Source organism: Ceratotherium simum, chromosome 15 (assembly GCF_057802395.1).
Source record: "Ceratotherium simum simum isolate JZ-2026a chromosome 15, ASM5780239v1, whole genome shotgun sequence".
Classification (NCBI taxonomy): domain Eukaryota; kingdom Metazoa; phylum Chordata; class Mammalia; order Perissodactyla; family Rhinocerotidae; genus Ceratotherium; species Ceratotherium simum.
In genome coordinates, this window is record NC_141914.1 from 22,019,274 (window position 1) to 22,163,452 (window position 144,179).

General features: G+C 39.8%; 3 protein-coding genes across 4 annotated transcripts; 1 reads left to right on the plus strand and 2 right to left on the minus strand.

Annotated features, from left to right (window-relative positions):
* Positions 1-1,718: 1,718 nt before the first annotated feature.
* On the minus strand, positions 1,719-51,468 carry HGD (homogentisate 1,2-dioxygenase). The gene is made up of 16 exons (XM_004436525.3): positions 50,168-51,468; positions 49,128-49,238; positions 44,494-44,800; positions 39,107-39,178; positions 38,207-38,295; positions 34,178-34,283; positions 21,248-21,307; positions 19,159-19,250; positions 17,946-17,980; positions 17,040-17,119; positions 16,379-16,478; positions 14,172-14,296; positions 11,697-11,801; positions 9,242-9,368; positions 4,719-4,900; positions 1,719-2,091 (listed from the first exon to the last, which is right to left on the minus strand). Exons 3-16 carry the CDS (start codon positions 44,506-44,508, stop codon positions 1,942-1,944), a joined length of 1,338 nt encoding a protein of 445 aa, XP_004436582.1. The 5' UTR covers positions 44,509-44,800; positions 49,128-49,238; positions 50,168-51,468; the 3' UTR covers positions 1,719-1,941.
* Positions 51,469-51,582: 114 nt separating this feature from the next.
* On the minus strand, positions 51,583-90,061 carry RABL3 (RAB, member of RAS oncogene family like 3). 2 transcript variants are annotated; one of them, XM_004436524.3, is made up of 8 exons: positions 89,913-89,997; positions 84,619-84,710; positions 67,776-67,905; positions 63,861-63,975; positions 60,754-60,904; positions 56,490-56,561; positions 53,601-53,639; positions 51,583-53,042 (listed from the first exon to the last, which is right to left on the minus strand). In XM_004436524.3, exons 1-8 carry the CDS (start codon positions 89,956-89,958, stop codon positions 52,977-52,979), a joined length of 711 nt encoding a protein of 236 aa, XP_004436581.1. In that variant the 5' UTR covers positions 89,959-89,997; the 3' UTR covers positions 51,583-52,976. The 2 variants fall into 2 exon arrangements, with proteins under 2 accessions (XP_004436581.1, XP_087295793.1); XM_087439667.1 differs by lacking the exon at positions 67,776-67,905 and having other exon boundaries at positions 89,913-90,061.
* A 94-nt stretch (positions 90,062-90,155) lies between these two features.
* On the plus strand, positions 90,156-113,758 carry GTF2E1 (general transcription factor IIE subunit 1). Its single transcript, XM_004436523.3, has 5 exons — positions 90,156-90,244; positions 95,152-95,629; positions 103,257-103,458; positions 107,856-108,097; positions 112,048-113,758. Exons 2-5 carry the CDS (start codon positions 95,182-95,184, stop codon positions 112,470-112,472), a joined length of 1,317 nt encoding a protein of 438 aa, XP_004436580.1. The 5' UTR covers positions 90,156-90,244; positions 95,152-95,181; the 3' UTR covers positions 112,473-113,758.
* The last annotated feature ends 30,421 nt before the right edge of the window (positions 113,759-144,179 follow it).

Here is a 144,179-nt window from a genome sequence, read left to right on the forward strand (position 1 = left end):
GATCATGAAATACCACTGCCAGAAACCCAGCAGTCATCCCAGCCCTGGCCTCAGCTCCTCTCTCCCTCATCCCTTACATCCAGTCCACTAACAAGCTCTTTCAGGTCTACTCCGAAACATTCAGGAATTTATCCCCTTCTGTCTCTGCTGCCGCCTTATCAGTCCAGGACAACGTTGTCTTTCACCTGGACTATTGCAGCGGCCTGCTCCTAGCTCCCCACACCTGCTCTTCTTTCAGTTTCTTGAACCCACAAGGCTTTTCCTTGGAACGCTCTTCCTCCCCACCCCACCCCAGCCCAACCCTACTCTTCCAATGACTTGCTCCCTCTGATCCTTTAGGTCTGGCTAAACGTCACTTCTTCATTGAAGACCTTCCTTTCTAAAGAAATATCTCCTCATCCCACCTCTTATTCCCATCTCAGTTCCCGTTTGTTTTCTTCTTGGCATGTTTCACAATTTGTAATTATTCTGTTTGTTTATTTCATCTGTCTCCCTCTCTGTAGGGAGGGAGAATGTAGAATGTAACCTCTTTAAGGGCAAAGACCCCATTTATCTTCTTGACCACCCATATCCCTCATAGGGTTGCCAGATCTAGCAAACAAACATACAGTCTTCCCAATTAAATGTTTTTATGAATAATTTTTAGTATAAGTATGTCCTATGCAATACTTGGACATACTTATACTAAAAAATTATTCAGTTTATCTGAAATTCAAATTTAACTGGGCAGCTTGCATTTTACCTGGCAACCCTAGTTCCTAGGCCCTGACACATAGCTGACTCGCACTACATATTGCTAAATACAATTTGGTAGCAGCATATCAAAATTGCTACTATGGCAACAAAGTGGAGGAAATGTACTAAAACTACAGAACTAACAAATACCACTTCCCATTCCTCTCTGTTCTGATTTGCCTGTCTCCTCACTCCAGGAGAACCTAAGCAACTCACCAAAGCCTTGGGCACCCCACTACTTTGGAAGGGATGGTGACCGTAGGAAGGGAGGTGTTTGGAGCAGCTTTCCTACACAGCACTGCCTCAGTTTTGTTGTGGCTCTGTGCTCGGGCCTTCATCTTCTTTGGCCCTGATCTCCCCAGACTGTGACCTCACTAAGGGGGAAGACGACTTCTTCCTTTTCAATCCTTCATCCCTAGCATCTTGCTCTGTAGCTGGCACATAGCAAGGACTCAATGCATGGTTACTGAATGGACTGATAAATGAGTGAATAGTAAGGTGACTAACTGTCCTGGTTTGACTAGGACTGAGGGGTTTCCTGGGATGTGGGGCTTTCAGGTCAAAAATCGAGACAGTTGGTCACCCTCAGTGAATGGTGCTCACTCTTGGTGGCTGGGCTTCTTGTCCATTATCACCATATTGGCTGGTACATGACTACCAAGATTAGACAGGCTCCTGGCTTGGCTGCCCATGTTTTAGGATGAGACTGGATGTTTGGAGCTCTGCTGATCCCCCCACCCCCCATGCTTCCCTATACCTGGAGTGACTCCTCAGGCCTTGGCCTTGGCATCAGCCTCAGCTCATGGTCCTTATGTTGGCCTGTCCTTCCTTGTGGTTTGGTCTTGTGGTCTGTGGTAGACACCCTGGGCTTGTGCTCCTAGAATAAAGGCACTCAGGCTAAGTACATGTGAAGGGGTCCTGGTCTTAGTCCAATCTCATGGACCCCAGTCTTGACTGATACAGGTCCGCCTCATCAAGACCTGATTATGACCAATCGCCACTTCCACAGAACACCAGCAAGTCTTTATTAAGTAATTAAGCTGACAGAACTTTCCAAATACATTTCTACAAATGTTTGAGTTACTTGACTGTGAAAAACTAAGTTCTCATTTTAACCAACCTCCTCCCCCAATGCTGCCAGAACGTGTAAGATTCTAAAGGAAACGGCACGAATCCAGCCTCAATTATGGTAGCAGTGCTCCAGTCTCAATGAGGTCCTGCTGGGTTCCTGGAATTGGGAGTGAAGTGGCTCTTGAGAGGTTCCCAGCACTTGTAGTAGTTCTCATCCAAACAATTAGAGGTCTTCAGCCCCCACTTGGTGACAGCCAGACTTAGAGATGACTCAAACATAAATGTCTGTAGGAAATGAAGATGGGGACAAGAAAGAAGAAGTGAGGTGGGTAATAAAACACCTTTGATCAGATGTCAAGAGATAGATGTCAAGAAAGAAGATGTGGGTGAGCAGAATCTTTGAACAATAAATCACAAGTGCTAGCATGGTGAGGAGAGCAGGCTCAAGGCTTGGGTTCGGGCTTATAAGCACATGATCCTTTGTGCAAGACCCCTCACTTCTCTGAGCCTCAAGCTTCATTCTACAAAATGGAACTGGGCACGTAAGCCTCACATTGTCCTTGTAGCACTATGGAGCTAAATGTGCTAGATCCAAGGGCAGAGGCGGGAGAGTCCTAGGAATATTCATCTTCTAGGGACCATCACTTTCTGTGGCTGTGTCCTTGTGAGGGAGGTCATACTCTCCATTTTGCTGAGGAGGAAACTGAGACTCAGAGCTGGGAAATGATTTGTTTAAGGTGACGGTAGCAAGAAGTGGCAGAGCTGGGATTTGAGACTTTCTTTTTCACGACTCTGATCAAGAGATAGGCTAGAAAAAGGAAAAGGAGGAAAAGAAGGAGTGAGGAGGAGGCGGAGGGAGGGAGGAGGCTGGAATGGCTGTAGCACTTTTAAAAGCCCTATCCCAGAGGGTCTGAATGGTGGATGTCCTGCTCTGTTCAGGTTTTTGTCTACAATGGAAAGAATATGCAAGTGCTCTGTGCATCCTCGACAGTCCAGCTTCACCAATTACTGATTTTCCTACCCACTGTGGCTTAAAAAAAACAACAAATAAAACCTTACAATTCTTATGTACTCACATTGTTGGAAATTTTAAAAATATAGATGGACAAAAGGAAGATAATTCTCTCGTGCTTCTCAACCCCGAGCACCCATGTTAATGTTTGGTGTCTAATATACATTAACTTCTTTTTGCCTAAAACAATGGAGATGCTTATCCCTGCCTGCCTTCCCATGACAAGCTGGATATGAGGACCAGATGAGATCATAGGGAAGTGCTGTGCACATTATAAAGTGCTATTCAGATATAAGGGTGGTTATTATGGCCATTATTGCTGTTGTCTCTTTGCTGACTGCTTCTTAGGAGACTTGCTGTCTGACTGAAGTAACAAAACCCCATACCAGCTGAGTTATGAAGACAGTATTATATAAAGTTAATTTATTCCAAACTGGAATAAGGATAAGGCATACAGATGGACCTGGGTCCAAATTATATGATGGGAAATGGTGAGGAAGACACAAAGTTAGTCTAGGTAAAGTGTTGGACCTTCCGCCACCAGGTAGTCTGGGCTCCCTGGCTACCTAGGGCTCCCTAACCCCCTACATAGGAGAGCTCTCTCTCCCTAGTGCTCCAGGCCCTAGGCATTTCGCAAAGCCTTGCTCCTCACAGAAACAGCTCTGTCCTGTGCCTCAGTGCTGCAGAACACTGCTCCCTGGTAACACTGACTATCAAAGCCAAGTTGGGCACCCAAGGTTACTGAGTGCCAATTCTGGGGTAGCCTGTGCACCTCCAGGAGCCTTTGGAGGCAACAGCTTGACTGAGATTGCCAAACTGCTTCTCATAGAGACGTGGGGGTTCTACAGAAACTCTGCAGAGGCCCTCAAAAGGGGAAACAGCCAAGGTCAAGCAGATGGGACTCTTGCACTCTCGCCCTCCAGATCAGCCCCATCAACTCTGATCTTGGATTAGGGACTGAAAGCAAACGCATTGGTCAGAGAGACAGATCAAGATCCCTGCTTAGGTAGTTTGCAACTCGGGCATGGAGTCAGGCAGGTCTGTGCTACTGATTTTAAAGTCAGGTAGCCTTGAAGGCATTTGTTTAAAAATGTAAAGCAAATTTGCATATTATTTAGCATAAAATTACTCCTTGTGGTCCATAAACTCTACTTCCAAGCATGCAAAAATAAAATAAAATCAAGTACCGCAGCCAACTGCAATTGTGTTCGGCCTCAGGGTTTACGGTCTGACACAGGAGGAATACAAAACAGGTTTTAAATCCCATCAGTTTCATCCCATGCCAAAGGAGAGCAAAAGAAAATAAGAAAAGAGCTGAGAAGTGCTGCTCACAAGCCCTGATGACAGTGAGGCAAAGTCTTCCTGACTTGCTTTGGCTTGAGAAACTGGCTGAAGGTGAGATCCTGCATCGCCTGCTATGTGGCCCTAGAGGATTCTTTCAAAAAGCAGGAAATGACTCTGAGACAGAGCATATATACACAGGGCTGCATACAGATAAGGGAAGACCCCCCACATAGTATTAATAATATCCCCTTATATTTGAACAGTACTGGACAGTCTGTAAGGTTAAATCACAGCCACCTGCTGGGTTGGATACCATGCCTACTCTACAGATGGAGAAGATGAAGCACAGAGAAATTAAGTGACTTGTTCAAAGTCATACAGGAACTAAGAGCTAGGATTTGAAATCAGGTCACTCCAAGTCCAAAGCAATTTCTATGCTATCACATTAGGAGTCTAGTGCACACACAGGGGTGCGTGCATACATACATGAGAACGTACACACACTCTCCTCTCCTGACTCCTTCTCTGTGACTTTGGAGAAATAAAAAATAGCCACTCCTCTCAACAAGGTTGGGGAGCCCAGAGGCCACCAGAGCATGGCGTTTAACTTGCTTACCATGGTGCCTTCAGCAATCCTCTCAGGGGCCAGCTTGGCTTTGCTGGCCTTCTCAAAGCAGTCGGCATCAGGCCCGTGGGGGGTCATTGAGTTGTGCAGGCTGCCTCCCCCTGGCAGGAACCCACCTTGCTTTGCCTCATAGTGACCTTTGATGAGGCCCATAAATTCACTCATGCAGTTCCCTGGGAAGGTTGAAACAGTATTATTTTTATTATCCAAGGCAAGACCTATAAAACACCAAGACCTCTCAAACATTATTTCTACAGAATGCCAAGAAGATAGGGGAATCTGACAAATTTTATAGGATTAATAAAGAATACAGATAAACATGAAAACAACCACAAAACATTCATTGGTGTGGAATTCTTGGTAGGCAAAGCTCTACTCCATGGCCATGTGGCTTATCAGAGGCCTTAAATTCCACTGTCTGAAGGAAATCATGCTAGATCTAAAGAAAACTGGAGCCTAGACAAGAATTTTGATAATAATTAAAATGCACATCATAATAAAGAGCTCATATACTCCATCATCTAGGCTTACAAGCCCCATATCAAAATTGTCTTTTTTCCCAGATCTGAATCCCTTCCCAAATTGCACCACAGTTGTACATGGCATCACCATATTTCTGGTTCCCAATCTAGAAAATTGAAGTGGTCTGTGTGTGTGCGCGCACGTGCACCGATGGAAGGGTGATGTATTGGAGAGAACCCTGGACTTGGAGTCCATTATCAAATGACAATCTGTGTGAAAGGATCTTAGTATCTATAAAAACCAGTCCATAAATGCCATATATGCTAACAAATATTATCTTCTATATCTGAGCCTGATATCACCTTATTCTCCCATTTTCTAAAATGCCTCTTAGATTCATTCTTTTCTTTCTACTTCCATTGACATTCTCTCTATAGAACTCTAAACTCTTAAAACTGGAAGGGATCCCTACTTCTATTCAATACGGAAGAAATTTCTATATCATTCCTGACATATTACCTCTTGGGCTCTGCCTGAATGCCACCTGTGAATGGAAGCTCTCTACTCAACAAAGCAAGCTATCCTATTATTGAAGAGCTCTGGGTGTTGGAAAGTTCTCTCACACTAAATAGAAATTTGCTTTCATATAAGTTAAGTATATTGGTCCTAGTTGTGCTTTCTGGAATAAACAAAATTTGATAAAAATCACCATGTTCCCATTTTTTCGATCTTATGATTCTATTGCAAAAAGTTCCTTATTAGAATAGTTAACACATTTAGAGCAGGAATTAAAGAAATATAACATCTGAGTAAATGTAAGTGCCTTTCCATCCATCTACCCATCTATCCATCCATCCATTCATCTCTCCATTCCCCACCTCATCTATCCGCCTATCCATTCATCCAACATATATAATTGGACACTGTGCTAAATACTGTGATAGAGATGAATAAGACAGAGCCTGTCTAAAGTTATTCTTAGTCTGTCCCATGAGAGCGCTGAGAGTGCAGATCATGGACAGAGGAGAGAGATATAACATTGGCAACCCTTGCAAAGCCAAAACGTTTGATGTGATAAATGCCCCTCCCCTCTTCTTTGCATGTGAAGTGTAACCAAGTGCCAGAATACTTCCGTAATTAACTAAGCAGCCATAACCATCCTGCCCAGAAAACAAAATGCTGCTGCAGGCCTCTGCAGAAAAGGTGAGACCCAGATCAGAGCTCTACTTGCTTCTTCATGGAGCAGAAATCGAGGAAAAGAAGCAACTGTAACCCTCAAGTGTCCACATGTTAAAAGCAGTTCTGCGCATGACTAAAGGATGCTGTCATACTCCTCAATCTAGTATGTGTCCTCAGGGTCACCTTCATGGCTTAATTTTAAAAGAGAGCAAGACAGAATTCATCTTTGATCTGAATATGAATTTAGGTAGCAATGAGTTTGGTGATGACATTTCTATATCATTTTCTATATTTCAAAGGACAGTGAGAGGGCAGACCTTGCCTTTCTGATTAATGCTGAATCCAGATGACTAAGGTGCATTAAGATGACTGGAGGCAATATTTGTACAGAAATAATTCTCCACTTCTATAAAGTCACATCAAAGTAGCAAAGATTTTGATTATTGCTACAGCAATATTTTTAATATCTCTGGTAAAAATAATTTGTAACTTGGGGTTCTGTGGTTTTTCCAGCTAACTCAGGGCAACCATACCTTTCTGAGATCTATCTATTCTGGGCCAAATTTACTTGAGAGTCTTTTAAAAATTTGTAAGAGGCATTTTACAAAGCCATTTGTTTCAGGCAGTCTGAACTACAAACCAAAATCAAAGAGTGGGTTGAGAGCTGTATCCCAGCAGCAGACTTGTCCAAGTCACACTGCTCTGTTGTCTTTGGCCCTGGGTGGGGAGAAAAGCCCAGGCCAGCATTTCTCAACACGTGGTCTGCAGCCCTTGTACAGCAGAACCCCTGACTTGCTAGTTCAAAATGCAGATTTTGAGGTTCAAACTAATTAAACTCTCTGAAAGTGGACCCTGGGAATAAAAATTTTTTTAAAAAAAGCATTCTAAGTTAATTTTTTTTTTTTTTTTTTGGTGAGGAAGATTCGCCCTGAGCTAATATCTGTTGCCAATCTTTCTCCTTTTGCTTGAGGAAGATTGTCTCTGAGCTAACATCTGTGCCAATCTTCCTCTATTTTGTATATGGGATGCCGCCATAGTATGGCTTGATGAGCAGTGTGTAGGTCTGTGCCAGGGATCCAAACCCACGAACCCCAGGCTGCCAAAGTGGAGCATGTGAACTTAACCACTACACCACCGGGCTGGCCCACTAAGTGATTTTTATATCCCCTGATGTTCTTAAAGTGTGGTCCTTGGAACAGTAGCATCAGCATCACGTGGGAACTTGTTACAAATGCAAATTCTCAGGCCCCACCCTGGACCTACTGAAGCAGAACGTCTGAGGGTGGGGCCCAGGAATTGGTGTTTTAACAAGCCTTCCAAGTGACTCTGATGCATGCTAAAATTTGAGAACCACTGCTTCAGGCACATAGGGCAACCTCAATACAAGAACTACGTGAACTAGGGAATTATCAAAGACTAGCATATGAGGTACAGACTACAAACCAGAGCAATTCTCTCTCCTAGACAACAAGACCTCTAGGGCACTAACTTCCAGGAGAAGAGTTAGGGCCCGTGATGGGCTAGACACTCTTCAGAAGCACGTAGTTTGTTATGACTCTATTCACAAAGTACCTGCTGTCTTTGTAGTGGTAATTGATTGTGTCCTTTTCTCCACCATAATGGTGTCACCTTAAAAAGGTGATGCCAGAATTTGACCATGAAGTGGCCTTCTTCCATCCTGAGGGCCTTTGTTCCCTACCCCATGCAAATGCTTAAGTTGCCCATTCAGTGTACTGTTGTGTCCTGTTGAGCCCTGGGAGCTGGTACATACAGAGAGGAGCCTCGTATAGACAGAAGACCCTGAGGTTACCTAAGGAAAGGGGGTTGTTTTTTAGAATGTCCCAACTGAAATGCACCTCAGAGTCCTTCCAGAACTCTGAGTATAAAAATGCAATCTCCAGGAAGTGGAATTGTACACTGACATTTAGGTTGGATCTACAGCTAGCTACTGGACAATTAAATGCCAACCTCATTAAGTACAGCCATGAAGTACCTGACTCATTCTTGGTGATGCATTCACTTATTAAATAAATATTATTAGATGCATATCACAGACCGGACGCTGTGCTAGGCCCATCAGTTAGCGGTCATGAGTGTCTGCTCTGGCATCAGACTGCCTTCAGTTAAATCCCTAGTCCACCACTTAACTAGCTGTGAGGCCTTGAGCAAGTTACTTAACCCTTCTTGTCTCAGTTTCACTTTCTGAAGAAAAAAGGGGATGATGATACTACCTATCTCTTACAACTGTTATGTGGATGAAATGAGTTAGTACTTTTAAAGAACTCAGAGCCATAGAAAATGGCCAATAATTGTTAGCTATTAGTAATAATATTAATAAAGTAAAAATAATAGATTTGCTAAGTTCTAATCTAGGCAACAAATGCTGTGCAGAAACTGCTTCCAGAATAGAATCCAACCCCTAGTGTGGACTGCTGTTTGCTTTACCCCACCGAAATTATTGGAGAAGGCACATTTACGGGCTCTTGAACCAGACTTAGGTGATGAGCTTTCCCAAAACAACAAACTAACCAACAACATCCCGCTGAAACTCCTCCCCACAAAGAAGCATCTGTAATGTAAGGAAACTTCTTGCTTCACACTTGACCAGCCTTTCTGCCTCTCTTCAGGGCCAGAGAAACTGGGCCTTAGGCCTTACCCAGTGTTTTCTTTTCAGTGTCAACACATCACTGCCATCCCCACAGAAGTTGCGGTATTTAAGCAGCTTAAAGTCTAGGCCTTGGGAGGCAGGACCCTGAACTCCAGCCTGGGCAGAGTGTTCCAGAAACACCTGCAGCAGTATTCCCAATGGGTAATGCTCACCGCTTTGCTGTCTCTTTGGTTTCCAAATGTGGCTTGGTAAAAGAGAGACTTACTATGGTAATAAGGAGGCCTGAAGGTCTTGTCAGCAACCCCCCATCGAGGTGGGAAGATGACAAAATCAGCGATGGCCACTCCAGGGCGGACGGACTTGGCAGTCAATACTGTGAAAATGGATGGGTCCTGTGAAAGCACAAGGAGAGACAACACACGATGAAAAGGAGGTGACTGGACCGTGACACACATGTCACCCACACATGAAGGCGTTTTCAAGTGGCACTCTAATTTCTGTTCAAACCACACAGGCCAGCCTAAGAAGTCTGGGCTTGTCATCAAGGTGCAGTAATCACTCATCTGACTTTCCCCTCTTGCTGTGCTTGAAGCAAAATGAATTGACACCAGCTAAGAGGATTCTGAGCTGCTTTTTCCCCCTGCTGAGCCCCCATTTCATGGAAGTACTACCCCGTGGGGCTGAGAAGCAGTGGTGCCTGAATCACAACCTCAGGTCAGGATGACCAGAGCTGGGATGTGCTGCAGGGAGCTCTGGGCAGAAGGGATGCTCGGAGGAAAGTAGAAATAGAAATAAAATAATATCCAAGTTTTGGCATAGACGTAGGATGTGCTTCTCTTTGGGGGAATCACAGAGACTCCAGACGGTATGCTCACTGCTTTCTTGCCCTTGTTTGACTCCCAGGTCTATAATACACCACTTACATCACTAGTTTAGGTGGTGGTAGTGTAGAAGGGAATAGGTTCAGGGACAATATTACTATTTTAAATGAACTTCAGAATCCTTCAGTGGAAAAACTGAGATTCAGTTTAATTGAAATCAACAATCATGTTTGCTTTCAGATGCCATGAGCGGGTCTGGCATTCAAAGATGACTGAGATCTACTCCTTGCCCCTTTAGCATTATCGGTGACAGGAGTAGGGATGGGGCACTGAAGGAGTAATAAAACAGGTGCATGAATAACTCATCACAGCAAGGTGCAGGGGCAATCTAGCTTTATAGATAGAGATCCAAGGGAGTACAGAGAGTGCCCCTCTACACCTGAGAGGATCAGGGAAGGCTTCAAAGAGGAGGTGACATTTGAGGTAGGTCCTGAAGAATGGAAGGAGAAAGAAAGAAAAAGAGAGGGAAGGAGGGAGGGAGGGAGGAAGGAAGGAATGAAGGAAGGAAGGAGGAGGAACGGAAGGAAGGAAGGCAGGCAAGAAAGGAAAAGGCATTTTAAGCACAGAAAACAGGAAAGACATCAAAATGCCCAGAGATTTTCTAAGAGGCAAGAAAGCTAAGGCCCAGGGTGCATTGGCAGAAGGGAGAGGGGCAAGAGGTGGTACTGGAAAATGAGTCCAGGGCCAGATGGCGAGGAGCATCAGATGCCACGCTTCAGAGCTCAGACTTAATGCCAAACCACGGGGAACCTGCAAAGGTTTTCTAATGCAGCGGTAGAGCGATCAGATCTGAATTTTGGAAAAATAACTATAGCAGCAGTACAGAGGAGACTGAGCCCGTGTAAATGCAAGTCAAAAACCAACCCTTGTTGCTGTGAGAGTTAACACTTCTTCATCTGTCATGAGAAATGATCTGAAACTATTAAAGAAAAGGTAGTGAGGCTCAAATCAAACTGATTTCATCAGTGTCTCAGGATCCTTCTTCATGCTGTTTGGGGCTTGATGCCTCGTTTTCTTTTCCCTTTTGGTTTTATTAAGAGTTGTTGCTCTTCAGAAAGGTAGTTTTTTCCCCTCAGAGATAAGCTGAACTGGCACAGTCATCTTTCTCTCTCTGGTTCTTCGGCTTCTGCTCCAATTATCCCTCCAGCTTGTGGGTTAAGCTCATCTATTATGAACTAGGCTGCAAAGTGAAGTCCCCCCCAGGATCTCAGAACTAGAGCTTTATCACCAGTGTGGGGCTTTGGGAACCTGCACTGTAGACCAGGGACCTATTTGTGGCCCCCGAATTGAGTGAAAAATATGATCACATTCATATGCTAGAATTTCTTTGGTTTAAATTCAAGCCCATGAGGAACTTTAGATGTCTGCTCCATCACTGCTAAAAGCAGCCGAGAGTGGAGGCACTGGAGAAGGCAGCTGGAGAAGCAGACTCTTGGTATGTGTGAGCAGGACAGAGAACTTTCCAAATCCAGAAATGTTCCTTTTTCATCACTCCATTCCTAACATTAGCAATTGGTTTTCTTCTTGGGATACACTTTCCATGAAGAAATTGAGTTCTTAGCCATCTATGAGGGCTACTGTGAGTACTCTGTGTAGAGCACTGCGCTGTGAGTGTTGAGTGTCTGGCTTGGCTCTCTCACTAGCTGTGTTGTTTACTCCTTCACCGAAGCCTTCTCGCAGATGACTCAAATTCCTGTCAGCTAGTGACAAATGACTGTATCTCAAGCTTCCAAGGGTGACACTGGAAATGTTAAATCTGTGAATGTCAGGGATCTACTGTGGACCCCTCCCACCCAAGTGTTGCCCTATCCCCAGGGCCCCTCCATGGTCCAGACTTACTGCATGGTCGAAGGCCACCGAGTTGATGACCATGAAGTTCTCCAAGTTGTACTTGTAGGGTGTATAGTTGCCGTGCCAGGCCACAACATTGAACGGGGAGAACTCCTGATCACAAAAAAAGCAGGAAAGGGTGAATTTAGCACCTAATGCTTTTGTAGCTGGGATTCCACAGTTTGTACTTGGCATTACTCTCTCTTTTTTGATTTGATCTTGTCCTCATAATTTAATAAGACCATCCTTTGGGAGAAGTATAAACCTGAATCATTGTGTGGTTGCTACATACATCCTCAAACTGTCCCTCGCAAAGCCACTAACCCTATTTTTCCAGTTCATAAGCTGCAGCTGCCTCTGATCCTACATGCAGCAGAAGCACAGCACATTCTCCAAGTAGTGCCTTTTCAACAATTTTTAACACAATTGTGAGAATATGTGGATGCCAGTAATTCTCAGACAATCTGGGCCACCGTCTGGGTTTCTTGGTGCAGAGGGCAGGCACTTGCTGTGACTGCTCTCCAGGTAATTTCTGCCTAGAGGAGCTTCTGGTAGACCTAGTGCCTGGGACAGTGAGTGCAGGAGGGCAAGAAGGTCTCTAAGAGTTCCAGCCCCAAGGACTTGGGATTTCAGAGCAATCCTAAGGTGGTGCTTCTTGGGCCTGCCCTGGCGTAGGAGAGGTCAGTGTTCTATTATACGAAGGTGGTCCCCACTGCAGCTATGGGTCTGTTCTGGAAACAGAATTCAATTCAGAATGTTCTAAAGACAACTTTACTGAAGGGACTACTCACAGAGGTGTGATTAGAGTTAAGTGAACTGACTTGAGATGGTGAGGTATCTGAGCCTACCAAAAGTGGGAAGACATTGCCATTCTTAGGCCCGTGAGATACGGGAAAGAAACAACAAGGTCCTAGTTGTTGTAGGACTCTGGCAAGAGCTAGAACCATGAAGAAGAGGGCTTCCCAGTGGTGTGCTGGTAAATATTTAACAACTAGCTTTCTGGGAACAAAATAAAAAGCTCTGATTTATAGTATTTGTTGATTTCTGGGGTATAAATACTCTCACCATGATCATTTTTGAGCTATCAATGTGACGTCACGGAACACAAAGCTGGGAAGAGATGTGTCTATCAGCTCTTGCAAGCCAGTATGAACTGCCTCCAGCACACCACTGAGGCTACCCAACAGGAACAGGGATCATGGAGGGATGTAGTCCCAAACAGGAGAAGCAGGAGAAGAAAAATCCCAACTTGTCTTTCCTCCTGCCCTCCAATTTTCTGTGAGGACCTCCCACTGGTTGAACCCAACCAAAAGCCAGCTGGCTAGGCAGCCTGGGTGATAGTCCATATCGGTCAACCTCCCAGGGCACAGATCATGGCAGAGAAGGGAGAATGGATCAGTGGGAGCTCACACAGAGAATAACCAGCACAGGGTCTACTTGGAAAGTAGAAACCCATGGAGCTGCTGGGTGCTTCTAGAATGGTGGTTCTCTATCAACCGCACATCAAAATTAATATGGGAAACATGCTAAAAATTTAGATTTTAATGTAGATTTCCACACCCCACCCCCAGAGGTTATCATTTCTGCCAGGCTGAAGTAGTATTTAAGGATCTGCATTTTAAATAAGCTTCCCTAAGAATTTCTGATGCAAATGGTCCTGAACCACATTTTGAGAATCTTGACCCAGAGAGTATGAGGGTGACAAAGTGTCAATGAGGGTGACAATTAACCTTATGGGTTAATTTTAAGTGCCAAACTAGTTGGCCTCTGCTGATTAGCATACCTTTTCGAAGCTGCCCAAGGGAAATAACATGCCTCGGCAAAATATAAGCAATAAGTCAAACGGGAAAAACAGAGCAGAAAAATAATGGTAAAGAGCAGAGATCTTTGGATAATTTTTGTTATATTATTGCTTTATGCTAATATATTACATATTCAGTATATTAAGTAAAAATATAATATTTATGCCTTTGCTTATCTCCTGAGTTTACCAGGCTGGTGGTATAAACCAAATCAGGCTATTTAACTGAGATCTACTTTTTTGTATCAATCATTGCTTGTATTTGAAATATGGTGGTCATTGGTGAATATAAATCTTGGATGATAGCTCATTAACTTCTTTCCTTTTCAGAACATATTACCCTGCCTGTATAGTATGTTTTCCACACCATTTATATAGACCAACATATTGCTGGGATTTTCCTTGCTTGGTGAGTAGAAAGAGCATGACCTTTGGAGTCAGACAAATATGGGTTCAAATGCTGGTTATGCCATTTACTGTGACATTGGGTAAATTATTTGTCACTACTTGGCCCATTTTCATGACTACAAATAAGGCAAATAGTACCTTATTATAGCATCTTAGTGGTATGGTAAAGATAAAAGAATATAATATGTGTAAAGTATTTAACATTGGCCTTGGTAATCAGTAGGTACTCAACAAATGTTCATTCCCTCCCCTGCCTACCCACCCTCTTACTTTACCTGTTTAGCAGCAAATAGCTTGCCCTGGTATTTATTAATTACAGTGTAGCCATCTGGCACTTGGCGATCTTCATACCAGGCAACAGGTATCAAGAAATCACGAGGATTGGCCAAGCCATTGGCTCCTGGAACACAGTCACCCAAACATCTTTTAGACACTTCCGAAATCACATAGGAAAGATGCCCACGGTTGCACCAAGACAAAGGGCTTTCTTCCACATCAGGAGCCACTCCACAATTTGCTTTCATTGTTCAAAGACCCATTGGATTCCCAGTCTTACATCTTTTTAGGAAGACCCAAGGAATTTGGTCAGAAAAAAATCATAAAAATTATCATTATCATCGCCAGCATCACCTCCTAAATTTGTAGAGTGAATATGGTTTATAAAACCATTTTACATGCATTATCTCATCTCTACAGGTGAGAAGAGGGGAGGAGAAGAAGACACTAGAAAAGGGGAAAAGGAAATATATGGTAGAATACTAGACCTTTTTTTCCAAGAAAACCCTGATGACTAGAATTCATCTACAGTCCTCGAGAAAGGAGGGGTCACATACTGTTGCCCAGACTCACCTCTGCTCCTCAGACAGAACTCAGAATCAATCCATGTCTGTAAAACGGCTCTCCAGCCTGACAAATCTGTCTGCCACTCAGGGGAAAGCTATTCAGGACTTGCCAGCTTACCTCTGCTTAGAAGCAAGTGTTCCTCCAGAGAAAGAAAATAAATCAAAAGACCAAAAATGAAAAGCATAAGTGCAAAAACGTAATTTAACTCTGAGAGGAGAGACCTGGGGAGTGTTTTATCATTTCCATCTCCTGGGGTTAAAAAATATAAGCCCCCAGCTGGTTAGTAAATTATATATATTTTCCAGAGGGTTCGTGTTCCATGGAACCTGGAGGCTATGCTGACTGTGGAGCAGCAGGAAGCCAGACCCAAGTGGGAAGAGCGGGTGGTGAGCAGGATGACAGACGGCCCATCATGGCTCCAGCTGCTTCTCTGCTGCCTCCCACTTTCCTCTGACTATTTGGGTCCCCCCCAGGGGAGTGACCAGAAGGCACATGCTGGCCTGTCCCTGTTTTGCTCTAAAAAAGCTGTTGACAAGGAAGGGAAGAACTGGGAGGTGTGGCCACCACTTTTAGCAAACATGCCAAAGATGAAACCAAGGGGCAATTTTCCCAACTACACCTTTCACTCCAAGAGATGTTTTGAGAACAACCCCTCCTACCACCTTCACTTCTCTCCTGCATCTCTTGCTCCAGCTTGCCAGAAGAATCGGGGGTGGGGGGAACTTGGTTCACTTGTGAAAGTTTTAATCTGCCTCATGGAGGCTGTGGTTTCTAGCTCCTTCATGGCACTGAATGATGTACCTTTTCTGACTGTTAAGTGTGTTGTTTTTGTGGAGCGTGCTCAGTAGGCATGTGAAGTTCACAGATTATATGTCTCTCAGTCTGTTTCCCCTTTCTGTAGGAATATGGCCCCTGCCATTTTTATGGCTTCCCCCACTTTATTGTCTACATACAACCGATTGACTTAAGAAAATGATACCCCTCCTATTCACAAAGCTCATTTCCATTTGTATGCTTTCCCTTAAGCTGCCTCTTTCCTCTTTCTTTTTCCTCAACTTTCCTCAAGAATAAGTCAAATCTCCTCTCTTCTGTGAAGTTATTCCTGGTGACTTGGCCCACAGTAACCCAAATTTCTACACCCTTTAGGGGTACACCGTACAACCAGAAATCCATAACATACCATCTTGTTCTCCAATGGTCTGTATACTATTCTAGAGAGAAATTTACTTAATGGGTTGGCTTGGGTCATTTTCTGTTATGTATGTATTTCACGGGAAGAGGCTTGTGTTACCCTCATGAGGTTCCTGTCATTACCCTCAGCACAACATGAGAGCCGAGACAAGCTGAAGGATTGATGCCCTCATGAGCTAATTAATGAAGATTTCATTTCATCAGTTGGGTCAGCCATGCAGCATGGAGCCCCTGAACTCAGAGTTCTGAAAAAAACATCTGGGATTGCTCAGGGAGTTTCAGTAGGTTTCTGAAATACCCAACTACACTTGGTCTAGAAAAGAAGCTGTATAGAGAGGAAAGTTGAAGTTTGAGTGAGACAATGAGGGGAGAAGGATGTTTAATTTTCATGCAATTATCTGTGTTCTATATCTCAAGCCAGGTTTAGAGGCTTGTAGTAAAGATTTACCAATTGGTCCCAGGTCAGGCAACTCAAAGTGGACACCATAGACCTCCAGGATGTAGCCCCTGGTCTCCTCGAAGACAGCTATGCTGAACCGCATTCCTCTCTGGAACAGGAAGCAGACACTGGTGTGTCCTCCCAAATCATATCTGTAGTTATAAAGAACTTGCCCCACAGCCACAGCCAGCCCTACATGCATAGGTTAAGCTGTAGTCCGTTGAACTGTTTGAGAGGTGACCAGCTCAAAGATGAGTTAGAAAGCAAAATTTAACTCTTAATCACATCTGTGACCCACACCAATTCTAGTCTATTCTCTCACTGGGTTCAGAGATAACAGTGCCCTGATTTAGACAAATTTTTAAGAAATTCATCTTCACTGCCCTCCACCCCCATCCAGGGCCTTATCCAGAGTGCACATAAATATTTAGGAAGGCAAATTGACAGTGCTCTTTGCTTGGTGACTGTGTACTATTTTAAAACAAAGCAGGCACCCAAGCCTGCTCACTCTTCTGCACAGGGAGCCTTCTGTGAAACTCAAACTCCCTCCCCATTGCCCAGACATGAAAGAAATTTTAGAGTTGGAAAATTTTAGAGTTAACAGCAGTGCAACATCTGATTGCTCCCAAATTAGGGAGCAGCAGGGAGGAGAAGGGGACACACCACCAACCTGAATGACGCAGATCTCGTTGGGCTGTACAAGCATCTTGCCAAACTCGGTGTAAATGAGAAGTTTCCCTTTTTGGGGAACTAACAAAAAAGACAGGGCAGCTGTGAACAACTCTTTTCGTGCAAGAACTACTTCATGAAGAGTAAAAGGCTTAAGGGCTGCATTTGCATTTCCATTTCAAATGAAAAGAGCTTTATTGAGTCTTATTGGGGAAAATATATATTCTGACAACTTAGGTTAGCTATTTGACTATCTAGAAGAAAGTGAATGAAAGAATTGACTCTGATTTCTTTTTTTTTGGTTGCCAGGTAATAAATTTGTATATGCACAATTCTGTAAATTAACCAAGAAGGGCAGCAGAAATAGCATGGAAAATCACCCATTTCTGATCATTCCAGTAGGATCCTGGCATTTGCATGTCTAATGTCTACAGCAAAATGTTCACTCCAAAATATCGGTACTAAAACCATCAAAAAGAATAGGCAGACTATAGAAATCTCTAATAGACATTCCATTTTAGTTGGTTTCATGAAAATTTGTATTTAAATTCCAGATATCAATGACAGATGGTTTTTTCTTGGGCAAGTTTGAAGGCAAATAGAGTTATCTTAATAAGTTAATCACACGTTGATATTATTCCTCATTTCTTTTCAGCTGCCCAGATCTCCCATATCAGAAAGGCCCAGCAGAAATGGGCAAAGACAGAGAGACCAGGAAATAGAGTAGGAGCTTTAGGTACACTGCGAATCTTTCCCAGACCATCAGTTGCCTTTAGACCACAGTGTGTAAGTTGCACTAAATAAGACAAATTGAAAGATGAAGGAAAATAATATGTGTAAAATTAAAAAGCAGCTTGTGACTAGGGATCAGTAAACAGTGAAGGGGTCTGAAATCTTCAAAACTTACCAATCAAGAAGTCCCCATCTGAATTGTAAAAACATCTGAAACATATAGAATAATTCCTGTGATTTTCAATTTTAACACTCTCCAGACAAATTAATTGACTGCACAGATTATTATTCAGTATCCACCATGTGCCAGGCTTAGTGCTGGGTATAAAATGGTGATGAAAATGACCCATTCTCTGCCCTCATGGAGCTTAGAGTCAAGCAGAAAGTCAGACAGCAATCAAACAATTACAGCACTCTATCATAGCAAACTGTAACAGCACTATGAAGGTCAAGGTCAGGGGAATGGAAGAATAATGGACCTGATCTAGTCTGAGGCGTCAGCAAAGGCTTCCCTGAAGAAGGGACACTTAACCTGAGATCAGAATGAATCATCTAGGCAAGGGTTTGAGGCAGGGGAGAACATTCCAGGCAGAAGGAACAGCATGTGCAAATGCTCTGAGGCAGGAGGAAAATGCTCTGTGGTAGGTTGAAAGAACTGAATGAAGTCTAGTGTGGCTCAAGTAGAGAGAGAGTAGGTGCTTGCTAGGAGGGTGGACTCAAAGGGACATCTCCAGTGTCTTGTTATAAGGCTGTGATCTTGGTCCTGATCCATGGCTCAGAGAAGTTAAGTGACTTGCCCAAGGTCACTCAGCCAGGAAGAGTGGATTGGGCTTTGGACACAATGCTCTGGTTCCAGAGGTGGTGTGCAAAACCACTATGATATTCTGCTTTTCAAAGAAAAGGCAAGAATGCCATTTACACATGTTTTTCTGATTTAAAAAAATCTGATAAGTGCCTCTATTTAGGAACTTTAAGCTTATACAAAGCTATTAGCTGAACCCAAAGTCTGTCAGCTTGACCTGCCATCAACAGGTGGTCCCGATGTCTGCTCATGCAGTGTGACTTTGGACTCAGAAACAGCCCTGGGAAGCCTTAGAAATTAAGGATATTCTGACTCAAACCTAGATAAAGTCAAAATTCCTCTTGGACCACTCCTGCTTTCTAGTGCCCATTGTTCCTTTTCTATTTGCATTGCTACGTGACATTCTTGTTTATGTCACTGGACTTGGTCAAGATAGACATGTTCACTTATTATCATTATTAATAAATGTATATAAACATTGCTGTGGAAAAAAACAATAACAACAACAACAAAAACCCAGCCTTCACTCTCTGGACAACAGCTCTTGGGTAATGGGGATGTCCTGCCCCAGCACTGAGCCACTCACCTGTTCGCCATGGAGGTGTTGCAGAGGAAAATGTGGATGGCAAGCCCATTGTTAGACCTGATGTCTCCAGCTCCACACAAGGTGTGTAGGCCCTGGGGGAGATCCGCAGGAGAGGGAAGGGTGAATGTGAGTAGTGCCCAAGAAACCAGCCCTTCTCCTGGTCCCTGAGCGCTATGAGGCAAGATTCTACTGGTCCCTTTGGGACCAGTGAGACATTTGTGATCCAGGCTGCCTCCGGGGAGCCTGGAATTTATTGACTTATGTCTGGTAGGTGGTGGCTCACCCTAGTTGCCAGCCATGGCCCTAGATCTTAGGGCCATCAGATATTCTTACAGAGCATCAATTCATTATTTGGCATTTTATCAGTTTGGTGTTTAAGATCAACCTGAAGGAGAGATTCCTTTGGAGGTAAAATCAAGCACCTAAGAGGCTTGGGGAGGAAGGTTGCAACATTAGAGACCAGTTAATGTCCTTCACATACACACCACTACGTGGGCAGCCCTCTGCTTATGAATAGGGTCAGCCCTAATCTCTCTTGAATAGCACAGAGGAAAGCATTCTGACCAACTGTAATCCTCTCTACTGATAATCCACAGTCCGAGAAATCTGAACACATGGGCCTCCTGAAAACAGCCCTCAGCCCCAACCTGCAGATAGAGAGCCCAAATTCACACGGGGTGGGAGATTTCTTTTCATATTTCAACTCAATTTGCAACTCGGGGGTCTATTTAGATGAGTCTACACAGAGCTTGGAGCACTTAATACAGATAAGGAATTCAACATGATCCATCCAATTTGGCCTAAGGCTGTGTACCTGGACTCTCCTTAAGTAAACCATGAGGTGAGGTTCATCTCCAGAACCCTCCACTGGCTTCTTTGAGCTCCACTTCCTTTTTTTTTTTTTTTTGTGAGGGAGATCAGCCCTGAGCTAACATCCGTGCTAATCCTCCTCTTTTTGCTGAGGAAGACCGGCTCTGAGCTAACATCTATTGCCAAGCCTCCTCCTTTTTTTCCCAGTAGATAGTTGCACGTCATAGTTGCACGTCATAGTTGCACATCCTTCTAGTTGCTGTATGTGGGACACGGCCTCAGCATGGCCGGGGAAGCGGTGCGTCGGTGCGCGCCCAGGATTCGAACCCTGGCCGCCAGTAGCGGAGCGCGTGCGCTTAACCGCTAAGCCACGGGGCCGGCCCTGAGCTCCACTTCCTTGTAGCTCCCCTTCCCCTCCCCTATGTATGCTTTTCTCTGAGCACAGGTGTTCCAATACTCCCAGCACCTGTAACTACCAAGCAGAACTTATAATCAGCATTGTACTAACTAGAATGCCACTCTCAGTTGATGCGATTCTAGCTCAGGGACCCATTTCGGGGAGTTCATGAACTGGGATGGAAAAAAATTACGTATTTATTTCACTAATCTCTGACTGAAATATATCATTTCCGTCAATTAATGCGAATGTAAGCAACAAACCACAGCGGTGTTAGAAGTGCCTGTAACCTTGTCACTGATAGAAACATGCATATTTTTATATCACATTCCGGTTGTTATAGATACCCCGAAATATCAGTTACGCTCATACTTCTAATAACCAAAGTTATTAGATCTTTTCATAGATCTTGTGATTTACTGCATTAATAAGGAAGCATATATATTACTATAAACCATACCAAATTTATTTTAATATTTTTGTCATTGTATTTCAACATAATAGGCTTCTTTGTAATTTTATGTACTTTATTTTATGCATTTAAAAACACAGGCTTCACCAGACTATCAAAGGAGACTATGGAACAAAAAGGCGAAGAACCCCTATTCTAACCAAATACAAAGGAACCTGAGGTAGGTAAATGCTCAATTTCCATTGGCCTTCGGAGATGTTGTAAATAGCTCACCGGTGCCCTTTGGTGTTAGGGGCCATATGGTGCCTGTAAGTAAGACATCCGTCAGCCAGCCCCCAAAACAGGCAGGTGGTACTGTCTCTGCTGCCTCTCCAAGGCTGCTTCTCCTTGGCATTTAGCCTGCAAATGGCTGGATCGCTCCCCGCGGAAGAAAGGAGAGCAGTGGGAAGGTGTGGATAGTATTGACTTACACTCACGAAGTCCACTTGCTTCTGAGATGCTTTTGGAATCTCAAATGGTTTCCATCTAAGCTGGAAAAAACAATACACATACAGGAAAATCATTTCACAAGGGGAAACCCCAGACTTTTAAAATAAATAGCATCGATCACACAGCAAAAGGGCAGCTGCTCCCTCTGTGAGGCTCCGACGACTTGTGATTTTAAATTTAATAATTATCCATCATTTCCTTAAAGAGGATCAGTTGGGTTCTGCATGTGTATGTGGTGTGTGTGTGTGTTTAACCCATATATATATATATTGTCTTTGTTCTTTAGCACTGTAAATTACAAAAATAAAAAAAGATCATTGCTTCTTATTTCAGAATCTGTTTGTTTCTTTTAACATTTTGCTCGGGCACATCAGTGAGTTTTGACTGATGCTGCCTTTCATGGCTATTTATAATCAGCTCCCTTCCCTGGCATGCCCGCCTCTCTGTGTGGGCTGCTGACACTGCAGGGGAAGTTTCTACTTCTACTTCCAGCCCTTGGAGTTTTGAATTATTTCTTTAAGAGAAAGAAAATGCATCCAGCTGAGACTGGATTTGGTAAAGGCAGTACCAGGTTCAATTTCTTCACCAAACCCCATGTTTGTCCCCAGGTTGCCGGAAGGTTCAGTTTAAATCACAACAGTCTTTAATTTAATAATGAAATGATCTAAGAAAGTGGGGAGAAAAATCAGCAGGTCTGGGCCCTACTCGAAGTATCAGCCCAGCACTGATTAATCAACTTGGCAGCAGGCCTGATCCCACCAGGCTGGCAGCTGATAGACCTAGCAGCCTCAGGACATCTCATGGAGTGACCTGCACCCTAAGAGCTGGCTCCACTGGCTGCAGCGCCTGGTCAAGGCAGGCTGGGCAGGGGGCGCAGTGCCTTCCGTACTTCAGAGAGACAGCCATGTGGGAAAGATGCAGCAAGTGGAAAAGGTGACGCTGGGATTATTTTGCCTGTCTGACATCCACAGTCAGGCAGCAGCCTGTATTTCTTAAAAGCAAAGCAGGATTATCACACTCTGGGTCTACCTGAAAAGGATGTAAAATGTTGATTTGAAAAACTATTGAAATCATGCTTCAGAAAGAAGGAAAAGGTTTAGGACTAATTCATTAAAGATGATATTTCCTGGGGGTGGAAGGGGAGCTGGAGAGCAAGGATCTAGGTCAGGGTCTCTCAACCTTGGCACTACTGACATTTTGCAATTTTTTTTGTGTGGGAGGCTGTCCTGTGCATTCTAGGATGTTTAGCAGCATCTCTGACCTCTACTCACTAGATGCCAGTAGCACTTGTCCAAGTTGTAACAACCAAAAATGTCTCCAGACATTGTCAAATGTCACCTGGGGGACAAATTTCCCCTGGTTGAGAACAACTGACCTAGGAAGTTATTCCTCTGACATCTGGAAGGGCCACAGTTAAGCACTGCTGGCTTTTCTAGGAGAGGTTCTGGTCTACTATCAACCATTACTTGCTGCTTCCCTGTCTAGTAGCAGTGCAGAGTTTGTATACCCAGGAAGATTGTCTGGAAGATAACACTACCTAGAATCTTGGTTCCAAGCAGAGTCATCATTCTAGATTTTCCAATGGAAGGAACTTAAGTATCAGATCAATGGTTTCCTGGACAACTTTTAGATCTATCCAAAGATTCTGAACTCTGTTTACCCATGAGAATCACCTGGAGGGTCTTTGAGACCCAAGACAAAATTAAATCAGAATCTGTGGAGGTGGGGCCAGGCGTCAGTATTCTATAAAGGCTCTTCCAATGTGCAGCTACAGTTTAAGAATCAGCACACCCAACCTAGAGAGTCTATGATTCTTGTATTGCTGAACCAAGCACCACGTTCAGAAAAGTCCACCCAGACAACCAACCAACCAATTAATCAGTCAACTAAATTGTGGTAACTTGGGCCAGATGTGGCAGTGACATGCCAGTTACCAAATAGCAAGGATGATTAAATAACGCAAGTCTAAGAAACAAACCTAAGAAAAAGGGGAGAGAAAGAAGAAAGAAAGGAGAAACAGAGAAGAGAAATTCCAGTAAGAGGGAAGCACTGCCTGTTTTGTTGCACTGAGACAACACCTTTGTAGATCTTCCTAAAATTAAAATACCCGTTGTGAGTAGAAATAAAGTTCTGGCCCCCAGAGAAGAGGTTCCTCTTCTGTGAGTGGGAATGACTAAACCAGAGAAGCTGATGGGTTGGTTTGGTTAGGTTTTTGGTGGTCAGTTTTTCAAAGTCTTCTGTAGCACATCAGCCCTCAAGTCATAGGGTAAGAGAACCTGGGGTGGTAGGTGGAAGGGCATCCCCATGATGATGTCAGAAACATGCCTTCAATAGGGCCCACACCCTGGATGAAGTAGTGGCCTTGAAGCACCTTGTCTAATGCAAAAATGATGCCCTTCAAAAGATGGAGATGGTATAGGGAAAGGAATAATTTATCTGCTGGGTCTGATGGCAGCAAATTGTACAGGGCCTATATTCAGTGTATCACGAAGGATAATAAAGACCCCAAGGTGGTTCTGATAAACCCAGTACCCACAAGAAGAAGCCAGCTTTGGATCTTCAGGCAAGGGATTTGGGTCAGGGTCTTTGGTGTGATATCTTGTTGAAGATGAGGAGGGAGATTTGGGGAGAGGATGGACAGGAAGAGTCCATGGAGTGGAGCATAGAAATATCTCCTGCTAAAGTTAGATGTTCAGCTTAATTGCATGCTGTAGACTAGCGACCCTCTGAGTCAAGGCCAGTCCAAGGGGGCTATGCATTGGGCTGAGCCAGGAGACCTGGCTTCTGTTACTGCCTCTGTTACCCTTTACTCTGTGACCTCAGGCAAGTCATTTTCTCTCTCTAGATTGCGTTTTTTCTTACATGTAACAATGGAGTGCTGGAGAAAACTATAATTCCATAATTCTCTTCAGAGAAGAGCTTCTGAAAGTAATAAAAGATGCTTGTTAACTGATCTAGTTCTATAACTTTTTAACAATTTTTTATCCATATTATATATTATTGCTAAATATCCCCAACATAGAATTTAATTATTAAATATTTCAAAAACAATGAAATCAATTGTAGTACCTGATGCAATGTCTTGACTATAGTGGATATTAATAAATTAGTGTTGAAGAGTTGAATGAGTTAATAAGTATAAGGCACTAAGAGCACTGCTAATATCTCAAAAGACTAAAGCAAAATTGTGAGATTTTTGGAAGTCAAAATGACATTCAGGCAATAGCTAGTAAATTCACAAATGCTTCTAAAAGTCCAAAGATTATTTCTAAAATGTAAGTCTGTTCTTTACACACATAAAAACACCTCAGTTCTTCCATTTTCTTTCTGATTTTCTGTCTAGTCGTCCTATCAACTGTTGAGAGAGAGGTGTTGAAGTTTCCAACTATAATTGTAGATTTGTCTATTTCTCCTTTCAGTTCTATCATTGCTTTACATATTTTTCAGCTGTATGCTGCAAATTCTGTTGGAAAATAAACTTTTACTTACTAGAAATGAAGTAGTCAAAAATAATTTGAAAAGCATGTTCAAGGGAGTCCAAAGTCAGAATTAAAAATTCTTTAAGGTTACCAAAGGAGAAAGACAGAGAATCAGTGGCAACATTTAATGATCAAGATTTGAAATTCATACTCAAGGATGAAAAGTTAACCAGAGAATTAGCCTTAGCATTTCCAGAGTTAGAAGACCAGGAGTTGGACTGGAGGATCTAAGTATCCCTCTGAACACTGAGATTCTTTGATTTACTGATATTCTCTCCAAAATTGCCTTGGACTCAACTAGATTGGATGAGTTAGACACTCTCAACAACACTGGCTAGCTAGAGGTAGACATATCATTAGAAGTCAGTGCCATTCATCCAAGAATTCGGAAATAACTCACAGATGCAGTAGTGATCACAAAGTGTAAGAAATTATTAGCAGCAGCTCTGGCTAGGAGAGGTCCAGGGTCACCCACTACAGTGAGTTTCAATCCAGACTAGACAGGTAGAGAGGTGAATAAAATAACACAGTGGCTCGCTAAATTCTTCAGCAAATCTAACAATTTGAGGAAAATAGCAACATGATTTATGTGAAGAGAAATCAGGCTTTGAGTGACTCATTTGAGTTTTTGAGGTAATAGGCAAGAGTACAGGTAAGGAGGATTCAAGTTCTGTACTTTATTTAGACTTGCAAGTCTTTCATGAGGCTACAAAAAAGATGAGCATTTATGGGATTTGGATGACATTTTTTCATGGATAGAAGCCTGGATCCTTGACCTTGCCCTTGAGTATAAAACTAAGGGCATTACATCCATTACTCAGCACCTAGCATAGAGCATGAAACAGTGGTCACTCAATAAATATTTGTTGGTTGACATTTAATTCTCACAACAACCTTCGGAGACGCCTATGATTATTATCATCTCTATTTTAGAAGTGAAAAATCTGATGGTTTAGAGCAGTTAAGTTTTCTCTACCAAGAACTGAGGCCAATACTCTCTCAGCCTCTCTTAGTAACCTATACCCTTTAGTCTCAGCCTGTCTTGATCTGCTTCCCAAACTATTCATGATATTGCTGGCTCTTGAATCCAGGCTTTGCCTCCTTTTAATGGTCTTATACTTGGTCTTCCAAACTGACCCTTATTTAACTGCTCCTCCAGTGCTGAGTTGATGGCCTAGTCTGACTCTTGAGACCTGAACTCTGCTAAGGTCCTCCAGTATCAACATTCTTATCTAATCCCCTTATATTAATTCATTCAAGTGATTTATTGAACCTCTCCATATGCCAGGTTTTATACTAGGTGCTGGAAGTGAACATGACAGTCTCTTCCCTCAGGGAACCTATTACAGAAGACCCTGGAATTGTGGACATTTTCTGATAGGAAATGGATAAGTAGAAATGACTTTAGAAGAGAAATATAAACAGGAATGTTCCCTCAGGAATAAGTCCTGGCACAGGGCCCATTTAACATTTTTATATATGGAAAATAAGAGACACGCATGATGAAATAATCTGGTTTGCAGACAGCTCCAACATCTTTCCAAAGAGTGAAATGCAAGTTAATGGAGATGAACTGCAAAAAGAGCCAGTAAGCTGTTCATAAAGGCTGAAGGGGGCAATGTGCATTGCAATGTTGGCAAACATCAGTGAATACATTTTAGGGAAATGCAATCTAGTCTATTTATAGCATGATGGGATCTGAGGTATCAGGGAGTCAATTCAACACATATTATGATTCTACTATTTGGAAGAAGGCATGTGCTGGACACTGCAGGTCATATGAAAATGACAGAGACACAGATCCTACTCTCAAGTACTCTGAGAAATAGAAATGGTTCAATGAAGAAAGTGGTATTTAAGATGAGTCTTAAACTACGGGTGGGATTTGGATGGGTGGATATTAGTGAGAGAAGAAGAGAAAATTCCAGGTAGATGAAAGCATAAAGTACTAAGGCAGGAAAACTTAGAATATTGTCCTGGAATGGTGACAGTTCCAGTACGGCTCGTGGGGAAGGGAGATGGAAGAGAGTGGAGGGTTTGAAAGATATGATAGTGAATCAGGGCTCTTGATCACCTGTCTTGGGAGCCTTCACTTGATTGGCTGGGCAGTGGAGGGGAGGGGTCATAGTGGGATTTAAAGATTTTATAGATGATAACTTAGTAAACTGAATCTAGCAGCAAGGTGTGGGATAGGGTGGGGAAGAGACATGGATCAGTTAGGAGGCCATTATAACAGTCCAGGTAAGAGGAAATAAGGTCTGAGCCAGGTGGTGTTAAGAATAGGAAGGAGAGTATAGATACCGGAGATATCTTGGAAGCAAACTCTACAGCAGTATTTCTTAAAGAGTAATACAGAGCCAACCTGCGTGGAAATCATCTGGAGAGATTCCTGGGTACCACCCCAGATATACTGAATTAGAATCTCTAGATAGTGAGTCTGGGGAATCTACATTTTCAACAAGTCCTCCTGGTAATGCCTATGTATACTTGGGAATCACGATTCTATGGACTTGGCACCTAATTCAATGTAAAGGGAAAAAGAAAGAAGTTCTCAAAGATGACTTTAAGGATTCAAACCTGGGTGTGTGAAAGAATGGTTGTGTCACTAACAAAGAAAAGCCAGGGAGAGAAGAGAGTTTGGATAGGACTATGATGGCTTCAGCATGGAACCTGTTGCATTGGGATACATACACAGCAATGTCCAATGCAGGTTTTGAAGTTGGAGGAGAGGTTTGTAAAACATATTGCAGAGAGGTGATAGTTAATGTCATGGGAATGAATGACATTTGTTAGATTTTAAAAAGTAAAATATGGGAGATGTGGAAGATGGCAAGAGGGAGATGAAGAGGATAATAGAGTGTAAATAATGTTCTACAATGAAGGTAGCTCCAGAATGGCTTCCAAACCCTAGGGTGGTGGGACTGACTTCTACGATGTGGCCTACCAGGTTATATTAAGTTTTGGGTTGGAGATATGTTGGGTGAAGTTAGATCTCTATAATTCTGCCTGCTGAGGTGTGTGTATATGAGGGGGATTTTGGGGGAGAGAGAGGTGGGAAGCAGAGTGGGCTAGAAAAATCCTTGCTGCTCAAAGAGTTCCTCCTCTTAGTTCACCAAAGCTGGGTATTTCTTACCAACAGTGATTAACCTTTCATCTCTAAGGCAAAGAGAGTCCAACAAAAGTGGGAATCACTAACTGATATTTGGAAGGAAATGGGGAGGAAGAAGATGGAGAGTGTTTTGGGTGAAATTTTCTCCTAAAAATTCATATGTTGAAGTTCTAACCCCAGTACCTGAGAATGTGACTATTTGGAGATAGGGTCTTTACAGAAGTAATTAAGTTAAAATGAGGTCATTCAGGTGGGCCCTAATCCAATATGACTGGTATCCTTATAAGAAGAGGAAATGTGGACATAGAGAAGTAAGTGAAGACACAGGGAAAGGCAGCCATCTACAAGCCAATGAGAGAGGCCTCAGAAGAAACCAACCTGGCCAACACCCTGATCTTAGACCTCTTGCCTTTACAACTGTGGGAAAATAAATCTTCACTGTTTAAGCCACTCAGTCTGCGGTACTTGGTTACAGCAGCCGTAGCAGACTAATACACAGCGGGGGACAGCGGGGGTGGAGTGGGCAGATGGAGATAAGAAGGAGAAGAAAAGAAGAGGGGAAGAAAGACAATAAGGAAGAGGGAGCGAGGAGCAGGAGAGAGGAAGTACTTTCCTGTCTCCCAGGAGGGTGATGGAGACGAGGAAGCAAGAGAGTCCAGTTCAGGACCTTGGAGATCGCCTATTTTGCAGGTTTATAAAATGTCATAGAACCCAGGAAAGTTCAGAGATTCAGGAAGAAAAGAGGGAAATCAATTGTTCTAGGCTTTGGGATATTGAGGAGAACAGAATTGTATTTAGCCATGGATGACTTATAATAGTAAAAACAGAAACAATCTAAATAACTGACAATAGAGGAATTATCTTATAAACATAGATAATAATGTCACATTAAAAATTATCTACACTCAAGAAGTTTAAAAAGACATGGAAAAAAGCACAAAATATGATGTTTAAATTTAAAAATCAGAATGTAAAACTGTATTACAGCACGAGTTTAATTTAGTAAACATATATGTAACTGATTTTTTTTAAACAGCATTAATATGAGTATTCACAGCCTCTTGCCCTTCCCTTCCCTGCTCCCTACAGAAAATTCTGATTTGCCCATTCCCACTCCTCTCAGTCTCTTGAACTCCAGTCTTGCCATGTAGATCAATGTTATATGTGTGTGTCTCCTAGGAAAAGGGGATGGGGACCTACACTGTAAGGGCACTTTCTTGAGGCAGAAGGGAAGAGGAAGCAAGCCATGAACCAGTGGTCCAGGCCTGAGGAGCTTGGGGAAGATATGAGGTGAGACAAGAGAGGACTAGAAGCATGAGGGGATTGGAGTCCGGGAAAAACCGGGAAAAGAGGATTTTAAAAAGTGTTGGTATAGGTCATATGTTGGATATTCTTTAACGTTTTCAGGAGGAGCAAATAAAGATTGGAATTATTTTCAATTACTTTTGGTCTCTGGATGCATAGGACCCCAGGCTTTATTTATTTACATATAAGTACAAAGAAAAAGACTGGAAAGAGAGAAACCAAAACGTTAGAAGCGGTTAACTCTGCATTGGTGAGATTATTGGGCATTGACACTTTTATGTTAGTTTTGAATAAAAAGATGTATTAATGGTGGGAGGGTGCATTATTGTTGTTTAAAGAAGGTATAAACAATTTCAATAGAGTGGTCTGGGCAGACTGAATTGCAAAAGGTTGAGGAGTGAATGGGGGTGATAAAGTGGGTTTAGATTACTTTCTCAAGAAGTCTAGCTATGAATAGGAGAGACTTGGGCAAAAGCTTAAATAGGTGGGAAACCCAAGACATTTTTGAAGGGAAGGGGGCTTTTAGGATGGGGAAACCTAAACAGTTTGACAAATTAGACAGTAAACACCCTGTAAGGTATATTGTTTGAAACATTTTTGATAATTTGCACATCCTGGAGGCAGAGGGAATTTTATGATGTGGTCTTTAATTAGCTTTGAGGTGTTTATCACTTGGTCCAAATTATACTGGTTGAGAACTAAAAGGTAATTTCCTCAGCTGAGGCTCAACTGGGTCAAGAATCTGACTTCCCAACAATCAAGAGGTTAGGGATGTTACAATAAGAAAGATAAACTTTAAAGGACTCTGACCTTTTCACAGAGAAATGCTGATTCAGGAATTCTAATTGAAATCTGTAAAATCACAGTTAAATTGGATGCAGATTTGGTCATTAAATTCTGAGATTTGAGAAGTTAGAGGAAGGCTCACGATGAACAAAATTAGGTATATTTCTTATGTGAGACATTAATGGATTGAACTTGTTATGTCCACAGGCTGAATCTAAATATACTCACAGAGAGTTTGTATTAATTTTTAGACAACTGATTAAATATACACTAAAAGAAAATGAAGGTTTTGGGGGCATTGTCCCCAATCTTACTGGGAGGCGATCAAAGATGACAGTGATGACAGCATAGCCCATGATGCTTTCTTGGAGGAAACATTAGGTAATTCTCAGGCCTTCAAATTCCCAGAGATGACTAACATGGGGAGTTGGTGAAGCTAATGAATTATTTGATTTGGTCTGTGACAGGTGAAGACATACCTACCATACAGACTCCAGCTGGGAAGGACTGTCAGATGAGTACCTCAATATAATTTTCTCAGTGAAAGTCTGGAATACATACTTGGAAGAGGTTATGAGAGGGGGAAAGTGATGAATGTAGATTGCTGTGGTTATTAATGAAGCATAAAATTGGAAAGAGATATTAACTTGTAAGGAAGGTGTAAATGAAAAGAAAAAAGCATAGATATAGTGAGAATGGCCAGGGTGTATATATCAGGGCAAGGGAAGCAGGATGACCAGTGACATAGGTCACAGAACAGGAGGACAATAAACCACTACCTTGACAGAGCTGGTGTCCACAGAGGCACTACCGAGTTCTAGCGCACATCTGTCCCAACATGTGTGAGCACAAGGTTGAAAATGAGCAGGAGAAATATTAGAGAAGAAATTCATTTGGTGGCCCCCTATGGCAAGTGTTTGAAGGAATTCAAAACAGGAGAAAGGTAACAAGTTCAAGGAGAAATGCAAAGCCAAGGTTAGAATGGGAAACCTAGGGAAGGGGGGGGCGCGAAACAAATAGGTATTGAGGATCTACTAGACAGCAAGCACAAACTTGTGATGCAGCTGTTTTGATGCCTCTGTGTTAACTCAGGCTTTTTAATGCAGTTGCCTCAAACTTCTGTCTCAAAATGTATGTTAAATATTTACGAAATAATGGATTAACATGCACAAATGGCATACCTAGCTCTCACATATGATGAGAGACTTCCATTTTCTACTTTGTTAATTTCTACATCACTTGAGTTTTTATAAGTATATATTATTTTTATAATACGACAAAACCAGAAAAATTCTATTGGAAAGAGGTTAGCTTCCATGGGTAAGCTACCTGTACCCCAAAATAATCATTATAAAGGGGTATATTCATGTTAAATAAAATGCATCTATAGTAGTCATAAAATAATAACAATATACGATAAAAAGATATTACTGAGCATATTACACATCACACAGTAGATTCACATCACGCACATTTTCCTTAAAGGTTAGGTTCAAAACCTAACCCCCACCGCAAATAAAATTATATAAAATAAGTGTGGCTCCACTCTTGCCCACATAACCACAAACAAGTCTATGAAGATGTATTAAGGTCATAGAGGCTTAGATGACTGGTGTGGATGGTATGAGCAGGCAGGGCCACTGGAACTCCCCGCTCCACCCCATTTACCACTAGTTATTTGATAGTGTCTTAAAAGTCCCAGGATTTGAATTCCCAAATATCTGCCTGTGGACTTTTCCTATAGTCCTTCTTTTAGTCTAGCTCAATGGTTCTCAAATTTAGTGTACATGAGAATTACCATATACAGTAGCACACACAAAACCAAGTATCCTACACTTTATGGGTGATTTAAGAGATTTATCAGAGATAATTTTCCTTGTACTTAATTTTTGTCTTACTTGCTGATTTTAAGTTCCTCTGTATAACAGGATATTTGGCTCTACTTTAGAGAACTGCCAAAAACTTAATTGCGGATTTTCTTTTTTTTTTTTTTTGCCCCCAAAGCCCCAGTAGATAGTTGTGTGTCATAGTTGCACATCCGTCTAGTTGCTGTATGTGGGACGCGGCCTCAGCATGGCCGGAGAAGCGGTGCGTCAGTGCGCGCCCGGGATCCAAGCCCGGGCTGCCAGTAGTGGAGCGCGCGCACTTAACCGCTAAGCCACGGGCCAGCCCTAATTGGGGATTTTCTATGCTGCCTGAGGAAAAAATTAGAGAACTCATTGTGGTTCAAGTACCCTTTCAACATTCCAAAGCTAGTCTATAATAAAGGCTTAATTTATTTAGCCTGACCAGGAAGGACAAGCTAAAGACAGGGTCCCCAGATTGGTTGTGCAGTTGTGTCCCGTACAAGGGCCCTGCCCGGTGGAAGTGGAAAGGGGCAGGAGCTGAAAGCCTGGCCTTGTGTCTTGGCAGGGGACTGTGCCTGCGGGGCTGGGGGCTGGAGCAGGGGCTGACTTTTTCCCATATGCTCAAAGGCAATGTATAGGCCAGTGGTGGACTGGGGAGGATGTCTGCTTATACATTAAACTTCACACAAGTTTAGGGGTCAGTTATTTAGACAAAATATCCTTGCTTCAAAATGGCTGTGAGGTGGATAATATTTCAAGATGTGAACTCACATTTTTTTCCACTCTGAATGCCTCCTTTTTGAAGTGGGGTGAGTAGCATTCAAGCAGGTACTTAGTGCTCTGAGATTTCCATAATTAGGGAAGAGAGGCAGCAGAGCAGGAAACCAAAGGCGACTATGAATTATTCAAGCTTTTATTCTACAAAAAATCTAAGCATTTAGGGGAATGGAGTTTGTAGGTGTAGACAAAACATCTTGGTAAACCAAGAGGAGGCAACAGATTTCCTTGGGCTGTGGGAAGGAGAGAGAGAGAAAAAGAGAGAGAGAGAGGCTGATCAATTTGTGTGGACTTTGAATACAGAGGGGCTCTTGAACCTGTGACCTGGCAACTCCCAGAAGGAGGGAATGGCTGTGTGGCATATCCAGGGCCACAGGACCAGAAGTGGCCTTGCAGATGATTCCATGCCCAAACTTGCCATGACAGTAGCAGAACAGTGGGCATCTCAACACTACCCAGTGAGGGAAGACCAACCAGCAAGGGCCAACTCCACTCCTACTTTGATATTGTTTGAGACCAACGATTCCCAGGGAAGACTGAAATGAATTTGTTTTCTGCCAGTTTGGCAGATGGGGACCTCAGAATAAAACACAATATAAAATGAAAAAACAAATTTACCTGAATACAAATTCTGAGATTTATATGTACTACCACTGCCTTTAAGTGAATATATCAAAATGGCTGTATCAAAGTCATAGTTCTTGCCTCCTGTGTGCCTGGCACTGTACAAAGTATGTTTACACATGTTCTCTCACATAATCTTCACGACAGCACTGCATGGCTGATGTCGTGATCATCCCAGTTTATAGATGAAACACTGGCTCAAAGACACAGTGGTAAGTAGACGGGTGCGGATGCAAACCCAGGTCTGTTTTTCTTTCTGCATTCTATGCCTGTTATCAGTGACAGGTACCTAAGCACAGGGATGAAGGGAATATGCTGGGGTTCTCAGAAAATTGAAAAAGTAGAGCTCAGTCCATTACACCATGGGGTCTGTCTCAACACTGGAAGTAGAGTATGTAAATGGTACTGATACACAGAAGAACAGCCCACTGGTCACTAGACCAAAAGGAGGAAACTCTTAGGCGAGGAATGGAAGTTCCTAGGTCTGCAGAGAATGTGACAGCAATCCATCACCACAATGGAGTTACAGAATCCAGCTCAGAATCCAGCCTCTCATCCCTATATCAGAGGCCTCTTTTCAGATATGTAAATGTTGAATGTGTTTTCTATCTTCTGTGGTAAGTTAAAATTAAAACCAACCAAACAACCAACCTATGGACTTGTAGATATTTTCACTAGCCTATATAATTTCCATTCATCCAACTCACCTGGGCACTCCTACAGAGTCTGAACCACTTCTGTGCCTACCTAGAAGCCATTAGGCTAGAAAACACAAGTTTATACCCATACACACACACACACACACACACACACGCACAATCAATCAATTCCAAAATTCCCACCCAAGTTTGAGCAAAAGAATAGACATGCTTTAGTATTTATTTTTAAAAACTGTGTAATTTCTCAAAGACCCAGGCTTAACTTAAATATTTATATTCAAGGCTTTGGATATATGGTATGCTCCAATTCACAGGGCCAGGTTACCTGGTTGGGATCAGGATCAACTTCATCCCAGTTGTGAGTGACATGGCCTTGGTCAATGGATTCAAAGGGCTTGTGAGAAACTGAAGGTAGAATCCTATACAGCCAGCTAGGGGGAAAACAAGGACACAGAAGTCTTAGAGTGATGTTATGAGTGATACACAGACTGGCTCAGGAAGTACATCAGGAAGATGCTCAAGTCAACAACGATCTGTGGGCTTTAATGTGAGAAGCAATGACACAGCATCACTTCTTAATAGCCACTGCTGTCCAGAGCCCCAGCCTCTTCTCTCTTTCCACTCCACCCATCACTCTTCAAATTGAGGCTCAGCTCGTGGTTATTCCCATACTGACAAAAAATGAAGCACTGTCCTTCCCAAAGACAACTATAAAGGAAGGGGAAGTACCTTGAGGGATATCTGTGCAGGAAAATCCATAGAGAAACATTAGCTTAGGGGCCGGCCCCGTGGCTTAGCAGTTAAGTGCGCATGCTCCGCTACCGGCGGCCGGGGTTCGGATCCCGGTGCGCACGGGCGCACGGCTTCTCCAGCCGTGCTGAGGTCGCGTCCCACATACAGCAACTAGAAGGATGTGCAATTATGACATACAACTATCTACTGGGGCTTTGGGGGAATAAATAAATAAATAAATAAAATTATTAAAAAAATAAAGAAAAACATTAGCTTATATACGTCATCAGATACTAATCTTTGCTCTGGAAGATGAGAACAATGAATCCTATGCAGATTGAGAGAATATGGGTGGTTTCTTTGTTATTTTTGAAATGTAAATCAATTTTCTTCTTTAAAATAATAAAAGTAATACAGACCAGTGGTAAAAATAATTCAAGTAATGCAAAAAGTCCTGAAAGGTAAATGGCTTTCTTCTCCAATTTTTTCAGGGCCAAAATCCTCAGACTATTTCCATGTATATTCTCTCAGATATCTCCAATGCATATATAAGCAAAATTGCCAAATCATTGTACCACTTTGTTCTCACAACAATAATGTGTGAGAGTGCTTGATCGCCCACATCTTCACAAATATGGGGTACTATTAATACTTTTGGCCTCATAGGTAAAAAATAGCATCTTATTTTTATTTTGTATTTCCTTTATTATGAGTAAGGTTGAGAATCTGTATGTTTATTGGTCCTTTGTAATTTTTCCATAAATTACTTGTACAAGTCCTTTACCAGTTTTCTATTGGATTGTTTGTCTTTTTGATATTAATTTGTCAGAGGTTTAGAAAATTAACACTTGTGTACTCCAAAATTATAAGACTATCCGTCCATATTTTCTTAGGGTACATTTATGGCTTTGTTTTTTCTTTTTTTCTTTCTTTTTTTCATGTTTTACTATCTGTATACGTCAAGGCCTGAGTCAAAGATCTCCCTGCCAGGACCCATATCTCAGGCTTTCGGAAGAGAAGACGATACTGATGAAGGACATCAGGAGGAGAACCCTCCAGAAGTTGAGAGGAACACTGACACTCACTAAGAGGGACCCAAGTCCTTTCAGAGGCCGTTACCCTGACAGAGAAGGAAGAGGAACACTACTTCTGACAATGGAAGACAAGACCTACCTGAACAGGCTCTGATCCTTTAAGCCCTAGGACAGTTTACTTCAGGGAGTGGAGGTGGCCTGGCCTGGCCCCCTGGGGAGGAGAGCTGGTTACTGAACCATTTGGGAGACAAAAGGGCTAGATTTGTTCAGTTTCCATTTGATTCCTACCATTCTAGATGATGCGACCTCAGACCTTGGACTTCAGACTATGAATAAACTAAGCTTCTTCAGCTTCTAGTAGTACATGGAGTTGAGAGCACGTGTGTGTATCTTGGAACCAACTGTGTGATCCTGGGCAAGTTACAAAACTTTCTTGATCCTATGTTCCACATCCTTATCTCTTAGGATTGTTGTGAGGATTCAGAGTTTATGTACCCAGAATGCCCAGCACATAGTAGGTGCTGGCTATTAGATGTGTGTTGAATTGTCTGTCTATCCCTAATCATCTTGGTTTTTACGATGGTCCAAGTGTTCCACATTCTCTGTCCTGACTCTCACCTTCTCAGGACCTAAGCTAACTAATCTGATAAAAATTAATTCCTGATAGATATAATCTCTTATAGTTTTGTGGAGGCCCTGTACTCTGTGGTTTAAACGAGTAGTGACTAACTCTAAGAATTCTGGGCTTGCTCACCTATGGGTGGGGCTGGTTCCAGCTTCCCACTGGGGATTTTTGAGCATTTTCACAAAATTCTTGTGGATACCTTTGGAGAGTTCTAAACAGATGGGTGAGCCATGCCTAGTGTCCCTGGTTTTTTAGCTGAGTTTATAAAACTCTCCAGGCAGCACTACATTGCCCTGGACAGAGATTTAATTCTAATTCAGGGAATGGTGCCAGCTTCTTAATGAAATGCCAACAGCTCCTTTTCAGCCTCCCGGAACAGAGCTCAGCTCCTGCTGGCTGAAGATATTGCTGAATAATGGGGGCAGGCAGCAGAATCTGGAGTCCAGGTGTCCCGTTAGTGAATGGGCCATAAAGTCAAGAACACAGTCATGGAGGCCAGGTTGTCATAAATTAGAATGGATAGGAATTGTCTGTGTACTTACCTTACCTTGACTATTTGGGCTTGTAGAAAGATTAAATAGCAATATAATTAACCCCCGATTTTTCACAAGTATGGAAAACTATCTCTTCCTCCCTCCATGCACGTATCTACCAAGAGAGAAGCAATATTGATATTGACATGGTAGCACAGCACCTGTCATATCTCACACTCAGTTCTCTGACAGCCTCCTAGGGATAGCCTGTATTGGAGGGAGAAACTCTGCTATGGTGGCAATAATAATGATTATGATTATAATAATTAATGTTAATTGAGCATTCACCATATGCCAGGCAATGTGCTAGGCACTTTACACACATTCTTTCCTTTAATCCTCACCACAACTATGAAATACGTTCTACTATCTCTTTTACAAATGAGGAAGCAGAGGCTCTGAGAGGGTAAATGACTTGCCCAAGGTCACACAGCTGGAAAGAGAAGGAACCAGGATTTAAACTTGGGGGGCCTGACTCCAGAGTGGGCATGATTAACCACTAAGGTGAACAATCTATCATTTGTGTGGTCTGTTGTGCTTTTGTACTCACTATCTCTTGCTTCTCAGGAGGACTCTGTGGAGATAAACCCAGTCCCTTCCACTAGGCAGCACAAGACCGCCTGCCCTCCTCCACAAATCTCCAATATCAGTAGCAGCCCTCCTCGCAGATGCCCTAGCTTGAAATTTCTACAATTAGATACCACTTGCTTAAGTCACAACCCTGATTGCCTTTCCCCAAACCACAACACCTGCTGCATGCAACCTGCCCCATAGGAGTTAATCGAGGGAGTGAGTTCGTTGACCTAGCTCGTAGGATTAGAGCAAACGTGGAACATGACACATTGTGCTAATGAATGAATGTGCTGGTTTCCAGCAAAGGCAAATTCCAAAGAGTAAAAATCTTATTAATTCAAACCACAAGGGCCCATAATATGTAACCTTTCAACTACCCAAGCTTGGATTATCCAACATTTTCATGCAAAGAACATAACACTTCTAGTCAGCTGAGGAAGATATTGTGCTGAATCTTCTATAATTTTGCATTAATCATTATTTAAAAAAAAGAAAACAAAACCAAATACACCAAAACCCAAAATTCAACTGGGATTCAAAATTCAAAATTAAATCCTTAGGGGATGGCCAGACTATCGGGAACATTTCCTTCTGAGTACAAATCAGAATCTGTAAATGGAACTGGATATCTGTGTTTTCCAGGCTCTTTGCAGCTGCTCTCTCACCTTCTTCCACCAGTCACTTGATTCCAGTGGGAGATAAGGCCCATCCTCCCCTGACTATGACCCAGAGCACAGCCTGTGAGAAGCAGGATCTTGGGCAGCCCTGGGAGGCTGTGGCCCAGGTGTCAGAGACAGCACTCAGTACTAGTAATAGCTCCCACAGTCTGCAGGTCAGAAGTAACCTCATCCTTGTACCTTCTCTTATTGGTGCTCCTCGGACAAGTGAAAGCCGATCCTGAGAGCTGCTCAGCATACAGATTGTAGGGGCAGACTTGAGGATTATTCTAAAACAAAGGAGGCAATAAATAACATCACTCCAATCAGAAAAGCATCCCATCTTCCCACCAAGCAACACAGTGGGGGAATTCTGTCCTGATGCGGTGCTCTGGGCCACTGCACATGACCATCCCCAACCCATATATATACTTCCTGTAATAACTTTTTAGGTAACTTTTTCCCCTGATTAGAAAAGTAATACATACTTATTACAGAAAATTTATAAAACATAACCCATTATCTCACCACCCAGAAATAACCCAATATTGACATACTGGTATATTTTCTTCTATTCTTATCCTCCAAAATAAGGATCCTATGATATGTGTAGTCCTGTAATAACCAGGACTTCTTTTTAGAGAAAACACTTTATCAGGAGCATTTTTTTCATGCCATGAAATAGTCTTCAAAAATTTTTGAAAAAAATTTTGTTTGTCATATTTTTCCTGTTGTAACCAACACTAGAGGGAACATCTTTGTGCATACATTTTTTAGGACTGATTATTTTCTCATCATTGTCATATCTTATGCTGTTCAAGGGAACTGCAAGAAATCCCCTTAACCATGGACCGAGGAGATCCTCCTGAAAGTCCTACAGTTAGTCTACTATTTTGGATTGGGTGCTTTGCCATAGGTAACCATCGTCCAACTTCATTGTCCATATGGTCATTGTTCTGTAACCCAATTGTCTTAATGATTTGTGAAACTCCTAGACAGTTCACAGGCTAAATTACAAGAGCCACGGTGGGTAGAAGCTCTTTGGCCTAAGGGCTGCTCATTCATTTCTACAATTCAGAGCTCTCTACTATTCACTCATACCTGTCCTTCTGGCAAGGCACCTGGACAGCAAGGGTCCTCTGAGGCACACTCGTTCCCGAATCCAGAAATGTACTGCATATGACGAAGACACAAAGGTCACCATTAATGGGATTTAAAGAGCATTTGACAACACTGACAGTCTATGAAGGTAAGAATTTCTATATGGACATGTATTTGTGTATGATGTTCCATACATAACATCTTTGCTATGTCTTAGCGTGTGAACATTTAGGAAAGATAATATGCTCTGTGTGAATTTTAAATACCACCAATTAATTGAGAGAAGAGTGCTGGATATTGAATAGACTGTCCACCCTTAGCTGTACTTAGTTCATTTATGGGCTTGTTCTTAATTATCCCACTCCAAGAACAGGCTCTTTAATTCTGGTTCCATCAGGGAGTTCCCAAGAGAGGAGATGGCTCAGGCATCACTTCAACTCCAGATTAGTAGGATCTTGCTGGGCCTAAATTGTAACCTCCTTGAATTTGAGCTTCGTTCCCCCTCCATACTCAGAAACAAGCAATAGTAAAGAGGCATGTGGATCCAATCTGACAGCAAAAGCCTTGAGAGAGACCTCTCCACACCAGCCTCGCTGCAGGTAGAACCCTGCATTATCTGGCTCATCTATAGAGCACTTGTATATATATTTATATCTATGTAGGTACATGAAAAGGAAGTTTGAAGATATGGGTGGCTTTCAGGAGATGTGCCAGACCAGAATCTGTCCACAATGGCACAATGCAGTCTATTCTGATTGCTATCTGTTTACTTTACACCCAGAGAAAAAAAAGTTAGGGGGTTTCTTAAAAAAGTCAAGTATGTGGAGCCCCTGAAACATTTTCTTACATTTAACACCTTGTGAATTCTTGTTCACTGTCTGGCTTCTCTGCTGGTTTGTAAGCTCTGTGAAATCTGGCACTATGTCTTGTTTACATCTATATGCCCTGTGCCCAGGTATAGAAGGCACTCAATAGACATCTATTTTTTGATTTAGTTTTTCACTTAGAGCCAATTCTAATATGAGTGTATGTATGCTGCTCTAAGTAGAGTCAGAACCCCCTTTTCTCCAACTTCAACATTAAAAAAGGCCATTTTCTTCCCATAGTTCTTCTTAATAAGTGTGCTTAGTTTTAGCCCAAGATAAAGAAAGTGCTTCCTCGCTCAGTGAGTGAAATGCCACCATCTGAGCACGTCTGTAAGAGATATAAGAAGGATGGAAGTGGGTGGAGGGTAAGCCTTCTAGAGTTCTCAGTAGCATGGAGAAGGATGAGCTTGATGGAACACGCCTGGATGTGTGAGCTATGATCAGGCCAACAGTCTATATTTGGAAGGAATATCAAATGTGAAATGTTATGACCTAGAAAGCAATGGAAGTGAAATTATTCTTTTTGCCTCCAAACACAAATTTTTGGATATTTGAAAATCTATCAGCTCTAAAAACACCAAGTTATACTATAGACAGATTGATTAACAGCAGTGGCATGATGTTTGGAATGATTTCTTTGGGGAAATGGCAGAGACCATCCAGCATTCTGACTCCACCGAATACAATTTTCTTCTCTCTAAACGAACCTCATGCTCACCATCAACAGGATTGAATTTGAGCTGCTGAGAAATGGTAATGATGTCAAATTATCTTCAATTCTGTAGAATGGAATTTTAGCCCCACGTGTGACTGAAGCCACCGTGTATTACAGGGCCTTCACTTTGTTCAGCTGGGCATTGTTTCTTTCTGCAGGAGAGGAAGGTTGGAGTGCTGAGGAACACAGCTGAGCTTTCTGGTGGGCAAGGGTGGATTTACTCATTAACCTTCCCCATTCTTTGCAACTGCTGGCCTCAGAACAGAGTCCAGGGTTATACGTATGTTGGGACAACGTATGTGTGGTTCTGAAGCATTTGATTCAGATTGCTTTAAAAAATAGAAAAGAAAGTAGAAAGAACAGCTGGTGGTTAGGAAGAGAGCCACCCAGCTCTGAGAGAGGTGTGAGTTCTGAATCTGTTTCTCAATCTTTGCCGCCTTGCATTGGCTGAAGAGGAAGGTGAAAACTGCTGAGTCACTCTCAAATCAGTTGGTTTTCCTAATTCTCTGAGAGAAAAATTACAGATGAGTTTATTAGAACTTTAAAATGCCAGGTCCCTCGCTGTTGAAGGTATCAGAATTGAGGAAGCAGTATTCTGCAGCTGCTTTCCCAAGGCTTTGAGATCAAAGACAGAATCTGAAGTCTGCTTATATTAGCTGTGAAAATCCAAGGGTTCAACTCCAGCTGGTTCAGTGACTATCTACAAATATACCTCATACAAAAAAACCCTCAAAAACCTAACATTAAACAAGTGTCTTTGTATGTTTTCTTCAGTCCAGATTTCTGAATAATTTGATCCAATGTAAAAATATGATTTCATTTCTTTCCAAGAGAATTATATGCATCCTCTCTAAATGAAAGAACAAATTACTGAGCTCCATGTAACTTGAGGACCATCATTCTTGGGCAGCTCCCTAGTATACGGCTTTTTAATTCTCACCTGGTCCCCAGGATATGATTTGTTTGTCAGAGCTGTTTTATGGGGTGCTTTCTCCTGACTCTGATTCTGGGTAACACCCCGATGGGACAAGCAGATGGTACACCTCACTTCCTTTTACTGGGCATGAAGGAAAGAGAGAGAAATCAGGGTAGAGATGGAATTACAACTACGTTTCTTTTCCTGTGGAAAGAGTCCAGTATTTCCAGTTAACTTTATTGGGAACATAGAATATAGATTGTTAGGGGAACTTGCGGATTATTGTGGGAGGCCGAATAATGACCCTCAAAGATATCCATGTCTTAATCCCTGGAACTTGTGAATGCTACTTTATATAGCAAAAAAGACTTTGCTGATGTGATTAAAGTTAAAGATCTTGAGATGGGAAGATATACTGGATTATAATGTAATCACAAGTGTCCTTAATAGAGGGAGATTTGACTACGGAAGAGGAAAAGGCAATATGATGATGGAAGCAGAGATTGGAGTGATGCACTTTGAAGATGGGGAAAAGGGCACAGTCAAGGAATGTGAGCAGCCTCTAGAAGCTGGAGAAAAGGGCACAGTCAAGGAATGTGAGCAGCCTCTAGAAGCTGGAAAAGGCAGTGAAACAGATTCTCCCTTGAGTCTCCAAACGGAACCAGCCTTGCCAACACCTTGACTTTAGCCCAGCAAAACTGATTTCAGTTCTGACCTCCAGAACTGTAAGAGAATAAATGTGTTGTTTTAAGCCACTAAATTCCTGGTAATTTGTTACAGCAGAAATAGGAAACTAATACAATAATTTTGTAGACCAGTGGGTCTGTCTAATTGTTAGAATCACCCCAGAAGTTTGTTAAATACAGACCCAGACCTAGTGAATCAAAATATTTGGTGGAGCCCAAAGTCTGCATGTTAAACAGCTCTTCATTTTAGAAATGAGGAAATCAAGACTCATAGAAGTGAAGCAACTTGAGAACATAGGGTGGTCTATTTTAAATTTAATTTTATTATTTTATCTTTTGTATTTCTTTCTCTAGTTGTGCTGCTTTTATGCAAATGTGATTTTATTTGAGGCTTTGTGTTGACAAATCCATTAAAATGAAGAAATAAAAGCTGAGAAATGTTTTTTTACTTATATAATGTTTATTGATTAGAATGATGCAATCTGGCTTTCTGTGTTTGGATTCCTGATCTCTAGAGCTAACCTTTCCTTGTGGAGATTAGACAGCAGGCTGGGAAGAATGCCTTTGAAATCAAGAACAAAGATCAGCGCGCAATTTACATTGGTGTGCTGGTGCTGTGCATAATAAGTTGCTTAAAAATTTCAGCAGGATAGGATTTTAGATATAATTTATTTATAAATGGTAAGGATGTTTCCAACTCCTGCTGAACTCCCCCATAGGATTTTCATCAGGAAACAAAGTTTTTATGCACTCTCCCTCTTCCAAGACTTCAACTACCACGATTGATATGATGACCTCCCATATCTATTCTCCTAGCCCTACCCATTCCCCTGAGATCCAGATCCATACTTCTGACCACCTCCTGGGTATCTCAACTTGGCTGTCCCTACAGCAACTCAAATTTAGCTGAAACTCGCTTGGATCCCAGCACATGCAGGGCTCTCTCTATGTGCTGCGTCTGCACTCGGTGTTTCCTCTGGCCCCCATCCCTTTTCACTTAGCCAATTTCAACTTCTCTCTTAAGACTCAGCTTAGGAACAGCCTCCTTCAAGAAGTTTCTCTTGACCCTACCTAAGCCAGACTGTTTCGTTCCTATATTAATCTGTGGCTTCATGTACTAATATATAATGTTTGCTGAATGAAAGAATGAGAGTTCTTTCTCAGCCTTTCTAACTCTCGATCAGACATAAAGATAAAGAAACAAAACTCTTTTACTTTGGTGCTGAGTGTTTTCAGGATCTCTATCGATTAAGGAGATGTTTGATTCTTCAAAGTCACCATTAGTTGAAGGGCATTAGGGAAGTGCTCAAACTCTGGATTCTGGAAAGAAGCCTGGAGTCTGGCTCACCTGGCTCAAGTCAAGGTTCCGGGCAGGTCTATTCAGTTTCACATGTGTCTGTTGGGCACTGATGCAAGCCTGAGCTGGACAGTAGGCACGGATTTAGAACCTGGGAACTTACTCTCTTTCTCTGGCTTTAAGGCACTCAGTGTAGTAGATGCCATTAAGGCTCCTTTTGGAGCCTGTGCTTTGGATTTGGACAAACCCAGGTTCTAATCCAGTCTCCATCACCTAGTGGCAGCGATCTTGGGCAAGTCACTTAATCTCTCTGAACTTTACTTTTTTTGCTGGTTAAATAGAAACAAGAGTGCCTACATCCCAGATTTATTTTGAAGATCACAATATGAGTTAATTCATTAATAGCACATAACCCACATATACTTTTCAACTGCACATCAAATAATAAAAAGGAATTATTTCGTAGAGGAAGTGCTAGGGCTTCTACTGGCCAAGGGCTGATTGTGAGCCTCAAAATAACTGACTAGATTAAGCATATCTAATTGGTCAACTAGAGGCGGTCCAGGAAGCTGCAGCAACAGGAAGGTGTCGGAGAGTAGGGGCTGGGAAGCAGACACAGTGAGAAATGTGTCCGAGGTGGTGGAGGGGAGCCCTATGATGTCTACAGATTCCCAAAACAAACGAAGGCAAGAGGTAGACGATAAGAGCTTCATCTCTTTTCTTTATCATCTCTCCCTCATCCCCGCATCCCCAGCCATGCCTACAGACAATATGGTGAAGCCTCTGAACACAGGGGTTTGGGCCAGGGGCTCTCTAAGTTCTTTCTAACTCTGACACTGGAATTCTCAGAAGCTTCCATAAGTTCCAGCTGAAGTGGCCACGGCAAACTTGCCAGATAGTTTCTTACCTTCAACTGAGCCATTTTCCTTCTGCGGCAGGCGTGATGACTTCAGGAAACCCAGGCCCAGAGAGGGTATGAAGCCAAAATGCTTCTGCTTTTCCTTCACGTCACTCTCTGGATGTGGTTATTCCCACCGCTGCACTGTGCTTACCGGTCAGCAGGCTGCTCAAGCCAGCCACAAGAATTGCCAAATTGACAGAGTAGGGAGAAAGTCCAACACGCTTATTTCAAAATTGCTTACACAACTGCCTCTGTTTTTAATTAAACTCAGGCTGTTTCTGGAAGAGTTTGCAGAGGCCTATCTCCTCTTCACCTGAGGAAAAAATTGGCCAATTATTTGTTCCAGTTAAGAGAAGGAGGCTTATTACTCAAGGCAGAGAAGTTAAAGCTCTTTAGGAAAGGAATTGTGGTACTGAGTGTCTGCTGTGTGTGGCAGAGGCTTCTTTGCTCAGTCCTGACTCAGGCCGGGAAGGAACAGAGCATAGTGCTCCCTCTCTGGAGAGAAGTGAGATAAAGAATTGTGCTCTGACACACATATGTTGACACATAGCCACCTGAAACAGGAACTAGGTTTAGACAGCTCTCCATAGACACCTCTTCGGGATGGGCTAGGTTAATTGTTCAGAGCCTGAAGGACTTGATTTAAAGCAAACTATGTTTACTATTGCTCCTCTTAATTTCTTAAATATATGTAGTGTTCTTATAAATTCTTTAAGAATCTTGTTTCCTAATGCCTTTATCCCTCTAAAAACAGACCAAGGGATTAATTTCCAGCCACCTTTTCCATGACTCCTTTGTCCTTCATCTTGGCCATTCTCCTTAGCCACGGTCAGGTATCAACTTCGTGGCTAATTGTATTCAGGAACAAAGAAACCATATATCAAGTGCCTGTTCATGCCAGATTTTTCCACAGACACTACCTCATTTAATATCACAAAAACAACTTTGTAAACTAAGCTTTCTTATGACAAACTCAAGTGCAACAGACCAGGCAGGAAATGTAAATGGGTTAAGTAGGCTAGGTGATTTTTCAAGATAAGACTTTTTATATGAAGCTCCAATTTTTAAACATTGGCAACTAGAACAAACGAATGAATGAATGAATAAATAAAACCATTGTGGTAGATTGCAAAAAATGCCCACAATTTCCATCCATCCTTGTATGCATGCCCCTTTGCAATGTGACTTTGCTGCTCCTCTCATCAAGAGATGGAGTCTTGTTCTTACCTCCTTGAATCTTATTTTGGCCAATAGCAAACATGACACAAGCAGACGCTTGAAAAGTGCTGTGCCTCAGGATTTGCCCATTTTTTGCTACTTGAGACCACCATGCAAAGAAGCTGGGCTAGCCTCCTTGAAATTGATAGGACACATGGAGAGAGAAGTTCAGGCAACAGCCCAGCGCGAAATGCCAGCCATGTGAATGAGGCAATCTGGCTGCCAGATGATTGCAGACACGTGAGTGATCTCAGGTGAGACCAACAGGAGAACCACCAGCTAAATTTAGCCCAAACTGCTGACCCACAGAATTGTGAGCAAATAGAATGGTGTATTTTATGCTACTAAGTTTTGGGGTGGTTTGTTAAGTGGTGGTAGATAACTGATACAGTTATGTCAAAAAACATGCATGCAGGTTTGAAATGACTATGGGCTGCAGTTTAGACCCTCTGCTTTAGATAAATGGGTCTAAGCAACCTCTAGATGTCCCCTGGTTCCAGCCTACTGCAGTAGCAGCAGAATGATTTGCCTGTGTATGAGGTGTTAGCACAGACAGAGCCAGACCAAAGGGCCACGTCAACAGAAACAAGTGACAAGTTGGTAACAAATTGTGTGGATTGATGCCTGCGGACCAGGAAGTTTATAGGACATCTCAGCATCTGTCAGCATAGACAGATGACATTGTGGTATTACATAAGCTTCCCTGGAATTTATATGCAAATCTGGAAGGAAGAGGGGGGTGTAGACCCCAGCTATCCTGAGGCTGTTTTTATTATTCCTGCAGGATGCAGGCTCAAAATCAAAATTGAATTCAAGAAAAATATTTCTTGCATCTGAGTTTATGGGGACATTGGGTCTTGAATCTCTATTGATCTTGGGAGTTAGTCTTTGGTAGTTGGGGAAAAAAAATGAATGTGAGCCAATAAAAGACAAAGGAAAAGCTTTACTGCTTTATTTTTCCATAAACTTCCTAGCTCTTTCCACTGAATCAACTTTGAAGGCAGATTTAAGAGATGTTTCAGTTCTTTCCTGAGGTGTGAGAGATTTCCCAAAGAGTGAGAAAGAGGTAACAAATCCTTGACTGGATAAAAATTACTTTGAGGGGCCTGAAAATATTTAAAATTGAATAAACCTATTGACATACTTGAGGGATTTCTCCTAAGTGGGTTAACTTTATTTCCTGTCTTTTTCTGTTTGTATAACAATAATTCAATAAAACAAATAATTGCTTTGTAACTGCTGTGCAGGCACTGTGCTATATACACACAGGACACAGAATAAACAAAACATAGCAAGAGAGAGTTCTGATTCTACGTTTGATGGCTTTCCATTTTAATTAATGTAAACACACACTCATTCATTTTACAGTTATTGAGGACCTGCTACGTGCCAGACTCTGTGAGATGTGGGGGATACAAGAATGTCTAAGATTCAGTCCTGTTCCCTGGTAGGGCAGCGTACTGGAGAAGACTGACCAATCAATGGGCCGCTACAACGGAGTGCCACATATGCCGGGACAGGGAAGAGCCCAGGGTGCTATGGGAGGGACTAGGGGTGCCTAGCCCTAACTAGCAGGGCACAGAAGGCTTCCCAAAGGAGATAATGCCTGAGCCAAGTCACATAGAATAAGAGTTGGATAGCGCATTGAGCAGAGGGAACAGTGTGCGCAAAGACAGAGAAAAGGAAGTGCAGGGCATTCAGAGAACTGTGTTTATGGCAGTGTGACTGAAATAGCATTATGGAGGGGTCTAGTGAGGAAGGCTTCTGGGAAAGGGAGAGTTTGGGCAGGTATTTGAAGCAGGGGAGTAGGGGGACCTTCTGGGCAGGGTGTGCCTTCTAGCATTCATAAAGACACCCACCAGAAGGAGCAGGTTTTGTGGAGGGGCAAGGCAAACATATACTGGACCAGAAGAGTCACAATACTGAAGTGTTGAACAAGAACAAAGATGCTAAAAACTAGACAAAGGAGGATGGATTCAGTGAACTGACATTGGGAACACGTGAGATGGAGAATTTGAAAAGGACCAGGAATTGGAGACCAGGTATCTGCTTCTCCCAAATTATAGCAAGAGATAGGTTTACTCTCTGCAGCAGCTCTGGAAGAGAAGCCAGAGAAATTCCGGACTCACAAACACCAGGGAGTAGGGAGTAGGACCAAAACCAAGTGTAGTAAGTGATGATGAAACCTCCAGCCTCCTTCTCCTGCTGCACTTCCAGAATGCTATCAGCAGGTGTTCTACCCTCCAGACAGGAGACTGGAGGATTCTTCTCTAGGACAGCCCATAAATACTATTTTGATAAAATAGTTAAATATAAAAGGTAAAGTCTTTCTGGAAATGCTTCTTTTAATGAGGTGGATATCTCTCCCCCAAAGCCCATTAATTCATATATCCACGAACAATTCTTATTTCTAATTCTCATTTCTAGAATGAGACAGGATTCAGCATCACTTAATCTTCTTTTTTGGTTTTACAGACATAAGTGTTGAAAAAATTTGTTCACCTATATAAGTAGCTATGAATGGAAGGAATTTTGTTATGATATCACTCACTTCTTCTGAATTAAATCACATGGTGATCTAACATTAAACATTATTTTTAATGACCTATCAGTCAACAACTCAATTAGGAAAAGCCTTGGTTAACCAGCTATTGGAATCACTGACTTTAATTAAATGTTACCCTTTCACTTAGAGGTGCTTTGTCTCATTTACTCAGACACGGTTGGGAAAATAAAAATGTTAATTTTATACACCTTTGCCTTAATAATTATTTTTGATAAAAATGTCATTTTGATATTTTGATAGGCCAAGCAAGAAGCCTTGCTATGAAAGATTGTGCCACAGACTTAGATATTTCTTACCAAAGCTCTCTTTGCTTTGTTCTTAGGAACTCTTCCTTAAGACCTCTGCATTTTTTTTTTTTTTTAAATAATTAGGGGGAGTGGAACAAAGTCCTTAAATAAAACTAATACTTAGAACTGTCCTTTTGTTGGCATTCCTGAAGACGTTCACACCCTGGGGCAATATAGATTTCTACTGTACTACTAGAAAGATGTTCCTTTTCTGTAGTGGGAAATGGGCTACTATGAAAGTAGAGGAGGGAAATAACTAGCATTGAGCTGCATTCGCAAGCAGATCAATTTTAACATACATATGGGAATTGATGACCTGGAAAATGATTCCCTTAAAACTATCTGTGCCCATGTACCTCTTAGTGGGGATATTTGTACCTATCCCAGTTGGAAGACCACTGAGCCACACCAAGAAAGTGGAAAACATTACATACAAGAAGCCGGGGATTGTTACAGGTAATACGAGGGAGAGTGTGACAGGCCAACAGAGCAATCGCTCCAGAATGGAGTTAGAGGACAGAGGACTCCAGGACAGATGCCTCCAAGAAAAGATGGAACTGACAGATTACCTGATGTACTTGAAGGTATTGAGCAAGATTTTACATCCTTCTTGGAGTTTAGGGGTTTCGTTCTTCACCATTACTTATTGATGACCTTGGTAAAGCCTAGTGGTTAGACAGCTGAGAAAACAAATGTGGTACAAGAGAGGAGTTGTGAATAAGAAAGTCAGTCATCTTATTACATTAGAAACAGACACACTTAGAGGGCAAAAAATTGGTAGCAAATAAAAATGGTAGCAGTACATCAAAGACAAACATTTCCTGTTTTGCCAATAGAGGGTGTGACAATCAGGTCATGATTGCTGTGGCATGTGTGGCCTTGAGAGGGAGGAGTGGCTCAGTTCAGTAAGGTGAGATCAAGTAGAGGAAGCCAAAGATGAACTTGATGAAACTCTGCTATAATGGTGCCATAAAGCACAGAATCTGTAATCCATGTATTCTCTACTTTTTGATATGAGTTCATTATCTTTCTCAAAGGGTGGATCCTGGACTACTTGCAGCAGAATCACCTGGATTACCTATTAAAAATACAAAATCCTGTCCCTATTGCTATACATAGAATTGGGCGAGGGGGACTGATGAAATCCTGGAATCTGCATTTTAAACAAACACTTCAGAGGATTTTTATGTACTTTTGCGTTTGAAAGCTACTGCTTTAAGTCCTTAAATGGAAGTGCTGACTAACTGTAACTGGAAGTCGGATCCCTTTCCTACTCTGTGGAGCAGCCCTGGCAGGATCCAGCTCCAATTTTGCATGAGGCAAACACACTGCTGACTATTTGAGGCTCAGGGTTCCCCCAGGGCTAGACTTCCTGGAACCCTTCCTCTCCCACCACAGTGATTTAACTCAGTCTTCGGATTGTGGAGAAATGAATTTTTCATTTCCTTCTCCTCCTTTCCCCCAAATAGTATCTTCCTTTGAATTTTAACAGCTATTAAATCAGTGCAGACATCCTGTTGGACCTTCAAACTTCTTAAAATAGATGCTACCTGTGCTTTAAAAATTTCAACTAAATCAACATTTATTAAATACCCATACAGGGCCCTACCTAGGTTGGGTGCTACAGCATACACTATTGAAATGAAGACTCAAAAGCTCTGATTATGGCAGCAATTAGGAGGTTTTCATCTCAGTCCGACGGCCCAGCACGTCAGTTCCATGCAGTCCATTTTCAGAATGGAGAGAAAAACAGCAGGGTCAAGGCACTTGGATTATATCATGGATGCCTCAAGTTCAGGGACGTCTGAGAACCCGAGATAAAGCTGATATGGATCAACCCCCTTGGGAGCAGCGCTTCTTAGAGCACTAAAGTGGACAGACCAACCCAAATCCCTAGTTGGATTCCAACTAAGAGTCCTGCCACCTGAGGGACAGATGAGTGGCCATATGCCTTCACATCTGGTTGCCTCCACAATGAGTAAGAACACTGGTCAGACATCTAAATCACAGCAGGAAAAAAAAAAATCTTTCTCTGTTGGTAGCAATTTGTTCCATCAAGACACTAAGAAAATTAAAGACTAACATTTTTTAGAAAGTATTTTGGTATTTACATTTGTTTATTATCTAAAAGCAACTTTTATGAGCAGGTCTCAGGAAATCTTGGTAAAATTATGTGCCAAAAACATTCTTTTTGAAGAACTCTGGCTAATAATATTCATTTTGGCAAACAGCCTTATTTTGCTGCTACTAATACTTGCAACAAACGCACCCTAGATTATTAAAAATTATTTTTTCTTAGAAAACCATAATTCAGGGAGTCAAGCCTGACGGCAAGAAGGAATGGAGTTGAGGAGTACTGCTAATTTTTCAAGGCTGACCCTGAAGGCATCAGTGTTGGGTTACTTTTATTTTATTTTTTAATAAGGAAGAAAAGAAAGAAATTGGGATTTTTTTTTTAAGGGAAAGAAAGAGGAAGAAAGAAGAGAACACGAAAGGGTTATTGATTTATTTTTAAAAGAGAATACAAAGAGCCTTAGCTGGTTTAGGTCTTTGTGTATACATTTGTTTCTACTTCCTCACTGGACAGCCTCTGTCACAAACACTTGTGCCAAATTCCATCCAGATCCTGATTTGCATAGCTCTCTTTTACGCCAAAAAACAAATCAGGGCTAAGTCTTCTGGGGGAGGATGCAAAGAAAGACTGGAGAATATTCTAGCTGATGAAAAGTGTTTTAAACATCCTTTTCCAAATTCCCAAGACTGCCTTTCTAAAAGCACTCTCTAACATTCTTATTTTAATATCCTCTTTCAGCATACCTTGAATTCCAAAGTACTTCTGAAATTTAATTAAAATGGAATAGAAAGTAAATTTAGTGTTTTTTTCCTAGTTTTAAAATCAGAAGCTGAAACTTTGTATTTATTGTTACTGTATTTTAATATGGAACAAAACCAGGAGTGCAGAGGCCTGCAGCAGAGGCAGAGAGAGAATGTGGGTGAAAAGGTGTTGTTGAATAAGGCAACAAATTACAGTTTTTGGAAACTAGGTTTATATATTAAAGAAGAACTGGGGAAGAGAGAAATCAAGAAGCAAAAAAAAAAAACATGGGTAAAAAAAGTAACGACAGGGGCTGGCCCCGTGGCATAGCAGTTGGGTACACGCGCTCCACTTCAGCGGCCCGGCGGGGGGGTTCATGGGTTCGGATCCTGGGCGCGCAACGATGCACCACTTGTCAGGCCATGCTGTGGCGGCGTCCCATACAAAGTAGAGGAAGATGGGCACGGATGTTAGCCCAGGGCCAGTCTTCCTCAGAAACAAGAGGAGGATTGGCATCGGATGTTAGCTCAGGGCTAATCTTCCTCACACACACACGAAAAAGTAATGATCAACAATTATGCATATACACACACATCACCCTCCCCCAAAATTTTGGATTATGAAATCCAAGAACCCTAGTCCATAATTCATGTAAATGTGTTGCTCTGGAACTTATTTTTACTTCTCCCCATAAGTACATTGTTGACACAAAGAAAGATATTCTTAGTTTACGGACTATAGTTAAGGGACAATTCAAGAGTTGATTTTTCCTTCAAAAAAATAAAAACTGAAGAGGCTGTAAATCTCTCTTGCTGCCCTTGTGCAGGTCTTAGATTTCAGCCTCCCTATTTCCAAACAGAAAACAGTAAGAGAGTGCAGACAGCTGTAACCTAAAGAGTGAAGGATTTAGTGAGCCATCAATTTCTTGCAGAATTCTTCCTTTCTGGTACTGCTGTTCTCTATGTATTATTAATCTATTTATATTTAACTCCAGCTATTAGTCTGCCTCTTCCAGCCACTGAGCCATTTTCAAAGGAGAGGAGAGGGAGACAAGGGTTGCTATTATTAGGCATCTTTGTGTGTGATGAGGGTGGAGACAATTAAATAACACCATTTTGCTTCTTTGAAAATGACACAAATTATTTGGGGTGGACAACTCAGGGCTAGTTAATACAACCTTTACCTTCAAGAAGGTAAAACAATAGAGATACATTTCTGAGGTACTTAATTAAGCCTTCAGCAAGGAGTGTGGGAAAAATACAGACCCAAAATACCCTCCAGTTCTAGGCAAGAGTCAATTTTCTCTGCAGCTCTGTCACTGCTCATTTACTGCATCATTTTGACAACATCTCATATTTCCACAAGGCTTTTACATAATCTATAAACAGGGAAAGAAAGGTGAGGAACAGAGAGAATGGGGACAAAGTTGGGGACCCCACCCCCCACTGTCACTTCCTTTCGATTTTCCATTAAAGGGTGAGGCTGAAGGGTGGCATTTTAAGATGATTTCCTAAAAGGCTGAGACATTAATAATCGACATAGCAAGAAGAAAGCTGTGAAAAACTGCCACTGCTTGCTCACTCTTCCAAAAGATGAGTGCAATTCAGTCATAATGAAGGCTCTTCAATGTTCCTCCCCCAAACCTCTTTCGATCAGGAAAGCCTGGAATCTGTAGGCAAGAAAGATAATCGCATTAAGTCTCAAGCAGAGTTCAAATGCTAATAGCCTTTAAATTTTTTCCCTTAGTTTTTGTTTCTGTATGTTGCCTCTTGTTCCTTAAAGAAGCACTATTCTGAGGTTTTACTCAGAAAACCACAACAGATCAAATAAGAAAAATAAATTCTACCAAAATGGAAAACATTTGCCAACAAATTGGTGATAGAGTCACCTCAATCAGAGAGGATGAAGGTGAATCTTGTAACATTCACCTATTGGACTTTCATATGAATTATCTGTATTGTGGTAGACTCTGCATATATACCTTTGGAGTCTAAAACAAATGATTCTCTTCTATTATTTTATAATGTAAACTTATCCCATTTTTTTTGGTCTCTTAGACCCTTATTTTCCCTTGATCTGATTTTTTCTTTCTTATTTAACAGGACAGAAGAAACTCAGTTGCTTGTGCCTACAAAGGACTTCCCTCCACTTTTTTAAAATCACTTCTGAAAATAAGTTTGGAAATCACCAAATTTAGGAACCCATTTTATCAAGAAAAGATACCAACCTGATTACCATCTCTTAAAAAGTATCTCTTCTCTATGACCTGTGAGAAACAAATAAAGATTTTAAGGGTTTAGCACACATATCTGGAAAAAGTAGTTAACTGCAATGTCCACTGACAGGACTAAAAGGCATATATTCAAATTAAGAGTCTTTTTAATCGCTATAGACATCTAGTAAAATGAGTTAAACCTAGCGTTAATGAGATCAGGATTGTGGGAGTATTTCCATAAAAGTCTGCCTCATTCCAAAAAGCATTAATGATAGATAAAAAAATAAATTAACAAACAAAAATGACTAAATAATAAGAAAATGACATAAGATCCCATGCAATTTCTAGTGTATGGCAGGAAATTTGGCTCTAAATTTCCTAGCAGTCAGCCTCAAAAGCTACCAAAGAGAATCCATAAGATAAAAGCAGAGCACTCGTCTACTACAATAGTACAGCTCTTCCTACGGAGGAGGCTGTGTAACGTAATGAACAGTGATAAATTCTGTAGGTCCTCAATGGAGGTGGATGACACAACATCAACAGCAGTCAATTAGCTTCTTTTTATGGACTTAATCTGCACCCTTCTTCAGTAGTTTCAGAAGTATATTTGGTTAGTGGGAGAAACAAAGTGAAGCAGTAGATGTATCTGCACAAATCCATCAGCACTATGGAAAAGAAGCCCTCAAAGTATATGCCCTAATATAATGAATTTGCGAGCACCATATGTTCAGATGATGCAAAACTTTTTAAAAAATAATGAATTCTGTTCTAACACTTGAGAAACTACAATGGTTGCAGAGGCAGTATTATTTTCTTTACTTAGAGCTGTTGTGATTAAGAAAAGTTAATCAGATGAGAATACAAATTAGCTGGAGATTAACTCTAAGACATTGGAATCTAGAATTATGAAGCTAAGAATGCCTCTGAATAAGTGCAGAGCATCTTCTTCCAGGCCTGTGCCAGCTTGCTCGCACTGGCCTGACAGCCAAATCATTTGGATGCTTTCTATCTTTGTGACTACGGCTGGGTTACTTTTAGCCACAAGAGACCCAGGGTAAGGTGGCATTCACTGACCCCAGAGGTTTAGAAAAGTTGGTTCATGATTAGTACACATCTCAAAATACTCAACCCCACAAAAACCAAGAAGGGACTGATTCTCTTTCCTCTCTCCAGGGCAGCACAGGAATATCCTATCATGTAGAGTGGCGACGAATTACTACTAGCCAAAGGAGACTAGAGGAGGAGTTAGATTCCCTCTTGGAAAAGAAATCTTTACACTAAATTCTGGAAGATACGATGTAGAGAAAACTGGGTGAAATTTAGCTGCCAAGTGCCTTGGTTTCAGGTAACTACCTCAGTCTAGAGATCTGGCTAACCTCCTAATCCACATACTCTTTGTTGCGATTTAGGCAATGAAGAGAGAGGCTACCTTTTTGCTTTTGCTCATAATTCCCTACTTTCAACTTGCAATGTCCTTCCCTTACCAAATCTTGCTCTCTTAAAACCAACCAAGTTCCCTCTGATTTTTTTTTAATAAAGCCTTGCCTGACAACTTGGGTTACACTAGTCTATAACCCATTATTTCACTAGAATATAACTCATTACATTTTATTTTTTAATTTCAAAATTAACAAATTTAAAAATTTAAACAATATATTGTGGGGTCTTTCCATGTCAGACACATATCTCTAAGATGTTCATCTTAGGGGATGGAATTTTGTATCAGATGGGGGCCATAGATCTACACCAAATGAAAGTTCTTACATTTTAAGTTTGAAAACAACGTAGAGAGAAAATCTGGTTTCTTGCAGTGTTTCCCAACATTTTTCATGTCATGGCACATTTAGAAAATGCTAATATTTGTACAGCACACTGGGGTAAATGGAAGAGGCTGCCGGTCACCCAGCCCAGGGGGCTCTGGTTGCTCTGAGGACTGAGGGGATCAATATCTTGGCACACTTGTGCCCTATTTGCCACACAGCAGTTGGGAAGTTCTGCAATGAAGCAAAAATTTCCAAGTGATCTAATATTAAACAGGGAGGGGCATGGGGCTTATCTTATGCTGACATACTGGATAAAGGGCCAAATATTAGATCCTTAATTAGCTAAAAGAAAAATGATTAATAAAAAAGAGCTATGAGAAGAGAAATGTTTTTCTTGGGAGATTACACTTAAAAGGAACTATAATACAGAAATTAATCTTTCTCAATAATATATACAGAAACACATTCTATTTTACCTTACTACACAGTGTCAATATTGGGCAAACAACTTAAACTTGGGCAATACTACGTGCAATGCAGCCATATGGCCTTGTGAAGGAAAGACAAACAGTGCTCTAATTTCCCAGTACACTGAGTCATTCTACATTCTCACTCCAGTTCAGGACAACAAGATGAAGCTAGCAAGTCAATAATTGGAATGCAAATGTTTCTGATGGGGAAAGATCAGGGAATCAAGAAGACAACATAACCTTAAAAGTAATAGTCATGTTTATGTGGAGAATATTAACAGCTGAGAGAGCAAAAAGAACTCAGGGCTTTACGCAGAATCTCCTCAGTTCAGTGCCTTTTGTGGCGGTTAGGAGGTGAATGAATACAAAGAAAGCTAGAAAACAGGAAAACATAAATTGTTCTAAGGAGGAGAATTAAGTATCTTTTAAAAAACCCCATTTAAATCCCGTAGCTTTCATCCTTTGCTTAGAGAACACTGCTGATAGAACAAATATGCCAGCAGGTCTTGAGCAATAAGATAAGACAACAGATAAGACAGATCAAAACAAGTATTATTCAGGCTGTGAAGTCTAAGACAAAGGAATAAAAGGACAAAGCATTCTACAAAAAATTTAAATTCTCATAATATATAAATTAAGTTTAAAAATAACTTAATTGAAGCCATTACCTTATCAAAAAACCTACTGAGCTTGACAGCATTGGAAGAGCCCGCAGCTAAATATCGTGGATTTGTGCAATCCTAGAAGATAAAACATAAGATCCACAATTAAAAGTTAGGAAACATAAGCTCTTTGTTAGTTACTACTGTTCCTGTTGCACATTTCTATAGTAAAATATTAGGCATAATACTCTCATAAAATATTCATGTAATTTTCAAATTATGAGGTGCAAAGCAAAGAGAAAAGCACTAAAGGAAGATAAGGCTACTTTTGTTATTTAAGCAATTTTAGAGGACACTGAACATATTCATCATCAAATAATTCATAAAGGAAAACAAGTTGCTAATACCTTACTAATAACAAAACCAACATACTAATCAGGTGACCTACCTACATTTACCCTGAAAAGCAGACAGAGCCATTAAAAGCAGCAAACACTTCACTTTTTCGTACTAGTTACTGAATAATGCTCAACTAATTAAGTACTGTGCAGTTCATACGAATAGTAGGAAGCATGAATAAAGACTTAAGAGCAAAGAATAAATAGAACAGTTGCCAGAGATTTCTCTCATTGACTGCAGGGTACTACATCTCTTGGTAGGCCATTAAAATAATAATAAACAGACATATTTTTTGATAATAAACAATAAGTTTGTTATTATTAAATATCATTAAGTATTATTATTTAATAATAATTAAGTAAACAATAATAAATAAGAGATATATTAAGTAGGATTTTTAAAAATAGGGAAAAAATGGGGCCCAGAAGAGACACCCCAATCTGGAACATCAAATCATTGTAATGATTTGATGTTCCTTAAAGGTTTATTATCCTTTTCCTGGAATTCCAGCGTTGTGTTGCCTTTGCTTGTCATCATTGACTTGCCACCTCAAGAGAGAATACAGTGACGCACCACATGACAACGTTTCCTTCAATGACGGATAGCATATACGACAGTGGTCCCATGGGATTAGTACCATACAGCCTAGGGGTGTAGTAGGCTATACCCTACAGGTTCGTTTAAGTACACTCTATGATGTTCTCACAAGGACGAACTTGTGAGAATGCATTTCTAACAAGGCATTTCTCACAATGCATTTCTCAGGATATATCCCCGTCAAATGACGTATGACTGTACTTTGATTTTTACCTCAAATGCCACCTAAGACCAAACTATGAGGATATCACATAGGCTTCTTTGCAAGAATGATATTTGTCTTTCAGTTGTAGATCATCTGTGTCCCTTGGGAAATTACTAAAATTACTGTTGTTGCATTTACTCTGTTTTGTAATCTCGAAGGCTATGTGATTCCTTTCCAATGAATTTGTAACAATCACCTATATTATCCATATACAACATTCCAAGACTCACATTTTAAAATTTGGCTGGAAACTATATAATACATTTCCCAAAACCACAATAAAAGAGACTACAACAAACTTTTCATAGATCACAGAGTACTAGAAAAATCAGAGGTCTTTGAAGCCAGCAAGCCCTGAATCAAATATCTGTCCCAAATTTCTAGACTGTGTGACATTGGTTAGGTTACTAAATCTTTAAAGTAGAGCTTGCTCATTTGTGAAATGGGGTAACCTCACTTATCCCATAGGATTTTTGTAAAAATTAAATGAGATAATGCATGTCTGGCACACAGAAGGTACTGAAATATTAGCTCCCTTCTCTCTTCTTTCCAAGAAAATGCTATCAGATTGAATTATCAGACACAAAAGCAGCTAACATAATAAAAGAAAATTCTATATATGGATTAAATAGACTGAACTATCATTGTGCAAACTGTTGTATTTGAAATAATGTTTGAACACATTTATACGGCAGTTGGGGCACATAAGAGAAAACCTTAAATAGACTTAATGGTAGATATGTTTTACAAAATGGATATTGATTACGTAGTCATCAGAGTGTCAAAAGACTTCAGAGATGATTTCAAATAGAGCTGAAGTACTAAACACAAAAACTAAATCAAGCAGCAAACAAAGTCTCCCCAAAACTTAAGTCTAAGGATCTACAATTTCAGGTTGACTAAGCTAGAGAAACCCAATGATTTTAGGATGAGAATCGTAAAGCTGAAAGAGCCATCTGCTATTGATCATGGCTGAAGGCAAAGCCTGAAAATTAATAGCTCTAAATAGCTTGTCTAAGCTTGAGAAAGGAATATTAACTAGGGAAGATGCTTCAATACGCTCACTTGGAAGTAAACACATAGACAAAAATTTGTACTAGAAAAAATAAACCTATCAGGATTTAAAAAAATAAGTAATCTTCTCCCTGTTCATAATTTAAACAATTTGCCTTTTTTCAGGCACAAGTTAACTTTGATTCCATCTTTGATGGATACACAAGTTATATTCTTACTTTTCTATAGTTTTAAGTAAATTCATACAGTAATCAAAGATGCTAGCACTAATATTGTTAATTAGTTTTTTAGTTGAGGCTTTATATTTACTTGCTGAGTCTTTTTGACTGCTAGCTCCTTTTGAAACTCTTATCCAATTCTCCTCTTCCTTTTTTCTTCCCTACACACTCAAGATCCTCTTGTTTCTGCTGTGTTCTTGAAGCAGATACTGATAACGGACAAAAGTATGTTGTACGTGAACTCTGTGGAGACAGTGTTTGCCAAAGTACCGCCACTCGAGTACCTTACATCTTGTTAACAATGAAACGATGACCCTACCTTTGCCAGTAAAGTAGGAAAAACATATCTAGGTGATTGTCACAGAAATCCACAGGCACTAGAAACAGATACATTCCAAAATACATTAAAAGTAATTACTGCAACGAATTAAGTGTATTCAATGGTCAATTTCCCTTTGGAAATAACGTTCAAATGAAGTAACCTCAGCACTTCTTCAACAAGGATATTATACATTCTAAGTAGCAAGAATCCTTTGGAATATCACGGTCCTGTGCTGACCACTTGGGGTATATGCTGAATATTCCATGGTGGCAGCTAAGAAAAATAAGGCACCTCCACTGCAAAGTAGAAGGTAAAAAACAATGGAATGGCAGACAGAAGCTGACTCATTTATTGGTGAGGTTGAACCAAGCGGTGTTCACAAATGTTGACCCACAGAGTAAGGGCATCAGAATCACCTGGGTCACTTGTTAAAATTACGGAGTCCTGGTCCTTCTGCCAGACCTTATGAATAAAAAGCTCCAGCTGTGGGGCAGCTATTCAAATTTTTTCACAGATACTGTTGGTAATATGAATATGCAGTCAGGTTTGGGTAACTGTTAATCTAGATGATTTCTAAGAGTTCTTTTAGCTCCAAGATTCTAAATGTTAGTTGAAGGATAATTAAGTGGAAAATAGGCTTAAATGTAGAGCACAGCCTCAGAAGTCAGAGTGCTTGGTTTGACCTGTGTAACCTTGGCCTAGTTAACTCTCTCTGCTTCTAGTCTTCATCTTTAAAAATGGGGATAATAACAGTACCTACCTTATAGGCATGATGTGAAGATAATGCATGTGAGATAATGTACGTAAAGCACTAGAACAGCGCTCAGCATGTAAGTGATCAATCGATGGTACCCATTGGTACTATGAAGCCACCACTCCCACCACACGTCTGAATGCCAGTGCATTGAATATGTGGCAGAAATCCTACTTGTGAACAATGACACATAAACCATGACTGAAGCTGCTGGCCAGAATCATTCTCTGGGCAACACTAAGTGGTTTATATGAGGACTTTTCTTAGCCTTTTTAGTGCCCAGTTCTAACTGAGCAAAATATCTCAGGGAAAGACTCAATCCTCTGTATACACGTAAGTTTATATAAACTAAGGCTTATGAACCACACCTGGTTCACAGTTTGTAATTTTCTCATTTATCTATTTGTTTGCCCTTTAAGGTAAATTCTGTAGTTTAAGAAGCTAAGAGGCTTTTCTAAAGAAATAATAATCAAGGTACAGTATCAATGACTTTCTTTGTCACCTTAATTTAATTATTTTTAAATTAATTAAATTATTTCGATTTTGGTATGATTTTTAAAAATCTTTTCAAGAAAAAGCCCATCATTTACATTATTCATAGAACAAAGTTTGAATACTACAACAGATCAGCATACAAGGAGGCTGAAGTGACTACGCACATCTGACAATCTATGTTGATTCCAATCTTCACTACATTTTGGACTAGAACTCAGCCTGATTTCAAGTATAAAGCTTCTTTTGCGAGAATATGTGACTTAGGAAGTCTTTGGTTTTGCCTTCACCTGATAATAATACAAAGATGCATTAGTGAAAATACACACCAAATTAATCTCTTCTGCATTGAAATCCTCGGCCAAGAAAGCAGTCCTGGTTAAAACTTCATGGCGCTTGTTTTCATGAATCTGGTCCAGTTTAGTCCCTATTACCAATAGTGGGATTTGGTTATCAGCAAACTGTTCCCGGTCATAATCCCTGTGATAAATAATAACGAAGAGGTGAAGAGAATTTACCTTTCTGATGTAGATATGTAATATTTAAATTCAGCTAGCTTATACTATTTGACTGATAATTCACTGATTCTTGGTCACCCATCACCAATAAAACTACTTTTCTCCCAATTTCTTCCATCTACTTGTTTATGTATCAATCCATCTTTACCATCCATGGAGTTCCAACTATTCATGTAACTACTCAAAATTTGTTCCCATGAGTCTTTCTAGACTACTTGAATAGCTGAGTGCCCACCAGGTGTACTAAAGTAGGTTAAACTGACTTCTCTCAAAGCTAACAGCTCAGGAATTTTTCTGCGCAGATGCAGAGAGTGGCTTCAAACCTCAGTGGAGAGAAGAAAACTCAGGAACCTAGCACGGCACTCAAGCCTTGTGCCAGAGGGGAAAATGGCAAGCTTCTAGGTGCTTTCTGGGGTATGTAAAAGCTCTATATCTACCATACACATTTCTGTCTATGAATAATAAAGAAAAATAGATCATTTCAGGAAAATAAGAAATAGGAATGCTGAAGGCCAGAAGAAATCAACCATAGGTGATGCTATAGCCTGGAGAAAGATGGATTCAACAAATGGGAAGGGAAGGAAACAGCTGAAATGCAAAATGAATAGTAAAAGGAAAGAATTAAGTACCAAATAGTTGTTTGTCCTGACACAAGAGCTGCGGGAGGCAGAGGACAGGCAATACGAATCATTTAGGGTTAGTGGTCTTGGGTCATTAGCTATTACAATCCTTTTCTTCTATTTTTACCCAAAGGACAGAGTGGTGTTCTTTCTATTACTGAAAAGAACATAGAGCCCAATGTTGCTGAATTAATTTAAATTCTATTCACATATGAGAAATAAAACAGATTTGGATTTCTGACATGTTATAAGCTCAATTTACAACAGTCAGCAAAATCTGGTTGTAAACACCTTATGACAGTAAATCAATATTGCATAATACAATCAATACAACTCGGTTGAGCACAGCTTTTTTCTTTCCTTTAACATTTCTTTCTCTTTGAATAATCTAAATTGGGGGTGTGTGCAAAAATTTCAAATCTTTTTGCCCTTCATAATAATCTTACAGAGCCTCAGTTACTGTTCAGCTTTGGAACACAAGTGTTTTGAACTATGTAACCTCCCATTTCATAAATATATTATCATTCTATTTAGTGCATCAAAGCCAATAATAAGTTGAGTTAAAGATCTTTGATTTTTCTTGCCAACATCAACCCTGACTTAGGAGAAATGGTCTAAAACTGAAATTTGCTTTATTAGAGAATAAAGTGTTGAGAGTGTCCCCCTTTTGGATTATTTCCTTTTCCTATACTCACTAACTCCGACTCACATGCAAATTTTTACATATATTTTTATCAAACGTCTTTGATACACATATATCTCTGTCATTTGTAGTCTTGCACAATCTCTTGCACATTAACATATCTAAGTATTATAAACGTAACATAACATATATGTGTTGCCATATATATATACAATTTATTCTCTTATTTCTCTTTTCAGCTTTCCTTTTTTCTCACTTTCATTAAATCTTACATACAATTTGAAACCAGATCTTTAGATTCTTTGTTTTGAAACCATTAGGTAAAAAACTAATGGATAGATAAGGCTGATAATACCTTAACACCATAAAGAGACAGACAACCAGGTATTGTATTACATGCACAATACCACCTTGGCAAAAACAAAAAACGTTGCATCTTTCAGACCACTATATTTAACTACCATTTTAGAGAAGATTTAGGATTCAGAGAAACAAATTTAACAGACATTACAGGGATACAATCAGCAAAATCCAGGATATACAAAACTCTACAGGGCAAACAAGACATCTTCTTTCACAAATAAACTGCTAGAGGGTAAAAAAAAAAAAAAAAGGAAGGGGAACTTAAGATCAAAAGAAACTTAAGAAACCAAACACAATGAGTGGACCTTATTTAGATACTGTTTTGAACAAACCAACATTTATGAGACATTTGGGGAAATTAAAATAATATGTGATATTAAAGACTTATTGTTAAATTTTAAGTGTGACAATTATATTTTGGTTATGTTCAAAAAGTCTTATCCTTTAAAGTTACACATTGAAATATATATAGACAAAATGATGTGATGTCTAGGATTTGCTTCAAAAAATAAATGGAGAGACATACTGTGTTTATGGATTGGAAAATGCAACAAAAATTCTCCCCAATTTGATCTATAGGTTTAATGTAATTCCAATCAAAATTCAAGCAGAATTTTTGTCAATATAGCATGCCGATTTCAATTTTATATGGAAAAGCAAATGAGCTAGAATAGCTAAACAATTTTGAAAAGGAATAAAGTGGAAGGAATCACACTAATTTTAAGACTTACTCTAATGCTACAATAATCAAGACATTGCTGAAGAGACAGACACACCGATCAACAGAACAGAATTAAGGAGTCTAGAAATAGACCCATATAAATATGGTCAACTGATTATTGGCAAAGGAGTAAAAGCAATTCAATGGAGAAAGGGTAATCTTGTCAACAAATGGTTTTGGAACAAATGGACATTCATACGCAAAAGTCAACCTCAACCAAAACTTCACACATTATAACTAATTCAAAAAGGATCACAGATCTACAAGCAAACTTAAAACTCTAAAACTTCCGGAAGAAACATAGCAAAACACCTACATGATCTGGGATTAGGCAAAAAGTTCTCAGACATGATACCAAAAGCATAATACCTAAAAGAAAAACTTGATAAATGAGACTTTATCAAAATGAAAAACCATTGCATTGTGAAAGACACTGTTAAGACAATAAGAAGAAAATCTACAGACTGGGAGAAAATATTTGCCAATCAAACATCTTACAAAGTGTTATTTTGGGTACATTCCTATGATTGCTGTAACATTTCAAACCAATTGTGAAGTAATCTGGGCTTACCCATTTGTTACCAAGACTCCAGTTGGCACCAAATCCCTGTTGAGAGCCTCCAATGACCAACGATACAAATTTTGGGATGACTTCTTATTTGTTAAGTCATGTACTAAAATAATACCTAAAATAATCAGAGAAAACATGTTGATATTCTAACAATTCCTCTTCATTTTACAATTGGCAAAGTGAGGCTTAGTAAATACAAGCATTAGGTTGCTTAACAAACCTAGTATTTTAGTATTACTAACAAACTCAGACACAATTATTTTAAAATTTCCTCTAGAAATTCTTACAAATGATTACCTACAAAATTTTCTTTGTCAGTTATGTAACTTTTTGTAATTCTACGAGGGCTGACAAAATGTCATTAAATTTTTAGAATGTCTTTTCTTTTCTTCTTCATTCAACACTTACTGAGTGCCTACTCTGCCTGGTCCTAATTGCAAAACTACCTCGTCAATAAACAGAAGCAAAACTACATCAAGTATATAAGAAATTATATTCATTCGAAAAGTTAACTGTTTCTGCACGGTGCCTAGTACTGTCACAGACATCATACATACACATATTACTTACATTCACCAAAAATATTAAATAAAAAATGCATTAAAATGGTATTGATTTAATTTGATACAATTTCTATTCTTTAGCTGACAAAATGTTTTCCTGTAGATCACCTGGGCCTAAAATCAACTCAAAAGTCTAATTTTTTAGTTCATTGAATTAATGCTTAGCTATGTAAGCTTGCCACCTACAAGAGATTTAGTTAATAGAGCAAAAGAAACATGCCAGAGAAGAAAGTAGGAAGAGACAGTCAAGAAATATGAATAATAGAAAATAGATGGACTTTTGAGAGATTGAGGAAAAATAACAAAATGTAATGAAGTTTAGAAATACAATTAAACAGAAGCAGTTAAGATCCTAGACAGAAAGGCAGAGCAGGTAATTATTACAATAAGATACAGACAAAAGAGGAAAGCTTTAATGCCTAGTGGAATTTAGGGTATCATCTTGTGGTCAAAAGACTACAGGTTTTCAAACCCCCAACCCTTTCGTATATTACCCAGATTCTACTGTGAAGAGAGGACAGGAAAATGATGATTCCTCCATCTTCAAGACGTGAGGTATGTCAATTGGAAAAAGAAGGGCAGAAGAGTTAGAATTATTTGGCTCCTCTAGTTTTTACAACGAAGGTGCTTGTGCAAGTTATAGTTGACTTGTTCCTCCTAGCTCAGATAAATCTGTATCACTCCTGGCATCTGGAACAAACAGAGATCTGACAGTTGCCCCCATATCCAACTGCACTCACTCTACCTTCCTCAATAAGAGGTTCTATTAGGCATCAAGGACACATGATAGAGGATAGACTTAAAAAAGGAATAAAGAGCTACCATAAAAGAATATAGCTAACATTTACTCAGCACTTATGTGCTACATATTGTGCTTTACACGTGTTATCTAATTTGATTTTCAGAACAGTCCTATGAGGTAAGAATTATTTTACCTCATTTTATACATGTGGAAACTGAGGCTCAGAGAGGTTGGGTAACTTGCCCTAGGTCACGTGGTAAGTGGGGGTAGCCAGAATTTGAACTCAGGTAACCTGACAGTAAAAGGCTGAGAGAAAGCAGAATCAAGTCTCACTTAAGACAAAGGAGTGGCAGATATTTTCTCCTCTCCCTATTTCCCAGGTATAAATATCACAAAATTATGGGTGAGACTTTTGGTTGGGAGGGTGAAAGGATTACAAAGGCCTAGATGAGCTATTAGATGGACTGGGAGGAGTTTGTCTTTTGAGGATCTCTATTTAAGGCTTTTGAGCTCTTAAGGGCATTTGAGTACCCTTTTCCTTACTCTCCCTCTTTCATTTGGTCTGAGAGTTCTTGCTTTGTAGACGATGAGGTGGGGCCCAGAGGAAAGAAGTCAGAGTGATAGTTGATCAGAATATGTTCTAATCTTAAGAGAGAGAGGTAGGACACTTTATAGGTTTCTTTTGGGGATTACCAGCCTAGTTCATCACAGTGGGAGGAAAGTAGCATACGGAGGGAAGAAAGTTATTGCTAAGAATAAAGACTGTGCATTTGAATGGAGTGATCCTTATGCTCTGTTTCTTAGGAGACTAAGAATGGTAGACGGAGTAAAGAACCTTGAGTGCTTCTACCAAGAGAAATGTTCCATTGCTAGGGTGAAAGAACACAGAAATTTGCTTTTATTAACAAGGATTTTTTTTAACCTTTAAGAAACAGGAATATATCTCAGTCTTATCTGTAAAACTAACATAGGATATACACAATTATTTCAATAATATTCAAGGACGAGACAAGTCACTAATGAATAGTTAGGTATAGAAAAATAATCAAATAAATGTGGATTTAGATGGATTTCTTCTTCAGTACTTAAGTTTGCAACTCAGAATTCCACAAAGTTTCTAGGATTTGAATGGTCTTTATTATTTATTTATAATTCTTATCTTAACTTCTTCTCAAAAAGATCTGAACAGTACAAGTGTTATATATCCAAACTTCTCTTTGCCAGATCAGATTGATACCAACTTTGACAAGTCATTTGGCTGATATAATCCAAGCTTATCACTTGATTCTAGGTCTAAACCAGGCTTCATTTCTTTCTCTCCTTTTCTCTAAAAAATCACCTAACATTATACCAGTCTTATCTGACTGTTTTTCTCATCCATATACATTCTATTAATATATGCCATTATCATGTACTTTCTTGCATGACGATGTCATATATTAACACCACCATCTTATAACAATGTTTTGTTTCATTTATGAATGTTCTGTTTCTTCAATTAGATTGTGAAACTTGTAGACAGAATTCTGAGCTAAATGGGACATAGGTCTGAACTAACACAACTCATCCTGTATTCTATACTATGTATCCAATAGCAAGAACCTTCTTTACTTCTTTTTGTAGTATCCACAACAGCTTATGATATGAGAAGATAAGCTATTGAAAGAAGAATATAAGGAGTTAAGAAGGTACTGAATGCAATGCTTCATTCAGTACTGAATGAGGTCTAAGCATAGTATAAATTAGGTCCTATTAATAGCTAAGCAAACACCTGGAGGGAAGGGGTGAGATGCCAAATCTTTTGGTACCTCAATCAAAGACAAGTTGAAATTATATTTCACAGTAAAAAGTGGCTTAAAGAATGAGCAGGATGTGAACCTATGACATACAACTATCTACTGGGGCTTTGGGGGGAAAAAAATGAATAAATAAAATCTTTAAAAAAAAAAAAAAAGTGGCTTAAAGAATGAATTAAAAAAAGAGAAGACGATAAAGAAACGCTATAGGTAAATTACAGGCGCCAGTGGTTTAGTCCCTTGATACAAAGTAGGAACTCTATGAACTGCAATTATGTGCTCTATTACACACCTCCACCTGGAAGTCTCCTCCAGGTATTTGAATATCTATAACTGGATGAAATTTCTGCACCCCTAAAAACACCATTAGGTAGCTGTTTATAATTACACAAGACTCCCTCCAAGGGAGAGATGAAAAAAATCTTTATCTTGGTGACATCTGGCTTATACTGTGGGACTCCTAATGGTTCTATTGTACCTACTCAACTGACTGGAGAACAGCACTCCCAGGGGACAGTGTTTTGAAAGTTCCACGTTTTACGTCAAGTACCCAAAATACAATTTTATTTCTCAATATTTAGCATATGACAATAATATAAATAGAAACACTTAGACAAAGCAAATATTTAACGTTCTGAATTACATGGTTAGAACCTAGAAACAAAATGGTATGTGATATGCAGATTTAAATTAAGAGTTGTGAGTAATCAGATCTTTCTTAAATTAAGATAAGTCCAGCATCCTACAGCATTCCATATCAGATGATCTATATTCCTAGACCATTAACAAATGGTAGAAATAAAAAATGCTTTACCATTTACAGAGTTGTAGAATACTGCTCTTGTGCTTTTTACACTGCTGGCACTGCCCACAGAGCCTCCAACATCCCATAATTCTATATAGTAGGTCTTCTCTTCTGGGGTTCCTTCTTTGTAGTCATGAACCTAACAAATCAATCCATCAAAATAATTATTATAGCCACTAAGAAAACTGATAAGCACTCTCATCCCAGTTTAAAGCATTGGACAGTCCATATCAGCATCTCACCCTCTGATCCTCTGACTACCACCTGCTATCTTTCAAGCTTCCTCCCTCTAATACTTCAACTCTAATGATAATCTTTGACCTCAGACGACCTAGTTAACTGATCCTAACACCTTTCAGGGCTCCCCCTTCCACTTCCAAATCCTCACTTCCTTCCTAACTAACCATAAATTCCATGATTCATTATTTTAGTGAAGAATCATATTGTATTCACCCGAAAAAAATTCCAACCCGATTACAGTCATGTGTCACTTAACGACAGGGACAAGTTCTGAGAAATGCATCGTTAGCCAATTTCGTCTTTGTGCAAACATCAGAGTGTACTTAAACAAACCTAGATGGTATAGCCTAGTACACACCTAGGCTATAAGGTATTAATCTTATGGGACCACCATCGTATATGTGTTATGTGGTGTACGACTATATATTCACCTTTTCCCTGATTCCATGTCTGCAACCCAGCTAGCTGAATGTGAAGCTCAGAAAAATACACATTCAAGTGGGCTGGATTCATTTTAAATTCCAGTGTACCTTTGGAGCTGCCCTTCAATCAGTTCCATAGTCCATTTCCTCTTTTCCTCTCCTAGATAACTCATACTTTCTTCTCTTTTTCAAATTTCCAATATCTCTTCCCTATTCTTAAGCACAGCTAATAACCTTGCTTCCTGAGACAGAAGCCATCAGAAGAGAACTTCTACAACCTGTTCTTCCCCTATCTATCCACCTCCTTGCATCTGTGCCCACATAATCTGCTTACCTCCAGCTATTATGGATAGGCTATCTGTGTCCCTAAGGCCAAATCCCCCTCTTGTGCATGAGATCCCATCTCCTCTTTCTTATCAAAGAAAGATAAGATTGGTGTAGCTCCACCAATTCTCCCCTCTCTCCCTTTCATCATCAAATTTTCCCTCTCTGTCAGATAATTCCCACCAGCACACAAACATGCCATAATTTTTCCTATCTTAAAAAAAAATCCTTCTCTTGACTTCATGCACCTTCTCCAGCTACCATGTCACTTCTCCATTCCTTTTTACAGCAAAGCCCTCCAAAGAGTTGTCTGTTCTCAACTGTCTCTAATTCTTTTCCTTACATTCTCTTCTGAACTCATTCCTGTCACACTTTTGCCCCAGTTACCCCACTGAACTATTCCTTGTCAAGGTCACCAACGGCCTCCACATTGCTAAATCCAATGATCAATGAACAGTTTACATCTTACTCTACCATTTGACACAACTAATCACTCCTCTGCCTTGCAATACTTTCTTCTCTTAGCTTCCAGGATATCATACTCTCCTGCTTTTCTTCCCACCTCTCTGGCTAATCCTTTTCAATCTCCATTTGGGTTGTCCTTATCCTTCTGAACTCGTATTGTTGGAGTGCCTAAGGTTTAGTTCTTGGATCTCTTTTCTTCTCTCTCAACACCTGCTCTCTTGGCAATTTCATCTAATCTTACGATTCTAAATGTCATCATTATGTTGATGAATTCCAAATTTATATCTTTTCTGGACCAGTCCCTTGAACTTCAGACTACCATATCTACCAGACTACAATTTGGATGTCTAAAAGGGACCTCAAAATTAACATCTCAAAAAAAGTTTCCTTATTTTCCTCCCAAACCTAATTTCCTAGTTTTCTCTGTCTCAGTAAAATGCAATTCCATCCTTCCAGTTACTTGAAGGGCCAAAAACTTAAGAGTGATCCTTAACTCCTTTCATACTGCATATCTGACTTGTCAGCAAATCCTGTTGCTTTTGCCTTACATATATATCCAAAATTTGTTCATTTCTCACCATCTCCGCTATTACCACCCAGGTCAAAGCCTCTATCCATCTCTTTGCTTGAATTAATGTAATCATCTCCTACCTGGTATTCCTACTAAAGCCTTGCCCTGCTCACATGCCCACCCAAACGGTGGTTTTCCATACAGTAGCTACAGTGATCCTTTTATTTATTTATTTATTTTTTAAATTTTATTTATTTATTTTTTCCCCCAAAGCCCCAGTAGATAGTTGTATGTCATAGCTGCACATCCTTCTAGTTGCTGTATGTGGGATGCGGCCTCAGCATGGCCGGAGAAGCGGTGCCTCAGTGTGCACCCGGGATCCGAACCCGGGCCGCCAGTAGCGGAGCGCACGCACTTAACCGCTAAGCCACGGGGCTGGCCCCTACAGTGATCCTTTTAAAATGCTAAGTTAGATCATATCAACCATCTGTTCAAATTCCTCCAATGACTTTCTTACTCAGAGTAAACTTCCTTTCTCATGGTCTAGACTCTATAGGCATTTAATTTATTGCCTGTACTATACAACTATTCAAACACAAATTCAGATACATGGTAACTTATCTATTAGAATAAAGCTAAGAACCAGATCATAGTATGGTGGTTCAGGGGTGTACATCACAATCTTCTAAGAATTTTTTTTTTTTTTTAGAAATATACAAGCTAACAAACGCAAAAATAAACATATGGGACTACCTCAAATGAAAGAGCTTCTACACAGCAAAGGAAACCAGCAACAAAATGAAAAGGCAACCTATGGAATGGTAGAAAATATTTGCAAATCATACATCTGATTAGAGGTTAATATCCAAAAGATATAAAGAACTCACACAACTCAATAGTAAAAAAACCAAACAATCTGATTAAAAAATGGGCAGAGGATGGGTTCAGATCCCGGGCGCACACGGACGCACCGATTCTCCGGCCATGCTGAGGCCGCGTCCCACATACAGCAACTAGAAGGATGTGCAACTATAACATACAACTATCTACTGGGGCTTTGGGGAAAAAAAGGAGGAGGACTTGCAATAGATCTTAGCTCAGAGCCGGTCTTCCTCAGCAAAAAAGAGGAGGATTAGCATGGATGTTAGCTCAGGGCTGATCTTCCTCACAAAAAAAAAAAAATGGGCAGAGGAACTGAATAGACATTTTTCTCAAGAAGACATATAGATGGCCCACAGGTACATGAAAAGGTGCTCAACATCCCTAATCATCAGGGCAATGCAAATCAAAACCACAACGAGATATCACCTCACACCTGTTAGAATGGCTGTCATCAAAAAGACAAGAGAAAACAATATTGGCAAGGATGTGAAGAAAAGGGAACTCTTGTGTACTGTTGATAAGAATGTAATTTGTTGTAGGCACTAGTGAAAACAGTATGGAGGTTCCTCAAAAAATTAAAAACAGAACTACCATATGATCCAGCAATCTCACTTCTGGGTATATGTCAAAAGAAATGAAAACAGGATCTGGAAGAGATATCTGCATTCCTATGTTCATTGCAGCATTATTCACAGTAGCCAAGATTTGGAAACAACCTAAGTGTCCATCAATGGATGAATGGATAAAGATGTGGTATATATACGCAATGGAATATTATTCAGCCGTGAGAAAGAATGAAATCCTACTATTTGCAACAATATGGATGGACTTTGAGAGAATTATGCTAAGTGAAATAGGCCAGACAGAGAAAGACAAATACTACATGTATCACTTATACGTGGAATATAAATAAACGGTCAAACTCATGGAAACAGAGTAGAAAAGTGGTTGCCAGGGGTGGGAGGTGGGGGAAATAGGGAGAGACTGGTGAAGGGGTACAAACTTTCAGCTATAAAATGAATAAGGTCTGAGGATCTGATGTATAACATGGTGACTATAGTTGACAACACTGTACTGCATAAGCGAAATATGCTAAAAGAGTAGAACTTAAATGTTCTAATTAAAAAAAAGATAAACGTGCAGTGATGGATGTGTTAATTAACTGGATGGGAAAAATCCTTTCACAATGTATACATATATCAAATCATCACAACGTACACTGTAAATATCTTATAATTTTATTTGTCAATTATACCTCAATAAAGCTGAAAAAAAAAGGAGAGAGAAAAGTCCTTAAAAAAAAAAAAAAGGCAATATGCATGGCAGACTTACAGAATCAGGACCTTTGGGGTTCAGTCCTAGGCATGCTTACTTTGAACAATTCTCCAAATGATTTTGCTGTAACCCTAGTTAAAAACTGCTGATTTTATAGAATGGAACTATCAGGAGGTGTAGATTATACTCCTTGATTGCCATTCATTATCCCCAATATCTTTGGGCCTTAGTTTCTTTAAATGAAGGAGTTGTATTATGTGTATTATGTGGCTTTGAAATAATAAAAAACAAGATAGCCTGGTAGTTAAAATAGATGTCATAAAATGCAGTAAAACTCACATACTGTATTTAATAGAATGCTTCACACTTTTTACTTATTCCCAATTTTTCTGTTCAAATCCTTTTGTCTAAGGAAAAGTTTAAGTAAATAAGATACTCTACAGATAGGCAAATTGACATTAAGAGAAGACAATTATCAACTGATTGACAACAGAGGATAGGACAGAAAAACAAGAATAGCAAAGTCATAGCAGTTGGGGACCATTTTGGATAATGGAAATTAATCCTACATATTGTGATAAAAAGTATCACTATGTTGCTATATGGCACAAACAACTGATCACACGTGATCATGCTAAGGCATCAATAAAAAGGTTAAACTACATGAGTTCTGTTTAAGAAAACGGGGAAATGTATATTTTAACAAGATTTCCAAGCAAAACCTCTGAAAAAGAAACAATACAAGGTGTTATAAGTAGTCAGTTATCTGTTATCAAAAAGCTCAGCCACGTTGGTGAAGATTTCTTCATCCTGCTTCCCTGCCCTGTGCCCTAAAACCAATCAGGGCGGGTTAGGCACTCCTCCTAGTTGCTCCCGTAACACCTTGTACACCTCTATCATTTCACTAACCACACCGTCTTATTTATCTGCTGACATCTCTCCTATTAGACGATGAGTGTAAGGACAGGGATTATGTATTATTCATCTTTGTAGGCCTAGAAAATAGCATAATACCCAGCACATATTAGATGCTTGGATATGTTTGTTTAAATCAACAAATAAATTTAGGATGTCTCTTCCTCCAAGGTTTTATCACATTCAGTTTATTATTTTACTGAATTCCAGTGCTTCTCTAGTACAGTTCTGAGAATAAACTAAATCAGAACCAATAGGAAGCTTGTTAAAAATACAGATTCTTGGACCGCTCCTGAAGCTTCTTGTGTGGAGCTCAAAAATCTTTATTTTTAAAGAAAGCTCCGTAGGTGATTCTGATACATAATTAAGTTTGGCAACCACTGGAGTACCCAACATTTTTCTCTAAAATTATTTAAAATGTCTAATGTTGCCTCCCCCAAAAGACTGTAACTCCTCTAAGAATAGCCACTATGTAATACAATTTCAAGGTAGCATGCTCTCTTATTAGCTTTGCAATGCTAGCCAGCTCCCTTTTGGCTACACATACTCCCAGACCAGATTGACCTACCCACCTCTACTCTTCACCACCACAAAATACCTTCTCTAATCAAATCTTTTCACGTTTCCTTCCAGAATTAGAAGAGAAGGTGGCCTTCTTTTTTTCCAACTTGCTCAATTAATACTAAGTTTAACTTAATTCACATGGAATGAGTCCTAAGAACTTTAAACCAGTGGCTTGTAGCTTGTAGCTATGACATTCTATCCTTTACATGGATGAGTGATCTCCAAGGGAAAGCTTGATATTATAACAAGTATTGCTCTTGACACAATAAGTGGTACCTTGGTGCTATACTAAGAGCCCAACATGATGGAGGGTAATGCCCAACTATAAGAAACGTGTTTTATATTTAAATCAGGTCATCAAGGATCTGATACTTAAAGTCATTACAGACCTTACAGCTATACAAGGAAGGATTTTCTCAACAGGTAGCAACAGTATGTGCTGATCATCAAATGGGAAAAGGAGACATACTCCTCAATGCTGCTGTCACTTTGGTACTTCTCTTGACTTTTTATTGGAAAACAAATCAAGACTAACTACAAAGGTTTTGTCTCATTTGAAGACTTTATTCATTGTTTGTAACTTTTAAAAAGCAGAAACAAATTTAGTAAAGAAAATTATATACATCAAGAAAGAACACTGGATATTATAGATGCTCTCTAATAAGTTTGGTTTAGTATGTGTGCCTGTAGGATTACTATTAAAGAGAAGCAGGAAGGCAGGAGGTTTTAGGAGAGAGTTAGGAGAAAAGAGAGGACAGAAATGAGCAACTAGGAGAGTGCAGGGGGAGCAGGAATTGAATTTGTCTCATTCACTGCTATACTTCCAATTCTTTATGGTGTCGGATCCCCAGTAGGTATGCAACATATGCACTGAGTGAACAAATTAATGAATGAATAGTATAAAGGTTGCTGCTAATTGCCTTTTCCTATCCAGTAATCTTGTTTCGCCTTCAGCCAAGCTCATTTTCTCTATGGTTTTTTTTTAAAAAAACCCTTCACTTTCCTTCTGTTCTGTACCCATTTACGCCATTACTTAACCTCTAAACTTTGTGAAAGATTAACTTAAACCCCTGTCTCTATTTCCTCTCTGCCTACTCACATCATTTGGTTTCTGCCACTAACATTCCATTGCACTTTCAAAGGACAGTACTGACTTCGTCATCACCAAATACGATTCTTTTTTCTCTCCCTCAGTCCTTTATCTCTATAGTATTTCATACTAAAAATCAAACCCTCCTTCGTGAAATTCCCATCTCTCATCGCTCTTGTGGTATTTCATCATCTTGGCTATCCTCCTACCTCTTTGATCAATCTGTCTCTGACCCCTCTTGTCACCTTCAACTCTCTAAATATACCCCTAGGTTGTCCCTCAGCTCTTCTCTCTCTAAATTTTCTTTTTTGAAAACCTCGTCAGCTTTCGTGGTTCAGGATTATCTCTGCACGGAAGACTCTAACTCAGAATTCTCTCTTAAGCTTCAGCATCTTACTTCCAAATGCTTTCTGGACAGCTTCAGTTGGATAACTCACAGATACCTCCCTTCATCATGTCCAGAACTGAATTTATTATCATTTCCTTCTCTTTCACATAGAATATATAGCCCCTCCTTGGGGAATAGTCCATTTGTCCATTGCCCAGGCCACTCATTCAAACATTAATACCCGGTATAATTTTCCATTCTTCACAGGAGCCTTATTTTCTCTCTTGAACTGCTATAACACTAATTTTCAGTATCAGTGCTGTCCCACAGAACTTTCTGTGATGATGGAAATGTCCAATATAGTAACCACTAGCAACATGTGACTACTGAGTAGTAGAAATGTGGCTAGTTCAACTGAGGAACTAAATTTTTAACTTTGGTTAATTTAAATTTAAAGTGCCACATGGGGGCCAGCCCCGTGGCTTAGCGGTTAAGTGCGCGCGCTCCGCTGCTGGCGGCCCGGGTTCGGATCCCGGGCGCGCACCGACGCACCGCTTCTCCGGCCATGCTGAGGCCGCGTCCCACATACAGCAACTAGAAGGATGTGCAGCGATGACATACAACTATCTACTGGGGCTTTGGGGGGAAAAATAAATAAATAAAATCTTTAAAGTGCCACATGAGTTTAGTGGCTACTGTACTTACAAGTATTAGAATACTTTTTTCTTAATACCATTCTGGAAAAAGAGGCAGCACAGAGTAGTGATCAAGAGCACAGGCTCTTGAACCAGACTCCCTGGATCTGAATCCCAACTCCATTACCTACTAGCAATGTGACCTTGGGCAAGTCATTTAATATCTCTGTGCCTCAACTGCTTCATGTGTCAAATACGGACAGCAATAGTACCTACCTTGAAGGGTTGTTGTGGGAATTAAATGAATTAGTATGTAAAACAGGTGCCTAGCCTAACTAAAAAGTGTTAGCCATAATTCATTATTATCATCATTTTAAAGATCATTTATATAAAAATCTTGTCCCACCTCTAGATCCCACCTCATATTCTTAGTGAGGATAGAGACTGCTTTTTAAAAAAATTTCTCCACAGTGCTTCCACATTGTTATGCTGCCCAAAGAGAAATTCAATAAATATTGATTGTATGCAATGTGTAAATTAGAGAGTTAAAATCCCATTAAAGTGAACCAGAAATGACAAATCAATTTCCTTATTTATAATTTGTGAAAAGATTAAGTTCTGTAAGTCTTGTTTTCATAATTAAGAGTAGCCATGCATTTATATTTGTCTCATTAGACTTGGGGCAACAAAATTAGAAGACAGGAATGAATGAATACCACAAAATAAAACTTTTCTCCCTTTTCCCTTCAGTTCAGTTATGAACACCTCTGTACTGCATACTAAATCCAGAATGTTAATAATTACTGATTACATACATTAAGCTCATTAGCTTTACCCCGTACTTGAAATTAAACAATTACATTATCACCTTTATCCATCTCTATTTTTGGTTGGCTCTTAGATGTGAAATGAGCTAAATGGGGCAACTGTTTCTAAGAGTTCTGAAGAGTGTGTATTCATGGGTCTACACTGATTCCGGATATCCTTCTCACAGGTTTCAATTACATGGAAGCTGTAATTGTAACATAAAAGCTGCTACAGAAGAAAGTGTTCTTTCAAGCTATTTAGGTAAAGGCTTTATCAGATTTAATCAATCTTGCTAGAGGGAAGAAACGTTCACTTCATTATAACAATAGCCAAAATGATTTACATGTCTAGGACAACTTTCCTTAAGATTATCAATCAAGAAGGCCTTTCACTTATGTTGTTGCTCAAGAAATGCATTCTTCATACAGATGGAAGACAGAGATCAACCAGCCCAAGATACAATGAAGGGTAATAAAAGTAGGTCACTTTCAGCCCCACATGCTTCATTCTTCCACAATAATGCAATCCAAGCCAGGCTGGCTTTAAAGGAGTCAATTAGTACCATACTCTTTCCAATAAAATCAGTCACGTTACATGAGATGTGTCTTTGACTACTGTAGCCTTTATTCCAGCCTCTTTTTGGGCAGTTTTATGTCCTTCCCAGTATTCTTTGGAACTATGGAGGGAGTTAAAAAATCTGTAGTCTAGCATTAGCTAACTCAGAGGAACTCCAATTTCACTTTCTCCAAAGCAGGGGTTTCCAAAGGGAATTGTTACTGTCACTTCTAAAACTGGGTCAGAGTCTTGAGAAGTAACTAATCTCATGCTGGACTGCTCTCTGGCACTTGCATAGAAGCACTCCTTGCAGACACAACCAAGCCTCCATCTTCATATACAGGGGACTGTTGGGACAAAGTTTCCTTTGGAAATTTTGCCACCAGCTACACTCAACACATTTTACATCTCTGTTATTCTCAGTTACCACACACTTTGGGTCCTTAATTGGTTTCTCATATTCTCATCCCTACCCTGCTTTCTGCTTCCTCTACCCATCATTCAACCTCTAATTGTTTTCTTCCTCCAAACCTTTCCACTTTTCTCCTGGAACCTTACTCCATGGTTATAAAATTCCAGTATATCCTTATCTTCAACCTCACTGTACCAACTGATGCCAGCCTCTACTCTGAAGACACAACTTCTCCTGCTGCCCTCTCAGATGGATGCGGTTCACTCTTCCTCATTCTAATTACCTTGGAGTTGAAAAACAGGAAATGCCTTGCTTACTCTTCAAAGCTCCTTCCAGTACATTAGTCCTCTGCCCTTATATAAAAAAACCTGTATTCTTTAGAGGCTTTGGGCCATCCAGCCCTACTCCCTTCCCTCTCCCCTAGCCTTACTGTTAATACCTGCTAGCTTCCTATCAGTATCGGATTCATAGTCTTGCCCCTCTGCTCTAAGTCGTCATTAACCACTTCCATATCCACTTGGAAAACTGATTCTACATCCTGTTTGATCAGTCTTGCCAGAGGTCTATCAAGGACCATTTTTTGGCTTTGTTGATTTTCTCTATTATATATTTGTTTTCTATTTCAGTAATCTCTATTCCTTTCTTTATTATATCCATACTTTCTTTGGGTTTAATTTGCTGTCTTTTTTTCTAACTTCTTGAAATGGGTAGTAGTTTCATTGATTTTTTTCAGGCTACCTTTTAGAGCTCTAAGGCTCTAAATTTCTATCTACACACAGCTTTAGCTGCATCTCTGAAATTTTGTTCATTGTGTGTCAAAATATTGTTTCATTTGCATTGTGATTTCTTCTTTGACTCATGGGTTGTTTAGAAATGTGGTGCTTAATTTCCAAACATTTGAGAATGTTTATTATCTTTTTTTATTGATGTTTTAATAGTTTATAACATTGTGAAATTTTTGGTTGTACATTTTTGTTTGTCCATCACCACATACATGTCTCCCCTCACCCCTTGTGCCCACCCCCCACCCCCATTGTCCCTGGTAACCCCAATACAGTTTTCTCTGTCCATGTGTTGGTTTATATTCCACATATGAGTGAGATCATATGGTGTTTGTCTTTCTCTTTCTGGCTTATTTCACTTAACATAATACCCTCCAGGTCCATCCATGTTGTTGCAAATGGGACGATTTTGTCTTTTTTTATGGCTGAGTAGTATTCCATTGTATATATATACCACATCTTCTTGATCCAATCATCAGTCGAGGGACACTTAGGTTGCTTCCACTTCTTGGCTATAGTGAATAATGCTGCAATGAACATAGGGGTGCATAAGCCTCTTTGGATTGTTGATTTCAGGTTTGTTGGATAGATTCCCAGTAGTGGGATAGCTGGATCGTAGGGTATTTCTATTTTCAGTTTTTTGAGGAATCTCCATACCATTTTCCATAGAGGCTGTACCAGTTTGCATTCCCACCAGCTGTGTATGAGGGTTCCTGTTTTTCCACATCCTCTCCAACATTTGTTGTTTTTTGTCTTGGTGATTATAGCCATTCTAACAGGCGTGAGGTGGTATCTTAGTGTTGTTTTGATTTGCTTACCCTGATGATTAGTGATGTTGAACATCTTTTCATGTGCCTATTGGCCATCAGTATATCTTCTTTGGAGAAGTGTCTGTTCATTTCCTCTGCCCATTTTTTGACCGGGTTGTTTTTTTGTTGTTCAGTTGTGTGAGTTCTTTACATATTATGGAGATTAACCCCTTGTCAGATATATGTTTTGCAAATATTTTCTCCCAGCTGGTGGGCTGTCTGTTCATTTTGATTCTGGTTTCATTTGTCTTATAGAAGTTCTTTAATCTGATAAAGTCCCACTTGCTTATTTTTTCTTTAGTTTCCCTAGTCTGGGTAGGCATGGCATCCAAAAAGATTCCTTTATGACCAATGTCAAATAGTGTGTTGCCTGTATTTTCTTCTATGAGTTTTATAGTTTCAGGTCTTTGATCCATTTTTGAGTTAATTTTTGTGAATGGCGATAGCAGATGGTCCACTTTCATTCTTTCGCATGTGGCTGTCCAGTTTTCCCAACACCATTTATTGAAGAGACTTTCCTTTCTCCATTGTATGTTCTTAGCTCCTTTGTCGAAAATTAGCTGTCCGTATATGTGTGGTTTTATTTCTGGGCTTTCAATTCTGTTCCATTGATCTGTGTGTCTGTTTTCGTATCAGTACCATGCTGTTTTGATTACTATTGCTTTGTAGTATGTTTTCAAGTCAGGGATTGTGATGCCTCCAGCTTTGTTCTTTTTTCTTAGGATTGCTTTAGCTATTCAGGGTCTTTTGTTGCCCCATATGAATTTTAGTATTCTTTTTTCTATTTCCGTGACGAATGTCATTGGGATTCTGATTGGGATTGCATTGAATCTGTAGATTGCTTTAGGTAATATAGACGTTTTAACTATGTTTATTCTTCCAATCCATGTGCATGGGATGTCTTTCCATTTCTTTATGTCATCATCGATTTCTTTCCACAATGTCCTGTAGTTTTCATTGTATAGGTCTTTCACCTCCTTGGTAAGATTTATTCCTAGATATTTTATTCTTTTTGATGCAATTGTAAATGGTATCTTTTTGAGCTCTCTTTCTGTTAGTTCATTATTAGCATACAGAAATGCAACTGATTTTTGTAGATTGATTTTGTACCCTGCGACTTTGCTGTAGTTGTTGATTATTTCTAATAGTTTTCCAATAGATTCTTTAGGGATTTCTATATATAAAATCATGTCATCTGCAAATAGTGAGAGTTTCACTTCTTTGTTGCCTATTTGGATTCCTTTTATTCCTTTTTCTTGCCTAATTGCTCTGGCCAAAATCTCTAGTACTATGTTGAATAAGAGTGGTGAGAGTGGGCAGTCTTGTCTCGTTCCTGGAGAACGTTTATTAATGATTGATTTCTAGCTTACTTTCATCGTGCTCAGAACATACACTGTATTATTTTATCCATTGAAATTTGGTGAGATTTGCTTAATGTCCCATTATATGGTCAATTTTGGTAAATATTTCATGTGCACTTGAGAAGAATGCTTTTTCTGTAATTGTTGAGTACAGTGTTCTAAATATGTCAATTAGGCTAAGTTTGTTAACATTTTGTTCACATCTTTATCTCTGATTTTTTTATCTGCTTGTTTCATCAGTTGTTAAGTGTTATAAGGATGAGTATTATAATCTCCAACTATAAGTGTTGATTTGTCTTTTTCTCATTTTAATTCTGTTCATTTTTTGTTCACATAGTTTAAGGTTATATTACTAGATGTGTATTAATTTAAGATTATTTAAACTTCCTGAAGGATTTAACATTTTATCATTGTGATATGTCCCTCTCTATATCTGGTAATACATTGTGCCTTGAAGTCTATCTTGTCTGATAATAAAACAGCTAAACCAACTTACTTTTTTTCCAGTTTTATTGAGATATAGTTGACATTTAACTTTGTATTAGTTTAAAGTGTGTAATATAATGATTTATGTATATATTGCAAAATGATTACCACAATAAGTTTAGGTAACATCTATCACCTCACATAGTTATAAATTCTTTTTCTTGTGATGAGAACTTTCAAGATCTAAGTGTCCATCAACAGATGAATGGATAAAGAATACTATTTAGCCATAAAAAGAAGGAAATCCTGCCATTTGCAACAACAAATACATATAAATATATGTATCTCTTGTAAGTAGGATACAATTAAATTTGGTTTTGATAACCAGTCTGACAATCTTAGTTTTTAAACTTGATTCTTGGACCTTGCCCCCAGATATTCTGATTCAGAGTTATACATGGTGCCCAGGAATCTGCATTTTAAGAAGCACCTGAGGTGATTCTGATATAGGTGAATAGTGCTTTGAGGAAGACTGGGATAAGAGAAAAGCTACAAACTACCTATACCAGAAATGAAAAGAGGAATATTACTAAAGATCCTACATATATTGAAAGACAACAGAGGATACAAGAATAATTTTTTTGACAATTTTCATGAAATGGATAAATTCTTCCAAAAATGTAAGTTACCAAAATTAACAAGAAAAATATAGTCATTTTCATATTTTCTTTAATGCTATTTAAAAATTTCCCACAAAAAAAACTTTAGGCTCAGATGTGAATTCTTTCAAATATCTAAGCAAGAAATAAGACCAATCTTACATAGACTCTTCCAGAGAATAGATACAGAAATAACACTTTCCAACTCATTTTATGAGGCTAGCATAATAATCCTGATATCAAAACCCCACAGGAAGATTATAAGAAAGGAAAATGATAGGCCAATCTGTCTCATGAATTTAGATGCAAATATTTTAAAAAATATTAGCAAACTGAATCTAGCGATATACGAAAAGACCAATACATCAAGACCAAGCTGGATTTATTCCAAGAATGCAAAGTTGGTTTAACATTTAAAAGTCAATCAACATAATTGATCATAGTAACAAAATAAAGCAGGAACATTACAATTATCATGAAAAAACAACGGATAAAATCCAACGCTGGCTCATGATACAAATTCTCATCAAAATAGGAACAGAAGGGAATTTCTTTAACCTGATAAAGCATATCTACAAAAAATCCTACAGCAAACACCATACCTAATGGTATTACGTTGAAAATTTTCCGAGATTGGGAATGAGACAAGGATGCCCATTTTCACCACTTCTATTCAACATTGTACTGGAGATTTAGACAATTCAATAAGAAAAGGAAAGAAAAAAAACATGACAAAAGGTAAATTACATGAGCAGACTGGGCTCTGGGTGGGGGATAAGAGGGGCAGGGCAGGGGTAAAGAGGGGGGCAGAAAATTGAACAATTTCAGTTCAATTTCAACTTCAACTTATAAAGTACTATACCTTAACTTCACATCTATTAAGTTTCTCTGATCCTCCCAACAAACCTGCAGGCTAGATAAAGCAGGCGTTATTTACCTCTATTTTGTGGATGACATACTAAGGCTCAGAGAAGTAAACTGATTAGTCTGCAGTCACTCTTTAAGAAGCAAAAGGCAAGACGGGGATCGACTCAGGAGGTGGGAGTTTAAAGGGAGCTAGAAAAGTCCAAAGAGAAACTTGTGAAGAACTTGCTACTGGGTGTCCCAAACTTACAGAAAGTTGCCACTGAACTCATTATCTGGAATTTGTTTTTTTTCTATATCTAAGAATTTGGGAACATAGCAGGCTGAAATGACACTGACTTCAAATTCATAGAAATGCCATAAAAATATTTTTAAAAATAAAGAGGACAAGCTCAAGAAAGGAAAATCCCCAGATGCTAGAAAAGAAGACAAAACTTAAAATCAGAGTGAGAAGTGGGAACTGACCCAGATTCAGATATAGCTTCAGGGGCTGGTCCCTGGAGTTTTAGTGCCCATCCAGGAATAGAGATTTGTTCTCTGTATATGTGGGTGAGTGACAAAGACAAGACTGTAGCTCCCTTCATGAAACCTGGACCCTTGATGAGCTTCCCAGTCAGTGCAAGAGAGTAGGAAAAACTCTATCCACCGGCTCAGGAAGGCAGGAAAAACTTTCTATTGGGGCCCTTGGGTAGGGGTGGTAGAGAGTAGATAAAAGGTCCACAAGAAATGGAAACCACATGCCCATGCTTCAATCAGATATTGGGGGAATTTACATTATCTAGATGGCATGGAAACTCCTAGCTGAGAAATTACAAGGACCACTGAAATCCCTAGTGCTCTGGCAGCAACAGAAATGAAAAGGCACTGTTCTTTCACAACACAGCATATGGGACTTCCACAGGGAAGAGGAAAAAAATCCTGTTGAAGATGTGATCATCTTTAAGAACTACAAACTATACAAACACACATTTTCATGAAGTAGAGTCAGCATACACAGCAAGTAGAACATCCACAACCCACCCAGAAAAAAATAGAACCATCCAAAAGAAACCATAAAATAGTATGTTAAAAATGATTAAAATAAAAAGTAAAACCATAATGAAAGATCAAGATATTTTGAAAATTATCAACATTTGAAAAAGAACCAAAAGGAACATCTAGAAATTAAAAATTACAGTTACTAAAGTGAAAAACTGAGTGGATATATTAAAAAGCAAATTAGACATAGTTGAAGAGATTTTTGGTTAACTGGAAGGCACATATGAGTACATCACCCAGAAGGCACCAAGGAGAAATAAAGAATAGAAAACATAAAAGTGCAATTAATAGATATAGAGGACAAGGCCGGCCCCGTGGCACAAGTGGTTAAGTGCGTGCCCTCTGCTGTGGCGGCCCGGGGTTTGCCGGTTCGGATCCTGGGCGCGCACTGACACACTGTTTGTCGAGCCATGCTGTGGCGGCATCCCATATAAAGTAGAGGATGGGCACGGACGTTAGCTCAGGGCCAGTCTTCCTCAGCAAAAAGAGGAGGATTGGTATCAGATGTTAGCTCAGGGCTGATCTTCCTCACACACACAAAAAAAGATATAGAGGACAAAAATCTAACAGAAGTTCAAAAGGAGAGGATAGAGGGAATGAGGGAAGACCAACAAACAATGGCTGAAAATTGTGAAAAATGAAGACAGATATGAGAAGCACAACAACTTCTGAATAGGATGACTAAAAACTAATCCACACCTAGACACAGATTAGTGAAACTACAGAACATCAAAGACGCTATTAAAAAAAACCTTTTAAAAGCAACTAGAGAAAAGAAATTACCTTAAAAATGAATAATAATTAGGCTGACAGAAGACTTCTAATTAGCAGCAATATAAGTCAAAGACCTTGGAACAATAGCTTCAAAGAACTGAAGGAAAATAACTGTCAATCTAGCTACCTACCATTCCTTCCCTATTTATTTCTTAGCTCAACAGAGAGAGGTATGCCAGCAGAAGAGACACTTAGGATGAGCTGGAATTAGCAAACACCAACAATATCTGGGAAGATACTTAATTCAATGGAAACTGCACCTGTGTCTCCTATATGTGAAGTGGAACAGATGACCTTTGCCTCTATACTATATTTCTAGCCAAAAGTTGGCTGTCTCAGTGGCAGAGGCTTAGGCAGAATTATTTATGGAACATGTTAAGTGAACTCTAGATATATAGCATAGTAATTAAAATTGAAATCTCTGGAATCAGACTAATGGGGATCAAATCTTGACGTCGCTTGTTACGCATTGAGTTAATTTGGTCAAGTTACTTTACTCCTCTATGCCTTAGTTTCTGTAGCTATTCAAAAAAGATTAAATAAGCAAAGACATGTAAAGCATTTGGCATGGTATCTAGCACAGAATAGGTGCTTAATAAAGCTCAGGCATTATTATTACCTAGTCTTGACTAGAGTACTGTAATTTGATCATGCAGTTTGAAGGAGTTATCTTTAACATGACTACAAAAAAACTAAAATATAAGAAACACGTACTCTGACATCCACTGAGCAGCCCACAGTCCATGATGGATTTCCCAGCACTTGATTTTGGCACAGAAGATGAACTAGTGAAGATTTCCCAACCCCTGAAAAAGATATGAGAACTCTGGTCATATAAGAGACATGCTGAAATCTATTATGGCAAAAACAAGACTGAGAATATGCAGTAATAATGGTATGTAAAGTATGGTTGTTTAAAGGATTTCACCATACCAACCATTTAATAAGCTTTATTGATAAAGAGAAGATGGTCGAGGACAGTGGTTCTCTTAAATTTAGCATCAGAATCACCTGGAGGGCTCATTAAAACACAGAATGCTGGGTCCTGCCCCTAGAGTCTCCGATTCAGCAGGCCTGTCTTGGAGCTCAAAGATTGCACTTCTAACAAATTCCCAGGTGATGCTGATGCTACTGGTCCAAGGGCCTCACTTTGAGTACTAGTCTAGGGGAATTTCATATGAACTAATCCCTTTCCTTTCGAATGATTTCATCTATTTAGCCTATTTTAGAATTGTAGAATATTAACAGATCTTGGAGGTCATCCTCTATCCTGACCACCAAGGCAGAAGTCCCTACCACAGCACCTTGTTAGATAGTCTTTCACATTGTGCTTGAACATTGTCAGTAACAGGGACTCATATTTCACAATTCCATACTTAAGACACTTTAGTTCTTCCACACAGTGATTTTTAAAAGGGAGCCAACCATTTGGCCCAGACTTACCCTGTGGAAAAAGAGAACAACTCTACTCCCTCTTCTACAACATGGCCCTTTATCTTAGGGCAGCATTTTATTTTCTTTTAGAGCTCCTGGATTGAGGGCAATCTAGTTATTAATGCTAGGGCTAGCATTCTGAGATCTGTATGAAGAGGAAAGGAAACAAGTTCTCCCTGTACATCCATGTGTAGTCACTCATTCAATTAACAGCATTTTGAGATACCATCATGACAAGCATGATTGGTGAATCTTGATGCATCACTAGTTGTATCAAAATTTAGACCATCCCTTTGTGTGCATTGTGTGTGTATGAAACTATCACTTATGTTTATTTTTTATTATAAAAAGTTATATTTACAGATAATCTAGAAAGTATTAAAAAAAGAAGGAAAAAATCACCTGAAGAGCACTGTTGTCAACAAGTAGGTTTATTTAATTCCATAAGCAGGGTTTTTCTGTAAGCAGGTTGTGACCGTGAATATATACACGGTGTACTTAGCAACAATAAAACATAAGCCTTTGTTTACACAGCTGGTTCTGTTTGGAATATCCTTTCCATCTTCCCCCCTCCATTTCCCCTCTGTTGGCCTGGTGAATTATTTTCAAGACTCAGCAACATTCTAGTTACAAAGTCTTTTCTGACTCCACACAGGTAGAACTGAGCACATCATCCACCATTGTCTGGGTCTCCACTGTATCCTGTACATTTTTCTACAGAGCACTTAAACACATTATTGCACTTGTTTGTTTATAGGTTTTATTCACTCTGTTTAAGTTCTCTGAGGATTGGGACTGGGTTTTACTTATCTTTTTATCTCCAGTACTCAGAACATGGCCTTAATTAGTATTTATTTAGTGACTAAAATTTTCCATGTTACTACAGAATCCTCCTAAACATTTTTTTTTTTTTTTTGTGAGGAGATCAGCCCTGTGCTAACATCCGCCAATCCTCCTCTTCTTTTGCTGAGGAAGACGGCCCTGGGCTAACATCTGTGCCCATCTTCCTCCACTTTATATGGGACGCCGCCACAGCATGGCTTGCCAAGCAGTGCGTCGGTGCGCGCGGGGGATCCGAACCAGCGAACCCCGGGCCGCCGCAGCGGAACGCGCGCACTTAACCGCTTGCGCCACCGGGCCGGCCCCCCTCCTAAACATTTTTAATGTTTCCATTGTAGTTCAGAGAGTTGACATGACAATTTACTTAACCACTCCCTCATTATTAGATATTTAGGGTGTTCTGAAATTTTACTATGCTAAGAAAAGATTTCTATTCAATGTTTAAAATTATTTCCTTAGTATACCTTCCCAGAAGTGAAATTAATATGTAAAAGGAAGTGCACATTTAAAGCTCTTGCTATATATTGACAGCTGTCATCTGGTTACTCTGCCACCAGACACACACACAAGCCTGCAGGTCTTGTTGTACCTCAACAGCACTGTGTAGGTGCTTTTTCATCTTTGTTAATTTGATAAGAGAAAAAAAGGGACATCTCGCTTTAGTCTGCATTTCTCTACCTTCTGGTAAAGATACACATTATGATCATCTTTGTTAATCACTTGTCTTTCTCTCTTATGAATTATCTATTCATGTGCTCTGCCCATTTATCTACTGGGTTTTAGTGCTATCAGTTTACACAACCTCCTCATATATTAGCCGTCTCCTGTAATTGATGAAACATTTTCCCAGGTCTCCCTTTTATTCGTCTTCTTTTTTTACATACAGACATTTAAGATTTTTGTGTACTCAAACTTAGCTTTGTCTTTGTATTTACTGCATTCCATCTGTGACCGTCAGGGCATACTGTTGATATTTGTGTTTGCATGTAGGTTTATGTTGGAGACATATATCTAGGCATTTAGTTATCAGCTTGATGCAAGGCTTGAGCTTCTAGTAACGCTTAACTGTGTCAGAGTAAACATCTTTATGCAGTAATACTGTATAGCTCTCCATGAATTAACTTTGGGTGATAAGAGTTAGCTAACACTGGATGAACTCTAAACAGTAAGAACAACTGAAGTACCAGGAACAATGGCTAACTATTTATTTATTTAAGAATTTTGGGAGGTTCTGATTCTATGTTTTCACCATTAGAACTAAATTAGATCAAAAGAATGCACTTGGTTTGCTGGGGGGACAAAGGCCCAATATAATGAAATAAATACCAGCTCCAAATATAATTGTTGGTAATGTGTTATGCTCATCTCTTATCTCTGAAAGAACAAAGAGAAAACAGTATTTGCGGATTAGTGACACTTTCATGATTCCTAACTAAATTAGCAAATATCTCTATGGGATACAAAAACAAATCTCTAAGTCCCAAGTCATTCCTTTACATATTTGTGAAATCCTCAAAATTTCATGAGGGAAATAAGCCTTTATTCAAAAGTAAACTTTTAAGTTTGAATACAAAGGCAGATGAAGTGTAAAAAGTATATTCTAACCTGTCAGATAGCAAATCACTGTTAAAAGGGAACTGATAAAAAGACAGTAACTGACTTGGCACATAGCTTAACATCACTGAATGTGTGACGAGATTAATCACTTTTCCTGGTGGGCATGGCTGCGACTTCTGTTTTATAACTAAACTATAATGGGGAAAAAAAAAGCTTACTAATTGCCTGATCACTTTTCTACATTTAATGCAGCAGCCAATTCAACTCTGTTATGTAATGCATTGATGTCACAGTTATAACCCCAGCACCTAATACAGTGCCTGCTATGTAATAGGTACTTAAGTATTTTTGGAGGAAAAAAAAGAATAAACCGACTAGTTCCAACAATATGTAACATGGAGGGATCGTTAGATGCAATGGAAAAGGGAATTATAAATGAGTGAGAACACCCACTTCACATATCATAAAGAACCATGTTAGCTCTGGATTCCAGTTCTAAATCCTACTTGATGATACTCTTGCCAAGTCTCTTCAAACTACCACTACTTTCTTCATCCGTAAAACTGAGTAATTTTATTAAATAAACATCACCACTTCAAGCTAAAGAATTGGAATTGACACAAATTGGATTAGGTTAATAGAATTTCCTAATGCAACTTTCTTAAGGGAATATTAAACAATGCTCTCTGTAAAATTTTTCACAATACAAATAGTCTTCAGGCAACGTGAAAACGTTCTTAACCTTCTCCCCTCCCTAATAATTTTGTTCAGTTCTTTAAGGCTACTTCTCAAGCTCTTTGGGGTATGTCCTCTCCACTTCCAATCATCTGGCACAACGTCTTTGCTCATAGCACACATTCAAAGGTCAACTCCAGAAAAGCACATCTATGAAATGCACAGTTAGCATTTATTCCAATTTCTTAGGAGCATAGGAGTGGAGGTTATAGTGAGAAAGAGAAGATAGTGAGGGGGGAGGGAGAAATGCAGACTTCAGTTCTAGTTCTCAAATGTCCAAGGTGTCAAAAGAATTTTAACACTAGGATTAAATTGGGCTTAGCTTCATAATATCGTCTTTATCTTAATTTCTCTATTTCTTACAACTTAGCACATAATGGGCTTTCAATTACGATTAAAGAGAACAAAGAAATAAAGAAGCCCAGCTGAGAGTAAAATAGGACTACCACCCAATATCTCATTTCATAATATCGCTTAGTATAAAGTACAGGGACTCTGGGTTCAACTTGGTTCTATCATTTACATCTCTCTGCCTCACTTTTCTCACCTGTAAAATAGGGTAATAGGGCTGATCTCAGGATTAAATGAGTTAATGCATGCAACGCATTTGGAACAGTGTGTAAAAATTGACTATAGTGGAGCCATTAGAGTTGGAGCTGCCTTTCCAGAAAAACTGCTTTGCTGTCTTGAACCTTGGACTGGGCCAAACCTTTGGACCGGGCCAAAACTGCAATTGTTTTACAAGCAATTGTTTGAGAAGTCAGCAGGAGAATCGATAACTAGGTAGCAAAGACTGAAGATGCGGACTTTCTGAAGATAGAATCAATAAGCAGTCAATGTTTAGCCAAGACTAGCTCTCTGCCTCCAACTGCAATTAAAACTCTTTGTAATACAACCTCCCTTTGCCTTTAAAAGCCCCTGACTTTTACTCCCTAGCGGAACATGTTTTGGATTTCTATCTGAATCTGTGTCTCTCAAACTGCAATTCTAATTGCCCAAATAAATATCTGAGGCTTAAATTGTAGTGATTTTTACTCGGTTGACAAGTGTCATCCTTCTTAGTGCCCGTTTGACCTCCTTAAGGAACAAAATCTCTTGAGGGCATAGTCCTAACTTCTGTCTCCTTTGCCCGACGCCCAATACAGTACTCAGTGTGAGCATATCTTTTAAAACAAAGGAATTGACAATACACGCTAGTCGCCAAGGAGACCAACGTGGAGAGTTTCCAAGGCGAGGAAGGGCCGGGGCTCTACGCCCCCCACCCACACGACGCCGCTGCTGCGTCAGAGCAAAGTCCTCTGGGAAGTGTAGTCTTTAGGGTTGAGAGGGCTTTCCGCCACAGGCCGGAGCCAGTTAGTTGGAGGGGACGGACTAGTGAAGCGGGAAGGTTATCGAATAACTCAAAAGTGCCGGGAGCCCCAGAGTTGGGTTAAACCGCTCACCTGAGTCTCCCAACACCAGTACCTTCACCCGATCCAGGGACGCCATCTTGCCACAACCATGCCGGAGTTAACGCCTGTTCCTGGATTGTAGGCCAATCAGAGCTGAGTATGGACGGCCGAGCCTTCAATTTCATTGGCCAATCGGAGCGCGACTGTCTTGATTGAAGGCTTCTCTGTGCTGATTGGCCCGCCTGGTTAAGAGTAGCTGTGGTTTCCAAAGCTGGTCGCAGGTATAATGCGTTTTCTTTGTCGCACGGGTGGCGTGGCTCGTTTAAGCCGGTAGTTGAGGCGCTGAGGGAAGCTGTAGTGGGAGTGTTCGAGGATTCGCTTTGGTAAACCTTATTCCCTGTTCCTTGTTCTCGGTTCCCTGACCCGGAGCCGCATTTCAGGGTTTCTCCTTCTCTTCGCTCCTCTCTTCTTAGCTACCTTCCTCCTCTTAGCTCCTCTGTTGACTTGGTCCTCTTGTTGGTCCTCCAAAGAACCATTGACCCCGGAGCGGCCCCGTGTGCGACCTCGGGTAGGACGGCCTTGGCTGCGACGAGCGTGGCCCCCGGACTCAGCTGGCAGAGTCCGAGGGAATCTAGGGCCTCGGGGGCTCGCAGTGGGGAGGAGTGAACATTACTGAACCGGGCTCGTGGAGGGCAGCTGGTCCGGAGGTTTCGCGGTGATAGCCGCTTTATGTAGGAAGGCGTGGAGACTACTATGAAATATGGTAACTGAGAAAACCACAGTTAGATGTATAGAATCCAGGTTCTAGAACTGGAATAGTGGTATACTGAAATAATCTACCTGGGCTCTCCGCATCCACTCCTTTTTCCTTTTATTTTTCACCCTGCAGTCAGCATAATCTTTTAAAATCGCGAATTTGATCCAGTCACCTCCTGCTTAAAACCATTTGAAGTTAATGAAGAGGGTTTCCAATAGCCTATCTTTTACTCTGGAAGCAGCAGTGGAGGAAGTGAATTGGGGGAAGCTGGCAGGGTGGGCATGTTAGAAGAACACGTGCTTAGGGGATCTGTTGAAAGTTTTATGGAAGTACTTGCCTAGCTGTGCTGGAGGCTGGAAAGTCATTGGTGAACTATTGTAAGCCCCTGGTCTCAGAGATAGACATGGAGAAAAGTACAAGTCTACGCACCTGAAGGAAGAACGGGAAAGAGCTATGGGAACGTGTGGAAGGGAGTCATACTAAGCTACTCGGGAATCTGGAAAGGTCTCTGAGGAAATGTCATTTGAGATATGAAGGATGGCTAGGAGAAGGGAGTTTGGGCTTAGATTTGGGGGCAGAAAGAACAGCATGTGCAAAGGCCTGGAAGTGGGGAAAGCATGTGTGGCTCATAGAATTGAGACAATGCCAGTCTGTCTGGAGGTGAGGTTGACAAGGGTAGACAGAGTGCAGAGAATGCATTCATTTCAACATTGTTTCTCCAACTCGGTGCCTGGTACACAGTAGTCCTTAAATGTTTTTATGATTAGAATACATATGGTTCAAAAACAAAACCAACTTGCCTTTGGGGTCTGGGCTGGGTAGGGAGATAGGTGAGGCTGGGAGATGACTGATGGACTCTGAGACTAAAAAGAAGAAACGGGCTAGCCCTGAGAAGTCACACACTCAAAAGTCTCCAGAGGCCAGCCAAGCTCCTTCCCTGTTTAAAACTGTCGACTGCTCTTCAGCTTATTGTTTCCATGTGGTAGCATGGCTTCACGTTTTTCCTCAGATATTTCCAGTTTTCAAGAGGAGCTGAAAGTTGAATTTTATGTTAAATCTCACGATTTTTAAATGTTGACAACAATGTAATTGTAATTCAGAAAATTTTCAAAACATACTTTGGGTTAAACAGTGTGGCACAGGATGCCAGTTTGAGACCTCTGACCTAAGTAACTTAAGAAATCCAGAGATTGAGGAGGAGATTCAGCATAAGTGGGGAAGTAGAAGTGGTGGAGGAGAGAACGCAGTGGTCAGGAAGGAGGATTTTAGAACACAGATTTTGAACAAGGTGGCACAGCATGACTTCTTTCCTGAGCTCCAGGTTCATTTGTTCAGCTACCTGCTGGACATCTTCACCAGAATATTCTGTGGTATCTCCTCAAAGACTAGCAACTAAAAGTTGAATACCTCGTTTCTTCCAAACCTGTTCCTCTTCAGGTGTTAACCTATTTCTCATACTAGTACTTTTCTCTTTCTGGATACACTGGCTCAAAGCAAATAGCTACATGTTATTGTTTAATAACATATTAAACTATGTTATTGTTTAATGGGTATAGCATTTCAGTTTTACAAGATGAAAAGAGTTATGGAGATGGATGGTGGTGACAGTTGCACAACCTTATGAACGTATTTAATACCACTGAACTGTATACTTAAAAATGGTTAATTGGTAAATGTTATGCGTTTTTTACCATGATAAAAAAATTGTAAAAAAAAAACACCCCTAAATAGCTATTTAAATTTTTCCTACCCTGTTACTCCATTTCCAATATTATTGGGTCCTTTTGATTTTGTTTCGATAATAAGTTTCATTCATCCTGTCCTCTTACAGTCGTGCTCTCCTCCGCAGCTTAGGTTTGGTTGCTGTATCTCCTCATACCTCCACAGTGCCTGCATCTTCACTTACTTCAGTCCAGTTTTCATATTGTTGTCAGAGTCACTTTCCTAAATAGGGGGTCTTATTCTGAATGCCAATACATAATGGAACTCTTATATCAGCCTTACATCTGCTTTCAAATCAGAACACTTTACACGAATTATGTTATTTCATCCATCCATCAACTCTATGAAGAAGGTGCTGTTTATCACTTTTTATATATGAGGAAACTGAGACTGAGAATTTTCCAAGGTCCTGGGCTAAGAAATGATGGAACTGGGATTCAAAACTCAAAACAATTGGATTGTGGAGTCCTCATGTCGCTCCCTTGCTCAAATCTTCAGGGCCCCCTAAGGTGTTTCAGGCAAAGGAAACAGGCTGAATGATAAGTGGCACCGGGTCCTCCCCATGCGGGATGTGCATTGCCAGTATATGTAATAGCCAGGCACCAGATTTGTCTGGAGCAGTGGTCAGGGACTTTTTCTGTGTATTAGAGATACCTAAAGAACTTTTAAAATAAGATAATTGCTTGATCTGGCCCTCCCAGCCCAGCTGAAAGAGAATCTCTGGGATTGGGGCCCAGGGTGGATATTTTTAAATGCCCTGCAGATGATTCTGCTTTACAGCCAGGGATGAGAATTATTGGTCCGGAAAATGGAGTGTGTGGAGTGGAAGATCAGGGAGGGGAATACAATAGTAGGAAATAACCCTGGAAAAGTGGGTTATTTTGACATTTGTCTGCCATTCTTTGGTCTGTTGGAAGTTTCTGAAGCCATATGTTGTGTTCTGCCAACTGTTGAGCATGTGAAACAAAACAAACCAAAACTGGATTCAAGTACAATGTATAACCAAATTGGAAAGGAGAATAAAATGTATCCAATAGCTACTTTGGTGTTGACTCCAAGCACTTGCTTGACACCCTTAAGCCTTGGGATGATGAGAAGGCTCTAGGATCACAGGTTTTGATCTAGGTGCTACTTTGTTATCTCTTGTATATAGTCATGCCTGAGTATTTACAATCTGAAATATATATTATAACTGACTTTCCTTTTATTTTTCCTTTATTACAAGTAGGGCATTATATTTTTCTCCAAAAAACTATGTGTGTAGATTGGTTATTTAGGAATATCTTTTTAATGTACAGTGGATATAAAAATATTTCTTACAAAAAGATTAAATCTGATAAGGTTGATGATAACCACTGATTTTAAATAAAAGGTTCAATAGAAACTAGTGTTAATAACAGAAGATGATTCCCTATTGAAATAGTTCAATGGGATGTCTCTGTTAAAAATTTCCCTATGGTGTAGGGAAATTTCATTTGACATAGTCTGTGTGGATAGCCTGGTCATTTTTAGTTTCGGGCCTTTTAAATCGATATGGAGGCTATCCTTATTAACAGGTGCTTCCTAAGCACATTACTTACATTCTCATTTATTCATCACAACAGCCTCATTGAGGTACTTGATATCTGTATTTCTCAGAGAGTAAACTGTGGCTTGCAGTTGTTTAAGGGTTTTGCTTAGGTTCACACAGCTACTGAAACAAAACACAGGCTGTCTAACTCTGAATTCCAAAGCCCAGGCTTTTGAACAACATATGAAAGTCTAGCCCATGCCAGTTTGGGCTTCTAGAAGACAGGTTTCTGGGTCATGACAGGAGAATTGTGTACAGTTAGCTTCTGCTTTGTCCTGCAAGGGATCCAGCATTTAAGAATATCTTGAGCTTTTTTTCTTTTTTAAGGACTGTATGGTGTTTACTTAATTGGTCATCAGATTTAACTTTGCAAGGTTGGTAAAGCTATCTGGATCTAAGTGTTAATTTCTTTCAGATTTATAACAGTGATTTTGCCAAACACCCCAACTGGTGATTACTTATACTCTTATTGGTTTGTTATGATTTTATTGTGAGAGCATGACTATGTAAAACATCCTAGAATCTATCTTGGTAGAAGAATTTTACTCAAGAAAGACACTTTAAGGATATGCTAACTGCTGGGTTTCTCGGGGGGGTTCCAGCATTCCAGATCCCAAAGATCTATAGCATTAAGAACAGTGAGACTTCATTTAGCTTTTTCGTGTGTCTCTTTCTGAAGTGGGCTTGATATATTGTATCATTGCTACAAGTAATAAGTTACTTTTTCGGATCAAGCACACTGTAGATCATGAAAATAACTTTAAGAAATATGTCAGGGCCGGCCCCGTGGCTTAGCGGTTGAGTGCGTGCGCTCCACTGCTGGCGGCCCGGGTTCGGATCCCGGGCGCGCACCAATGCACCGCTTCTCCGACCATGCTGAGGCCGCGTCCCACATACAGCAACTGGAAGGATGTGCGGCTATGACAGACAACTATCTACTGGGGCTTTGGGGGAAAAATAAATAAAATCTTTAAAAAAAAAAAAAAAGAAATATGTCAAACTTTTTAGATGTAATCTTTTGTGTACTCTAGAGGAAAATCTTGTTCTCTGTTAAATGCTTAGGTATTACATCTTTTAAAACAATGTTTTGAGTACCTTTGTGGCACTCCAAAAATAGTGGTAGCTACCAGCTACCTAATGGGTTGATTATTCTAGATTTAAAATGATTACTATGTCCTTAGCCTAGCTAATTTTCTCTCTCTCTCTCTCTTTTTTTTTTTTTTTTCTTTTTCTGAATTCAGTATATTTAAAGCTGAAGTTTGCTGCTGAAGATGGCAGACCCAGATGTCCTCACGGAGGTTCCTGCAGCACTGAAGAGGTTAGCCAAGTATGTGATCCGGGGGTTTTATGGCATTGAGCATGCTTTGGCCTTGGATATCTTGATCCGGAACCCCTGTGTGAAGGAGGAGGACATGCTGGAGCTGCTCAAGTTTGATCGGAAGCAACTTCGATCAGTTCTGAATAATTTAAAGGGAGACAAGTTCATCAAATGCAGAATGAGGGTAGAGACTGCTGCAGATGGGAAAACCACTCGCCATAACTACTACTTTATCAATTATCGTACTCTTGTAAATGTGGTCAAATATAAATTGGACCACATGAGAAGGAGGATTGAAACTGATGAGAGAGATTCCACCAACCGGGCTTCCTTCAAATGTCCTGTCTGTAGTAGTACTTTTACAGACTTAGAAGCTAATCAGCTCTTTGATCCCATGACAGGTGAGATTTTTCCAGTTTATAAATCTTTCAAGTAACTTTTAAAAATAAAATATGTATGTATCCTTTTTCTTAAATTGATTCATCTAATTTTTAAACCAGTCATGTATATTATTATAAAAGTGAATGGATTGGTATCGGTCAGCATATAGTCATTTTTAGTCTTATTGTCCTGTTTGACTATCATACTACTTTTAAAAACTTTTACAGAGCCTTTCTCCTTGACAAGGGAGTGTACTCTCCCACCCATGGCCCTCTTACCTCTGTTCCCACCCCCACCCCTTATTTATTTATAGCTGCAGCCTAATCTGAAGGGTTGACTTTGAGGCTTTTCTGACAGCTTTATTTTTGACCTCTTCATTCAACAAATATTTGAGCACCTACTTGTGCCCATCACTGCCAGACAGTTACAGTACAGTGTTTTTAAATGCTTTGTTAGTGGAAGTGCAAAGTGCTGTAGGAGTATGTGACTAGGGCACCTAATCTGAATTGGGAGAAGGCCTCTGGAGGAAGTTAAGTAACAGCTGAGACCTAAAAGATAAGTAAGAGCTAGCCAGGTGAAAGCAGAGGGGCACCTTTTCCAAGTTAGCAAATCGATAAATATTTAGTCTCTTAGCTATTCATTAATGGAAGAGAATTGTCAAAAAGCAACAAATCTGCTTCATTTAATTAAATAGTTTTAAGGATTTTTATCAATACAGAATTCATAAAACATGCATTTTCTAAAAAATGCAGTATGTCTAGCATTAACATGAGAAACTTTAAAGTGCTAGGTTGTCTAGTTATTTTGTCTTGCTATTTGTAAATTAGAAAAGAGACTATAGTTTTGCTAATTACTCAGTGAATCAATTCTGTATTTTCTAGAGGTAAAAATCTAAAGAAAGAGTCAGTGCTGTTAAGTTACATTGTCACTTTGTAGGGCTGAATTTAGGAGTATAGGTCACTTCTTAGTTCATAGATCTACCTTTTAAAAAACTATCTGAAAAATGTAATTTAAACTTGCATACATGAAATATTTTATTGTAAAAAATTACAGATTTATGTACACATTTAATTTTCTAATTTTTGTATATGTTATGTATTGTACATTTAAAATTTTTTTAATGGGAAATAATCCCAATATCAATTAAGATTGTTGACAAAAAGAGCTAGCGATAGCCTATGACTTTTTTTTTTCCTTATTTACTGTGAAGCAGTCATTTTGGATGAAATCATTTTAAGTATTCACATTTGTGTTAAATATTTAATTTGTCTGAACCTAAGTAGTTACCTTGAAAGGGCTTAATTAGGAGAGATCTTGGTTATAAGAAAATCTTAAGCATCCTGAGTATAAGAATTGCTTGAGTGTGCTATAGAGGAAGGTTGTAGAATACGTCTGGGGCTCTTTCAAAATAGACTAGAAAAGTCTCATGATTTTTGCCATTCACTCTAACAGATTTCTTAAAGGAGCTCTGGGTTTTGGTTTTGTGATTCTCTGCAGATGTTGGTGTTACAGTGGTCATCTTCATCACTCTTGACTGCAGTGGAAGGTGTTATCCAGTCCCTCAGAGAGGGTAATCTAAAGTAATGTGCTTCTACTACATTTATTCATCATTTGATTCTTATTTAATTTCATGAAACTTTCTAAAAGAAAGTTGTTCCACTACTTGTATATCAGTATTTAGGAGATCTGTGATGCTCTTTGAATTTCACCTAGGGTTAGTGTCTGAATGAAACTAGTTGTAATCAACAGGTGGCCTGTGGAAGAGATGGCCTAACACCCAAATATAGTCAAGGTTATTTGAATCAGGGAGTTGAGATAGGGTAGGGGGCATGAAAACATTTGCTAAAAAAAAGCTAAAACTGAAACAGTCATTTTGTGGCCAGTCTGAACAAAGACTGTATTATGAATATGAGGGTATGGTCAGCATGAAATGGAAAGAAGGGGTTCAGGAGAGCAAGAGTAAGTCGCTTTACCTTGGTATCACTCAGGGGAGGGTGCCCTGATCAGCCAACATTCATAATCAACTTAATTGGCAGTTATGCCCCTACAGTGAAGCCTGAGGTATCATGGAAAATTCTTAATCATTGGTGACCGTCGTTCTGAGAATGTTCTTGACTTTTGATTGTAATTTGGTTTTTCATTTGGACTTTCCTTTAAGGAGAGCATGTGCTGACTGGGTGATAAACTAGGCCCCAGTCTGTTTGTCAGCTCTGGTGTTTTGTTGCACTGTTAATACCTTGACACCCTGCCTTGGTCTATACATTCCCTTTAGAAATCTTAGTCTGTTTCTCTCTGCTCTCTTCCTGTTTTGCTCAATATTCACCTCCTTCTCCCTCATTTTGAAGAAGATGGGAAATAAACATTTGGTATGTGTATCAAAAAGGAGGAGGGAACTTCTTTTGCTGTGATATTTATGCTCTGTTTAAATTGATAGATTACAGTTTTCATTCTAAGCCTAGTCCTGTACAAAGCTGTTCTATTTCATGGTTTCTATTGGAGATTGACAATATTTCTGACCAAATGATGGGGGTAACTGATGGGCTTCTATCTCCATTCCCATATCAACACTTATTAGGTTGAACTGTGGTTTATATTACCAATTAGGGAGTATTCTGGAATTAGATATGAAGCCTTCTAGAGTTTACTGTTTCCCTGACAAAAAGTTCATAACTCGAGTGTATGGAGAGCTCTCTGCCACTGGACAAAGGATAGTGACTCCTAGATGAGCATTGGGAATTTCTGTGCTCAGGAAACTCTGAGTCCAGCAAGAATTGTTTTACCAGTGTTGATTTGCACATAAGCCAGTGATCTTCCCACTTCAGTTTACAGATTTTCCCTACCCCTTCTCTTATTCCTAAAGATTGTAGGTTCTCTCCATACTTTCCATTTATATTTTGCCTTTGGTGTTCTTGGGTTGAACTCTCTCCAAATGTTTGATGTTTGATGTTTGGTATGCATAGATACTCTATTTCACTAAAATGGAATAGCCTAGCCTTTGCCCACTAGTCCCTGGTTTCAGAAACTTAATCAGGCAAAACCAGCTGTTTTACTTCCTGAAATATGGGTGTTTTGTGTAGTTAAAACAAAGACAACATGACATGAAATCCCTCAAATTATCAAAATAGCATCTTGTGGTTCATAAATGTATGTTTTAGATTTAGCAAGCTTTCTGACCACGTAAACAGACTTAGAATTTCTACTTGAGCAATCTCAACCATGGATGATTGAGTTAATGGCACTTCTAAGTTAAATTCAGCAACATGCTTCCCCAAAAGGGAGGAGGAGATCATATTCTCTTTTTAGATGTTAAGGTTAGATTATATGGAAATAGCTTTATATTTTCCATTTTTAATTTAAAATTATGCAGCCATAAAGCCAGAGAAATTTTTGAAGAGAAAAAATTGCCCACAAAACCACCAGCCTTTTGCATAATACCTATAATTACAATCATAGCCAAGAATAGTTTGTGAACTCTTGGTTCCATAATGTATCAAACTCCAGTTTCTATCTAGTGTTCAAAATGTATTTTAATAGATATGATCCCCCCCCCATTTTCCTTTCCACCCCTTTTGGGCACTTCGATTTTATCTATTTTTTTGCTAGTATACATTTGATGCTTTGAATACTTTTGTGTATATAGCATTTTATTCCTGTTTAAGTTTTTCTTTAAGAAGAATTCTCAGCAGTGGGAATAATGAACAAAAGAATATAGTTTTAAAGCCTCTGTAAAGGCATATATGGCACTGTCGTTTTATTGTGGGATAAAATTGTTAGATGTTTGAATTAGAAATAGTTTGGGAGCTGCTGTTACTGAATTCACCTAGAGACCTGGGGATCTCATTTTAAATAAACTTTGAAATAAGTTAAATTTTTAAAAAAGGAATCTTGTAAGTGTGTATTTAATAAAATCTTAGAAATAGAAATTTAGAGATTATTTTATCTAGTTCAGCTCGTCAAATGATGTGTGTGTGTGGACGCACATACACATGCCTATGTTGTACTCTAGGGTTTGGAGGATCGTACAAAGTAATAAATAAATCGAGGGCTATATACATCTCTAGGATGTTTTAGATTGAATATTAGGGAAGAATATGATAGCTTTCATGGAGTCTCAGCTTGTTTTGTGTGGCTCCATGGAAAAGCCTTAGAGACAGACAGATTTTAGGATTAGTATAAAAGAAGTCTTTAATAACTAAGTCTAAAATAAAATGTCTCAACTGCTAAAAATAGCCAACAGTGGGAATTGTTGTAGCTCTTCCAGTGGTTGGTTCTGAGTCACTTGGAATATTCAAGTAAACCCCATATCTACTTGGGGTAGTCATATATAAATCTGGGGTTAAATCATAGAATCCCTTCTTGCTTTGTGACTGCAGGTAAAGCTTTTTGGTTTATAGACAGATCAGTTTCCTGATCCCCATTTCATTAAAATTCCTCTTTAATTCTCTTACCTAACATTTTTAAATTGTTAGGGTCTTACATTTGTGGGACTCTTCAAGACTTGTTAATAGTGTTTACCTTCATAGAGTGGGCTACTTTTTCCTGTCTTCATCTTGTTCTACTTAGGACAGGAGATATCTTATAAGCAGTGTTTTCAATTCCTGAAATGCTAAAAACACAAACACAAAAAAATCTTTCTAGGATTATTTTGCTCAATTGCTGAATTGGAATCTTGCCCAGGATGGGTTCATTACAAAATTATACTGGAAAGCTCAGAGGTGTGGATTTTTTTGGGGGGTGGGTGTGGGTATTATTAGAATAAGTTAAAAAAATTAAAAATAAGTTATAGAAAGATGTAAGGAACAAGTATCTTCCTTCTTTTACCCCTTCTCCCCACCTCACCAAACCCTTAGCTCTGATTTATTTATTTATTTATTTTTTTGTGAGGAAGATCAGCCCTGAGCTAACATCCATGCCAATCCTCCTCTTTTTGCTGAGGAAGACTGGCCCTGAGCTAACATCCGTGCCCATCTTCCTCCACTTTATGTGGGACACCGCCACAGCATGGCCTGACAAGTGGTGCATCGGTGCACACCCCGGATCCGAACCCCGGGCCACCAGCAGTGGAGTGCGTGCACTTAACTGCTACACCACGGGGCCGGCCCCTCCGATTTTTTAAAATAATTTTGTTGCTATTGATTTTGAGGATTTGAGAGCTTGTTTTAAAAAAAAAAATTCTTTTGTGTTTTATCTTTTTTGCATTTTGATGCTGATTACATTGGAGCTAATTTATTTGTGAAGAATTGCTTTTTAGTTTTGATACTGGCATATAATATTCTTTTGATAATTGTCTTTCAAATAGTCATATCTAAACCACAGACTTTTTGCCTGCTCACTGCGTGTTGAAATGAATTTGATTTAGGCCTAATTTAGAGAATTTATTGCAAGCTTTAGTATTTACCCAAGTACCATACTTCAATTTGTTATTTTCCCTCCCAGGCATAGTACATTTTTTCCCCTTTATAATGAGTTCCAGAATCTAGGAATGATACATGATTAGACCAAATCTAGATGTGTGCGTTTAAGGAAGGACAGAAACCAATTTGATTGATAAATTGAGTTTTGAGGTATGGGGTTTTATTGTGTACATCATTAATAAATTTGAGATCTAAATTTAAAAATACATTAAACCTTGATTTTTTCCTTTTGCATGCAAACAAATGAGTATTTTACAGTGTTATGTGTTCTGTAGTGAATTGTTAAAGGATGATTTTTCAAATTCCTTTTTATTATAGATAAAATAATTCTAGGAAACATATAACTATATTCCTGTCACGTCTGTTACTATTTTATAATAGCAATTCCTTTTCCATACATTTACCCTTACCCAATTAAACTGAAGAAATTTGCTTTATGAAATAAAGTTTGGAAATTAGAATAAAGGTGACTTTTTGAGACTAGCGTTTTAATATATGTGCCCCTGAACATTTTGAGGTATAAAAGTTATAACAAAGGACTTGATAATACTTTCAAAGAATAGCCCAAGAATGACTGTATAACTTCTGTATATTAGTTAAGAGGGGGTTGAGTGCTTTTGGAGAATTCAAAATAACATTTGTTTTCTTTCTTCTAAAAATACATAAGTAATATAATGAATATATGTTAAGGACTCAAATAGTAGAAAAATAGGTAGAATAAAATGGCAAACTTAGTTTTTCCTCTCTATGTTCTCCCACTCAACCCAGTCCCTACTTGTCCCACCTTTCAGTGTGTTAACAACTGTTAAGTTTTGTGGTTATCCTTCCAGTCCTTTTACATTACATCCCAACCCTACCTTACTGCCCCCCATAAGCCCTTTTGAAATCTAAGAAATCAAAGTGATTCTTAATTAAGTATTTTGTTGTTATAACAGCTTATAGTTATTAATGCTTGGCCAACTTCTGATAGTATTGTCAGGTTTTTTAGAGCACTTATTACATAGAGGCCTTTTGCATAATCACTGTGTTCAGTGGACATCATTTTCAGAATTTTTTTTTTTTTTTTAAGCCATACTATACCATAGTAAAGTGACAGTGTATTAGGATTCTAGAGCCCTGGCTTCTAGTCTTGGGCTATGTTGGTAACTATTATCTTGGGCAAGTCCTGTAATCATTTGAGGACTTTTTGTAGCATGTGTAAAATAAGTTCAGTTTATTCTATACCATGTATGGTTTCTCTCAACTCTAATTTGAAAGCACCCTTTAATTTGGAGAATAGTTGACATTTTAAAAGTATATATAGGCTTGGGATTGTTTTATCACTGCTTGTAGAGGTGACTGTTGGTTAATTTGAAAGCCTTGGTTAGCAATTGAAACTCTTGGTTATAGTAGTGTTCTTGTAGAGAACATGCTCTGTTCAATTATGCCATCATCAGAAACACATTGTGACATAATGCAGAATAATATTTACAATTTTCTGGCAATCTTATTTTCCCAAGATCCCCAGTTCACTCCCTTTCCCTATATATACAAAATCCATAAAATATTCAGTGGGAGGGGAACCAATGTCCAAATATGCTTCCTAAGGTGTATACGGTGGTTGGATTTTTAGAGTGTGGTAAAATTAATCTGATATGTTAGTGACATGTCTTGAAGTTTTATAGTTTCCTCTTTATCTCACTAAAATCCTAGGAGTTCTGGTTCTAGATACTTGGTTTTAACATGGAACTGTTAATTGTCTTTTATTTTTTTTTTCCTGGAAGCTTTCTGAGTCAGGAGGAGTAAAATACTTTTTTTTTTTCTTCCCCAAAGCCCCAGTGTGTAGTTGTGTGTCCTAGTTGTATGTCTCTCTAGCTCTTCTATGTGGGACACCACCTCAGCATGGCTTGATGAGCAGTGCATAGGTCTTAAGAATTTGGTTTTAAGTTAAAATAAGTATAAATATCTTAGAAATATGATTAAAACTGTTTGCTATGCCGCACTTAGGGGTGAAATTACTTTGAAATCCATCAGTGATAGATGGATAGATATGTGATAAATATAGCAAAATATTAATTGTAGAATCTCGATCGTGGGCACGTAGATATTCACTGTAAAATTCTTTCAACTTTTCTGTAGATTTGAAAATTTTAGTAATAACTTGGAGGAGGAGGAGTGGAGATATAAACTATTTGCTAAAGGCTAGACTTGAGGATTTCTCTTGCATGACCTGAGACTTTTGTTTTCTCTGTAGGAACTTTCCGCTGTACTTTTTGCCATACAGAGGTAGAAGAAGATGAATCAGCAATGCCCAAAAAAGATGCACGCACACTCTTGGCAAGGTTTAATGAACAAATTGAGCCCATTTATGCATTGCTTCGGGAGACAGAGGATGTGAACTTGGCCTATGAAATACTTGAGCCAGAACCCACAGAAATACCAGCCCTGAAACAAAGGTGAGTGTAGGCCTTGTGTCTTAACCAAGAACACCTGGGAGCTCGCCCTTGTCTAACTACCTGTACTTTGGAGAGCAGGAGTGGGTAAGTAATTTACCAGGAGACTAAACACTATAATGTTACGTGGATTCTAAGTTCTTCCACACTTGGCTTATTAACTTGTGCCTGTGGTGAAATTTGTTTGTACTGAATGCAGAACAGTGTGGGCCTTAGGCAAAAATCTTTAAATAGTCAGATTTGACTTCAGCTACTCACTCTGCTTGGGCCTGCTACAACTCTGCCAGTTGTTATCTCATCCTCAGTTGGTTGTGCCTCTTGGGGATATTTGAATTTTCCTAGCCAAGTTCTGAGGGGTGAAGTTCTTGAAGGGATACAGCATTCGCTTTTTTGTTTTTGAAGCTTTTAACCACACATATCTCGCCTGCCTTAGTTTTCAGTGCAACTTCCTTGAAAGTGAAGTATAGTATGTGTTACCTATGGGTTAATACTTCTGACTATGGCTCTCTATTTTTATCAGTGTTCCCTAACGTTTGAATTGCAGAGAATTGTTGGACTTTCAGCAAGCCAACTGGTTGGTGATATTTAAAGTCTTCCTATCTTTCTTAAATGGAATTCCTTGCCTTTTCCATCATCTCTTATTTAACACTCACCTTAAAGATCTTTAAAATTTTAGTTTTGAAATAATATTCTTGCCTTACCCTGAGTAGGAGTTGTATCTTTTAGAAGTTCTAGAATTTTTAAAATAATCTAAAAAGATTTAAAACTGAATTGTCACTAGTGTCATCATTAAGAGACATTCTATTTATAGAAGAAATTTAAATATGCAGAAGGAGTGAACCTAGGTGTCTCTCATCTACATTTTCTTTAGTATACATTTGCTGGTGATTTAGATTTGTCTGTGTCTGTGGGGAAGGTAGAAATAAAATCTGAACTCTCCATAGTTAAACTTACCTTTTTTTTTTTCGAGGCCATAATAGTTTATAACATTGCAAAATTTCAGTTGTACATTATTATTTGTCAGTCACCATATATGTGCCCCTTTACCCCTTATGCCCACCCCCAACCCTCTTCCCATCTGTTAACCACTAATCTGTTCTCTTTGTCCATGTGTTTGTTTATCTTCCACATATGAAATCATGTGGTGTTTATCTTCTCTGTCTGGCTTATTTCGCTTAACTTAATACCCTCGAGGTCCATCCATCTTGTTGCAAATGGGACGATTCTGTCTTTTTCATGGCTGAGTAGTATTCCATTGTATATATATACATCATCTTCTTTATCCATTCATCAGTCAGTGGGCACTTGGGTTGCTTCCACGTCTTGGCTATTGTGAATAATGCTGCAATGAACATAGGGGTGCGTAAGTCTCTTTGAATTGTTGATTTCAAATTCTCTGGATAAATACCCAGTAGTGGGATAGCTGGGTCGTATGGTATTTCTATTTTTAATTTTTTGAGAAATCTCCATACTGTTTTCCATAGTGGCTGCACCAGTTTGCATTCCCACCAGCTGTGTATGAGGGTTCCTTTTTCTCCACATCCTTTCCAACATTTGTTATTTTTTGTCTTGGAAATTATAGTCATTCTAATGGGTGTAATATCTCATTGTAGTTTTGATTTCCATTTCACCAATGATTAGTGATGTTGAACATCTTTTCATGTGCCTGTTGGCCATCTGTATTTCTTCTTTGGAAAAATGTCTGTTCATATCCTCTGCCCATTTTTTGATCAGGTAAAAATATCTTTTACAAAATATTCTTCCAAATTTTAAAATTTGTTTGACTTGTATTCAAATCTCTCCTGCCTCAAACTGGAATAAAACCAATCTTGAGTTTCTGTAATGGAGTACTGAAAACAAAAGACTTAAATGTAGTCTTGTACTAACATTTATTTTAACTGTCCTGTTCTTTTTCTCTACTCTTCATGTTCTTCTCTACTCAAAGTACTAAATACTTGCTAACCATCAGAAGATAGTCTTCAGAGTTAATTCTAAAGATAGAGCATAGATAAAAACTGTGTGTTCAAGATTATACACAGAGAGAAACAGAGTAGCTTCAGAAAGAGTGAGTGACTCATTTAAGAGTCTGGATGAAGGGGAGACAGATAAGGACAGGGATGTAGTGGGCCAGGTCAGAGCTAGAGAAACCTTGGGTGGAGAGAGACTGAAAAGACATATGGTTAGCTCAGGGAGACACTTTGGGGGCAAACAGGCATATAGAGCAAGCTCGACACAACAAAATAAGGATCTTGGCTTGAGGATAGTAGAGACATTAAAAGGAGTCACAGAGACAACTGAGTAAGAGAGAAGAGACTCAGAATGTAGGGCAAACATAGAAACTCATAAATACAGATCACACCCAGAGAGAAGAGAAGAGAAAGAAAAGTGAATGCTTGAAGGAGACCAAAATTCAAAAGGCAGCTTCCACCAGAGTGAACAGATTATAGTGAAGGCAGTGACGCAACCTTTTGGAAGACAACATGGAACAGGTAGAAGATAGAAAGAGCATGACTAGGGACAGATAAAGATTAGACTGAGACAAACCTAGTGAATAGTGTAAAAGATAACATTAGATGAACGCAGAAAGAAATAAAAGGTAGAAAGAAACCAATTATTTGCAAGTGCAGCATAAGACTTTAAAATATAGCAAGACAAATAGGTGGATTGGGCACAGAGAGGTGCCTAGTAGACCTAGACTCAGAGTGGGAGAGCAAATAACTGGTATGAAGGCCATGGGAAAGGATGGTTTCCAAAGCAGCGCTGGGTATAGCTAGAGGCAGTAGCTAGAAGGCATGGATTAAATGACTGGACCGGCGTGGATTGGACAACTGGAGAGTGCACATTACTTGATAGCAGAAGTGGCAGTGGGCCTGTAGAGATCCAGAGGCAGAGCAGGAGGGATGGGATAAGCCCAGCATTACCTCCAGAGGATGGTCAGAAACACAGTGCTCTCAGGGAGCAATGCAAGGGGCCATCAGATACATGGGCAGAGATATACATCAGAGAAATCTCAACTGAGCATGAGGCAGAAGGCTCAAGTAGATATAAGTGGGCCCAGAAGAGCAATGGAGTAAGCAGGAATGAAGTAGGGCCAAAAAGAAGGAAAAATAGTGAGTGGCTTCTGAGAGAGAGAAGTGGCACAGGACATAAAGACAAGTGAAGACAAGTATTGCTTAGGCTTCAAATGAGACAGGCCTCCACCAGGAGACAGTCCAGGATCCAGGGAAAAGATTTAGAGAAAAATGAAAGAGAAGTAAAGGAGAAACATGGGGCAAAGAGAGTCAGTCAGTGGACACTGAAAGGAACACAGCAAAAGGTATGGAGACAGAGCAGGTAGTTCATGAAACATGAAGATAGTTTAGGGGATAAAACATAGCTGTGTAAAGAGAGAAGAAGGGAGAATCATGCACAGAAGTTGATGCAGAAAGCATCAGTAGCAAGCAGAGAAAGACAAGGCATGAACTTAAACACACAGAATCAGGTATATTCAAAAGAATGTGGAACAGACTGAAAGTGAAACAAGCAGACAAAACAGAGCAGCAGAAAGACTGAAAATTTGGCTTAACTCATAGAGATGAGGAAACATAAGTGACTAGAGAAAGATAAGGAATGAGCAGGCCTGGAACAAGCTGAGAAGATCGTGGGTAGCAGAGGTAAAAAGCAAAACAAAATAGACTGAGAATTAGATCATGGTTACTGGGTAGACATAATGGTGGGGGGTGGACATGGAGCATCAGTGTAGGTGCAGAGATGGAAGAATACAACTCAGTAGAAGAGAGGCTGATCTGTGCATAGGGATATGCCTTATTTGGTGAGTAGCCGGAGAAGAACATTAATTCTAAGTTGAGGTCTGGCTTTGTAGAATACTTTTCTAGCTTCTCAGCATGCCAAAGAGAAAAGTGCACAAAACCACTTAGAATTATTCTGGGTGGAGCTGAGAGAATGCTTTTAAAACCATAACATGTGTTTTGTTTGTTTTGATTTTTTTGTTTTGTTTTTTAAACAAAATACTCGTGAAAGATGTGACTGGGAGAGATTTTTGCCAGACCAGTGTCTTTAAGTGGATTATGTCACCATATCATTCTCCCCTCTTCCTAAGTAGATTTATTGAAACATCTTAAACTATAAAACCTTAGTCAAAAAAAAAAAAAAAAAAAAAAACTTAGTCATTTATATGCACCAGAGGATCCAGGAACTTAAATATAAATATGATATATTCTTCTAACCCATTCAGTTTTCACCCTGAGGTGTGAGAGAGGTTTCTCAGAATTGTTAAAGCATGATTGCTAGAGAGCATTTATTTGTAATACTTCAGTGACCACCTCCCCAGCTGCCCTTCTTTTCCAACACCAAGACTTCAATTTTTCTTCTTCTTGTCCTCCTCTGATCTTTTTATATAGCAAGGACCGTGCAGCAACTACCGCTGGATCTGCTGGCCTGGCAGGTGGGCACCACCGGGAAGCATGGGCCACCAAAGGTCCCTCCTATGAGGACCTATACACTCAGAATGTTGTCATTAACATGGATGACCAAGAAGATCTTCATCGTGCTTCACTGGAGGGCAAGTCTGCCAAAGAGAGACCCATTTGGTTGAGAGAGAGCACTGTCCAAGGAGCATATAGTTCTGAAGAGATGAAGGAAGGTAAGAGTAGAAGTCAGTAAAATGAATATGTCTTGGGTTCAGTAGAAAATGAACCTGACTTAGCGGGAAATTGCCTGGGCAATTCTTAGTTTTATTAGTAATCCACTATATCTGTTTTACCAAACATTTGCATTATATTAGGAAGTAAGAAATTGAGCAATAAGCATTAAAGCCAACCAATATACTTGTATTATCCTTCAAACTTAGTTGAAATAATAAATAGACAGCTTTTTAAATCTCCATTTTTAAATTTGAGAAATTACTATCTCTTTATCTTAATTTCTTGGAAAAGTGCTATTGTGTTCAAAGTGGCCAAATTCACTTCTTTATTCTTCTGTTGCCCTAACTTACGTGCATTTTTATTTCTCTGAATTGGGACCCATAACTATACACTAGTCCAAACTTTTTTATGTTGTCTCCTCATAAACACCAAGGAGTTTGTGCTATTTGAATTACATAAAAAGATGCTACCTGAGTAAAGAATCAAAGATTCTCACCATCCAAGAAGATTGGTGGAACTTTATACTAGAAGATTTTAGAAATCTCTGTGAGCCCTAAAGTGTTAAGAATTGCATAATAACCAGAAGTTTGAGAACTGCAAGATTTTACTTTTTAAATTTGAGTCTTAAGTTACTGGATTCAAAGACTTTAGGTGATGGTGGTTTAGGAGTGTGTAGAAAATAGGAGGTAAGACCAAACAAAAATTACTCAGAAACTAGGAAGCAGAGACGAAAGGAAGTCTGTACCTCTGGTTAGATTTCTTCAGCATTAGAATCTACGTGCCCCTATTCCCAGGTTGTGTATTATGACTAGCATATCACCTGAGTATGCTTCTTTAATGCTAAAGAATCATCTAAAGAATCATCAGTAACTGAAAACCACTTGATTTTGGCCTTTCTCCTAACCTCTTTTTCCTTCATAATTAGTATTTACTGTGTGTGCTAAGAATTGTAAAAGTAGTGCGGAGTTGGGTAGTGATGGTACAGGAAATACTAGTAGTGTGATTCTCTTGGTGTTTTAATTCCAATCAGAAAAAGTTTTCCTTGGCAACCATACTTCACTCTCCCTCCTTCCCACTGATTAGCTTGGCTGTGATGTTTAGTTATTTCGATTCAAATTGTTTTAGATTATATAGTAGTTGTCCACTATTTAATAGGTGTGTTTTCCCCAACTTGGCTTCTTGCCTGTTCTTGAAGCAACCAAACCTTCTTTTCCTTGAAGTTAGAAGCAAAATTAAATACAACTATTGTTAGGCAATATTAAATACAGTTAGACTCATAAGCTTAACGTTTGATGTTTACAATTCCTAGAATGATAGAATTTGATTCATAAGGCCTTAAATAAGTCATCTAGTCTACCCAATTTAGTTTTGTGAATATTTCTTTCTATATAAAATAGGATAGTATTGCTGTCATGTCTAAATTTGTCTTTGTGAAGTTTATGATAGTAGAATAGGCTCCATCCAGTGAATGTGTGAAGTGAGTCTTATTTGTCCTACACTTAATTTTCATCAGACTTTAAGTCTTTTTAATATCTTTCAGAATTTTATGGACTTCAGTCATGTCCTCATTACTATACTGAAAGTTCTAATTTTTTTTGATTCTGCTTTCATTACAAATAGTCCTCTTCCCTCAAGCCACTTCCACCCACAGTTTTAGTTTTATTTTAATTGTCTTTTTCTGGACCATCTTCAATCATATTATACTTTACTTGATACCTAGTGACCAGAACAATACATGTTGTTCATGTGTGGATTTATCATTAATGATTTGAGTTCTGTTTCCAATGTCCTTCTGGTTTTTGCCTAATACTTGGTTGGTTTGGTTCTGGAAGCATATGAAGACCATGTGCCCGGATTTTTTCAGACCCTCTCCTGCCCTGTATCTGATAGCTTGGACCATGTCTTTCAGTATATTTTAGATTATTTTTCTATAGGCAGATTTTCTTTTGCCAGTATAGAAGTAGATGGTCCCCGACCTATGATGGTTTGACTTAGGATTTTTCAACTTTACAGTGGTGTGAAAGCAATATGCATTCAGTAGAAACCATACTTCGAATTTTGAATTTTGATTTTTTCTTGGGCTAGCGATATGTGGTACGATACTGTTGTGATGGTGGGCGGTGGCAGCGAGCTGCAGCTCCCAGTCAGCCATGCGATCACGAGGGTAAACAACGGATACACTTAGAACCATGCTGTACCCAGACAACCGTTCTGTTTTTCACTTTCAGTACAGAATTCAATAAATTACATGAGATGTTCAACACTTTATAGGCTTTGTGTTAGATGATTTTGCCCAACTGTAGGCCAATGTAAGTCTTCTGAGCACGTTTAAGGTAGGCTGGGCTAAGCTATGATGTTCAGTAGGTTAGGTGTATTAAATGCGTTTTTGACTTATGATATTTTCAACTTACGATGGATTTATTGGGACATAACCTCGTCGTAAGTTGAGGAAGGTCTGTAGATCTGCCACTCTTCTGCCCACGTATACAACCTTCTGCTCTTCCTATATTTTTTTGCTATCTTCTTGGCCTTTAAGCACCCAGAATTGCTTAGCATCATCTGTGAACATGACAATTTCACAATATACGTTTTCTATGTAATTTATAACTATTAAATAAGACTATTCCTACAACCAATGTTTCTACTTTACCATCCAGAGATTTGTTCATTTACCTTTATTTTTTGTTTCTTATCTTCATCTATAACAGAAAAATTCCTTTTTCTCCAAATCTCTCAAGACCTTTATCTGTTAGATATGACTTGATTTAGTTTTCAAAACTAAATTGCTTTTCCCCAAATTTTATATTTCTTTAAACATTAATCAAAATATTATGTTGGTAATATTAAGCTATTTGGAACGTTCTTTTAGAAGCAGTGATTGCTGTAGAGACTTGTATGCATTCCTTGTCTTTTCCTGTTGAAGAACTGCATTGGCAGTAAGGGCTCTAGGGAGGAGGTTCAGCCTTTGGCAGCGTTTTAAAGTAGTTAAGTTTGATTTTAATTCTCAGTTTTACATCCATGTTATCAAAAGCCTGTTTTCTCTGACCTAAACTTTCACCTTGTGAATTCCTGTTTCCCTTTCTCTTATCTGCCCAATATCTCATCTCAGGAGCTAATCCATTCTAATGTGTTAATGAGAAGATGCTTTCATTTCATCCATAGCCAGAATTGACCATTTCTGAGCCTTCTCTTGATGATAATGATGATAATATTCTAAGTGCCAGGCTTATCTTAAGCACACCACAAATATTCACTTAATCCCCACAGTAATCCCGCAAGGTAGATGCTATGATTTATTTCGCTTTTTGTACTTGAGAAAATTGAAGCAGAGAGAGATGAAGTAACTTGGCCCAAATCATGCAGCTAATAAGCGTTAGAGTCAGGATTTGAATCAAGAAGCCAGGTTCCAAACAACATTTTTAATCCTTTTATATATTTTAAATGGCGATATGTTTAATATTATTTTCAGAATACAGAATACAAATGTTTTTCTTAAATTTTTCATCTGTAATATATCAGGCAAGATGTGTACAGAAAATGATAGGAGGTGTGTGGTGAGAGACACTTCATTCCTGATACTAGATTCCTTTTTATAAAGAGTTCAAAGTATGCTTAGTTTGCTTTAGGAAAATAAAGCTGCATTTATTCACTCATTTATTAAATATGTATTCATTGCCTAACAAATGATAGGCACTATTCTATTATTTAAATAAATAAAATTATAAAAAAAACAAAAAAAAAACCCATGTACTTAAACATTATGCTAAAGTTCCAGTTTGTGAGAAACAGCTTGAATATACTATAGGCAGCAGCTCAAAAAATGGAACCAGTGAAGTCTGTGTTGTTTTCTAATATTATCTTATATTTAAATATAATATATTAACATATTATTTCTTTTATTAGGTATAAAGGAATGTCTTATATTAACTTTCTGGGTTTTTCCTCCCAGGTGGCATAGATATAGACGCATTTCAAGAGCGTGAGGAAGGCCGTGCAGGGCCGGATGATAATGAGGAGGTCATGCGAGCCCTGCTCATCCATGAGAAGAAGACCTCCTCTGCCACGGCGGGCTCAGTGGGGGCTGCTGCTCCTGTGACCACTGCCAATGGCAGTGACTCAGAGAGTGAGACCAGTGAGTCGGACGATGACTCCCCACCCCGTCCAGCAGCTGTGGCTGCACCTCATCGGGAAGAGGATGAGGAAGACGATGAGTTTGAGGAAGTAGCAGATGACCCCACTGTTATGGTAGCTGGCCGTCCATTCTCCTACAGCGAAGTGAGCCAGCGGCCAGAGCTGGTGGCCCAGATGACACCAGAGGAGAAGGAAGCATACATAGCAATGGGACAACGCATGTTTGAGGACCTCTTTGAGTGAGCTTTCCCTACCTTTTCCTCCTTTCTCTAATGCTCACTTCAAAAAGAAATTCCCTACCTTTGAAGACAAGTATTTAAGTGGCTTTCTGACCCTCTTGATGTAAAGCAACTATTAATCTTGCACAGAGAATAATGGGAGAGAAAGTTTGATTTTTATGCCAGAAACTTCCCAAGAAGGTAGGTTGGCTATAAGCATTCCTTTTCCTGCTATTACTACAGTATTAATATTGTACTGTATTTCCTTATCTAATCTTTTTTCTTTCCTTTTTAAGACACATTTTTCTCCCTTCTGAATGAGTGAGGGAAGTCTGTAAGGTAGATTCTTCCTGTCTGTGTACAGAAGCCCACCATAATAGGTTACAGTAATTCACTGAGCACATCCGTTTTGTCTATTCTGACAAGCGTTCCAAAAAATCCTGATATTGCTGCCAACCACAGCAGCTTACCAACAGGCAAATCATTGATGAGGGAAAAAACAATCTTAAAACTTCATATTGCCTCATAATTGAGGATGGAGTCAATATGTAAGAGGAGGTGGGAGTGTGTACAGAAGTGGGATGGATATGCCTAAATCTCATGATCAATATCTAAACCAAAATTTGTGTCTTGGGAACTGACCTGGCTGGTAGATTCTATTTTGGTTTGGATGTTGGATGATAGAAAACAGAAAGTGTGGTAAACCCATATGAAGAAATTAGAAACAAACATGGACATAGGACAAGGAGTCCATGTAAAGGGCTGAAGAGTAGACATCATTGGAAACAGTGCCTTTTAGAATTGCCTGAATTTGTGCTGATTTGGAAATCCTTTATATAAAGCTGAGACTGGTCTCCTTTTCCCTTCTGTAGTGCTATAAATCGTTCAAAGAGGCCATTCCAGCAGAAACCAGCATATAACAATTGATTACTCCTCTCTTTCTCTCTCTCAACGTTGAAAGCCTTGTCTCCCTTTTGATTCTTGTCAGACATGATATTTTAGAGTGCATCCAGTATATTGTTGAGCATTCTAACCTCAAGGAACATAGTTTATTTTTGGTTCTGATATGTAGCATGGTATTATTCCCTAAGGCAGAAATTCAGAAATAAGGAACTTTCATACAAGGATCTATAACAATTGTATTTTTTGTATTATTTTCTCTTGCATTGTGATTTTTAAGTATTTATCATTTATGTGTGAAGTTAAGATAGATTTTAGAGTATCTGAACCTTGTATGAAGTGATGTTTCATTTACCTGGGTTGTATTAATGACTGAATGTTGACAATAAATCTCTTTTATACTGACTGAAATTTGTTCATTTCCAGCTCTGTGACATCTTGGAGCATAATTAAAATGAATACTCGTCCCATTAAAAAAATGTTTCAGACTTTTTTCTCTTATTAGTTGTATCCCAAATAATAGATGCAATTGTATATGGTCTAAACTTTGTCTGGCAATAAGTTGCCTTAAGAATGACTTTTATGTATGTGCCTTGTACACGTGGGGCTATTCAACTTTTAAACATTGTTTTTTAAACTTTCATAATTCTAGAAAGAAGTTCATTTAAATAAAATTGTAATTAGCTGTTAAGTTTTAAAACGTAGCTGTAGGTGAACTGTCAGCTCTTTATTTCAATGAATAAATGTTTCTTGCTATTTTTTCTTAAGTCTAACTTGCATGTTCTATTTCCTAAAGCTACTGGTCTATTTTTCTTTCCCATTATCTACCAATGTCTTAAAGAATCATGTAGACTAGTTGCATGTTTCTTTCATCTCCCTCTTGCAGTCTGGGTTTAGCCCTGTTGCTATACTGAAACAGCTTTCTCCAGTCCTCATTGTCCAGCCTAACAGCTCTTTATTTCTCAGTCTCTTTGGCTGCTCTTCAATATTTGATGCTGTCAACCCATCTTTTCTCCTTGAAATATTTTCATTTGGTATCCTAACCATTACTCTGTTCTGGTTCTCTTTACTTAGTTGGCTATTGGCTATTCCTTCTCAGTCTTCAGACTTTATTTCCTCCTCTATATGTATGAGCATACCTCAAGGTCTAGTTCTTTTTTCCTTTCTTGTGTGTGTGTGTGTGTGTGTGTGTGTGTGTGTATGGAATTTGTGTTATGGAAAAACATCACAGTGAAGACAAAAATATGAATAAGTATATTCATTGCTGCAGTGTTTGGAATAGAATGGATAGATACATAGATAGACTAAATGTGCATTAATCATGAATTAGTTAAATTATTTTTCCATGTAGCCATCAAAAATGTATTGTTAGGAAAAGATATCCATAATGTGTTAAGTATAGAAGGATTCCATTTTTCTACGTGTATGTGTGTATATAAAGAAAAAAGAAGCAAACATAGTACTTACTATGTGTCAGACACTGATTGCTTTACATATGTTGACTCATTTAATTCTTTATAACAAACCTGTGAGGTAGATATATGTATAAATATATATATAATTAGAGATGAGAATTACAGTGGTCTTCATGCGTTATAATGGAAAAGATACTCCCATTTTGGAAAAAGAATCAAATGGACATTTAAAGAAGTGCATGTAGAAAATACGTGGTAGAATTAAATAGCAGAGTGACAAAAGCAAGCTTTTTATGTTAATGCTAGGATTTTTAGGTGTGCCTTTTTTATTTTTTAATCCTGGGTTCATCATTTCCTTAGACAAGCATCTCTGAATTTATACTCAAAATTAATAGGAAAATATAATTTAATATGTAAAATTTTGGACATTACCCACATATTTCAATAGTCATATCTAATGACTAAATAGAGTTTGATATTACTTTGTCAGACAGATTTATGTCTGTTGAGTGGCACGGTATTCTGGTGAGAAAAGCCAGTCAGTGTCAGAATGGCCAAAAGTGGGAGCCCTGCCAATTATCAGGCTCTGAAGGTCTAGTGAGGCAGGCTCACACCCAAGGTTGGTCAATACATGTTGTCACAGTGTCTGTTGACCTCAGGATGGCTGGAGTTACCACCCACAACCTATAATAAGAGATGGCCAGGAGCTCGTAGTCTCTGAGTGAAATTGGCTATAGTATAAACCAAGTGTCAGCGACCCGGGTATCCCAACCTTTCCACTGTCCATTAAGATTTTAATAGAACATTTATTATCATTTCTTTTAGGGGGGGAGAGTGGAGTGGAGTGTGGAAGGGGTTGGTGGTTTGTATCCTCCCACTCTGCCTCTCTGCTTCCCTGGCTTCTCTACCTGTCCTCTGCACCCCCTATACCGACACCCACAGTGCCATCAACACAAGTCTGTGTAGCAGATCCTCACTGAAGTTTTTACAGTAATGAGCAGTGAGAGTGGTTTTTTTCTCAGCTTTGAATAATCAAGGACTATAAGAGTGGATCGTATATGTCCTTGTTCTTAAAGAGTCCCTTCGCCATTCTCACATTTTCATCCCAAGTAGAATCCTGCCTCCAAATCTTGCTAAAATGTCAGCTTCCTTTTTCCTTCTCTTCATCACCTCTTTCTTTCCAAAGGCCGTGGAAAATTATAAGTGAATTAGAGAGAATAACTTCACTCTTTATTTTATTCCTATTCTAAATAGTGCCTTGAAAGCTCCTATCATATCCAAAGTGGGCTATCAAGATGTTTCCCTAACCAAGGAGCCGTCTCCCCCTCTAGGAGTCAGCATGGGATGTGAACTGTGGCATTAAAAGGAGTTCTCTTCTCTTCCCACTGCACTAAAAAATGTTACTCATCATACTTTGCCAAAAGTGAGGTGATGAATAACAACCCTGGCCCGAGGTGATCCATAACCTTGTATCTAGTGGAAACTGCATTCATTCTATCTGCCCTTGAAGTTGAAGCCTTTATCTTATTTAGCTGCCCCTTGTTCTCAAAACAACTTAAGGAGTGTTAAGTTTACATGATTAAAAGAAAATATCATTTAGCATAGCCTGGAAGTCAGGAGGCTAGGTTCTAGTCCCAGCTTCAGTTAACTAGACACTTGCACTGTGATGCTGTTATCTGATGTAATCTTTCTGGGCCAGTATCTCAGCAGTCAGTAATGAGAGGATTATGCTAGAATCACCAATGATTCCCTTCTGCTCTGATATTTTATGGACGTAAGTGGCAGGTAATACATTTTAACATGAGGCCAAATAGTAAAAACCCCCCTAAAAAAACAAAAAGTCTTCTGATGTGCTACAGCAATTCAAACCAGGTGAAGGATATTTTAATTGAGGGACTAGTGTAGGTGGCGGGTTTAGGATTTAGAATGTAGCAAACCACAGCATAAACAATTGTTAGTTATGGTTCCTTTTTCCTATCTTGCCAACATACTTCATTTCTAATCATCTGAAAGATGGAGGAAAAAAATAATTGAATATTTCATAACTCTGAGTATTGTTTTGAGAGAATTGGACACTGGATGGGAACAAGATTGGGAAGAGCAGTTCGTTTTCTTTTCTACCAGTTGGCTGTATGGCTAGATTCCCAGCCAGGACCACAACAGAAAGACTTAACATATGTACTTTCTTGTTCTCTTTATTCTTGAGTTTAAAAAAAAGTAAGAAATGACAATCAAAAAAATCAAATACGAAAATCTTTAGAATTTAGAATTTGGTGTAATTCCATCTTTTATTTGTTTAGCAATTTCACATGTGTTATCTAGCAGAGTGGGGCTACTATCTCTGTTTTTTTAAAATATCTAAAAATCTCTTGGGGAAGTGAGGAAGATTTTCAGAAAGAAACTGGCGGTATAATAAATTTACCGTCTGTTCTGTTGGCTTTTTATATTGTAAAAGAAACAAACTGTGAACCAGATAAGTACCGGCACTCTTAAAATGTAAAGCCAAACAGATTGAGAAGGGGAAAGAGTCATGCAATTTTACTTCTTCCTTTGAACAGCTAAAGGAAGGAACTGATTCTGTTGCCCTCCAAGGAAGAAACAAGTACCTAGCTCCTGTTCAGAAAGAGCTTCATGTCCTTCTGAGTACTAGAGGCTGCCTTTCCTATTCCAGTTGCAAAGCAGATAGGCCTAGTACACGACCCAGTTTCAACAAGCAACCCACGTTTCCCATCACACAAAAGGACATTATCGCCTACCTAATGTAAATACGTCTGTGAAATTCGTCTGGAAAGAAGGCTGGTGCCAGGTCCTAAAGTGCCTTGTATCATGTCAAGGCATACAGAATGGTCATACAGTTTTTTATTGTTGTTATATAAATGTATTAATTATTTAAAAATTCAACCAGTAAGACTTACATAGTAAAAAATGAAAACTCGCCACCTAGCCCATCCCCATCTCACTACCTCAAGATAACCATTGTTGATAGTTTAATGTGTATCATCACAGATTTTTTCTAGGCCTTTAGAAAAAACATACACACATACAACAGATATACTGTAATGCTTTTTAAATAAATGCAATCACATACACATTGCCATTTGCTTTTGCAATCTGCCCTTGGATCTTTCCATATCAATATATTTAGATCTGCTTCAATTTTTAAAATAAGGACTAGATAGAATTTTATAATATAGTTGTATGATGGTTTGTGTAACAATTCCCTTATTGAATGGCATTTAGGTAGTGTCCAGTTTTTCACTATTAAAATGCTATAATGAATTACCCTCAAATTTTCATTCTCTGAGTATTTCTGTAGTATAGAATCATAAAAGAGAGCCAGTCAAAGGGCATCTTCATTTTAAACTTTGATGGATATTACCAAATTGCTCTTCAAAAAGATTGTTGAAGAATTTAAGCAGGGGAACAATTTATAGCATTGATGTTGGGTTGGAGTTTAAACCTGGAGATTATTAAGGCCATTTCAATAGTCTTGGTGAGTAATTTGGTCTAAAGAACTGCCCAAGTCAGTGGGGATGGAAAGGAGGGAACAGATTTGAGAAACTTTGGGGAGGTAGAATTAATGGATTTGGTGACTCTTTGGTTAGGACAGGGCCTTGGATGGGGCTCAAGTTTCTGACTGGATGGTGGTTCCATTTACTAAGATTGGAAATATAGAAGGAGGGGCAGGTTTTGCTCCTGTTTCAGCTCCCATCTCAGTAAATGGCACCACCATTCCATCTACATGCTCAAGCCAGAAATCTAATAGCCATCCTTTCTTTTTTTCATCCCATCTCCAATTCATCAGGAAATCCTGTCAGACTCAAAATATAATCTAATTTATATAATCTAATTTTGAAGGTAGAGCTGACGGGACTTGCTGGTAAACTGAAAATATATTCTAAATCTGACTTCTCATTACTTCTGCCACTACCTGCCTACTCCAAGGCATATCAACTCTCACCTTGGCTACAGCAGCAACCTCCCAACTGGTCTCCCCATTTTCTCTCTTAAACCCTCCCCCCCACCCTCCGTTCCCCCCCACCCTCCCTTCCCGCGCCATACACGGAAGGATATTTTTTTTAATGTAAATCAGATGATCTCACCCCTCCCCTCCCTGCTTAGAACCCTTCATTGATTTTTTCCTAAGAATAATATCTAAACTCCCCACCCTTTTCTATAGGCCCTAAGTGGTCTGGCCTCTGGCTACCTTTATGACCAACCATATCTTCTATTCTTCTTCTTAACTACACTCTAACCACATTGACATTCTCTCTGTTTTGCAAATATGCCAAGCTTTTTCCTGCCTTAGGTCTTTGCCCTAACTATATTCTCTGCATAAAAGTCTTCTCCACTCTTGTCCCTGTTATTTCATTCTCAGCTTAAATGCCACCTTCTCAGAGAAGCCTTCTCTGTCTGCCCTATCTAAAGTAATCTCTCCCATTCAGGACCATATTTGCCTGTTTTATTTTCTTCATAGCAAAACTGTTATTTGAAATTAACTTGTTTATTTCTTATGTAATTATTTGTGTCTATCATCCTCTCCCCCCAAAGACGGTAAACTCCCTGAGGGCAGGATACTAGCGTATAGAATAATTGTGGCACATAGTATTTCTCATTAACTGTTGAATGGATGGATGGACAGACGAATTGGCACTAGGGGAAAATAGCTTTACTCCACCAAGGCTGATCATTTTGTTCCTGCCTAAACTGCAAATATAAGTATATTCTCTTAATCAGTTAATTGTGTTCACTTGTGGTGCATGGTACCTAGGGCTGTGTCTCCAGGACTCATGGTAGAGAGTGCTGGAATATAGCTTCTTAGGCACAGCCAATGAGACTTCTAGAAGGTTCACTTCTGGGAAGCCATTAGCTTTAATGTTCATGGAAAAGGGAATTTAGTGATTACTTTTTCTAGGGCTGTACTGTCCAATAAGGTAGCCACTAGCCACATGTGGCTATTGAGTACTTGAAATATATCTAGTCCGAATTGAGATGTGCTATAAATATAAAATACCAAGTTTTGAAGACTCAGTATGGGAATAAAGAATGTAAAATATCTTATTAATAATTTTTATATTGAGTATGTGGTGAAAAGATAATACTGTAGGTATATTGGGTTAGAGGAAATATACTATTAAAAATAATTTCAGGGCCAGCCCCGTGGCTTAGTGGTTAAGTGCGCGTGCTCCGCTGCTGGCGGGCCGGGTTTGGATCCCAGGTGCGCACCAACGCACCGCTTCTCCGGCCATGCTGAGGCCGCATCCCACATACAGCAACTGGAAGGATGTGCAACTATGACATACAACTATCTACTGGGGCTTTGGGGGAAAAATAAATAAATAAATAAAATTATTAAAAAAATAAATAAAATAATTTCACCTGGGCCCAGCCCCATGGTGGGGTGCTTAAGTTCGGTGTGCTCTGCTTCGGCGGCCTCGGTTTGCGAGTTCAGATCCCAGGTGTGGACCTACACCACTTGTCAGCCATGCTGTGGCAGCAACCCACATACAAAGAGGAGGAAGATTGGTATAGATGTTAGCTCAGGGCAAATTTTCAGCAAAAAACAAAAAGAGAAAAAAATAATTTCAGCTGTTTCTTTTTACTTCTTTTTATGTGGCTATTAGAAAATTTAAAATTGCACATATGGCTCACACCTGTAGCTTGCCTTATATTTCCACTGGACAGCACTGGTCTAGGGCATTGTCTTCAGGAGCTAGAGTTACGTGTACTGTGCTTAGTGATTATTTGCAGTTTTCCTCATATACAAGTTTTTGACCTGAATGCTGTGTCCACCCCATTTCCTCCCCAAACCTCTACCAGAAAAGTAGGCTCTGTTTTGTTTGTAGGCTTTGTTCTTGGAAACAATAATGGACTTTGCTTCTCATTTAATTTTTCCCCTTTTAGGGATGGGGGTGGTTGGGGTGAGGTATTTTTATTTTGTTGTTTTTTTTTTTCTTGAAGTAGGATGAAATGTAGAGATAACATCAGCAATGGTGATAAGGAACTGAGATATTTTGACTATTGAGACCAATGTTGTGATGTTGAAAACGCTGCCGACTCCTGGGTAATGGGGAAACCTGAGCACCCTGTGAAGCCCTGCTGGAGATGGAGGAGCTAAGAGCCACTCCTAAATCAGAGGAGAGTTGGAAGCCCAATGTGTTGCTCTCTATGTGTTACATTAACATAGAGTGCATGTGAAAGTGCTTATGTGTTTACTGTCTGTATCTCCCCCTCGCTAGAATGTAAGCTCCATGAGGGCAGAGGCCTTGTCTTTCTTGCTCATTGTGGTGTTCTGCTCATGTCCCTGGCTCAATGCCTGGCGCATAGTTAAGTAGTCATCAATACATATTGAATGAAGAAACAATTATGTTTATTCAGGCCAGGAATAAACTATGGCCTTTATATAAAAGACTGTTATTTTCAATTCTATCATTCCTTGCATACCTAATGTTTGTGATGCTGTTTTGTGTTAATTATCTTCCTGTTGGGAATGCTTACAGATGGGGAGTGCTGATCTGCATAGCCAAGGGTGTTTTCCCAACACCCGGTGAAACTACCTCACCAAAAGTACGCCTAACAGATACATCCAACCCCAGGCTTACGCATGAATTGGTTCACTTGGTCTAGGTTAAGATCATTCTTTAGAGAGGAAGTTTGTAAAGAACAACGATTGTCCTGTTTCTTCAATTAGGGGGTTTTATTTGTCTCATAATAAAATTGATGATCCCATGGTTTCCTTCATATCAAAGACCCAGCTTCCTTTTATCTTTCTGCCCAGCCATTCTTGGCAAATGTTTATTGCTTCGTGGTCACATAATGGCTGATCCACCTATACCTTCAGGTAGAAAGAAGAGAAAGAGTAAGGGGATAAAGTTTTATGCCAGCTGGTCAGTATCCCTGTCTCTTTTTTTTTTTTTGGAATTTTTTATTGTGAAATTCACATGACATAAAATTAACCATTTTAAAGTGAACAGTTCAGTGACATTTCATACATTCACCATATTGTGCAACCACTATCTCTATCCAGTTCCAAAACATTTTCATCACCCCCAAAGAAACCCCAGTACCCATTAAGCAGTTGCATCCCATTCTCCCCTCCCCCCTGCCCTTGGCAACAACCAGTTTTCTATCTGTCTGTGGATTTACCTATTCTGGATATGTCGTATAAATGGAATCATACAATATGTGACCTTTTTGTCTGGCTTCTTTCACTTAGCATAATGTTTTCAAGGTTCATTCATGTTGTACCACGTATCAGTACTTCATTCCTTTTTAGGGCTGAATAGTATTCCGTTGTGTGTATATACCACAATTTGTTTATCCATTTAGCTGTTGATGGACATTTAGATTGTTTCCACATTTTGGCTACTGTGAATAATGCTGCTGTGAACATTCATGTACAAGTGTTTGAGTACCTATTTTCAATTTTGGGGGGTATATACCTAGGAGTGGAATTGCTGGGTCATGTGATAATTCTGTGTTTATGTGCTATTTCTTTTTAAAGTAATACCTCTCCCAGCACTGTGTGCAATAATTACTGTCATTAATTGGGGAGTAGACAAGGCCTTGTAACCAAGATGTCTGTTTTGGATGTGAGAGTCAACAGAGAATACCAGAACTCTGGGGTTTGTGACCAGAGAACCTTTCCTGGCAACAACTACAGAGGAAAGACCAATAGGAAGCATGCATATGAGGTAAGAATTCAAGAGTCCTGGATTTCCTATCCTGAAGGAATTAGCTTCTCTGATTTCCTCATTACATCCATTCCTGGGATTCAGACACTAAGTCATAACATGGACTCATCCTGGCTCCTAGAGCTCTAACCTGAAACTGATGTCTATGCTCCTATTCTCTGTCACATAGTCAAACCTTTAATCCAGGGTCAGAAGTGGGCTAATGTCTTCATCTGGTTAAGCATGAGGTAAGGCCCTTCTGTTTGAACATGCTTGGAAGTATACCAATATCAGGGATGGTGATGATGGCAATTGTTAAGATCCAGAGGATGGATTCAGAACTAAATTACCTCTCACAAGTATTTGCTCAGTAGGAATTCAGCTTTAATCAGCCCTATTCCACTGGTTTCAAAAACGGGAGGCTGGCAGCTTTTCATTTCAGGGTAGTGACCTACCTGGGAGGTCTAAAGAATGATTCCGACAACGCTCCAAGAGAATCCTTCCCTGCTGTTACGTGCCTGTGTGCAGGTATAATGTGTATGTAGGAGGGTGGAAAAAAGGCAAGACAGGGCGGGCCTTTATGTTTAGTGGGTGGGTGGAGAGGACCTACTGTGCTGTGTATGTCAGTCACATTTCTCATCTCTTTGACAGGCTGTAACTTCCAGTAAATTTAGTGATAATTTCTTTGCTTTTTCCACTGAGACTCATTAAGCTATAAAATTATGGCAGTGTTATGGTCATCTCTGTCTGCATTGGTCTAGCTCCTTCAAGACTGACACAGTCCTTTCTCTCCCTCCCCCAACCCCAACAGTTAGGGACAAAAACACCATTCAAGCAAAGAACTAACTGAAAGTCTGTTTCAGTGGCTGCTTTTGCCTCCTAAACAGCCATTTCTCAAAGAGTGCATTGGGCCACTTTGGGAATTCTTCACTATGTCCTCATTGTGCTCTGACAGATCTCGGGGATTCAGCACCTGTCTCCTTACACCACCTCCCCATCCCCCAAAGTGCACTTGGTAAATCCCTTTTTAAACTTACTTTTCTTTCTCCAGTAAGGGCTACTCTCCCTCTGCCTTGAATTCTCCCTTGATTTTCTTCCCTCCTCTGTCCTGTGTCCTCTTCTCCACAGTCATCACTTCTGGAACAAGCCTCTGAAGCCCACTTCCTAGGGTGGACCTGGGTGGCTTTCATTTGCCCACCACAGTTTGCATTCCTCCCCGCTCTCTGTCTCTGTGATTCAGCTGGGATAGACGGCAGTCACAGGGATTGATTCAGAGAGGAGCATATCATCCAGGCCAGGCAAGGAGAGTTACCTCAGGATTTTCGTTGAAATAAGAAAAAGGCACCCTCTTTTATTTACTAGGGTTACTAAACTAGCAGAGCATTACTGGTAGCTGCTGGGGACAATCTTTGTCACCATTTGAGGATAATATGCCTGAAAATGAAACCAACACAGCCGAAGGAAGACACAAGAGATAGAGAGAGAGACAGATTTCCAACCATAACACTTTAGCATCTGAATCCTGCCACACTTGAAGCCATTTTTCCCCTTGCAATTATTTCTATTATGTGAGTCAATACATTTTATTTTATTCTTAGGCCACTTTGAATTGGGTTTCTATCCCTTGCAATTGAAAGTCTTGACTTAGACAATGCCTCTCAGCCCACTGATATCTCCACTTCACCTTCACTCTGTCTTTCCCTCTGGGCCCTATTCAGTTGGAGACAGCGCCTCACCTCCACCCTAAATCTCCTCACCTCTTCCTGCTGACTCACATCAGTGTTATAATCCCATATGTACACTTATCTAGGACTTTGTAGTCTACTGAGGGGCTCTCCTATCTCATCTGATCTTCACATAAAGCTCTCAGGAAGGTAGAGGAGGCATTATGATCTTCTTTCTTCAATTGAGGAAGCAAATTGAAAGAAGTTTATGATGATTTGCCCATATTGTATTCATAGTCACTGCTGGGACGAAAACCCAAGTTTCCCGACTGCTGATCTAGAAGAGCTCTTCCTTTTATATTGTGTTGCCTCCCCTGGGTAGAAACATGGCTCTAATGTAAACTCACACTCTTTTCTCCCACGGAGACCTCCTTTCTCTAACACCTGTAGGCCCAGTGGGGCAAATGACCTCATCTTTGTTTCAGTATCTCTTTCATGTTGGCTGTTTAGGGGAGCAGAATTTACCACCCCAAAATGTGTCTCTTTGGCTTGATTATTTTTAAGAACAAAAGACTCAGGAAGAAACTTTGACCTTCCCCCTAACTGCCCAAAAGAATGTGCAATAGAAGGCCTGTTCCGGGAAGGAGCTATCACCATAGATAACTATAGTATAGTATGAACTAGGTGTGGTAGACAGGGAGGAACCTAGCAAGGCCCATTTGATCAAAGTCCTCTCCATGTCTCATTGTCTCTGCAAGGCATGGCAAATGTTTGGTAAACAAACATTTCACCTCTATGTGAATTGCCTTCCTCCCCTTTGAAGTCCCAAACCACTACCCCCAACATCCTCTTTTGTCTTTAGCTGAAGATGATATTTAAAGGTTGTGGCTTCAGCCATTTTGGTGAGTTACTCAGTCTTCCTGGAGTTCTTCCATGTATACATGTTATTAAACTTGTTTGATTTTCTCCTGTTATTCTGTCTCATGTCAATTTAGTTCTTAGACCAGCCAGAATAACCTAGGAGGGTAGAGGCAAATTTCTCCCACCCCTACAGCTGTCTTCCATTTTTTATCATTTGGATTCCATTTCATCTGTCTGTACCATCTGCTACAAATCTTTGTTATAGGTTACTTCTCAAGAACTTAACCTAGTTTAAGAATATGACTGATTCTGGGTTATATTATGAATTTGGCCCCACTGCCCATTTGAGAACCCCTTGACTGCTTCAACTCTCCAACATCTTTAACAACCCAAGACCTCCCATAGGGCCCCTCAAATCACCCACCATCCCTACATATCTTCCTGATCTGCTTTTTATGCTCCCATGCCTGGGCTGGAGAGTGCATCAGCAAAGCTAACTCAGGCACTACTGGCCCTGCTGCCTATTGTCATCTGGGCCCTTCCTGCTGTACAGATCTCTAGATGGCTACAGTCCTACAGTGGTTGCTTCTCTCTCCCTCAACCTTTGCCAATCTGTTCGTGATCTTGTTTTCTCCATTTCTTTGATGTCAGATCAGTTTGCCTTCATATAACTTCTATAATAAGCATTATTTGTTGCCTATTCAGCATCCGTTGCTCCCTTCCTAGTAGTACCTAATTTGTGCTAAGGGATCCTCTTCCCAAGACAGTACATGTGCTTCAGGAGAAGCTAACTCTATAGTCATCTGTACATTTGGTCCTGATTGAGCCAAGGATAATTGTAGTGGTAACTGGGGCTATTCACAAATATTCTAATTCTCTTAGATACATGGTAAGATTGCATTTCCCAGCTTGTTGAAGTTAGGTGTGACCATGTGACTTGCTTTGGCCAATAAAATGTGAATAGAAGTGATATATGTCATTTCCAGGCAGAAGTCTTTAAGAGCCAGTGAATGATTCACTAGGTCCCCTTTCCCCTGCTGCAGTGATTGCTGAAGCATGTGTCAAGATGAAGCCTCCATCAGCCAGGGGCCCAGAGTGACTACAATAGCAGAGCTCCCCCTGCCGATCTACACTGACATGTAGTCAGAGCAACAAATAAACTTTTGCTCTATTAAGCCACTGAGATTTGGGAGTTGGCTGTTACTCTAATATAAGCAGGCCATTGTAACAGATATAGTAATCTCATCTTCTTACCAGCGTCTGGGTCAGGAACCTAGCCTAAGACAAGCAGTCCATGCCATTCTTTGGTCAAGGAATTGGTTGAGAAAAAGGCTTGTGACTCACTTGGTGCACTGAGATGAAAATGGAGATTTACTGGGTCCTTGAAAAAAGGAAGTTTCCTCACTTTTAAGAGAGCCACCAGAATAGATGGATTCTCTCTTCCTCTGGATGTTATGCGTAAATGTGAAGCCTGGAATTACTACGGTCATCTTGCTACCAGCCTGAGGATAAAGCCAACACACGGAGAGAGCAGTACCAAAAGAATCACAAAGAAATGAAGCCAAAACCCTGACTGAGTCATAACCAACCATTACCCTACCCCTGGACTTTTTCAATTAGAAAGGCCAATAAATCCCCTTTACTATTTATGCCATTTGAGTTGGGTTTTCTGTTAGATACCTCCAAAAGCAACTGAACAGTTGTAACTTCCTTTCTCATTTCTTATCTCTACTTGCCACTCTTCCATCCAGTCTCAGAGAAATAATAACTAATAATAGTGTCCATTTACAGAAGACTTACTCTGTGTCTGGCACTATTCTATGTGCTTTCCAGAAAGAGATTCTGATTCCATTTCAGAGTAGTAAATACATGTGTGAGCTCCTTGAGAACGGGAATCTTTTCTTATCTATATTTGTTTCCCTCACAATGGCAATTTGGTACAAAGTAGGTGCTCAACAAATATTGATTAACAGAACAAATATAAATTGAGCTTTACCCTTAAAGAGCTGACTGTAGTATTGACTATCCAAGTCTCGCAAACCTGAAAGATTAGAGACCAATACAAGACAGTATAAGCTGTTAGGTACTAAATTGAAGTTCCAAAAGGCATGTTACTAACAGCAAAGGCTATGGAGAAAAGGCTGAAGGTTGGGAGTGAAAGGCTTTGAAGAAGGTCAGACTTGATCTAAAAAAAAAAGGTCAGATTTGGATAAGCATAGCAGAGTGGGAGAGTCGATATCACTCAAAGTTAGGGCAAAACAAGCAACAGCATGGTGTCAAGAAGGAACATGGTGCACTAAAGAACATTCAATTTAGGTGCTCAATAAATTGTATATTTTTAAAAAATTTTTCTCATGAGACAATAGAGAGTCATTTTCTCTTGAAATGTTTGATGTAGGCTTTTTTTTTTTTTAAAGATTTTATTTATTTATTTATTTTTCCCCCAAAGCCCCAGTAGGTAGTTGTATGTCATAGTTGCACCTCCTTCTAGTTGCTGTATGTAGCACGTAGCCTCAGCATGGCTGGAGAAGTGGCGCGTTGGTGCAAGCCCGGAGTCCGAACCCGGGCCGCCAGTAGTGGAGCACGCGCACTCAACCGCTAAGCCGCGGGGCTGGCCCTGATGTAGGCTTGATAAAAAAAAAGGTGTTGTGGCCACTCCCCTGACTATTTAACTACTTACTTTCTCAAACCCCTTGCACATGGTAGGCAGTCAAAGATGTTTGTAAAATTGCAAAGACATCCATCCATGCACTATTTCTCCCCAGAGAAAGGAGTTTCCAAGGACTTGTCTGCCAAGCATTCTACTTCTTTTCTTGCTCTCTTAACTCAATGCTGGGCACACATTGGCGCACAGTAGGCCCTTAGTTAAGTACTTGATTGAATTGATTCAAATCATCTGGTTTAGGAAGAAATTATTTGCCTAGTGAGCCTCGTCTCTCAGTATATCAACACTTCATCAAACCTCTGTCAGATCAGATTCTCAATAGGGTATCTTAAATACATGCTATTAAAATACCTAAATAGAAGTCCCATCTGTTTGAATAGACTGAGCCTGATGAATCAGCTAGAGAGGTGGGAGGCTGATCCAGCCAGATGTGAACTGATCAGGTGGGGAACAGGCAGCTCTCTCTCCGTTTGCCATCCTGGAGTGCTCACACTAGAACGTACAGATTTATAAAGAGAAAACTGGATCACCAGTTAGCAAAACATGAGGACTGAAGCAAGCCACAGGGCAGTGTCTGTGGGCTAATTGACAGAAGACTGGCTGGAGCCCCTCGTCCCAGCTGTGGCTCACGCTAAAGTGTGTGTCAGCGCAGGAGAAAGAGGAACCCAGGGAATTGCCCCTTTCATAATTCCTGCACCTCTGGAAGCTAGATTTTGTTTTCATGCAATTGTAAAAAAACATTTTAAAAAACAGGATTTATTTCAGGAACTGTCACTAGTGAAGTCACCAAGGACTTAAAGACCAAAGAGAAAACACAATGATGGAAAAGTGTTGAGGAAGCTGCATCCTTTTTTATTTCCCCAAGAAGGATTTTGCAGAAACATCCTTCCCTGATGAGATGTCATCAAGCCCACATTTCCATGGTCTTGGCTGCCAGAGTCCTAATCACGGTCAGCTTCTCAATGACCACCATCTCCCTTTTCCCACCTCCCCTTAAATGCTCTGGTTGTGGATTGTACTCCTCAATGCTGCCATTAAAGAAGGAAAAATATTTGAGGGGTCACTCTTCACCACACCAAAATACATGTTAAAAAATGCTCTTTCCTAAGCTCTACACCTCTTGGTAGCACTTAGTGCACAAGGCCTTGCATACAATAGGTGCTCAATCAATAATATGGTCAATTAAATTGAATCACTTCTCAGTTTTCTTGGCTAAGAAAAAATTTTGATGTCCTTTCATATTATCACCACTGATCTGATTTCTCTTCTGCTCTGCTGTCAACTTGCCCCTCCATAGCTATGTCCTTAACCCAGAGCCCCATACACACAAGCAAACACAGTCCCACACTATCCCATTCAGGTGTTTCTATTGCTCCTTTAGAGTTTTTTTTAGGGTATTTTCATTATTAAATAGAGGAAGTGAGAAGAGTAATGTATAAGAGTCAAAAGATCTGGATTCTGGTCCTAGCTGTGCCATTTACTTTGGATCTGAGGTAAGTGACTATGTGCTCAGATTCCTTATCTCTGAAATAATAGTAATAATAGTAATAATAATATATACCCGACTTACCTCCCACGTTGGCGCAAGTGTCAAATGAGCTAAAGTATATTAAAGCCCTGTAAGAACAGAAAAAGCATTTTGAATGACTGTTCTTAATATAAGAACTTCACCCCTTCTTCCAAGATCATGTTATCAGTGAAAGCACATGTAGTATCAAGAAATCTTCCAAAGTGTGTTTCCCTGGAAAATGGTCTCTTTTCACCTCCTTTCCCCAGGAGAGGCCAGTTGGCTGGCCTCCTGGGGCCTGGATGGGACATTTTTACTCTGATGAATTCACTGAAGTCCAGGGTCAGGCCCTCAGTTTTGCAGCACCACAAACTTGATCTTGGCAGAGCCTCTGAGTTGATCAGACTCAGGGATGCTGACCATCTAACTCACAAGAGGCTGATATATAACCAGAATGCCAGTTTATTAATTTACAGTGGGAAACCTTTGGCTTGATCTTCCCCTTTTCTCCCTATAGGCCAGTTGCAAGGGAAGGGAGATCATCAGAAGGTTGCTCACTGAGTAGGGAACTTTGACGAGCGGAGTTAGATGATTCAAATGTTTAATAACATCAGGCTCTGCTCATCTGGCTCTGCTAGCTCCTCAACAGGAATCCACCCTCCAGGTGGTCTAGATGTTTCTGGCATCCTGGTAGGGGACCCAATTCCAGAATCCTGCTTGCATGAGTCCAAGTGTGCCAAATGTGCCCTTTTCCCCACGTTCTCTTTGCTGACCAACACTCTTCTCACCTACACATTGGTCTTTATATATGTTAATTCTTTTCAGACCTCTTGCAGTGGAACTATGGTTCCCAAAGCCAGTCTGCTGACCGGAGTGGGGCTGATTGTCACAAAAGCACCTGGAGGATTTACAAAGAAATAAAGACTTTTTTGGCTCTACTAGAAATTCTAATTTTATTGGATCTGTGGAAAAGTTTAGGAATCTGAATATTTACGGGGATCTCAAGTGACTCTGATCATTAGCCAGGTTGGGGAACCATTGATATAAAAGTCTTATTTGGCTAAGAATCTATACTATCGCTTTAAGATGACTTTGCATATTCTGATCTGATCCATTATGGATTGATCGTATAGACTAACTCTCAGAACAAAATGTTATTTCCTAGTTCTCAAGGGCCAATCACTGTTGCATCCTTGAACCAACCAACCTTTCTTCCCTCTTTCCTTTCTTCCTTCTTTCCTTCCATAAATATTTATAAATACATAATGCATAAGGAAGCTTACCAAGAGAAGATTGTGGTAATCAATGCTCCAAGTGCCAAAAGCAAAAGCTGCTTTTAAGTGATAATAGACTTTGAGGATTAAGATATATAATCCTGGTGCATAGATAGCTCAAAGGTCAGCCAATAGAAACCAAGGCCTGACATTGAACAATCTAGAGACAATTTCCCTGTGGTAAGTAACCCTGGGTCTTGGCATACTTCCTGAGCGCATGTCCTCTAGGAAACAACCTTATGCTCACAAGTGGCCTTGAGGGAAACTTACAAGTACCATGTCCCCATCCCACTCATGGCAAAGAAAACAGCTGTCTTTCCTCTCAAAATGGGACATGGTTCCCATCTCACTAGCACCTGGCAGTGGCTTGCTTCCAGCAGCACACCTGAATCAGGGGAATTAAGTGAGAATCGTTTAAGGAGGGGTGCCAAGTGTGAGCGGCATCTCAATATACAGGCATTGTGCCCCAATACTTGATATGCCTTCTTTTTGTTAGTGCTGTCCAGTCAATTCTTACTCCTAGAGATCCTGTGTACAGCAGAGAGAACCCTGCCTAGTCATTTTGCACCATCCTTTCACCTTCCAGTGCTATAGCAGACAATGCTCCGCTGCTATTCATAGGGTTTCATGGCCAATTTTTTTGGAAGTAGGTGGCCAGGTCTTCCTCTTAGTCTGGAAGCTCCACTGAAATCTGTCCACCATGGGTGACCCTGCTGGCGTTTGAGATACCAGTAGCATCACTTTCAGCATCACAGCAATACGCAGCTGCCAAAGTATGACAACCGAGAGATGGGTGGTGTGGTTCCCTGACCAGGAAATGAACCTGGGGCCACAGCAGTGGGAGCAATGAATCTTAACCACTAGACCACCAGGGCTGGCTTGATACGCCTTCTGCATTACAAAAAGCACTGATAGGGGTTAATATCCCCATTTTGCAGAAGAAGAAATAAAGCTCAAAGAGGTTAAGTAACTAGCTAAAGATCATGCAAGCAGTAAGTGGTGGAACTGGGATTTGAATCCAAGCCCACTCAGCTCTTTCCATGATCCATACTGCTTAGTAAACGGGGTTTTGAAGTGGGAGTTTTGAGCATAAGATTCATTGTGCTATGCATATGTATTTATAGATAATACTTAAAGTGTCTCTATACAGAAATATACATATATATATCTTTTTCATATATTCCCCAATGACAACTATCACATTCCCACGTATAAAATATACTAGCATCTAAATCTGTATTTGGTTACACAGCTAATTCTGATTCCTTTCTGGAAATAAAAAGGCTATAATTGGGGACAGGATGGGGAGTCAGGGAGTTGGGATACCTTGGCTCTGCCGTTCACTCACCATGCGCCTTGGGAAACTCCTTTTTCCTCCCTGTGTCTTAGTTTCTTCATCTGCGAAAGGAAAGGTCAGACTTGATCTCTAACATGCTAGGATTCTAAGAACCTGGTGACAACTGTTACCACGTTTCTTAATTATTTTACATCAAAGCATAGCAATTGAGTACCAGAAAAAAGAAAGCTGAACACATATCTTAGAAGAGTATTTAAAAATAACTAACATTTATGAAGCACTTTACAGATGCCAGGGACTGTACTAACTAATTTACAAGATTTTGATTAATTCTTATCACATCAACTCCATTTTTATTTATCTGTCTCTGAGGCACAGAGAGATAAGTAATTTGCCCAGGATCACATGGCTGTTAGGTAGAGAAGCCACTACTGACATCCAGGCCTGATTCTAGGGCCAGCTCCTAAATATGGTCCTATCCTCTACTCTCTTGTTGTATGGCTCCCATTCTGATGACTGTGTAGGACAATTCTCCAAGTTCATTAGAGATTATCTGACCTTGAAATATGAGGAAAAAGGAGCCCATATGAGCCCATGTAAGGGAATTTCCTAGAGACTGTTGTTATGATCATCTTCCTCTGAGATGGGAGCTGTAAGAGTCAGACTGAATATGTTCAGGTTCAGAAAGTATGTTTTCATTTCAACTGTATCAGAGAAAATATGATACTGGTCAGCAGGCCTGGCCGTAAAATTGTTTCTATTCCTTAGTTTTATTAGAAAACTTTGTTTTCCTAATATCAAGCTCATAAAATTTAGGCCCCAATTCCTCTGACTGGGTCTAAATAGGAGGAAATAAATCAATGAGGGAAAAACTCCTTTGCTGTCTGGTACTGATCTCTGGAGGTGAAGGGAAGAGGAGGAAGGGATGGTTGCTGGCAGGAAGACAGAGAACCATCAAGGGGCTGAGTCTTGTACAGACTGGGGCTGCTGCATTTGACGTCCATCCTGTTCAAATGATGCCTTAATACCAGCCTGTTGCCTCTGATCTTCCTGGACAGGGAAGTTGAGTAGCTAGGCAGAGCCCTGGTCCAGGAGGAACTATAAACATATCATCAGCCTCATCCACCCCCAAGGGATGATACCTGGATCAGATCACAAAGTGTCCAATCCTGGGACCAGGGACAGGGGAATAGGGAGGATGGTGCAGGTAGTGTCACCACTTCTTTCTGTTTTCCTCCTTGCTCACCAACCGTATTAAAGAGGCCTCTTTTTCTTTTTTGTGTGCCTTGTATTAACACGTCATGCAGGTGGGTTGGAGAGAATTAAAAAAGGCTGTCTATAAATTGCTCAAGCTAATTTAGAAGTTATTCTGCATCATGTACCCAAGCCTACACTTTCAATAATGTCAGAAAAGTTTGCTTTACTTTTGCAATGCATCAATAGATTAAATGGCATTTTTACTAAACCTACAAGTGACACAAAGCTGGAAAGTATAGCTACAAGCCTAAATCAGAATTCAAAATTGTCTAGACAGTCTGAAGTGTCTTGTCTAACTCAATAAGATGAAATGTATCAGAAATTATTGCAGAATTCTATATTTAGAGTAAAAAAGAAAACCAGCTGTTCAGGACAGAGGAGATTACCTGGACAGTGTTTGTTCATATGAAAGAACTGGGAACTTGAATTAACCACAAGTTGAATACTTGCCAACACTAGGATGTGTCCGCTGAAAAAACCTACCCAATCTTTGAGTGCATGAAGGGAAGTGAGGTGGAGATCACAGGCAGCCCTGGTCCCACTGCAGTGGGCTGTGGTTAGACCACACTGAAGTACTGGGTTCCGTGGTAGGGACCACAATTCTTGGGGGATATTGACCAACTAGAGCAAGGCAAATAGGATGATGAAAGTCAGGAAATCAAAGGTAGTTAATAGAAATGGTCACATTTAACCTAGAGAAGAAAAAAACGTCAACCAAAGGAAACCAGATCATTGTCTGCAAATATTTCAAAGGCTCTGTGTGACAGGCAGAATAAATTTGTTCTTTCCTGTCAAGATGTAGAGCTAGACCAAGGAGTAGAAGTTAGGAAGGCATATTTCAGTTCAGCATAAGAGCTGTTTAACAGCTGAGCCATCATCCCAGAGAGGGGCAGCTCCTGGGTTCTAGAAGTACTATGGCAAAGGCTACCTTGGAGGAGACCTTTACACTGGGCAGAGGTGAGGTGAGAAGTGAGGAGGCATTATTTGTTTGATTTATATTCCTTAGACCAAAGTAGCCACCATTGTCTCTTTTTTACCCCAATTGGATTCATTTCTCTGATTTCACCTGATATTTCACATTTATTCTTGGGCCTCAAGTTTGAAGCCACCAACATCAGCCAGAGGACCAGGCCTAAGGATTCAAGGCCCATGACTTTCTGAGCAGGGACCACCACTTTGGAAAACCTGAGCTCCTTAGGAATTCTCCCCACAGTGAAACTCAAGCTCTTGTTTTCATCCATTTGCTTAAAAACAGAAAGACTCACTTTGTTTTTTGAGCATATATTAGACAATTATTGTTTCTGCTGCAGAAATATTTTCATTATTCCATATATGGTACTTTTATTTCTTTGAGTTTTATTGGGTAATTTGTAGACACTTTTTTCCCTGCTTTTAAAAATGAAGAGAGCTTTGATAATATGATAATTTTAATAATAACTAAATTTATTACACAAAGGAAAAAAAGATGAATAGGAAGTTTCTGCTGTGAGGCTTGACTGTGCGGTTAAAATGATAGCAGGAGAATTCTCCCTGCAAGGTGCATCTATTCAGCCCTGAAAGAGATTGACCACCATGCCCCTATCATCTCTTACCTTACAGCTATCCCAGTAGGAAAGGCAGACAGTCTCATTCTTAAAATCCTTGATCCAGGAGCTTAGGAGAATTATAGCCCAAGTTTCTTTTCAGGAGAATACAAGCATGGCTTCAAAATCTTGTGGAATAAAATAATAATAACAAAAACAACAAATACTTTCAGAGCACTTACCATGTGCCAAGCACTATTTAAGCATTTTACGTAATACAATTCGTTTAATCTTCACAATAACCCTGTGGTAGGTGCTATTATTATCTCCATTTTATAGATGGAGAAAGTAAGACATGGAGAAGTTATGTGACTTGCTCAGAGTCACAGATCTAACAAGACAGGAGGCTGGGAGTTGAGCTCATGAGTTCTGGCTCCAGAATCCAGGCTCTTAACCATCATACTACATATACTACCATACCATGCACCCTCTCCTTTTTAGAACAGCACAGTTCCTTAAGATAAACCCATGACTAAAGTTTCTAGCTTCAACATCTTATAATCTTTTTCAAAATGTGTACTTTTTCCATTATAAAAATAATAGTGTAGTGGCTCAGAATCCTGACTTTAATGTCAGATAGACCTGGACTCACAAGCAGGCTACTCACTGATAAGCTACTTAATTTCTTCAGTTTCCTGATATGTGAATCCATAATTTGTAAAGAGGATTAAGCGAGATAAAATATGTAATGTGCTTAGCAGAGTGCCTGGCCCAGAGTCAGTACTCAGGAAATGTTAGCATTCATTAATACGTATTATAATCAAAGAAAACATGAGAAGACTGAAAGTAGAAAGAAGAAAAAAAACCACCTATGGTTCTACCACCTGAACTGAATTTGAGCTATTTTCCTTTTGTCTTTTATCTATGTGTAAAAGAAAGTAATGTTTTGCTGTTGTTTATAACTCTGAGAGGGTGGTCCTGATAGCTAGGATGCCCTCTGTTTGTTGAGCACGATTGGATGGTGGGGATAAAATTTGGAGGTAGAAGTTAGTGTGTATATGTGTGCAGAATTGCTCTGCATAATACAGGCAGGTAAATGAGATTCCCTAGGGGAGAAATGACTTAATCTCTGGATTAGATCTTCTGAGCAGTCCCTATTAAAGACAGAGAAGGAAGCCATTGAGGGACCAAGCTTTAGAAGTGCCCCTGTCAGAATGGACTACCTTTGTGATGTCTTTATACCAGTTCTACATTTGTTGAGCATAATCATGAGTCTCTGAGAGCTGAGCTTGAGACACGTGTGAGGAGAGCCATTTATCCAGCCCGCCATCCCTCCAAGTCATTCTTCCCTGACCTATTACTCCCAGAGGCAGCCAAGGTGCTCTCTTCCATGTTTCTTTATCTCAAGTTGGGCTCTTGTGGGAGTGGGAGCACACATGAGCCAACTTACATCACATTAGTCAATAGTTCTGTGAATGCTTTATTAATAGGGAATCTGGACCAGGAAGATTGCTTCCCTGAGGGCTCGAGTTAAGGACAGCCACCTGAATCCACGGAGAAAATACTTGACCAAACTAATTTATCATCACAAGCTAATGTTGCTGAGTGATAGCCTAGAGATGGATTTTACTTCCCACTAAAATCCAGGCACCAATGTTGCTATTTAATAATTTAGTTTTATTTGCTTATTTATATCCACAAGTGGGATATTTTAGATTGGTTTGAAAGTTATCGCTTACCCATTAAGTAAATCTGGACCCTAAAATTTGCAGATCCTTTGTGTTGCCAGAATCATACCTCACTGAGAAAGATTAAGGGGTAAAAATAATAAAACAGAATAAAGTCTCTCTATTTCTGTGGCTAACCTTTTATAGAACCAGAAGCTTCTTCATCAGCCATCTGTGGATAGATTTTCAGCTTGATCTAATCAGCCATGATTACCTCTTGCTGGAACTATGGGGAACTAGTCCCTCAGTTTGATCAAGACTGTTAGGAAGGGAAAAAATAAATCCTGGAATTTTAGATAAAATTTGAGCACATCCTAGAGTATGCTCTACAAAGACATATTACATGTAAATCTTCTGTTAAGCATTTAGTAGAAAGTTGGCCAGGATGACCCCTAGTAGGCACACTAACTAAATTGAGGAGGGGATAGGAGTGAGGAGGTGGAGTTTAGAAGGAGCAGCAGCTTCCCAGGCAAAGCTAGGCCCTTTCGGGAAATGCAACGGGAAATAGGGCAAAGGTAAGAGGAAAATGAGCCCAGCCCTGGGAGTCCAGAGAGTCAAATCCAAAGAGTCCAAGGGCTAAGGTTCTGGTCTTGCCAAGGCACCAGTGCGGGAGGTAGAGGTGCATAAGGAGGACTGAGAAATCCCAAGTAACCCAAAGATCCAGACTTAGAGGAACCATTAGTGAATCCAAAGAGGGCACTCAAGGGAGGCTCTCTTTGAAAGCATTTTGGGGTTGTTTGGCTCCTGTATCATTAGCAATTTTTAGCTTCAAGTAAAAAAAAAAAATCTGATAAAAGTGTGACTTAAACAAGATGGACATATATTTTTCTCTCAAATAACATAAAGTTGGGTAGTCGGTAGTCCAGAGTGGGTGTAGCAGCACCACAAGGTCATCAATGTCCCGGCGTTATTCTTTCAGATGCCAACACCCTTAGCTTGTAGTTTCCATCTTCAAGATTGCCTCATGGTCACGGTTGGTTTCTGCAGCTCCAGAATTTACCATACGGGTAGGAGGAAGGAGGAAGGGGGGAGAGCAAACATACACTTATCAACTGAGTCAGCCAGTCGCCTCGAAAGAGCATTCCCTGCAATATTTCACCCTGTGATTTCTTTTTACATCTTTTCACCAAATCTGTTTCACACGACCAATCCTAACTAAAAGAGAGGCTGCGGAAATATGGTTTTTAAGCTTGGCACTGAGTTGCCTTAAGTAAAATTGAAATTCTCTTAGTAAGGTAAAAGGGAATTATGGATATTAAATAGGCAATTGACAGTCTCTGCCACAACCCCCAACCACTGAATGACAGAAAAATTATTTCCAACTCCCAGTTATGTGTTGGGTGAGGCTGTAGATGTACTGGTGTCTCTGGATGTCCTTTCATTGAGGTTAAGGACAGATAACAATGATATTAAAAAGGGATGCCTATGAGAACAGCCTGGAGGAAGCACATCATGATGATTACAACGGTGGGGAAAGTGATGGGAGCATGACTTTTCTACTTCTCTCGTTACGCATTTGTTTTATTTTAAAGTTTCTTTTTTAAAAATAGAGGATTTTCTATTGAGTTCCTTTTTCCTATTTTAAGACTCCTTGTAGAGGGAAGGCATTTGGGCCAGCCTACTTAAAATGAGACATATGCCCAATGTGCAAAGTAGGCCAAAAGGCCACAAAATGTGTTTAGGAAACAAACCAGGGCATCTGAGATTGCTCATGTATACACATACTGCGTGTGTGTCACTTTGAGCTCCATGTCATAGGGGAGCCATAACGAGCTGGCAAAGGCCCCCAGGAGGGAAAATCAGAAGATGAGAGAGCTGCCCCAGGAACGTTACTGAGGAGCAGGTAGCACAGTAGGAGGCCTGTGGGAGGGCGACCTGGGTTCTAAGTCTTTCACCATTCCTGCCTTTAACCAGCTGCACGATCCTGGGAAAATCAACCTATTTTGTCCTGGTTTCCTTACCTATAAAATGAGAGAAGAGGACAACATGATCATTAAAATTCTTCGCAATCCTAAATAGTTGTATTTTCTGGAATTGTGAAACCAAGAGAGAAAACTGAAGTATTTTGCAAGGTAAGGGTAAGGGGCAATGAAAGTAAGCAAGTAGTCTAACATGTGAAGAGGTTTACCCAAGAGTAAAAAGACTTAGAAGAGGAACATGAAAACAAGAAAACCATTTAGGGATGATTTTAGGTGCATGGTAGCTATACGGAACCCCCTTGGTTGGGAGATTTAATATATACCCTGTTGATGAATTGAACATGCTGACTGCAATTCTAGCACCAGGAGGGAATCCCCATGTGCATCTGGTTGCAGCCACCCAATTAAAATTCCTGAAAAAAAGAATTACTTTTATAAACATCTAAGTCAGTGAAATGGACTAATTCCCTTAGAAAGATCTGTAATGCAATTATTTTAAAATAGCATTAATTCCACGATTCTCTTAACCTTGCTGTATACCTTTCCCTAATGTCTGTTCCTTCAAACTCCCAGTCCTTTTCTCTTTAAATCTGCACAATGTTTTCGTCTTTAGATTTAGGAACACCTAGTGATCAGTTTATCTTACTTTCTGAATGCCTTCTAATTGAAAAAGTATGTATGTACTTTTAATTGGAAAATTAAGTGTCTGTGTGCACACATGCAAGAGATTGCTATGGTTCTTCTGAAACATTTTCCTGGAAAATACCTTATAATCTAATATACTGCTCTAAGGAGATTTGTTTTTCAAATGCAAATAAGGCCCTGAATTCTGCAGAAGAAATGGAGCTTCTGGCACTATCACACTAATTACAATTATTTTGTTATAATAGCTGTTCCTTGAGCAAAGCTTTGCTCATTCTTCCTGCCACCTGAAACTTGAGGATGAGGAGGTAAAGTCTGTTTCCTGGGTTGGTGGAGAAATCAATGAGCAGAATGTTAAGGAAGAGGAAGCAGAACAGTGCAGATTTAGCCCCAATTCAGTGCAAATTCAGGCTCTTCACCTTCATCGTGGCCTCAATGCAGCCTCCACTCCTTGTTCTCCCTAAGCCTGAGCCTTCAGGATTGCTTTGATAAACTTGGGGATCCTAAGGCTTCTGCTCCAAGCCTCTGCTTGCATTTTCAGCACACGGCACTGACGTCATTCCACGAAACTGCTCTTTCAAAATCTCCCTTCACCTTGACGTAGAGAAAACCCTTCTCATCCTTGTTCCCTCATCTCACCCTCCAGATCCAGAGAAAGAGGTCTAACCTTTGCCTATAGGTAATTTCTGTAAATCACACCCCTCCAAAGTTCTTGGAGACCTTATCTCTGGTAAACCTGAAGGAGCTGGGCTAACTCTCATCAAGGCCAGACTCAGCACATTATTGGAGACTAAAGAAAACCTGAGGCGGAAAACTCTGAAGAACAATGTAGATCTTCACTAAAGTTTCTTAAGGAGATGGAGAACGGATAAACAAAACTTCCTTAAAATATCTTGTGAACGTCTCTCCTTTCCAAATCCCACTTTCTTCTTACCCGCATCTCCTTCTCTATTCCCACCACCTGATCTTTGCCTCTGGGAGTCAACTTCATCTTCTGAAGCCATTTGGCTTCCATCAGCTTTCCCAGTGACCCTCTCCCCTCCTCACCATATGGCACAATGAAGGCTCAATAATTAGCTGCCAAAGAAAATCTTCTTTCTTTTCAGAGCCCAGAGGACTGAGTAATACTCAACATTCAACATTACAAAATAAGGATAAGAATCATACTTCACAGAGTTGTTGTGAGAATTAAATGAGATAATATATATAAACTTCTTAGACTAGTGACTGGTACAAGGTAAGTGCTAAATACATTTTAATTCCTATTAGCTATTTTTTTTCTGGCATACTTTTCCTTTTCTAGCAGGTTTTATTTCCCATTTTCTCCTATTGTCCTTCCTAAACAATCTACATTGACCATTTCAGACTATTTTTTTCTTTATTGTTTTTAAATGCTAAGCTTCTTGGAAAGATAAGCTATTTCTCTACATTTTCATTTTCCAAATGCCTATTATCTCCTCAAGTTCTGGATTTCCAGTTCAAAAGTTGAAAATAACATGAAAAGAACACATTGCAATACTTAACCATAGCCTTACAGAGCTGTTAGTGCTAGAAGGATGATGGGATGGAGAGAGTATCAGGCTAGGTAGAGTGGGCTGGGAAGACTTTAGTAGAGTTCGGGAAGAGAGGAAGACAATTTTTGGCAGAGAGTGAGGAAGGGGATTCGGATGGGCATGAACTGTGGTTTAGAGCAGAAATGTATAAGTTGTGTTCAGGGAATAGTAAGATTGTTATAATGAAGCAGAATGTCTCCAACAAAGCAATGAAATGTGAGGTTATTGAACAGTATAATTTGTGATGAATGAAGATTAGGCTGGAGGTAATTGGTAGAGAGCTTATAGCAAGTATCTGGATTTAAAGCAGGGAGCAAGCGTAAGATCATGTAATTCAGGCTCATTATTATTAATAATGACGATGATCAGTCTTACTTTTGGAGGGCCTACTGTGTATGAGGCATTGTGCAAGAACCTCCTAAATGGTCTCCCTGCATTTTCTCTTATTCTTCTGCTAATCCTTTCCTCAATATAGCAGTCACAGTAATTTTTTAAAAATATAAATCTGATCATGTTACTGACTCCTCCCACACCCTTCTTAAAATCTTTCACCAGCTTCTCTTTGCTCTTATGAAAAAGGCCACAATCCTTTACATGGCCTATTAGTCTTGCCAGATCTGGCTCCAGCCTCTTCAGCTTCAAGTCTTGCTCTCTTTTGGTCCCTTAACACAAGTCCTGCCCACTCCTGGCTCCATGCTTCACAGACGCTCTTTCTTATCCTGGGCAGCTCCTGCCTGCACCTCTTGGTCTGGTTAACACCGCCTTGTCCTCCACATCTCCATTTAAATGACACTTGGTCAGGGAAGCCTAGGTTAGGTTCCGCATTAACCCCTCTTACAGTTTTCCTTCATAGCACAGACAGCCATGGAGGTACACCAAGTGGATCTCCCTTCAAGAATTTGCCATTCAGCTGGAAAGAGTGCAATTGACTGACTGCCTTCTTTTTGTGCCTTCAGGACCTGTCTTAGCTTTCTAGTCAAGGCCACATTCTTCTGGGACAGCCCCAATCTAATGACTGGACGTAGTGGGTGGTCCTACTGCCTGGTCATTTCTGTCCAGTGTGGGATTCTTTAATGGGCAATCTTTGTTCCTAAGTCCCTCTTGAACCGGCCAAGCCTTTAACAGATCTGCATTGTAGTCTGAGGCTCTTCCTGCCTGATTCTAGTTCCTCTGCCCTTAAAGTTTCTCAGGCACTAACCCCAATAAATCTCTAATGCTTCTAATTCTGTCTTTGCATCTGCTCCCTGGAGGACCCAAGTGACACATAGCACTTATCACTATTTAAACTTATATATTTATTTCTGTAATATCTAATTCATGTTTGCACCACACTGAAAAATTCATGAGGGGAGGGGCCACTTCTACACTCAAAATTATAACCTTAGTTGTCTTCCAAAATACATAAACGCCCTCAAAAACTATTTGTGGCAAGAAAGTGAAGAACTTTCACATGCATTATTTCACTAATCCTTTGAGAGAGTTTCTATTATTGTGCCATTTTGAAGATGAGGAAAGTGAATGAGAGAGATTAACTTGCCCAAATTTGAATCCAAGTGTGTCTGACATCAGAGATCTTCTAAACCTCTTCTTAATTCCCTTCCTGAGTAGGTGAAAAAGAGGATCAGAATGACTCTTCAACTAGGACCTTTGGGTTTTTATCTTGCTGGGTCCTTGTTCCTGCCAAATATTGTGAGCTTGATTTGAAAAGGGCTCTTACCTAATTAGTTTTTGTATTTCTAAGAGTGCCTGGCACACAAAAGTGCTCACTCCATGTAGTAAACTGGATGGGCAGTGGAGGGAAGGGATGATGCTTAAAGAAGATGATTCTTGCTGCCTCTATAGATGCCAGTAAAGGAGTATGAGTCAACTCTACAGATTCTCAAGAGGAATCAATGCCCAGGACTCTGCAGCACAGCATTCTTTGATCTCAACTCTCCTCTCTCCATGTCTAAGGCTATATGGCAGTGTCTTTTGTAAAGTTTCCATTTGTGCTGCAAACAGAAATCAGTACATCTGAGAGCCAGTCACTTTCCTCTTGCCTTCAGAGTTGTGATGCACTTGATGCAGCTAAGAATGAATTATTGCAGTAGAGCCTGGAAGGAACCTTAGAGAAAGATTTATCCTATCTATTTTGTAGGAGGAAGAAATTGAGGCCCTTAGAGGTAAAGCAACTTGCCCAAGTAGCCAGGGTAGAACTGGAACCAGATCAGATGTCTCTCCATTCCTGACTTCCAGCCTGCAGAAGAAATTAAGGATCTTCATTTTGCTTCTCAGCAGTAAAGCTAAACTTTGCTTCAGAGAGAGTCACGCAACCATCTTTTGCTGGGATGTGGCCCGGGGGAGAGGAATGGGCCATGGGGATGAACAGGATGTTCTAGAATAGCAGTACTGTGCAAGAATCAGTATTTCCTAGACAAGCCAGACTTCTGACAATAAGATATACTCGCTGGGAAGAGAAGTGCAGTCCTTGACTACAGAGTTACCTAATCTAGTTTGGTTCTTATTGTTGGAAAGTCTGACCAAATTTGAGTTCTCCTGCACTACTTTCTCAAATCTTTAATAGTTCTAGCCTAAAGCAGTCACTGCTTTCTTCCAAGGAGCTCGTGCCACTGCTCTGACATTGAGTGTCCCTGTGTGAATATTTGTGCCTTCCTGGTATTATTTTCATCTTATAAATAAAAAAAGGCAAAAATAGGTCCTGCGAAAGGTCACGCCACCTCAGTATTAGGACAAATCTTTCTTCGTTACAAGGGTCAAAGGGATTCTCAGACTAGGAGAGATGGACCAGGTACCCCGGTTCTCTCCCAGCTGCTGGTCCTCCCTGTCAGCCTGCCAAGAGCCAGTGCCGCAACTCTCTTAGTGCCCATCATTATCCTGGTTGGCAAGGAGGCCCTGCTGGGTTTGGAGAGGGTCAGGGCACAGGGCCAACCAAGATGAGAGGCCACAGAGAAGAAGTGAAGAAAAAAAATCCTGGGGAAATGCATCAAAACAGTGCTGAGAGCAAAACTCTGGCTACGGACTGAGGATTGGCAAGAAAGTGAAATAGCCCTGTTCAAGGTCAGAGACATGAGGACATTTCTCAAGTTGGAAACTGAAATCAATTCTTTCCTTTCAGCCTTGCAGCTGCATCTGGTGGGTGCCTAGGAAACTGGAACACTAAGAGACAGGCCTGGCAGCAGCACTAGTAAAAGGCAAAGAGGCCCACAGACACAGGGCTGGAGCCAGAAAGGAACCCATTTGTTGACCCTGGTTGTGGGCCCCTTGCTAACAAAGGCAGAGCCACTCCATCATGGGAGCATCTATTCTTGAGCATCTATTCTAGAGCATCTATTCCCATTTTCATCATGATTAGTTTTTCATAAGCTTGTTTTTAAAATATAGGAATGTCCTTGTAGCTAAGGCCATGTTTTGATGAGAGTTGGGGTAAGAGGAGACACTTCCTCTATTATGAGGCTTAAAATTCAGGGCAGGAAAGCCACTGTACTTCTTACCAGAGTCAGTTCTTGCCAAGACAGGGCCAAGTGTTTTGGATCGATGGGACAAGAGGAAGAGAGGAGGGGAGTATAAAAAAATAAAGCCCCTTTTCTCTCTCTTCTGCTTCACTGTTTGGTGGAGTGCATAAAGGTGAATGTAATTTAGGAATAGAGAAGGGGGCGAGGGAAAATAGCATCCAGAGAAGAAAAGTATCACAGAATGAGAATTTCTAGATATAGAAGAAAATTCATATTTTGAAACTTTAAGTATAAAAGACACATTTTCACACATATATAGTTTATGTAGATCCATAAATGAGCAAATAAACTGAGAAGGGAAAGGGAGAGGGAATACAAGGGCCACGACAGTGTGGACTGGAGG

Excerpts from the sequence above, each read along its gene's own strand:
- HGD (XM_004436525.3), bottom strand. Across the intron at positions 34,284-38,206 it reads AGGAGCACCAATAAGAGAAG|CTGGCTGTATAGGATTCTAC; the intron begins GTACAAGGATGA and ends TTTTCCCCCTAG. Across the intron at positions 11,802-14,171 it reads AGCTATTTGCTGCTAAACAG|GAGTTCTCCCCGTTCAATGT; the intron begins GTAAAGTAAGAG and ends TTTTGTGATCAG.
- RABL3 (XM_004436524.3), bottom strand. The coding sequence starts at position 89,958 with ATGGCGTCCCTGGATCGGGTGAAGGTACTGGTGTTGGGAGACTCAG. Across the intron at positions 56,562-60,753 it reads ATGCAGAAGAGATTAATTTG|GATTGCACAAATCCACGATA; the intron begins GTGTGTATTTTC and ends TTTATCTTCTAG. Across the intron at positions 53,640-56,489 it reads TCAGTAGGTTTTTTGATAAG|GTCATAGAGAAGAGATACTT; the intron begins GTAATGGCTTCA and ends TGTTTCTCACAG.
- GTF2E1 (XM_004436523.3), top strand. The coding sequence starts at position 95,182 with ATGGCAGACCCAGATGTCCTCACGGAGGTTCCTGCAGCACTGAAGAGG. Across the intron at positions 95,630-103,256 it reads GCTCTTTGATCCCATGACAG|GAACTTTCCGCTGTACTTTT; the intron begins GTGAGATTTTTC and ends TTTTCTCTGTAG. Across the intron at positions 108,098-112,047 it reads TTCTGAAGAGATGAAGGAAG|GTGGCATAGATATAGACGCA; the intron begins GTAAGAGTAGAA and ends TTTTCCTCCCAG.